Source organism: Prinia subflava, chromosome 25, assembly GCF_021018805.1.
Source record: "Prinia subflava isolate CZ2003 ecotype Zambia chromosome 25, Cam_Psub_1.2, whole genome shotgun sequence".
NCBI lineage: Eukaryota > Metazoa > Chordata > Aves > Passeriformes > Cisticolidae > Prinia > Prinia subflava.
Genome location: NC_086271.1, coordinates 4,201,975 through 4,330,907, shown reverse-complemented (window position 1 = coordinate 4,330,907; position 128,933 = coordinate 4,201,975). Strand labels below are relative to the sequence as shown.

Genomic DNA, 128,933 nt, shown 5'->3' with positions numbered 1-128,933 from the left:
ACCCCACCCCTCCGCATCCTTTTTTTGTACACGTTTCGGGAGGGCAGGCGGGTTTGGCTCATTTTTGACGCTTTATTGCGAATTTAAAGCAGAAATGAGGGCCCGGGCGGGGCTGGTGCTGCCCCCTGGCGGCCGCGGGCCGCACCCGCGCCCTCCGCACCGGCACCCCTCGGCTAATCAAAACGTAAATAAAACTTAATGAAGCACTGGCTAATTAAAACATGTAATTGAAATGTAAGGAAGCACTGGCTGTAGGAAAGAAGCGTGTGGTGACCGACGACCCCCGAGCAGCCACCCTGAACTTTGTCCTGCAGTGCTGCTGTATGTGTCAAAACCCCGCCGGGTTCTTAAACTAATTCAGATTTAGGCTTGGCTTAAACGTGTCTTCTGTTAATGGCGTTGTTATTGACGACAGTTTATTTATTTCGCCGTGCCCAGGGCTGGGCTCCTGAGGACAGAGGGGCAGCGCGGAGCGGAGCCAGCAGAGGGACGCGGAGGCGCCGAAGGGACCCGAGCGAGCGTCCCCTGCCCAGGGCGGGCTGGGGGAGCCGGGGCTGCCCCTGCTGGGGCGGCCGGCCCCGCTCACACCGCGAGTGTCAATGCCCGGGAACCGCCTGCTCCTTTATGGCCTCACAGGTCATGCAGGAGCTCTTCTTTTGGATAAACACCGGACGCTGATGCTTACCAAATATCCTGTATGCGATTGTCCTGCTAAAAACAGCTCCAGAGAACGCAGCTCCGGCACTGGTAGGGATTATTCTGACAAACCCCTGGCCTGGCTACAGCAGAGGATCCCTTCTGAACCTGCAGCCTTTTCCCAGCACTCTGTTACCATTAGCTGCACCCACAGGTGCTGCACATTCATGGTTAACTTGTCCTTTCCCCACCTTTCTATCTCAAAAAAAAAAAAAAAAAAAAAAAAAAAAAAAAAAAAAAAAAAAATCACAAACACCAAAACCCAGACTCAATTTGGTTTTCTTTGATGTATAAGTATCTATAGCTACAAAATTAAAAACCCAGAGCATCTGCTCCAATGCTTTTTTATATCTTCCCATTAAAAAAAACCCCACAAAAAACCCCAAACAAAACAAACAAAAAAACCCAACACCAACCCAAACCATAAAAAAAAAAAAAACAAACCACCAAACACAAAACCAACAAAAAAACCCCCCACCCAAACCCAAACAAGTAAAACCCCACAAAACTTTCAGTGCTGTCCTAATGTCCTGTTCTGTCTCTCGATACTCACATCCAAAACATTGCACATGTTGTTACACATGCAGGTAAATAGCTGTAATAAAGAGTAATAAATGGAAATAAAGTAATACATAATATGACTTATATGTAGGTGGAGAAGCACAATGATCTGTAATGGCAGAAAGGTTTATTGAGAGAGATCTGGGGAAAAAAAAAACCCAACCCACAAGGGCTTTTCTTCAGGTTTGAAATGTGTAAAAACCTCTGCAGTCCAGACGAATGTTGGCAAATTTTACCTGCAAATGTTGAGAAGTGCAGTTTCAGGGCAGACAGAACCCTTTGCCAAATCTGATTTATTCACCATCAGTTAGAGCCAAGGAGAGAAAGAGCTGGAATGTCAAAAGGATTTATCTTGTTTCTTCTGCAATGGAAACAGTGACCCAAGCCATAAACAGAAGGCCTGACACAGACCCTGCAAAGAGCCCTGGTTCCATTCACAAGCAGCAGGCACCACTCCAGGAGCCAAGGCAGGGCAGCTGCGGGCTCAGGGTCCTCCTCACTCGGGGACAGCTGATTTTTCCATGGACAGCACCCTGAGTGTCTCTGGACAGCCCTGAGGAGCAGCCTGTCTGCTTGCACTGTTCAGTTGTGGTACACTTCAACCTCACTAGCGAAGGGGCCGAGTCAAACTCAGAATTTGTGTGACAGATCCAAGAGAGGGGAGTGGTTAGGAATGAGGCAAAACACCCAAACTGATTGCATTTCCATGCCCCAGCTTTTACAAAGATCTTGTGGCTTTAAAAAAAATATTAATAAAAAGTGAAATACTTTAAAAACTTCAACTCTTAACTCCCTTGTGTTCAAAATACCTGTTTCAACATGATGTTCTAATATACTTGCAAGCAAACACCCACAGGCAGCAGCATTTCTTGTAGAACCTTGCAGAATTAAATAGAGATTTTTGAAAATTGTCCATGAGTTTTGAGCATTTTCATATGATTGGAACCATCAAGAGAGCCGAGGTGGAGCAAGAAAAAGCATAAGCAAAATAGATGTTCAGATGACATAATACATTAAATGAGACTGACTTACTGTTTGCAATTCATAAAAAGGAAACAATCCCAACAACAACATTGTAAATCTTGGTTCCTGGTGCCTTTCTAACCTCAGGAGGGAAATGCTGTCCAAAATGAACTCTTGAGCTCCTAACTCCTCTTCATCACTGAGGAGGCTGAGGAGGGTTAAATGCTCAGGGACACAGATGCAAAGCTGCCTCCTGGTTTTTCCTGGGAGAACAGCAGGAGAAGGTGCCAGGGATTTTCTCCACAGCTCAGAGGTGAAAGTGGGAGCCTCTTGCTTGCCGAGGCTGGTGCCAGACCCCCTCAGGACAGGGCTGAGGGCTGGCAGGTGTTTCTAAGGCACACATGGGCTAAAGCTGAGCCCTCCCCACCACCCCCATTCCAGCTAGGCCTATTTAACACGGCACTTTTGGGGATTTGTAGGGGTCAGCTCGAATCCATCTGTTCAAGAATTAGTATTTTATCTGAGTCTGTGGGGCTCGTTCTTTTCCTTCAGGTTAAACCCTCGAGTGGCAACAGGAGCACAGGATGGCATCAATTAACAGAGGGGGTGTTTTGTCCCAGAGTTTTCTTGCTGGACTCCTCATTTTCAGAAGGGAGAGCAGCCACACAGCAGTGATGTCTTGTTCTCAACACCTCCAGCACACACCAGACAGGGAAATCAGCTTGCAGCAAGCAGAAATATTTCCTGACCCAGATTCAGGCGTTTTCTGAACTCTGAGCCTCTTGCTGGCTGCAGAGATCAAACGCTGTGCTGAAAGTGAGGAACACTGACAGCTGTCACAAGCAAAGCTCTCTGCCCTCCCTCACTGTGTGTGCTTAAGGAAATTTATACGGGATTTCACAACAAAAATGAGGGCATTTTGGGGTCCTGAGAGCCTCTCCATTGTTTGTGCTGGGCAGTGCAGCCCTGGCTGCAAGATGTCACACAACAAGTGCTTGCTGAGGGCTCCAACAAAGAGACACCTGACAGAGGAGTGGCATCCTGCCAAGTGACACGTCCTCCTGACCAAGGAGTGTTTGAACCGTGCCTGTGAGGGGTTAGCTAAAATAAAATGAATCAGTGTTAAACAATCCCCATTTAAACCCAGATAACAGCACTCTGCGGGTGGCAAACACAGAAATCACCCAGGACTGCTGTACTTTATTTTGAAGCTAAGGAATACATTTAATTGTGCTGCATGTCAAAGTATCCTCATGTTTTCTAAGAACAGATGTCCAGATTTTTGAAGAGGGCAACGTGGCCCCACTCACTACCCATAACAAGAGGGTCTCTGTACATGGCTCCAACATGAACACTGTTTGACACTTGAGGGGGAAATTGTATGGAATGGCTTCAGAGATTGTTTGTTTGCTAGCAAAGTGTATTTATTATTTATATAAATACACTGTATTTATTCCTTCCAAACTAAAATGATTCGCTCCAGAATTCTGATGGCAGCTCTGGTGGTACTTGTAAGTTTGCAGTCAGTGTTCCAAGGCCATCCAAGTTTTTCCTGCCACTGCTAAAATAAAATGCACCCCGTTATCTCAGCCAACACAAAGGGTGAAGTTTGGTTTCCCACTTCCACATCCTGAATCCTTTTCCTTTCTCCTCCACCCATCTCTGGGTGGCCCAAGCTCCCTCCTGTCCTGCGTGGGATGAGCCCCACGCTCCCTGTCTGGCCAGGAGCAGCTGCCTCTGTCTGCCCTGGTTTCCAAAGGAGAAAAAAACCCCACCTGAGCCAGGAGGGGCTCTGGAGCAGAGCTGGGAGCCAGCAGGGTGAAAATTCCCCTTGCCTTCCCCGTGGCAGGGTCGTGTTTTTTAATAAATTCAGTAAAAAAACAAAAAAACCAAAAAAAACCCCCAAAGAACCAGAAATGCGGCAGGGGCTGAAAATGACCCAGCTGAAAGAGTATAATTGGATTTGGAGAGGGGAAGCCTGTTTCAAAAGCAAATTCCTGGGATGCTTGTTTTTAAAGGGGTAGCAGCAAATTGAAGGAAACAACGAAGCAGCTGCTAAGAAATGAAGGGTAAAGCGAGGTCTGACCCCAGGACTTGCCCTGGTTCTGCAAATCTCTCACATCCTTGGGAGCAAAATAACCCTGAGCTCAACAGAACCCAGGTGGATCCCTCCAGACACTGCTGAGAGCACGAGATCCCCACCGAGGTAAAAAGGGCAAGGGCAGAGCAGGACAGGGAGGGAGCTTCCAGCAACCTGGGGCAGGGAACCTTTCTGGGACAAGATTTTAATACGATTTTTTTAGGTGCTTGTGACTTACCCAAGTTCCAGAGCTGCTGGAAGGAGGTTGCTCGCAGATGCAATGCACAGCAGAAGAGCACGGCTCTGTTTATGCAACAATTCTGGGGAACCACCACTCTGAACACACTAAATCCTAGGAAAAATGACAAATCTGAATGAACAAGACAGGCAAAAAAGAGCATTACCATTAAAGCTTCATCCTCAGAGCAAGAGGTGTGACAGAGCCTGCCTTGAACCTAAATTAAAAAGCTTCCAGGAGGCTGCATGGTTTTGCTCAGGGAGAAACAGGGTGAGCCAAACTTGGAGGCAAATTAAGAGATGGCAAAGTGCTGGATGTCTGTATCACCCAAGTGATTTCTTCAGAGGGTCAAGTTAATTCTCACCCCTGGGGGACTCTGGTCTGCTCTCCAGTATCCATATTTTGTACAGGAAAGCCACAGGTAAAATCTGCCTCACCAAGGGGTTCAAAATGCTTCTGCAGAGCAGCGAGCTTTTTTTGAATTTGGGTTTTTTTTTTTTGAATCAGTTGATTTGCTTTCAGATCACACATGGCAACTGCAGAAGGTTTCTTACTGTAAGAACATACGTGAAAAACACACAGGGGAAAAATTTCATTGCTCTTTGGCTGGATAAATGTGGGGGAAAACTGGATTCTCTCCATGATATTTGTTCTCATAGGCCAGCACTTTCAACTCTGCTGTATCTGCCACAAACTGTGCTAATTAATAAAGGAATTCATAAATTCCTAATGCAAATTAAAGAATTTCTGCACAGCAGTTTTCAGCCTGGGCACAAAGATACCCTGTGTTATACATGATTTCCTGGTGCCGGGGGACAGCAACGACAGAGAAAACAATAGATGGATACATTGCAATGTACAGACATAATAAAAAAGAAAAGGCTGATGAAATCTTTCGATTCCAGCAGCTCCAGGTTTATGTTCATTTTTTACTACACCCTCTTCCTGTTTGCTTGAGAGCTTATCTTTGAAAAACATCATTGTTTAAGGTCTGACTAATATCCACAAAAGCAAGGACAGGCTGAGAAGGACACGAGAACTTCAATTTCTGCACAGCAATTGCATAAGTTAGACTTTTTTTTCCTAGAATAGGACCACTTTCTACATATATTGGTAAAATTTGTCACCAATTATACAAAAGCAAACAGTTCCTACTGGGTTACTTGCAAGGACTAGTGATGAGTGTATCCCTAACTCTTTGGTATGGATTTAGGCTCATGTATAAAACAGGCTTTTCCTTTTCTTTAAGACCTGAGGGACATTTAAAATCAGGTATCTCGGCAAGCTTTTGTACTGGGATTTCAATATTTACCTTCCCTAAATAACCTCTTTAAAATTTTCTGCTTCTCTGCACTTCTCCGCAGCAAAAACAATTTGCTAATATCAGGCATTAAGGGAAATTTGCACAGGAAAAGGCAAATCAAATCTCTGATTTGTTCAAACAAGACACTCCCTTCCTCCATGTCCTACCTCCTTTCATTGAAGACTATTAAACTCTAATTACATCCTACAAACTGAATGAAATAGAATTCCTCTCTTAGCAGCTCCAGCTTCATGAGTAACCCCATGGAGACACACACCAAATCATCTCAAAATTTATACAAAGGCTTAGCTTCAGTTGTATCTGTCTTCAGTGTATTTACTTGTGTCTAAATGTGAATGGAACCCAAAGCACTTAAATAATCAGAGGTCTGAGTAGCCACGAGCGCTTTTTTTCCTTTTCTTTCTTTTGGAATTCCTCCCTGGTACTCTGGATGTGCCTGAGCACGTTCTGCAGGGTCAAACGCTGCCCTGCAAAATCACACCGAGATGTGACCTCTCTCTCTGCAGCCCCCCTGACACCTTGGGAAAGCACCCAGGCACTGCACCAGCAGTGAAAAAGGGGGTTTAAAAGAGTCTGATTAACTGGATCCTTCATCACCAAAATCTGTCTCGAGAGCACAGCTAGCACTCGCCTCACAGCTGAACATTGGTTATTTTACGTGAATAATTTTACTCAAAATAAATTTACCCAAAAGTACTATCGCTCTGTAATTTTACAGTTTAGCCTCTGCACTCTAACATCTCTATTATTGTTGTTGCTGTTTTTTTTTTAATTACTCTGCATTTCCCCAACCTCTGCCTTTGAACAGGGTGGTGGGAGCAGGACTCTGGTCCCTCTAACTCATTTGCCAAGCAGTGCCAGCTAATCCCTTTAAAGAATAACCTGGCTGGCCAAGGCTCTTCTGCAGCAAAGCAGAGGCTGGGTGCTGCCATGCCCCTCGTGGAGCATCCATCCATCCATCCATCCATCCATCCATCCATCCATCCATCCATCCATCCATCCATCCATCCATCCATCCATCCATCCCTCCATCCATCCCCTCGAGTTCAAGGGGCCAGGGGTCACTGCTGAGCCCTCACCTCTCTGACAGCGGCACGCAGAACCAATTTCCTCCGGGCTTTATTTAGCAGGCATGTGGCCAGCAGGGGAAGCAGCCCTTCCCCCAGATGTGCGGCATGAAAGGACATTTGTCAGCGAGCTGCAAGGCAGTGCTCGGCACAGGGCAGGGCTCCGGGGGACACAGCAGCTCTCCTGTTCCTGCCACAATGGCCTGCAGCAGCTGCACTGAGGCTGAGCCGTGCCTGGAGCCTGTTTTCTGGCCTTCCTGTCTTTCAGAGGACGCTGAGCTGCACCCATTTCTCGCCAGGATCCCTGGAGGAACGGGAGGACTCGCAGGGAAGGCGGTGGCACTGTCCAAGTGAGAAGCTGAGGGACCCTGGGCAGACACCAGGGGATTCTGACAGCCTGAGCCCCATCCCTGCTGGCCATTCCAGCAGACCCTTTAAGACAAGGATTTTTCTCCCCCAAAAACCTCCTAGAACGGTGATCTTCTTGCTCTCATTGTTAAAAGCTCTCAACAAAACATATATTAAATAATTCAAAGTTCCTTCCCCAAAACAATTGCCTTTCTTCTCTCCCACAACAATTGCCTTTCTTCTCTCCCACTCTGCCCTTGTTCTGCACGGAAAAAAACCACCTCAGATATAAACCATGAGATTCTTCTGGGACTACAAGGACCACAGGTATTAATCCATGGAAAATTGTGGGATTGGGCAAATTCTCTCCATCAGGCCTGTTTCAGTGTTCTTAATTCTGTCCTTCACTCTTAAAGCCCCCTGTGTCCTCTACAGCCTCAAAGAGCAAGAAAGTTTCTCCTCTAAAGCCTTGCAGCTGGGACAAATATAACCAAACTTACTGATTTAGTGAACTGGTAGACTGAAAAGAGTGTAAAATCGTCCTTCCAGCACTTGCAGTTAGAAGAATAATTCTGGAGCGGGCAGGGAGGACTGACATGAGTTGAAGCAGAACATTTCACGTCTGGGCCTGTAACAGCCATCCTAAATCCGGGCACTTTCAGAGCCCAGGTTCTAAAACAAATCCTTGCAGTTGGCTTTGAGAAATTGATGTCTTTTATCCTCATTTTACTAAATTCTAGAGATTTTTTAAAAATTGTAGCACTTCTCAAAGCATCCAGGCTTTGGTCTGGGTCAGGAAATTGGAGCTACAAAACCTCAGTCCCACCAGCTCCATCCTTTTTCTGGGACATCATGACACAATTATCTCGAGAATAGATGACTTCTTTCTTTTTTCTTTTCTTTTTTTTTTTTCCAGAAATGTTAAAAAACCACACCAAAAACTGTAAAATGAAACTGCAAGTATTCACTGACTGAGACAGAGGCCTGGCACAAGAAATTTCAGAGCACTGAAAAATAATTTACCCCAGCAGGAGCAGGATTTTACAAGGGGAATTGCTGGCCAGCTGTAACTCTTGGCAGCACTGCCAGCTCCACTCACACAAAGCTATGTGCCTATGCAAATCAGCCAGCTCCTGAAAATTCACAGCCCCCAAACTCTGCACCCCAGCCGTGCAGCCAAAAGGAAAGCTCACTCCTTCAATGCCAGCCACATTCTGAGGGATTTCCAAAAAGATCCTTTTTGCCAGCCTTTTACTTCTTTGAATGAACTAGAACGAGGGAAGGGGGATCTTCACACCCTAATTCTGCTCTCAGGCTTTCTGCAGTGTCACATTTCTCTCTGCCTTGCTTCTGAGGCCACACCTTTAATGTCACCCAGGTGAGGCCATGGGGTCCAGGGACATGAGGAAGGGGAGCTCTGGCACTTTGAGGGCAGGGATTTGATGGTCTGAATTTCTACACCTCCCCCTCCTTCCAGCGTGCCCATCTCTCTCCCCTGAGGAAACTGGGAAGTGCAGTTTAGGAAGGGAATCATGAAATACCTGCCGTGCAGCTTTCCTCCCTTCCTGAAGTGCAGTGCTTGCCCTCCTCTCCATGCAGGAACAGCTGAAGGATGCTTGATTCAGCTTTTCCTCTGTCCCAAGGCCTTAATCCCTAAAGTCTAGATTTGGATGCTGCTCCATGTGGAGCCTCTGCAGCAGAGAAGCACAGAACAATCCCTGCTTCCCTTCCAACCCCAGCCAGTCTGCGAGGAGAAGTCATATCAAGATACAAACTAAGAAATGAGAGCTTAATTCTTCTTCTGCAGGGACAACATCACCTCGGTGTTTTTAAAATTAAACTCACCATTAATCTCACCAGGGAGTTTGAATTTTTGCTTCAAAACAGTTGTCACATTATCTCACCTTATAAATTAGATTTCTTCCCTTTTATTTAGCACTCTTTGATCAAGAAAAGTGCAAATTTCACAATGGGAGGGGAAAAAAAAGATAAAGCAAGCAGAAAGAGAATGGAGGAGAAAGAGAAGATAATGAGGCTCAGATACCAAAGCAGACCAATGCTCTGCTCTTGTGCTTGAATAACACGTGGACATTTTGCTAATGTAGAGCCCATCGTACCTGAAAGGCCTACTCAGCCATGGAGAAATTTTTAAAAAAATCATCTTCACCAATTTTAAACTAAAAGCCACAATAAAAACGAAATGCTATCTTATTTGTGCCACTACCGAGATGAATCATATGTTAATATAAACCACGAGAGGTAAATTATCTTTACCAGTCCTTACAACACCCAAAGTCTCTTTCAGCACCTGCTAACAGCTTTTAAGAGCACCTAATGCTTGCAGCATTGCACAATGTTTACATCTCAAACAAAACAGGAAAGCTCCCTGCTCTCGAAACAGCTTCTGATATAGTTCAAATAATGATGTCCCTCCTCATCTCAAACTCGACAGCATAATTTTGTAAAGGAACAACAGAGGCCGTAAGGGTAAGGACCCAAAAGGCAGGAAATTCGATCAAAGGGTGCATCACACAAACATCCTCACCCCGTAATTACAGCACACATGGCTCTGGAACGGGCTCCACTGTCGCGGTGCTGCGGCACAAAGAACTTTGCAGGAGAGGGAGAAATTCCCCGAGCAGCTGCTCCCCACCAGGAAGGCTGCAGGCAGCCAGGCTCTCCCTGCAAGGGGCAGCTCTTGCATCTCCACCTGGGCCACGTTACACTGATAGCAGGGACAGGGCAGGGCAGGGGCTGCAGCCTCCTGCCTGGCATGCTCTGTGTCTGCCCTGCTTCCTCCTGCTGCTGTGCCATCCTCGTCCTGCTTTCCCCTGTTTTTTCCTGCTGCTGTGCCATCCTCGCCTTGCTTTTTCTCCCTGCTGTTATGCCATCCTTGCTCTCCACGCACCTGCAGCAGACTGGGTGTTATAAATGCCAGGACAATTTATTTCCAAATTCAATAATTTGGTTTATTAAAAATTCAAATCACAAAATTTGGAATCAAGTCACAGAATTTTAAGCAATAAAAAAAACCCCCACACAAACAGCGATACCTACTTGACAGAGTTTCTCCCGAGAAAAAGAGCCAAGGGTGACCCATAGACATAGACCCTGGCCGTCTGTGTCTCTAGCTGGGTTCACGAATTTGCCATGTTCGAGGCTTGGTTTTTATACTCTTTATTCTGCCTCTGCCAATATTTCCCCATATTTCCCTTTGTTTCTTGGTTAGCTATTCAAACCCAAATTCGTCTCCGGTCGGATTGAAAAGAGCTCCCCTTCCAAGTCCATGTGTTAATGTTCAGTTTCTATGGATCCTTATAGTTGATGAATGTTGGAGATATGGGTGATATTGTTTGATGGTCTGTGAAGGTGGCTCCCGAGGTGTGAGTTGCTGATACCGCTCATCTCAACAGGTCCCCTCCCAATACTTGAGAAAGCTGCAAAGTCTTTTGTTCCCTTCTGAATGGAGAAACCTCCTGAAACATAGACTTTTACCTGATATAAATTTATACAGCTTTATAATTTTCCAATTTACCATAAGAACATGAATTAATCATCTCACGTTTTTCACACTGGGGAATGTGGAATATTTCAAACCCTCCTCGATAAGTCATGTTCAAGTTCGAGTCATCATTTCGGTTTCTGGGCTGGAACCTCCTTGCTGTGACTTGGCAAAGGGGAACGGGCTGATTTTATTGCACTTACGCAGTGAATCTCGCTGCCCCCAGGAAGATTTGCTGTTATCATTGTGTCCACAGGACTGCACTCCTTAATCAAAATACTGATAACTGCATTTATTGTCACCCTGTAACACTGCCACACGCATTTCACACCCCGGTCTCTCCTCATCTGCCAGTGAGCAAAGTGGTGTGGAAAATCGCTCCACCAGGAAGGAATCAAAGGCCATTGCCAAATTTTCCTTGGAGTAACCCGGCAATCTGGCAGTTTTCTGAAGAGCTCTGTGATGTGCCGACATCTCAGTGCTAGGGAGCAACGCTGGCCTGTAGTTACTGCTTGTTGTTAAAATTAGCTCAAACAACCCCGCTGTAATTGCTGCTCCTGCATGACACGTTTGTTTGGCATTAAATTGTTCAAACCCAGCACTGATTGTTTCCTCAAACAATGCTGCCATTCTCGGATTGTAAAGTGTTGCTAACTGTGCCTTTTCTTCTTATACTTCCTCAGTTTTTCCATCCCAGACCCTGCTGAGGCGCATGAGGGATGGGTTTTATCATCTCCACAAGCTCCAGTGGCAAGTGAGGTGAAATTTTGACTCTCCAGGGTGTTGGATGCTTATTTGTGAGACTGTGTCCATTAAGGCAGAGGCATCAGCAAACCACATATTCTACTCGGTTTCTGAAATATCTTGAAATTTCTGACAGCCCAAATATTTAAAGACAGTGGACATGTTAGAGAAGGTAACGTGCATCCTCCTTTGCAGCCAGAGCACTCTGTAGGCTGACACGAGTGGCAAAAGTAGGATTTTTCCTGCCCAAAAGGATTTCTGATTTCTTGAGGCACACGAGAATGAAGGCTATTTCGTTTTCTGTGTGCAAATGCATTTGCCAACGCGGCTTTAACCAGCGAGGCTATTTCTGCCCATGCAAAAATGCAAATCTAATTCAGTTCAGCAAATTAAAGCGCCCTGCAGGTACAGCTCAGAAAGGTCTCAGAACAGAATAAAGGATTTGGGCCAGTGCAAATGCACCTTCAGGAGGGGTTTTTGCTGTTAGAGCTATGACAGATCGAGTTGTTCTTTGCCTGTGACACGACTATGCCAGCAATGCTTTTAAGAGCAAGCCTGACTCAGGCAGGTCTTGTGTGAGTCTGTCAAACAGCCCCCAGCAAAAACAAAACAAAAAAAAAGGAAACAAGCTCTCATTAGTGAATGAAAGAAGGAGATTTTGGCCACTGCATATTCAGGATACTCAAGCAAACCCATGCTCATGTGAACTGTGTCAAAAAGCAGCTAAGCACCTCGCCCCAAAGCTAAAAGGTTCTCCTCTGGAGTCCCAAAAACATGTGTGCCCAACACTTTATCTTTTGTAGCTCAGGTCTTGGGTAACCAATCATTTCCATCCTTTGAAGCACCTCCCTGGCATTCAGCTAGAATTGAATGCAAATTGCAGGATCCATTTTTCCTGGCGCCGAAAAAAATCCACCATAGTTTTGTTTTCCACCACACAGCCCCACAACAGGCCAGGTGTTTGGGGGAGCAGTGCTGGGACTGTCTGTGTAACACCAGCTCAAACCTCACTCCTCAGCTTGGTTCTCCTAAAGGACCCTCTTTCATCACTGCTATTAAAAAAAAAAAAAAGTGATTTTCCCTCAGGACAGACAGGTGAAAACACCTGGACAAAATGGACGGTTACTTTGTGAAGTTGCATTTTCTGCTCTCTGACAGTGTTCCTTTAAGTCAGGCCAATAAAACAATTCTCTGCTAAGTCTAAACTAAATTGTGTGCCCTCCTGATTTAGCAAGGTCCTTTACAAAGCTGTTTGAGCTGCATGACCGTGAGCAGCTTACTGTTCTTGGAAATTGTGCCCTAATCACCCCTAAAAGCAGCTTTTCTGCTCCACAAACAGACATCAGAACAACCCTTTCCAGTGGGAAGCTCCTTCCTAGATTCTCCAGGGAATGCAGTGTGCGAATCTTGGCTTCGTGTTTTGTTTTCTGAACAAATAATCAGTGATGCCATGCAGTTCTTGCAGTAGCTCTGAGCTCAGGTTCACTGCAGGCCCTGGGCTGGAGTGGGTTCTGTGGCTCAGGGACAGTCCTGCATCCCCAGGGAAATCCCTGGAGCTGGGAAGGGAACCTGGCTGGAGAGTCTCCTTTGCTAAGCCCCAAATGGTGTCACGAGTTTGCTTTAAACCCCCTAGTCTTGCCCATATCTCCATCTCCTCCTCCAAGTCTTGCCACATCCCTCCCAACACTGCAAAGTGAAATTGCCAAACTGCCCCCAGCACCCCAGAGCCTTTCACAGACCTGTCCAACCTCCTGTTCCTCCAGAGGCTCTGCAGAGCCCTTCTCCCAGCAGCAGAGCCCAGCTGCAAACCCTCCTGCTGTCCTCCCAGCTCTGGGGTGTCTCCAGCAGGACCCTCCCACTCCTTACCTGCAGTCCTGCAAGGGATGAGCACCCCTGTGGCACAGCTTCAGTCACAGCAACCTGCTGATTTTACAACTCACACCAACAGCAACCCGATTTAAACCCTGGAATAAACTTGCAAGAAACTGGCTTAGCCTGCCTAAAGCCAGTGAGTAACATCCATCACTTCAGTCCGAGCTTTGGGAATGGGCTTCTACAAACTTTTGTCCCTATGCAAATGGCAGAATTAGCTCTGAATTGCCTGGCTTTTGCTAGCTTAGATCAGATTCAAAATGATTTTATGCAGGATTTTTGACATTTATAGTTTTTAATGCCTCTGACCCTGCCAGCTCTTGCTCTGGGGGCTCTCCTTTCTAACATCAGCTACTATGCCTTTAAAAGCGCAAATAAATAAAATCATAAATTAAAAGAGTAAAGAGGAAACATGAGCAGAGGACTTTTTTCTTTTTTTTAATTCATCAAAGGCAGCTGAGCCCCTCTGTGCTTCCTTGTTGTGCTTTGCATTTGTTCCAGCAGGAGGATAATGAGAAATGGAAAACACCAGTGTTCATTATTTCAGCATATCCCCTAATGTGTGTGCTGGTTCACTGGGAGAGAAAAAGGAGATGGACTTTACACTGCATTTAATTCGCTTCTAAACCTGCCCAGGCCTGAGTCTGAAATCTAATCTCCAACATCTGTTTCAAAAGTTTCCACAGTTAAAAATCCCACAAAAGTCCTCTCCCTCTTCCTCTCTCTTCCCTTTTCCTCACACAGTTTCATCTGTCTGAAAATATTCTCACCAACGCTTGACCTCTGGGGTTAATTCAACATGTAATTAAGACTCGGATTAAACACAAGAAGGCAAAATTTCCTATTGTCTCAGATTTAACCAGGCCTGTCCTGAGCCAGGATGGGATAGGTATTCAATTAGAAAAACAAATTAGAAAAGATTCTCCATTAAATTACGCTGCTTGACAGAGAAATTTTTAATCAAAATGTTTGAATTTCAGGAGTTTTCTCACCCCTAATTTCACCTTCAGTTTTGTGCATGAGAAATGATGCAAAAGTGGCACCAGACATTTGAATTGTTTGGGGCAGGCATATTATCTTAATTACACTGAAAAAAGGATATTTGGTGCACAATTACAATGGCCACTGCTCTTAGCTTGCCCGATTGTGATCTCTGCCATATGACTTCCCTCGTGGAACAGGCAGCTCCTGTTTGTGTGTCTGTAGGAAAATATCTTACAGCTGAGTGCAGCCAATACTGGAGAAAACACTGATTTCCCACTGGAATATCTGGGAAGGATCATAAGACAGGAGACACTGAGATTTGCAGCACAAAAGCACAGCATATTAAAGATGATAGATTTAGCAACTTAGTTTCTGGATATTTAAATTCAGATGTTCTCCGGGGGTCTGGCATCTCATAAGCTGCTGGTGCTGGGCTGCAACAAGACCAGGGATGATCCTTTACCCCACTGATGCTGTCAAGCACAGCTTGCAGGCAGAGGGGCTGTAGGAACCTGCACTCCTCTTGCCCAACATTAACTCCCTTTCTCACAAGCCCCTCTTGCACTGTAAAACCCATCTGCGAGTCTGAACAACGCTGCTCTCATCTCCACGACAATCCCTCTGCCCCAGGCTGCGGGAGCACGGATGTTTGTCCAAACACCCTGCTCAAAGCACCACTTGTGACCCTGACAGCTGTGTCCTGACTGCCCTCCTGTCCACGTTTGGTGTTCTGAGGGGGAATGTCGGGCATGAGGGGAGGTTTGGAGCTGTTCTGTTGGGAAAGCACGGGATAGATCACCACGAAGGGACACCCAGCGGGGCTGCTCTCCTCCTGCCTCCACGTGTTGTAACACAGAGCTCTGCTTGTACAAATACTGGAGCTGAGTGCTCTCTTACACTGCTGCTGGAGCCCGGACACGTCCGTGGGATTGCCTGCCAGGAGATCCCTTTGCTGTATTTGGGTGACCTTTGCTAGGGATAAAACTTCACCTGATTGCACCTCCTCTGCCCCTTTGCTAGGGATAAAACTTCACCTAATTACACCTCCTTTCCCCCTTTGCTAGGGATAAAACTTCACCTGATTGCACCTCCTCTGCCCCTTTGCTAGGGATAAAACTTCACCTAATTGCAACTCCTCTGCCCCTTTGCTAGGGATAAAACTTCACCTAATTTCACCTCCTTTGCCTGGAGCGCTCAGCAGGCAGTGCCACATCCCACAGGGCTGATCCCTGCCCCGAATGGGGCTTGGCAGGGGATGAGGAGCATTCCCAGCTGGAGGAGCCAGGATAACGCCGGGCTATGGAGCGATTTCTCAGGGAGCTGGTGAGCACAGCCCAGCCAGAGCTCTGGAACTGCCTGCTGAGCAGCCCGGGTTATCCCTCTGAAGATGCCTTTCTGAATTTCTCTAGGAATGTTTTCTTCTCCATTCTGTAATTTGGGTTAAGATATTTTGTCTAAAATATGTCTATTCGTCCTACAAAATTCAACAAATCACTTTGCTGACACACTGGTGATGTGAAAATGATAAAAGCTCAAGTCTCACTTTTTACTGACACATCTCCACTGTTTGGAGATGTTGATTTGAATGAGTTCTGAGGTGTTTTCCCATTTACTGTTAGGACAATTTCAAGCAGTAACTCACATTATTATTATTTTTAACAGCACCAGAGGAAAAGAGCTACTCCACATTTTCCAGTTTCACCATTTACAGTGATCACCCATCACAGATACCACAATTTCACATCTCAGTCTGGCAGGCTCCAGGGCAATTCTTCTCCTCTTCAAACTCCCAGTTATTTTGTAACCTAGATGGTGAATAAAACATATATGCACATATATATCTATACAAATAAATTGTTATTTCTTGTGTTTATAAATTCTCTTAGCTGTTTATAAAAGCAGAAAGGGACAGGCTACCTCCTGAATAATGTTAGGAACAAAATATTCCCCAGCATTTCTGCACATCAGAGCAATGCCCAATGAAGTGTGACGTGATGAGAATTCTGAGATTCAGAGGGGCCAGGACTTCATCCATGGAATAAAACGAGAACTATTTCTGCAGAGACAGAGCCCAAACTTTGGCAAGGGAAGTTTTAATAGATTTTTACATGACACAAAGCCAAAAGTATCCAGAAATTACTGATGCCTCAAATTCCATGGCAAAAATCCGACGGAGCCCAACAGAAATTTTTCTCGAGTGCAGTGGTGATGAGAGCAGGTATGAGGGAGCAGAAATCAAGCTTTGGATGTTTAGTATCCATTTTAACATCCTAAAACGTGTTACCAACAGCGTTGGAACAGCTCCTTCACACAGTGCTTCTTGGAAAAGCAGCACGTGGAGAAAATTAGAGAGGGGAATCCTCCAGGGGCTGGTGAGGGAAACCTCTGACTGCTCATGAATGGTTCTGGATTTTGACTGCTCCTTTCCCACCAGAGCGAGGCTGAAACTGCTGCTTTTGTACATAATTTGTTGGTTCTAAACACGACTGACAACTTGTGCTGCTCCCCCTGCAAGCTGTTATTACAGACAGTGACAGCAGTGCAGTGTCACTCCACTTTGAGAAATAGATGAGTTAGTGGTTAAGTAACAAAACACAAAATGACCTCTTTTAAGGTGGTGTGTGACATTATGGGGAGTTTTCCAAACCTCTTTGCTAACACAGGTAATCAGTTGCCTTTTGCTTAACATCTTCCTCAGATTCCAAGCTCCTCCTGCTCCATGGACTGGTTTTAGTCCAGCGAAATAAAGACACTCCATTTCCAAAATTTATAGGGTTCATTTATTACCTCTAGTAACATATTATACTGTATAAATACTCTATCCTTGTTATATGTCCTTTTAAAAAAGTGATAACTTAGAAGATCACATTAGACAAGAAGTATAAAAATAAATACGCTCATTATATGCATTTATTACAAATTATAACCCTTCCCAGAAGGGAGAGAAATATAAAATACTTATGAAGTATATAAAATCTATAGTAATATATTTTACTATATACATATGGAAAGCCATATTCTCTCATGGTCTATGGACTGGCACAATCTTCAATGATGTGAATGCTGGCGTTTTGCTGTGGATGGACCTGCTATCCCTCAGCTTTGCCTTCCCACCTGATCAGTGACTGAGCTCTACAAACCCAGCAGAGGCCACAGAGGACATTCCCATTCATAATGGGATTTTTTTTCCTTTTTAACTCAAATTTGGCTGGGGTAAGGCCAAAGGTTTGAGTGTGAAAGCACGACTGGAATGCTCACACACTCCATGAATCTGTTTGGCAGGAAGGTGGGACCAACCTGGAATCAGAAAAGCCAGTGGAAGGTATGCAGAAGGCACAAAGAGCAGCTACTTAGACTCAGATTTCCACTTTTCCAGGCCTCTGGATCACACATGTCACCACAATGGCACTGGAGTGGCTGAGAGAAATGGACAGGCACATTGGGATGACATAAAGGTAACTTTAAAAAAAAGTTCTAGTGATTTGTGGAGTTGGTATTTGTTCTTGATATTTCTTACTCTTGACAGGTAGAGAATATGGCTTTATTTTTATATAAAACTATTCTCTGAAACAATAGCAGCCATGAATGACATAGTTAAAGCTCCTTTTCCAATCTTGTTTTTTGCCCTTTGTGAGGTAGGTAAGCCCTGACCAATTATTTTAAGCTTTTTCCCTCCCCTTCCTACACATGGGGATTTGATCAGTACCACAAGATAAATCCAAAAGAAGGGAGAGAAATAACCACACCCCAAAATGTTTGCTGAAATTTCTCACTGCTCACGCTTGGCTTAATTTAGAACAGACTTTTAAAAAGGCAATTCTGATGCCTTTGGGCCTTATCTGCTAAAGAGAAATGAATGGCATGGGTCTGCTGTCCCATCCAATTTTCACTTGGCAGGGGATTTTGGGGATGCAAAGCCAACTCAAGCCGTTTGCACTGTCCCACCTCCACGGATCTTTTTTACGCAAAAACACAGGCGCTGGCTCTAGCCCTCCTTTGTGTTTTTCAGTGCACTGGTCTGAAGGAAAAAATAAAATATTAATATAAAAAAGTTTTAGCTTTCCCAAGCTGTCCTATCTAGCTGCAGTCCGCGGCGTTGCAGAAGTCTATCAGGTGCTTGGGTTTCTTGGAGGGCTCACAGCTTTCTTGGGGCAGCACGCTGCCGTCGGAAGAGACGCACCTCAGCAGCCTCTTCTTGAAGCCCTTCCCACACGTCTTGGAGCAGGGGGACCAGTCCCCGAGCTGCCACTGCGGGCAGGGCACGTCGGCGCAGGGCCGCAGGTTGCTGGGCTTCAGCTCGCGGGCGCAGTCGGCGGCCGGCCGGCCCCGCGGGTCCCGGCACTCCACGGCGCGCCGCTGCCAGCCCGAGCCGCACGACTTGGAGCACTCGCCCCACTCCTCGATCACCCACTCCGAGGAGATGATCTCCCTGATGGCGTTGAAGGACTCCTTCCTCCTGCCCGCCGCCTTGTCCGCGCCGGGCTGCGCCGGCTTCTGCACGAAGTAGGTGAACTTGATCTTGGGCTGCGGCAGGTCGCCCACGGTCAGCACCTGGATGGTGAGGGGCTCCTTCAGCGGGCTGAAGCTGCGGATGCGCTCCAGGGCGGCCGAGGAGCCGCTGTAGCGCAGCACGCTGCCCTTGTAGGTGATGTCCTGCTCCAGCGTGGACAGCGTGTAGTCGCCGTTGAGCACGTAGGAGCCGTCGGCGGCTTTGATGGCCAGGAAGCTGCCGTCGTGCCGAGCGCCCCGGTGGTTCCGCTGCTTCACCTCGATGTTGGTGGCCCCTGCCGGGATGGTGACCACGTCGTGGTAGCCAGGCCTGCCCGGGAGAAAAGAGACATGCTGAGTCCTCTGTGCCTCCCTGGGAAGGGGAAGGAGCCTCCCAGCACAGGGCTAAACCTGGTCTGAAGTCAAGGCTGATTTTAGCTCGTTAACGGATGGATCCCAGGCACAAGGACAAGGGGAGCTCCCAGCCACAAGGACAAGGGGAGCTCTCAGCCACAAGGACAAGGGGAGCTCCCAGCCACAAGGACAAGGGGAGCTCTCAGCCACAAGGACAAGGGGAGGCAGCAGCCCTGCACTCACTTGGCTCTGACGAGGGTGCCGGACACCTTCTTGCAGGTGGAGCCGTTGCCCCCGCAGATGCCGCATTTGTCGAACTTCTTGCTGGAGCCGATGGTGCGGTCGCAGCCGGCCTTGACGCACTGGCCCTGCACGCACACGGACGTGGAGTCGGGGCTGCACGGGGTGCCGTCCACCACCTTGGGGACACAGGGAGCCTCGTTACGGTGTGCACACAGAACACACAGAGCACCTGCAGCACCTGTCCTCTCCAGTTTGCAAACTAAAAGCCAGAGCAGCCCACAGGTAGTTGTGGGTATGTGGTGCTGCTGCTTCACCTCATTTGCAGAAATGATGCCATGGTGAGAGGAGAAAACAATCTCAGTTTTCTTTAATACCTCCCCCCAAATCACCTGCTGTTTTACTGATTTTGTATTTTAAAAAAGCCCCATTGCTTTCTAGTGTCACTAGAAGGCAGCTGTGTCCTCAAAGCACACTGCCAGCGTTGCTTTTAATGCTGTTCAGCACATCCTTTTAGCTGTTCCACAAAAACCCTCTGTGTCATCGCCCTGGTAGCTCCTGGCTCTCACCATCTGATGACAGCGAATTCAAGTAGCTATGCAAGATGAACATTTTCCCTCGTGTTTATTTTAAGCTGTCAGCGTACTAGTAACCAGTATGAGAAAGCACCAATGTTCTGGCAAAGGTCCCTCAGAGTTTTCCAAAGCTATCTCAATGCAACCAGATTGGGAAGGAAACCAGGGTGTGGGTAGAGGAGGTGGAAGGATTGTGCCAAAATGCTTAAAAGCACGCTTGCAATGATCCAGCTGTATGTGGAGGAATAATTCAGCTCAAATATGAGAAAGACCATTTCAGATTTCTACACTGCTTGACTCTTCACATGAAGAGAGAAAACAAAAATCCTCCTTATGATGAGCTGGAAGAGGTGTACATTTGAAATACCTTTGGCTGGAGAACAAAGAAGTATCCTGTCCCTTTGGCTCTGCAAACCAGCTTGCATCTGTCCTTTGGAGACACACCAGCAAACTTGGGTGTCCACTCCACGGCAGGTCCACTTCCAAAGGCAGACTTGGAAAACTCGTTGTGCTTTTCACACTGCTCCTCCCTGAACGTTTTGCCTGCAGGCACAGAAAAGACAGATGTGCATGAGATCACCTCTGTCCACGCTCTTCCTCCACAACACACCAGTCCTGGGGGTCAAAAATGGGGGAAACTCACCGTTGTTGTCGGGGCAGTCCTCGATGTTGCAGGACCTGTACTGCACCCGCTTCCCCTCGCAGTACTTGCCCCCGTTCCTCGGGATGGGGTTGTCACATTCCCTGAAGGAATACTGCACTCCCCCGCCGCAGCTCCGGGAGCACTCGCCCCACGCCCCCCAGGACCCCCAGCTCCCATGCACCGGCGTCTGCAACAAAAACAAAAACAGGATGCAAGTTACTACAGGAAAATCCACACCATAAAAGCCATCATCACGCTCATTTTAACCCAAACTCGTTACAAAACCTGCCCTGAGTTTGTTCATTAGCACTGAATCAACCCCTGGTAACAGACCCCTCCCACCGCAGCGCTCTCCGCACCCCGAGCTGCACCCATTTCTTCTTCACTACTTACATCATAATGCTTCTTCTCGGTCTTATTCACGCACTTGCCGTTCATGCACCACCTGCCCTCCCCGCAGCTGGTGCCGTCCGCCCAGGGGAAGTGCTTGGTCTGGCACACCAGGAGCCCTCCCGAGGTGCCCGTGCACCACAGCGTCGTGCAGGTACTGGCTGCGTCAGGGCAGTGCCTGGACTCGTCCCCAAACGTGAACTGGCACTGCCTGTTGGCGTCGTACAGCGTGCCAGGCAGGTCCGACGGCAGCTGGATGGGCCTGTGGGGCTTGTCCAGCAAACACTCCCCTGAAAAAGTTGGAAAAAAAAAGGAAAAAAGAAGTCAGAAGATGCCGTGGGTTCAGTTTTAAAAGGGAACAGCGTTTGCTTTGTAACAGAGAAAGCCCATCTGTGCCACCGTTTTTGTAAAAAATAAGGCTCTTCTAAACTCCCTGACAGCATGCAAAAGGTTAAGCCTGTGCTGAAGCAGAAAGCACTCTTAAAGAAAAAAAAAAGCAGAGCAGGAAAGCACAGGAGCTGAAACGCCACATGAATGGAAAGCTTAATAACCTTACCGTGACCGTTATCCAAAAATGTTGTAATCATGTAGGCGCTGCATGGAGACCAGGGCTGGCTGCGGTCCAGGTTGGAGAGCATGGATGCCATCATGTGGAAATCCCGGCTCATTCCATTGATGCCAGCACACTGCTTTGCATCGTCGTGAGGCATGTTAAACACGTGGCCTTCGAGAAAAGGAGAAAAGCAAGGTCTGTGACTTTAGGGAGTCTGTCCCACGCGTTACCAACAGCATTTTAAACAGTGCTCTAGAGCTGCTCATGGCCTGGGCTGTAATTAATAACCCGAATCTGAACGCTCCCAGATTTCAAGCAGATGGTACTGGATCTTCTGTCCCTTTTTTTTTTTTTTTTTTTTTTTTTTTTTTTCCTGCAGGCACACACACACACAGCTCCTGCAGACAATGCCGTGCAGGCCGGATTTGCTTTCCCGAGTCCAAGCCTGCTCCAAGACAGGGCTTTGCCTCCTCCCGACAGCTCCGGGGAGGTGCAGGCTGGGCTTTACGGCATCAAGCTGGCTTCAATTAATCCCAGGGAATGCCTTTGCAAACTTTCAAGTACCTAATTCGTGGGCTGTTGTGAAGGCAGCCTGCAAACCATCGTCTTCTATGATAGAGCAACTGCGGTTTAGATCACAAACTGTTCCCACATCAGCCATCCCAAGAGTATCACATGTCTTGGCACCGCACAGGTCCTGTAAAAAAAAGGCAGTTTCATTATTAATCAGATCAGAGACTTAACCTTGGCAAGAGCCATCCAGCCCTGGCAGTGTGCCTTTACTTATGGAAAGAGCATAAATATTCAGCACTTCAATGGGTATGATGGCAAAAATCTGTCTCTGGAACACAGGCGAGGGTTACACGTAGAAAAGAAATGCATAATTTCCATCTGAAATCTGCTAAAAATATATGGGGCAGGAACAGAGTGCACGATCTGTGAGTTTAGAAGGACAGCCCACAAGCTGTGAGCTTCACCAGACACGGTGCAACCAGCAGGAGAAACGAACAGAACAAAAAGCAGCTCATCTAATTTTTAGCCTGCTTCTCTGCAGCTGTGGTGACACACGGCTGTCCCCGGACACTTTGTCGGGGCTGTCCTGGCAGCGGGGGTCTCCAAGGCGGGGAGCAGCGGGCGTGGGGCTGGATGCGACCTCGGTGTCCCTCACCTGCCTGGTGAAGAGGATGGCCGTGTCGTAGTGCTCGGCGTGCCGGTCGCTGGGCGGGTTGTGCTGCTTCTGCCAGCTGCAGAAGTTCCTCAGGGTCAGGGCGGCGTTGGAGGAGATATCGGGGCCCTTGCGCTCCTCGTAAATGACCATGATCTTCACCACCACGAGGCTGATGGAGTTGCGGATGCTGGGGTGCTTGTACAGCTTGGCGGCCACGGAGAGCAGGGTCAGCAGGTAGTGCTTCAGCCCGCTGCCGTGGAACTCAGCCATCGACTGGTCGGCCACCAGCATGGTCTCCACGTAGCGGGGGCTGGACACGAACCTCTTCTTCCTCCTGCTTCCCGTTTCTGCGTTAAAAAAACCAAAAAAAACCAAGAAAGAGGGAAAGCGCAGGTGAGCACAGCAAACGCACGGACACTCACGATGCGCACCCCAGGTTTGCGCGGCCCGGGCACCTCCGCACGGGATGCGGGGCCGGGCACGATCCCCTCCCGTTGCCCTCCCGCCCCCGCGGAGGCCGGCGCGGCGTCCCCTCGGTACCTGCGGGCTGGGCGGGCTGCGGCCCCTCCGGCCCGGCGCCCGCCTCGGCCACGGCGCAGCGGGCGGCGGGGGCGGCCCGCGGGGCGCCGCGGAGGCGCAGGAGGTGCGGGCCGTGGCGGTGCGCGGTGCCGGGCGCCGGCTGGATCAGGAACTGGCGGCCCCGCAGCGAGAAGGCGCCGCGCAGCCCCGCGCACAGGCTGAGCGCGGCCGCCGAGCCGGGGTCCCGGTTCACGGTGCCGGAGTAGAAGCAGCGGGAGAGGTCGTCCTCGGGCGGCGGCGGCGGCCCGCCCAGGTACTGCAGGGTGAAGTCCGGGGCCAGGAAGCTGCTGTCGGGCTCCAGCTCCAGCGTCAGGCGCTCCCCGAAGGCCTCCAGGCGGAAGCGCTCTCGGGCGCCGGGCGCGCCCAGGCGCCGCGGCAGCACCAGCGCCCTGCGCTCGGCGCTGCACAGCCCCAGCAGCGCCGCCAGCACCGGCGCCAGCGCCGGCAGCCGCCCCCCGCTCCTCATGGCTCGGCGCAGCCCTTCTCCTCTCTTTATTGCACTTTACACGGGAATGGATGTGGAGGATGGGGGGGGTTTGCTTTCAAGGTTTTGGGGGGGTGTCTGAGTCTTTCCGCCGGCGGAGCCCCGCGCGGTCACTGCAGAGGCGGCGTCGGCTTCCCCATGGCCGGGGCGCGGCGGCGATGCCGGGGAGCGCGGCCGTGCGAGGGCAGCGCTGCCCCTCGCTCCGTGTCTCTTGTCTTCTCTCCTGCTCCGGCCGCCGCTTCTCCTGTCCGCCTCCTCTCCTCAGCCTTCCCCGGCTGCAGCAGCGGCGGGCGGGGAGGACGCTCCGGCGAGTCTCCAGCGGCCCCGGGACGGTCCCGCCTGCACTTCCAGGGCTCCGAGGAGCCTCCCGTCCTTCGCGGAGCAGAGCGCTGCGGACCCGTCCGCCTCCGCCGTGCGGGTGAGTGCGGGAGCGGGGCTCGCCGCCGCCCTTTATGGCCCCGGCCGTGCCGCCCCCCGCCGCCGCCGCTGAGATCACTGCGTGCGTAACGCGCCCGCGGGCGGCCCCCGCCGCGCCGCCCTCCCGCCGCCCCCGACGGGGCGGGACGGCACCGGCGCGGCCCGGGGTCGGCCCCCGGCTGCCGCTGCGCCCCTGCCCTGCCCTGCCCGGGGGTGCCTTGAGCCCGGCTCGGGGGGCTCTGGTGGGAACACCTGGACGCGCCGCGGGTCCGGTCCCCGCCCCGCGGGTCCGGGGAGCGGCAGGTGGACGGTGCGGACGGGGGAGGGAGGGGACACAGCCCTGCTCGCCTTCGTGGTTTTGCCTTCTATTTTTCATCCTTTTAATTTTTTTTTTTAAATTTTTTTTTCATTTTTGATTTTCCCCTTTCCCAAGCGGTTCCTGCCCTTTCTCGGCCCTGATAGCCGCAGTCTGTCATGCACCTGTACTTCTGAGAAATGCTTCCTTCCCAATCGCCTAAACAGAGGCATTTGTGTAGCTGCAGCCAATATTTTGCTTTGAAGCCATAACCCAAGCATGGTGGTGCTGCTAATCCCCTTAATTCTTTATGTGCACAGCCCCAGCTTTCTGCTCCTGGAGGCCTTTTTGGAGGAGGAGGGCAAAGAAGTGGTGAGGAAATGTGTGAATAAAACCAAAATGTGCGTACCTGTTGGTGACAACTCCTGGGCTTCCCAATTAAACAAAGATGCTTGTGTCTGTCAACACATCATTTCATACAAGTTTGAAACTCGGGGGCTGAAAACAGAAGGAGCAAAATCTCAGGATAGGGCAAATATTTCTAGAATTTTATGTAGCCACTGTTTTCTCGAGATGGAGCGTCCCATTTATGCCACTAAATCTAATAACCCTGAGGCTTTTCTTCCTAATTTAAACCATGTCAGACAAACTTGGAACCACATGTGTGTGTCAATAGCACAGTCTGACTGCCTGCTAAGTTCTGACAATACATCCATTTCCCGTGGCGTTCTGTAAATCTTGCAAGTTTAGAATTGCGCATTGTTTGAAGTGGTAAAAAAAAAAAAAAAAAAAAAAAAAAAAAAAAAAAAAAAAAAAAAAAAAAGAATAGGAAAAGATGAACCCAGTTTCCCAGCTACTTGCTCAACAAAAGTGCTCTTGTCCCACAGGGTGATGAGCAAAATCAGAAGTAGGCCCCAAATGGGGAATTTTCTTAGGGACACAGCAGGAAATGCTGGATTGACTTCCAGAGGCTGCAACTGCTGCCCATTAATACATCAGCAGCAAAAAAAATCCATTCAGTTATGATTAATTTTTCACTTGAGTTGGAAACATGTGTCAGTCTCTACCCTTACTTTTGAGATCTGTGTGTGCCCAGCTCTGCTGTGTTTTATCTGGGACAGAACACAGCAAAGGTACCATTCATTCATGGTTTAATGAATGAACACCAATTAATTTGGTGTTGCATGTGACACCTAATTAAGGGAATTGTCTAAAAGCCTGGCAATAAGAAACGTGGAATTGAAAGGATCCGCATAATTTACTTTTGAACTTGCATTGGTTCAAGATAGAGATAGCACAAATATATGAACTAAAAACATGAAAATCTCCTTATCTATCACCGTAATCAGTGTCACTCACAGATCAGCAGGGACCACGCCAAAGATGTGTCCACCTGGCTGCCAGATGCACCTTTGGTTCTGCTGCTGTTTTTTGATGTTAATTCTCTGATTTGAAAAGATCCTGACCACCTTAAAACAGCTTCTTCAGGCTGAAAACTCTTTCCTGTATCCCACCAGGTGGCACTCGCCTATAAAAAATGGTTATGGGAGAGTTTCGTGGTTCCTCTCCCAGCTTTCCTGGTGGAAAGGCTTACATTTTAGCAGGGAGCTTTACAGTTCCCTGCTTAGGACAAGTTTTCCTGGCCTTCATGTAATATCCAGGGAAGCGTTTCAGCAAAGAACTCAACTGTTCTGTTGCACTACCTGAACACAAATCATGTTGGGAAGGAATTTTTACAACAGGCTTGCTGCCTGCCACACCTGGATCAGCACCTGGATCCTCCTGCAAGGGCTTGAATTGTTTCCTCTGAACAACCCTCGTGAGTTTAGCTGGATTGTTCAGGGCACTGAAACCTCTGTATATGCATTTTTCAGCTGTATTGTACCAAATCTGTGCCAGCTCCAATCACAGTTTGTGTGAATCAAGACTTAAAAAGAAACACACTGACCTTTCTCAGGGTTTCACCTGGATAAAGACCCAGAAAAGGCATAAAGTTGGTCTTTTTAAAGAAATCCTGTTGCTTGGAGGAAGAAACCAAATCAGGAGCACAAGAAGTGTAATGCCAAGTAAGCCACCAGATAGCGCCACCACATCATCGTTTTGGGGTCAGATCATCGCATTTTGCTCTGCAAGAACAGTTTTTATGGCTCAGACCCAAGCGCTGTCGGTCTCTGAGCGGGATTAACAATGCTGAAGCTTTAATTTCTTCACCACTGTTTGCAATAATGGCTGCTTCCCAAATTAAAAAAAAAAAAAGGCAACACAAACAACCACCCCAACCTTATTTGTTTCAATGCTGCAGAATGATTGTTTCTTTCAAAAACTGTTATAATTAAAATTAAATTAGAATTAAAACAGCAGATGGCACATTAGGCCCATTGAATGGGGGATAGAAGACCTGATGCTGTTGAAAAAGTCCTCTGAAAAACACTTCCAAGATTATTTCTGGAGAGTGTTTCTCTATGATGTCTTTGTGTTATGCGTGATTAATTTATATATTTTGTTATGCGTGTATAATTTTTATATATTGTTCATTTTGAGCTCATTAGCCTTTTTTTTTTTTTTTAGTAGGATAAGAGAGTTAAGAGAGAAAACCTCTAATTTTGCCTGTTTTGATAATCAGCAGAAATGGGGAAAAGCAAAACAATGTCCATGATCACCTTAATGAGAAGTACACATTTTAATTTTGGAGGAGAATCACGGGATTTAACGTGGTAATGCGTTTCTCTGTAATTTCTGCTTTTACATTGCTGATTATTAAAGTTGCTTAAAAAAAATAGATGCAGAAATCTGGGCAGCCCCCAAATTCTATTGCCAAATAGCCAATGTAGGCCTGTGTGCACTCAAAGTGGGCTGCTCCCAATTCTTTCTACTTTCCTTTATAAACTTCTCTCAAAATGGGATTCAGCAGGAACTTGGACTGACACTTTTATCTGTGTGAATCAAATACTTTGCTATTTAAAAAGAGGGAGGTTTGCATGAGAATGGGAATTCAGACCTGTCCATATCCCACATAAATCCACAATAATTGGTTTAAAAGGCTGTTGAGGTCTGACTTTGTGTCTCTTTCTGGTAGTAGATGTATTCCCACTGAAGAATTAGTGCCACCATCTAAATTTTTTGTGAACAGCTGACCTAAATCTGAATTTTCATGGTTAAAACAACTGCCAGGGATCAAATAAAAGCATTGAGGCAAAACAAAATGCTGCATTATGGCATGTCTGCTTTAAAAGAAAGTTAAAAGAAAGTTTCTGTTTCAGAAATTCAGCATAGCTTTAACAATGTCTCCGAAGTGCCCTGGCAAATGGCAAGGCGCACATTCATACTGCCCTGAGCTCCACTGACATTTTGGTATTTTTATCACACTGGGATTTCAACAGATCCCTCACTTTCTCCTGTGGACAGAGGATTTCACAAGCACTGCAAGACATGATACAGCTTCCATGGAATTCCTCCTGATGAAAACTCATCCCTGCACCAATTAATATTTTTTTACCTTTGAGATTCCTGTGGGTGATGCCACACTCATTCCAAAGGCACTGTCCAGTAAGGTTTCCGTGCTGTCCTGGATGTGCTGGTCGTTCTTTCTCACCAGAGCCCATATAATGCTGATACACCTTAGAAAAAGTTACAAAAATTTGAACAATAGCAGCCCCCTCTGCAGCAACGGGACACAGAGCTGGGGCACAGAATGGGAACAAAGGGGACTCAGCAGACACGTAGGCCCCAGTCCTGGGAATATTTATAGTCAGGCTTAACTCCCAGCATCATGCTAACCCCTCACAGGATCGAAAGCTCCATAAAAACTTGGCTGAAACACTCTGTTTACAAATGCTATCAAGGGGAAGCATGTGCAGTGTCTTCTACAAGGAATGAAGTTTTTCAAACAAAACACCCATCCATCCCCCGTGTCAGTTTGTCCCACAGACACAGCAGGAAATAAACAGTCAGTAGTAAACCCAGGCAAACCAGATTTGCATTTTCACTCTTGTTGCTCCTAGGTCTCCTGAAAGAAACATTTTTGCTGCCTAAGACCAACCATCAAAAAGTGGGTTGACAAAACATGTAACTTCCAGTCAGCCTCACTCAGTTTCTGCTCCTGCTTTGATATGCAAACCCTTATGCAAAGCCCTTGCTGCCATGGACTTAAGAAGAGAGGGAAGGGGTAAAACAGGCACAGGGAAAGCTTTTCCCAGTATTATTCCATGTAACAGTTAATCTCAGTATTTTGACTCATTCTCTCAAAGTTGTTTTCCACCTTTGGTTTATAAATTCTAATTCCAAATGTATTTAGATATGCTGTTAAAATATTGCAGGCAGAAAGATGCATCATTGTTTCACAGGGGATATTTTTTTCTCTGAATAATTAATTTAATTGCCTGCACAAGCTCAGCCATCCCTAATAACCATAAGATGGACACAACTGGAAGGTGGACATCACATCCCCTTCCCTGCTGGCATTGCCCTCTCCTGCTGGGAAAGAGGCCTGGCTCTTGTGCCCCGTTTGGGTCCATGGGGAACATGGCTGAGGCAACCCCAAATTCTGGGCTGAGGGACAGCTGGATGTCCCTTGGGAAATGCAAGTGGGGGAAGAGGACACAGAGTGCTCTTGGTGGCTGGTCCGGGCTGCTCTGGGCTCAGGGGAGGTGCTGGTTGAGCTCGTGTGGCTGCTGGTGGGCAGATCCCCAGGGGTGCACTGGCAGGAGCAGGGCTGGCCCCCATGAAGTGGAGGATTTAACGAGGGATATGGACTGGAGGAGGCTTCTGAGGCCAACATTCCAGTTATTCCAACAACCATTCTGCTTGTATGTTATGTGCCATCAAAGCCATCTGGGGAAGCCCCTTCCCTGACACCTCCAAGGTCCCAGAGTAGATCAGCACAACTTCCAAGCTTCCCTCACCCACTTTTCCTTTCTTGATTATTTAAAAATCTCAGAAGCTGTTGGTCAACCCCATTTATGAACTGAGTGTGGTATAAAAATCCCAGCTCCAGTGCAAATACGCACAGCTGTCACATAGAGCACACTTTTAAAAACCAAAGCATCATCAGGTATTTTAGCAAACAGGTAAAAAATTTCCACTTTATAAAAGCATACATTTATATAATTCTAGTGATGCCAGCTGAGCTGGCTGTGCTTTATATGGTAAATACACCAGCTAAAATAGGTTGTGCAAAGAAATTGCTAATAAGGCAGAAAAGTGAACCCAAATTTAACTGAGAGAGCCCTGCCAGCTTTGCAATTTGGATTTCAAAGCTCTCCAAGAAAAATATTCTCTTTTTACCTCCTCAAAAGGATCCAAACTCAAACATGGTGTCGGAAACAAATTGAAAAGCTATAAACACTCCAGCTATGACATCAGGCGCTCAGAAACTGCAAGAAGTGACAACACTAACTCGTGATTTTTGCTTCAGGGAGGGCACGTGTAGATGTGTTTTCCAGCAGGAGGGATGGAGACAGAGAGCTGTAAAACCGAATTTGATGAATTTCAGGACCGAATTACGTGTACCCATCTCCTACCCCAGCAGAGGAAAGGATGCACCAGTGAAGGAAGCAGCTCCCAGACCCATGTCCCTAAAATGCTGCAAACCATCCATGCACAAACTCCCTGCCTGGGCTTGTTTCAACATCCAAATGAATTTGCCAGCAGTTTTGATTATCCAAGAGCAGGGGAATGCAAACCTTCTGACACTTCCAGAAAGCCTCCAACAAGCGCTTGGAGCAGGAAGCAGTGCCTGGGGAACATTACCACACAGAGATAAGTTTAATTACAGACATCAGCATTTTGCTGGAGAGGCTGCCTTGTCCAAAATTTTGCTCTGTACGTCTCAACCCTCACAGACAGCACAAAAAGGATCAGCTGGTGTTCTAGGCTCCAGGGCCAAGTGCTGTAAATAAATGCTGCTCCGCACATGAGTAATTCCTTTGGCTCTGCTTGTGCTGCCTCTGGGTCAGGGAACACGGGACAAACCCTGGCCTGCTCTTTGTGCTCCTGAGGGCCACCAAAGCCCAGCTCCCTCCAAGCCCTGGGCTCTCCCTACAGGTGAAATTAGGCTTTGCTGGGGGAAGTGTCTCATTTGCCCAGGAGTTGGGGTAGAAAGCCCTCTCATCCCACTAGGGCAAAAAGAAAGCATTACCTGCTTCAGTGCACTCGATTTCTTCTTGCCTAAAGTGTATTAGTTGACCACCGACCTTCTCAAAGGGACACAGTAATCTAATCCTATTTAAAAGCCTGTTAAAGCCATTAGTTTGTGACTAGATTTTGTAATTATCATGTACCAGGTACCCTGAGAGCAATATTTTATATGCAGTTTTAATTCTGCATTGTCAGAGCTGGTGTTAAGTTGGAGTTTTGAATGCTTGGGTTTTGTCTGGTTTTGACACAGATGCACTTTTAGATCTACTTTACTTCCTAGCCCTTGCTAGGGCTAGCAAGGAATATTGAATGAAAACAGAAGATAAAAAATGAAATTAGTTAGCTTATTGTTGATCTTACATTGAGAGGCAGGAGAAGGAAATTTGGTTCTATAGGGTGTGACTGGATATATAGATAATCATCTTATAAAACAGCATGAACATCAGCCAAAGCTGGAAAAAACCCACTGTTTCCAAACAGGAAAATATTTTGCTGCTGGGGATTTGGGGATTTGTGTGCTAAGAAAGGGCAGGAGGGGGTGGTTCTTTATGCAGCATGGAAAGACTCCCAGCAATTCCTGCTCCCACTGAGTTTTTGTCATCCCCAAACTCTCTGGAAACAAGTAACACGTGGCTTCCTGGGCACAGAAAGGGTGGCAAATCTGTAATTGCTTCGATTAAGCTGTTCTGTAGTATTAGGACCACCCAAAAGATGGCACTAAACAACCTTTGGTCCTGCTCACAGGCACCCACACACACCAAATTTGCTAAGAATACTCAGAAATAGCTCACTAGCTTAATTCTGTAATTTTGTGTGCAAAAGCAGGAATCATTTTAGATAATTCTATGTTAGACCAACAGGAAAACTGGGGAGACTTTTATATTAGCAGGTAAACTTTGCACTGCAAACATGACTTTCCTAGACCCACATGAAAGCATTCATGTTTTTGTAAACATGACAATGTGACACTTGGTGAGCTGTGAAAATGGGTTAAAATTACCCAGGAGCTAGGCACTGCACTTAAAATATTTGTTTCTTTAGAAGCTGTACATCGACCTTTATAAATCTGTGGTTATTGGGCCCAAGGTATTTTTTATTTATGTGGCTGCAATGTGGAGCCATCCCACCAAAGCCTGTGGAGCTATATGGAGTGACAAATGTTAGCAAGGGGCTGATTGTCTCTACCTTTCTAAATTATTTTGATTTTTAAATTAGCTTATTTTCTGCAACAGGAAGAACAAGACATGTTTTTGCTAGTCGCTTTTGATTTTATGATGTAATAGTTGAAGGAGGAAAAATACCCAACCCTTTCATATTTATAACCTCTAAAAACTCAGAAGTGGCCTCTAATTTACACAAAACCTGAAAGATGAGAGTCTTCACAGAAAGTGCTAGAGGAGGAATCCTCACTTCCTGTGGGAGTAATTGTCTACAATTACTTCAGTTCCATTTTTTAAAATCAAATACATGTTAATAATAAACGATACAAATGAAAGAACACTGAGCACCACCTTTGCTTGGAGCAGAAGTCATTTGGGTAGCAAAAGAACTTGAGAGATCCAACACCTTCCACAAATATTTGACTCCCCTTTTTATGAGGCTCCTCTTTTGAATGTGGTTGCCTGTAAAACGACAGCTAAAGTAGGAGGATAAAAAGAAGCTTCCCAGGAACCAGACACAAAAATTTGCACCAGTTTCTCCAAAGCTTGTCCTCTCCGTGAGTTCAGTAATTCACTCACTTCTGCCTTTCTTACTGCCTAACTATTTGGTTATAATCAAAATAAGAAGCTTGGATGCTGGGGTTTTCTTTAGGGAATGAGCTGGAGCACATTCAAGAGAACTGAGTGCCACCTGCAGAAAAACTGCACAGACATGAAAGCAGCAGCTGGCTCGATTAAATTTATTCACCATGGAGTAAAGAAGGCAAAAGGGGAGAGGTAGTGGAAGTACACACATGGCAAATGGGTGAGGAGCTGGGTTCCCTTTGTGCTGGCAGCACAGCAAAGGGTTCCTCACAGAGGGATTCTGCACAGTGCAGAGCAGTCAAGGCCTCTGTTATTCCATGGTCACATCTTGGATCTCACAGTTCCAGCTCCTCGAAGCTGAAGGCTTGCCAATATTGGATGTGCAATAGGGGTACTGAGTTCTGATAACCACTGCAAATATAGAATTCAATAACTGACTCTGAAAGCTCTGTAGCTACAATTTTGAAGTTGTGTATCAAGGCCAAGTGAAGCAAATACCTGTACAGCTCTCCAAGGCCTTCCTAATTTTATTTTAAACCATTTCATATTTTAATGAAAAAGAATCTGAAAATAAGTCACAGCATAAAAATGAGGTCACACTGTAGGAGTATATTTTGGGCAGGGGTAGGAGAGCAAAGCATCTGACAATCATTGCAACTTTCACATTCTCAGGGGATTCAAATGCACTGCAGATATTTTCTACAGCAGAGAGGAGGTACAGTTTCCTGCTTTGGCCTCAAAGATAACTTTACAGTGAAGTAAGAGCTGGAGGACGTCAAGAGGAGGGATGATAGGGAGGGAGAGAGGCTGAATTGGAACATTCCTAATTCTCACAATGGTAGCTCAGTGAAAAAAAATGCTGCAGAACAAACCTGCCTTCATCCAGTCAATTTTTGGAAAGAATTATGGCCATTTGGAACTGGGCTCTTGCTTGAAAACTCTTTGGAAACAGGATACTGCTCCCAAGCACTGTGAGCCCTTTGAGATCTGGAATGAGATTCATCTCACTCAGCCTCACACATCTGCATTGTGGCTGGACCCCTGTCCCTCTGTCACTGGGCAGGAACACGCGTTTGGAATGTGCAGTCCAGCCAACCACCACGGACATCCACTGCCAGCACGAGCAAAGTGCCCGTCCCCTCCCTGCTGAATCCAAAAGGCACCTATAAACACTGTTCAGAGGCACATCCAAAACTCCTGGGAGGAATCCCTTCCCCAGAGTCAAAATATTTTTTTGTTACATTCTTGAAAGTCCATTAAACAGTTGCAACAATTTCTTATATTGAGGCTTTAAGAAAATAAATAAGAGGAGCAGTGTAGTGCAGCCTTGGCAGACAGCGTGCCACTGGAATAAATTATGACAGCAGTATTTGTCTTCATAGATCTACTCCCAGAAAAGCAAGCCATTGTTCCATAATGCAGCCTGTGGAGCAGTCTGAGCCCAGGGGTGCATTTGTCTGCTTAAAGGGAGATGCATTTTCCATCTATAAGGACCTAGACCATGGGGAGCAGCAAGAGCTGGGGGGCTCATCTGATACAAAGGGCATGGGGTGTGCTGGTTTGAAAGCAAAACCAGTGAGACACTCCAAGCCTGAATACAATTTAATAGGAGGAGGAAAAAAGTAAGATAAAATAAAAGCAATAGCACAAAAGAGCACTGGCAGAGTCAGAATACAACCTGTTAGTTAGGGTGGTGATAGCAGTCCAGATGAAGCAGTCTTGTTGAAGCAGTGATCCTGAGGAAAGGTCTGGAAGCTCTTGTCCTCTGGGAATCCAGTGGGCCCTGTGCTGTCCCAAATCCCAGGTTATATCCAGGTGGGAATGCTTGGCTCCTCCCCTGGGCGGAGCAGCTCACCGTGGAATGATACCATTCCATGAGTCCTGCAGTGGGGCCTTGGTTGCCCATCAAACAGAGAGAGCTCCCAGAGGGAGTTACCCGTGAGCCACGGGCAAGGCACAGTCCAGAGATAGTCCAGAGGCAGGGGCAAGGGAAACTCTGCCCCACCTGGAGTCAGCAGCTCGTGAAGATGGGGATAGAGTACACACTTTGGGCACATCTTACATTGTAAGCTAGGACAAGGGGCAAAGCCACAAGCATTGTACCTCGTAGGTGCCTGCTCTTCAGTCCTGTTTCACATCTGCAGTCCTGCTTGACATCTTCAGATGATCTGGACGAGGGGATCGAGTGCAGCCTCAGTCAGTTGCAAAAGAAACCAAGTTGGGCAGTTCTGGGCCCCCACACTGCAAAATAGACACGGAGGGGCTGGAGCATCTCCAGGGAAGGTTCTGGAGCCCCAGGAGAGGCTGAGGGAGCTGGAAAGGGGCTCAGCCTGGAGAAAAGGAGGCTCAGGGGAGACCTTGAGGCTCTACACAACTCCTGACAGGAGGGGACAGCCAGGGGGCTCTGGGAACAGGGACAGGACAAGGGAAATGGCCTCAAGTGGTGCAAGGTTGGACAGCAGCAGGAATTTCTCCATGGAGAGGGTGCTCAGGCCTTGGCAGGGGCTGCTTAGGGAGGTTTGGACTTCCCATCCCTGGAGGTGTCCAAGCAAGGCCTGGACATGGCACTCAGTGCTCTGGGCTGGGGACAAGGTGGGGATCAGGTACAGCTAGGACTCCATGGGCTACAACGTCTTTTCCAACCTCAGTGGGATTCTAGGATTCTCTGCCAATTAGCAGAGGTACCTGGCTTGACTAATTAAAGGTGCTGTAGGCAGGGCCAGTGCTCCTGTCTGCAGTGTGGAGCTGCTTCTGTGGATGCAGCTGCAAGAGGTGGCTGGGATGAAAAAATAACTGCGAATGTAAACCTGATGCTGAAAGCAGCTGTAAAACATCCTGGTAACAGAGGAACAGTTGTTTTATATCACTATTTTGGAACCTAGAAGCCCACAGTACATTCCTGGCTGTGGTTCTGCTCACTGTGTGACTTAAAGCAGGATAATTATGACTTTTATGTCTTCCAGTTGCTTCAGCAGGGAAACAGGGGGAAGGAGATCTTCTGGTGCCTATTTGTCACCACTTCATTTGACCTGTGCAAGCCTAGACAAATTCTGAAATCTTGCAGCTCTCCACGGTGATACCCCTTAACTGTGAAGCTGAGGGATATCCCCTGCTGGGGATATTTGATTAGGCGTAGGCTTTGAATGGCAGCACAGCCTTTTAGCTAGGCTAGCCTGGATCAAGCCAGCAGAACTTACTTGGGAGAAAATCCAAGCAATGAATTAATCAGTCAATCCTTGGAAAGGCAAGCATCAATTTGTTTCATGGCATCCTATGTATGAGCTTTGCCTTCTCATTTCTTTAGGTTCTCCTGTTGCTGCAATGTGTTGCTGAACCTGGAAGTAAAGCTGATAATACTGACCTCGAATTTTGGAGTGGATCTGTGTCTCTGCTGATACCTTCCCTTCTATTTCCCATGATTTCAAGCCTGTGTACTGCATGAGTGTTTGGGTGCCCACACTGTGCTGCTGCCATTTGTTTGCAAAATATCTCATCAGCTGAAGCTACTGTGGTGGAAATCATTAATGACTCCAATACATGCAATGCCTAATTAGGCCTGGAACTCATGCCTTAACTTCTCACAGGCAGCCAAAAAGCTCCAAGGGACTTGAATCGTGATGGTTCTGGTTCATTCTGAGAAAACTTCCAAATTCAGTCCATATTGGAGTGTTCCTGCTTTATAAGCAGCTGCTCATTCTTGATTCCCTCGATTTTTGACATTCTTGTAAATTTAAATTCATTTACTGCACCGGGGCTTGAAAGAGCAGCACATCGAGCTGTTTGCTCCAGTGCTCTGTTACAATGTTTTACCATAATAAGAGAGCATGAAAACATCCAGCTATCTGCTGGAAAATGTACTAATTATTTTCTGAGTGGGGAAAGGTCACAGCTGACAAAGCAAAGGAAAGACAAGCAAAATCCACAAAGCTCTGCATTGGAATTACACCTAGGGAGGGAAAATAATAGTTATTAATATAGTCTATGAAAGAAATTGTAAAGCTTTTCTAGAAGCATGTTGTCAAATAAGAAATTTAAGACATATTTTGTGTGAAGACCAGGAAGAACTGCCCACAGAAAGAGAGTTATGGGACCAGCAAAGAATAGGAACATTTTATTTTCAAATTCATACAGCAGACTTTGATCGTCGTGCAGGAAATACCCCAGACTTGAGAAATCCTGCCACTGACCTCTAAGGTAGAATAAAACTAAGGGAAAACGGGAAATAACTCACCAATTTTTAAATTAGTATTATGCCAAGACTTTTAAGAGTTTGAATTCCAAACGTGTTCTAAGAAAGGAAAACATTTTCTTTCATTGAACAGCCCTGGGGGTTCACTACCCTTTTCTCCCCCTCAGCCTTCCCTGAGAGGTGTTCTTATTTCTTGTCTCTCGCATGTATGTGTAAAAATACAAAGTCATTTGTAAGGAGTTCACTTAATTCCTCACTCTTAGCTCACATTCGTTACACATTTTGTTTGGCAGAAGGGAAGGGAAGAGTGTGCTCCAGCCAGGGAATGCTGCTGTCCACTGAAAAATGTGTTTGGATGGAGGAGCTCTTTTTCATGGATGGATTGTGGCTTTTGGCAGCAGAGGTGGCAGGAAGCAGTTGCCATAACTACTATACCATTAAAACAACAACAAAAAAAGGCTTTAAGTGAAGAGGCACTTTTGAAAGCATGGTTTTACTACCAGTCCTGGTAGAATCCATCAGCTCACTATGATGGGTGGCAGAATCCTGACTGTGGTCTCCTGAGTGTATGCTCAGGATATGCTTTTAGGGCTAAATTCAGGCTTTGGCTTGTAAGGCATACAGAAGAGGAAAATACACAGACAGCCAGAGAGCTGAACATAATCTGCCTTGCGTGGGATTTCAGGTTTTGGCTGGAGCCACACTCTAGTGTTAAATAGCAGAGCAAAAAAAGAGTATGTTTTTCAAAAGCTTTAGGGATGGGATTTACAAATTCACTGGAATGATTTAGAAATAAAAGTTACATTTTAAGCGTAAATCTAATTGTAGACATAATTTCATACTTATCTCTATTCAAGTGATGGATACTACCCAGACAAAAAGCCCAGACAGTGTTGATAAACACTGCAAACAACTGGAGTAGAACCCAGGGATGGTTTATACTGGGTCAAACCCAGCTGAGGGCTTTTCATCCTCAGCATTACACCACACATTATTGTCACTGGCAAATTACTCTGGCACTACTTGCATGCTGCTGGAATCCCAAAACATTTCACACTGCTAAAATAACCTCTGTCTGTTGCCATACAGACACCGATGCAGGTTTTGTGGTCCCCCAGCTACTTCCCTGCAGTGCTTAGAGCCATGTCCCAAATGATTTACTCACAGGACCAGGTCAGGTGGATTGGCCTCACACCCCTGCTGAGGGACGGGCTCCCAGGCAGGATTCATCCCTTCATCCTCACAAATTTCTGAGGTCAGCACCTACACGGTCCCTCAAGGAGCCTTTGCGATCCATGGTCATGGTAAACCCTCACCCTGGTCCCAGGCTTTTTCTTTTAACCAAGAGCCCTTGGGGTTAATCTTGTTGATCAAGCTAATGCCTAAATCCTGAGGTGCATCCTCCTGGCCTGAGCAGGTGTACAAAGAAATTCTATTTTCCCTGCTGACCCTTTGCACTGAAAGCCAGTGTTCCATTCAGAGGCACATCAGCAGTGACTGACTCACTGCACCCCTTCATGAGAGGTAATGCATGGAGCAGCTGCCATCGCTTCCATGCAGGAGTAGAGCCTCCTGGAGTATCTAATTAAATAAATCAACTAGGCTTTAAAATGACTCCTCTGGGTTGCAGCCTTCAGGTTTTTTTAGTAACAATATCCCACGTTCTTATAAAAAATGGGCTGTGAATTCTTCAGCTACTGCTTCTAATGGAAATCCATATTTATCCTTTTGGAATCAAAAATTTCTTTCCTCATATTTATCTGTTAAGTGTAACCTTGTGTGAAATTATTCTAAACCGTCTGGTCTCCCTTCCTAGTTAATTCTCCCTCCTTGCTGTATCTAATTGAAAATTAAAGTATTTTTCCTCTATTGCTGCTCTATTCTCTTATTTTAGCTGTTCTGCTTTATATTTTAAAGCTTAGGCCACGATATTGAGTTCTGTCAGATCTAAATGAATCCCTGAGTTTTCCAAAGTTTTTGGATGCTGTCTGTTTATGGCTTACATCCAGATTCAAGAGAGAAGAGATAAAGTTCGTAGATACTCTTCCTTCTTGGAGCTTTCCCTTCTTTTTCTCTTTTGTAGTTGTAAATGAGAAGTAACTACACCTCCTAATTTCTTTTTTTTTTCTTCTGATGTGGTTCTTTTTCCTAATCTACTTAGTATTAGACATCCTCCTTTCCATATTTCTAGAAACCTGACCAGCTCTGAAAGCAAACCAGGTGATGATTTAAATGTGCGTTATATGAATGCTGCCAAAGGAAATGGCTCCGGGGGCAGGAGATGTGGGCTCTGGGGAAGAGACTGGAGCCATACTGGGAAAGCCTTGAGCAGGCTGAGGCAGGCAGAGACCTCCTGGAGGCAAAGCTGTTCCACAGCAACATCACAGCTTGCCTTAGGTTCTGGCTTCATCTCTACCTGGCCTATTTTGGGGGGAAGAATAGCCAAAAATGCACAACAAACTCATCCCAAAATACTAAATGTTCTGAGGGAGAGGAAAGCAAAGCATCCTTTGTAACAGAACCATTCTTCTGTTCTCTGAAGGAAAGGTTCTTCATATAGAACTCTTCAGAGTTTGATTTGATCCTGACAAAGGGGTGGTGTTGTGATTGAGATGTTTTATTCCCTGTGTGCATGGAGAGGTTTCCACAGCCAGGTCCGGCCACTTCCCTTCTCCCTTTGAATCCAAGCTGAGGAGCATTACAGCGTGCCTGTGCAGCCAAGTCTGCCTGTGTGTTTTGGCATCTGAATGCCAGACTGGTTGGTAATTTCCCATTAAATCCTTTCATAGCTCGAATTCCTGCTGAAACACCCTCTATCTCTGGTGTGCCAGAGACAGAGGAGCCTGTCTTTGCTGGTCATCCCTCACAAGCAATGCCACTGCACGCTGCTTTCCTCCCTCCGTGTGCAGCGTGTATTTAAAGTGAAATATTGGCCCCAAACCCCCCTCTGGATGGCTGTCAGATCTTTGCATGCCACATAAATATCAGTGAGAAAACATTCCTCCCAGCCCACACAGAATGCTCCCAGCGCTGTTTGTTCTGGACAGACCCCGGCGTGGCGCAGCGACGCCTTCGGCACCGGCCCGCTTCCAGTGGGCAGGGCCCGGCCTCAACTCCACCACTTGAAAGTGCCCTCGGAAAGTTTCCAGCGTAATTTTTGCTCCCCTTTAGTTACAGACCACCTTCGCTAGGTAACCCGGCCTTGTTTGTTGGGCAGCTGCCATCCCAGCCCTTGCACGGTGGCCCGCTGCCAGCTCTCAACCATTTCAAGATGTGAGCTCCCCGAGGCGCCCCGGGCTCACCGTGCTGTTCCTCCCTGGTACCTCCATGGCTCTGCAGGGTTGTTTCCAACAGGTCTCTCTGCTGCAGCACCAGGCAGGTGCAAGCTGCACGTTTCACTTCCCCCCAAATGCAGTTTGCGTGCAGTAACGCGTCTGTACGGCCCGTGTGTGGTTACCAGGGCTGAACTCACATCTGCAAACCTCACCAGGGCATTTGGCCTTTGGTCACACCCAAAATGTTCCGTGGGCATGGGATGCATCCCTTCAGGAGAGGGCACGGCACCTGCTACCCGGCAGCTTAAAGCTCCAAAGCAGCAGGGGCACTTCACCCTTCTTTCTCCCACACCTACATGTTCCACAATTTCATCCAACTTCCTTGTCTCACCGTGTTTCTTTAGCAACGCTTGGAGCAGTCACTGTGGTGGCAATGGCCAACACGGCTGTTTTAACAAGCTCAGCCTGAGATTGCTACAACAAAGCCTTCTTGAGCAGCTGCGAAAGAAAATGTCTGTGAGTTTGCACTTAGATGTGGTTTTTTTTCCCCAGAAAAATCAAGAGAAAGCAAAGAGATTGCCGCCCTGGCCCTCCAAGCGTGGAAAATAATATTTTTTCCTTGGCTTTTGTTAAATTATTTTTCCCATGCACTTACTCTTCAAGCCTGTCCTTGGGTCAGCTTAGAACAGCACGTGGTCTAAGTATGATGGATTTATTGCTTTAAACTTCACAGAGTACTGGAGAATGAGGTAACAGCATAAGCAATGTGGAAAGACTTGTACAGTTTTTAGTTTGATTACCGGATATATCCAGAGTTCTGGGGTTTTTTTCCCCCTTTTTCTTTCTTTTTTTTTTTCCTTTAAAAAAAGAAAATATTGGTTTGGCTAGAATACTGTAATTGGATCAAATCCATCTTGCATCCCCACCTAAAAATGAGATTTGGGTCTACAAGTTGAGAGCCTTGGGAATAAAGATCTCCCTCCTCACTGTAATTATAGATAGTTTCTGAAGAGGTGAAATGTCACAATATGATGAGGTGGGAAATGCATTAAGAGAGAATGAGTTCATCTTCCTGATACAGAACAGTCCCTGCACAGTAATGGGATTATGGCAGCGCTGGACATTTGGGAAGGTCTGCAATGCTCTGTCTGCTCCATTTGATTTGTGCACCAATGGATTTCCCTTGCCAGTAATGGCTTTCTCTGAGCTACTGCAAACTCTAAAGCGGGAAATGAAAATGGAATTTTGGGAAGACATGCCATGATCACAGTGACGTTGCAGCTTGTTATGCAAAGCTGTCTTTACTTTCTTGTAAAGAGCTTGGGCCCCTCTGTAGGTACTGACAGCTCTGTAAAGCTGCACTGCCATTGTTTCACAGCCCAGGAAGAAAAGCCGTTCCTAGGCACATATAAACTGTTTCTGTAAACAAAAGCCAATTTCATTCACAATTTGGAAAACACAAGAAAGCAAAACTTCCAAGTTAATAAAAGGCAAAATCACAAATTCATAAAGATGCCAGCAATCAATAGATTAGACACACATATGGGGTAAGATTTAGACAGGATGAGATTGTTTTTACTTTTGGGAAGAGTATTTTTTGGAATACACCATTTTTGGGAACAAGAAAAACTCCCAATGTAGCGTTGTGGAATGCAAAAGGATAAGCGAAAAATCAGCATGAAAAATGAATTATAAGGCTCTATTAGAAAAGTAAATCTTTGTAAAAGTGCCTCTGAAGAGCCACACTTCAACTGGAGTATCTGCAGCTCTGTCTCCCCAAAAATCCTCTCACCTTTCTGTGCCACCACCTCAGCACACAGAGTGCACCAACACCACCCCTCCTGCAGGTCTTTATTGCTCTGAGATTGCTTTAGATGGATAATTATGCATCTCATAACAAACACCGCCCTCTGCACCTTCCTGCTGTTTCACAACTCCCCAGAACACTTTAGACCTCCACCTCACCACAACTAAAACACAGTGTTCACATATAGAAAGAATATTTATATCTTAAATTTATGCTCAAGACCTTTATGCTCATCTGCCTGCAGTGGGGCACAAAGAGCAAACAGAGGCCCCCACATATACCATATAAACAAATATTTTGGACCTATGATACAGCTTGTATTTATTACTTTTACTGAAATCACAGAGTCAAGTGTTTTAATATTACAACTGGTAAATTATACATATGTAATAGTTTACAAAACAAAGTATTTGCCTTCTGTGTGTCATTGTACAGTGTAGACCTTGCACAGTTCGGTTCAAATGGATTTATATTTTGCATGATGTAAACTGGCTGACACAGTGGTGCTCTAAAATATGAACTCCCTCTGATTAGACACAGACTAGGATGAAAAATAAGTTTTGTGACACGTCTTAGTTTCTGGAAGGGTACTGGTGTTTCAGCCAGGTGACAAAGCAACTTCCCACAACACGCTGACTCCACCAGTGCACAGAGGCACATGAAGTAAACTAAGCAAACCCAAACTTTGTGCTTTCCCCTTAGCCTTGCCTTTGTTCATTCTCTCTGATCTGATGCTAAGCAGATGACCTGGCAATATAAGTTAAATTTCTTGCTCTACAGAATTATACCCTCTCCCCAACTTACTTAACTGAGCACATTATTTCCTGTATCTGATGGGATTTTAACAATGCCTGTATGCCTGTCACTATGTTTCATAAGATAATTTGCAGATTTCACAGTTCACATGACAACTTGTGTAAACCAGTTGCTATAAATAAGAGAAAACTATGCTGTCACAGTGGTGTAAGTCTGAAGCACCTCCAGCAAAGCCAAATGATGCCATGAAGTAACTCCAAATTTATGTAGCTATTACTAAACCCCGTGTAATTTTTTTTTTCCCCTGTGAGTGGGAGCTATGGAGACCCAAGTACTCACATACACAAGCACACACACAAAATATGCACCTGCACTTAGCCACGGGTGTCTGAACACGGTCTCCGCCAGGCTGATGCGTGTGGAGAGGATTTTGCTGTCCTCACACTGACTCTGAGCCTCCAGAGACAACTTCCAGGGCAAAAGATGCTGTGAGCTTTGTGCTGTGACTCTCAGAGTGCAGTGGGATGGTGTTGGGATGTTTGGTGTGGTGTGGGGAGAAGCTCTTACACACGTTCAGGGCTTTTCAAACTTTATCACTGAAAACTTGTGCTAAACGTTCTAAGCCCCAAAGCACCTTTTGGGGCGTCAGCTGAGGGCCCAACAATCTCTCCTACATTAAGAGACATTGCTGGTGCGTGTAATAAACCAGAAATATCTACATTTGCAATGTTATTTGAAACCAGACTTGAACCAGTTTTCCTACACAAGTTAGCGTAAGGGCATCCACAGGAAAAAACCCTTGAAAATGTTGCACATGGCAAGTGTGAATGCACTGAGGCACTCTGGCAGCTCTATAAAAATCGAATCACTTCATGAAAACCAGGAAAAAATCCTGCAAACCATGTAACTATTTTTTTCCTTTTAAACTCCAGCCTATGCCCAGAGAATCTAATTTTGCCTCTTGCTACAGGTCCTACTTCCTCAGTGACAACAGCATGGCATGAGGAGAAGCACTCACCTGCACACGCTGCTGAAAGCCCACAATTAATGATGAAACCTGTTCAAAGCCTGCCCTTAAGATCATCAAAGCCCAGGCTTGCTCCTGGCGTTTTGGATTGGGCCTGGAGAGGGGAAGCATCAGGCAGTGGCCATCCCTAATTCCTCCAAAGCCTGGTGGCTGACTCTGGCCTTGGGCAGCGCCTGGGTGGCACAAGAGAGGAATTTAACTGGAATTGAACTCAGCTGAACGTGGGCACTGGGGAGCAAGGTGACTTCCAGCAGCTTGAACTGTTTATGTGCAGTGTGTGGCACTGCCCTCACAGAGCCATTCGTATTTCTGAATGAACAGAGTGCAGAAAAGCTCGAGGTTTGTCCGCATCACATTCTTCCCCTCACGCTGCACCCAGTTCTAGCTCCCTTCAGGTCTGCACTAGTTGAACTAGAAGACAAGTGGAAACAAACAGGTATTACTCTCAATGCTTTGCTGTTTGTTTTTTTTTTCCATCTAACTTTGCCTTATGTGATGCAAAGAGCTGAAATACAGTGCAGTAAAACATTGCAAAGCCTTCGAAAGTTGGGCTTTTGACTTTTTATAGCCATATATACATATCTATGTATGTATATAAACAGTGATAACATGGAAAAACCATGGTTCAGTTCTCCTAAAGCAAATCATATGTTTATCAAGCTCTTTTATAAAGAGTTTTCTCTTTAGTGTTGTCACTTGGACATAAGAAGCTGCATGACAGAAGAGTGCTGGCAACTCAGAGGAGCTTCACTCCCATGGAGAGGGCTCCCTGTTACTGGAATTCTGCAGCAGTTTAAGCAAGGGGTAGGATCAGCTTTGGGGGTCACTCAGAGGCCTCCAGCATGAACTGCACTTTGAGACACCAATCTGCTCTCTGCCTTCTTCAGCAGCTATTCCAGGGCTTTTTTTGGTCCGCAGACCTTTGGGACTTACTTGTTGAGAGCTTTTTGGAGTGTAACATAGAGCCTGGAGCACGAGGTGTCATCAAATTAAAAAGCTACAACTTCTCTAAGGAAAAGGTGGCAGCAGAAAAAGAATATACATCTATACATGTGTATCTACATATCCTCCTGTTCCATGCAGAAAGTCTTCTAAATAAAATCATACAAAAATGACCAGTGCCATATATTATGTAAACTCACAAGGTGTACTTTCAACACAAATCCAAAGCATAAATTAAAGGAGCCAGAAAAAGAGACAGAGACGACAGCAAAACATTTTAAATATAGAATTTGCACAATTGGTATTTTGTTAAATAAGAATAAATAAATTCATTACATCCGTTCACAAACCAGTTGTAAAAACAATAAATTATTTTATTTTTTTTCAGTGCTGTGTTGCTTTTTTTTTTAAACAGTTGTTATTAATCCACAAGATATTCCCTCTTCCCCTTGTGATAAAACTGTTTCCACAGGAGGGCAGCTAAACTTAATTTCCTGTACACAGCCAAACCAGAGATTAGGGAAAACCAGGCTTTTCCCTAATGAGAATGTCCTACTTGAAAAGCAGATGCTTTAAACCCCACTGCTGCTCAGGGATCCAAATTCACCTGGGGGCACTGGAAGCGTGTCCCAAAGTCAGAGTGAGTTTAACACTGGGATTGTTCCTGGCTGTGCCAAGAGCAGAATTCCAGTTTTCCATCCCCTTGGCGCATTTCATGAATCCAGCTGTGCAACGCTGGGCAGAAATGTAAACAATGATGTCACAGTGTGAGAGAGACAGAATTCAGTGAGAACAGACCCTGCACCAATCCCTCATTCATCAGGTACATGGCACTGCCACGACTGCCACAGGCAAGGTTTGGAACTGGATCTGACTTAGGAACACCTGAAAAACGAGTGTTGACTTGGCCTTTATCTTACACGTTTAGGGTCCTGCCTTGCTCTGTCCCCTTTGCCCCCTCACATCTTTGCTTGTGTTAATTCACTTCATTGTTACGCTGGTGAAAATCACTGCAGTGCTTTCTTCTCGTGTTTATTTCTAAGTAAACTCTTTCATTTTAAAAGATACTCCTTATCTATGGAAGCTCTGAATTCATACCCGCACATGGCATGCCTAGATAGCATCCAAAAGCTTTCCTCAGCCTGCTGAATATACAATAAATTATTACCAAGATGCAAACACAAATACTTGCACATTCTGTCTCCATTATGACAGAACACAAACACCACTTAATGCAGCAGCTGTATGCTGAGACAAATGTTGTCTATGCTGAGACACATTCAGTCTCCTGAATTTTCCTCTCATGATGGTTTCTGTTTGTTATGGACTTTTTGGAGAGGTCCTAGGACATGTATAATACATATATAAGCATCAAAAATAGATTACTTGGAAGGAAAAGTAAGGCATTTCAAAGAGATCTTATTTTAACACACAGAGGAGGAATAAATGTTTACTTTCCAGCACTCTGCAAATTTTCTGAGCCTTGGTCTCAATTCTTAGATTGGGATCAAGAATAAATGGGGAGTATTCCTCAAGATCCATACTTTTGCACAGGGTCCACTCTGGAGCAGGCGGCCACACCATTTTTGAAAGCTGATTAATACCATTTGTTGGCAATCCATTTAACAGAGGAGGAGGCCCTGCCCTTGGTACTGTTTATTTAAAACAGGGTAAAAAACCAGATCCTTCTCCAGATTTCACAGTTGTAGATGTAGCAACTCTATGCTGTTTTGAAATCATCACATGATTTTTTAGAGTTCACACAAACATGCCTCAGTTGCAAAAACATGTTTGTGTCAGCCCTGGAGTCAGACCTGCCCTTCTTGCTCCACACTCCAGCAAGTTTTCCTGCTGATTTCATGGCTGGGATTTTCAGAAGAGCCCGAGGTGTTTCAGTGCTCAAGTACCACCTACTGACAGTGAGGTTTGTCTGAAAATCCTCCTGGAGTCTCCTGCTCTCCTGTACAGATGAACAAAGGAGTAAAAGATGGGGTTCTACTTTCATCAGTGTTTTTTACCATTGCTTTTGGTACCTCTTATCTTAGGCTCTAATTCAAAGCCTGCTGATACTAAAGAGAGCGATTTTACCAGGGCTGCTCTCAGGCCTCCACCTGTACAAGGTGAAATGCCCAGCCTCAGTCACAGGACTTCCACAAGACAATACCAGGATTCAGGAATTGCTGCCAAGGAAAACTGTCACCAGCTACTGCCTGTGCTGTGGAAACAGTCTTATTGATATTGGACAAGTCCTCCACATCCTGATGTGGTTTGACTTCCTAGTGACCCCTCTTCCTCCCAAATGTGGTAGATATACAGAACATGAATGCCTTCTAGAGCTTTAAAAAAAACCCAAAACACACACAAAACAATAATAAAAAAAAGACAAATAGTTACAAAATTTTGCTGGTAAGATGAATACCAGAGTTAGACATGATGGACAAAACAGTGATAAAATATTAACTGCTTGCTGTGTTTTTTTGACCTTGACAGCCTCCTGAAAAGATGTAGGTACATTACACATTGTTAAATTCAAGGTGGAAGCCACAGAGAAAATACCAGAGAAAGCAGTTGAACACAGCCTCAGAACATCTGAGCTAGAAGACACTTGATCACCTCACGTGTAATTTTTGGTTCTCTAACTAGTTTTCTACAAAGTACAGTGTGCCTTTGTTTCAAGGGAGGAGCAGCTCTTGTTCAGTGACAAGAAGCAGCCCAGGCTGTGGCCCAGCTGGAAGCAGGGAGGTTTACAGGCACAGTGCACAGACTCTGCTGGCACAGCCAGCTCCTCCCGGGGTGCATGCCTGACACACACACCGGGAGGAGCTGCTGCTGCTCCTGCTCTTGCAGCACTGTGGGGCTCCCTGCTCTGCAAGTGCTGCAAGGCTCCTCCTGAGAATTTCGGGGTGCAAACACAGGATTTGTCAGACACTGATGATATACTGTCAGGAAAGTCCTACCACGAAAACGTATTTCCTTTTGTCAAAAACAAAAGGTATCACTTATTAAAACCAGCAGCAAGCTCTTCATTTTCCAGTAAAACATCTGTGGCCCTTTCTGAAGGATGGACCGAGTCCACAAGGGCTGCAGATATACTTTGGTCAATTGTTTCGCTTACGTAGTTTGTCTTTTGATTTCTTTAATAGAAGGAAGTGATATAAAGTGATATACCAACTGAAAGATATTTACAAAACAGTATAAAATAAGCTACTGTGGGATCATGGGGACACGTGACGGTTCCTAAGGACATACCGTAGTAGAGGTAGGTGAAAAAGGGGAGATGATTCTGTAACCTTCAAATATCCCAGGATCCTCCATTCACTAGTTTTTCTTCTTTTGCATTACTTTATTTTACGTTTTTGCAGACACAGAGGGCTTATAACAACTTCAACGCTTACTTTCTTTGACATATCAAGACCACCCTACTATTACTTAAAGCAGTGCACATCTTCATTTGGTCCAAACGGGCAGATTCTGCCCATAATTAGAGACTGAACGCAAGTACGTGGAAGCCTTTGCTTCCCTCTGCCCGGGCAGACCCGACACCAGCGCGCCAACCGCGGCTCACTCAAACCTCTTCGCAGCAAGGTCCCCACCACAGGTTAGCACTTCTTCAGCAAGCACTGTTTGAAGGCTGAGGGTCTCTGGGAGAGCAGGCATCCCTTGGCCAGCTTCCCGTGCCCGTCCTTGCACTGGACGGTCCTGGTGTGCCAGCCCGTGTCGCACGTTCGAGAGCAGGAGAGCCAGGGCCCCGTCACCCAGCGGGGCTGCGCGGCCGGCGCGGCGCCCCTGCCGCCGGGGACGGCGTTGGGCAGCTGCCCCGGCCTCTTGGGCACGAAGAAGCTGTAGCGCACGTCCACGGGCTGCGTGGGGTCGGTGGCCAGGATCTGCACGATGAGGGGCTCCTTGGTGGCCGCGTGGCCCATGGCGTGCAGGAAGTCGTCCCTGTGGCTCCAGCCGCTGTAGTTCATGACGGTGCCGTTGATGTCGATGATGGTCTCCGAGGTGGAGATCATGTACTTCCCGTTGACCAGGTACTCGCCGCTCTTCTTCTTCAGGGCCAGGTACGCCGTGAACCTGCTCTGGTCCTTGCCCTTGAACTGCCGCACCTTGATGTGGGTCGCCCCTTCCGGGATCTTCACCACGTCCGTGTAGCCCTTGCTGAGGGAAGGGAAAGAAGGAAGAGTCTCACTGCAACGCCTCACAAGGTCACTGGCACGACACAGAACCACAGAATCAACCGGGGTGGGACAGATCTTTGAGTCCGACCTACGGACAACAACATCTTGCTTCATTTCAGTGCAGGCCACCTGGGTTTTCCCTGAGATTAATTTGACCAGGTTCCACTCTTGGCCTACTGTGTTGCTCTCCATGTTCTCCAGGAAGTTTCTACTACACTTCTTGTAGATTGCTTAATCTTTACCTTTAGGGACAGTTTGACGTGGGTCAGATACCAGAGGAATGAAAAATGACAGATAGCTTATAGATTTCAGCAAAGGGTGGGAGATGTGAAATACGATGCACGCGCTGCCTGCCAAGGAAAAGAGAATGAGCTCTGCATTGGTTACAGCTGTTTCTTGCTGTCTTTGCTATAATGATGATTAAGGGAAGCACGAGCAGAGGAACAGCTGGGTAGAGGTACCTTGGGAACATTTAAAAATAATCTTGATCACTGAGAAAAAATTTGTTTACTTTGAAACTTAAAAAGCCAACGATTAATTGTCAAGTGTCTAATAGGAGGGGCACCCAAAGGCTTCATTTGTACCATCATGGAGTTCTCTACTACTTATCAACTATCTTAACTGGGGTTTAGAAACAGATTTACCAAAAGTGACAAGCATTCAAAACCTGCAAGCGTGCTGGAATTTATCACTATCTCAAGTATGTTATTTTAACTTTACTGATATATAGAGAGAATTTAAAGGCTTCACATAGCTGTAAGCTACCAGCTGGACTTTGGAAATGTGTTTTCATTCCTAAACCCGTGACAAAGCCACCCTGAAAGTACATCATATCTGAAAGGTTTAATGAGAAAATAAATTAAAAATACATAAAAGTGATGGCATCTCCTTTGGGATTGTTTAAAGAACAGACTGCTAATTTTGAGAATTTTGGCTGCACAAGCACAGACTGCACATAGTGCAGATGAAACATTTGTGCTGATCCCCTGCTATTTCCAGCAGTTATGGGACAGTGACTTAAGACTCCACTGATTTAGCACCTCCATAAAGCTGGAGGAATACGGTGCGAATCCCAGGCTGGGGACTCTGCTCTACAGCACAGCACAAATATTTTTACACCAGAGTTGCCAGAATAACTAAGTTCAAACATGTCATTAAAGTTACAAAATCATTTGTTCAAAACCTACAAGCAGTCCTGGAGAATTCAAGCTGTCTGCACAAAGAGCTGTAATGCTCCATGTGCACAGAGAAGCATGTGCAGATTAATTCCCCTCTTGCCCAACTTCTGATAATTTGGCTTTACAGCTTTTTAAACAAAAATCTCAGGAAGCAGATTTCCCAGAAGATTCTGTCTTGCCTGCTTTAAAAGAAAAAAAAAAAAGCACAAACAATAGTTGTTATGGCAATTGTCTCCAACGGGAATATTAGTTTTGCCATGTACATTTAAATTTCCCTGTACATTTGATGTACAGATTGTTAAAGTTTATAGTGGACAGCAACAAGGGAGCTGCCATTTTTCAGTAGAGGAAAGACAATTTTCCTACCAGCACTGCCCTTTCAAACAATACTGTAAAAACAGTTTACAGACAATTAAGACTTCACTATTTTAATTGGGGGACTCGCAGAGAAGAATTGCCTCAAACAACTTTTCCAGTAAGTCAGCAGTCCCAAATCAAATCAAAATCATATTAGAATTTAACTTCACCCTCTGGCCACTCTCATGACACTTAAAGGCATGATTTGAGGAGTAAGATGGTAACTTTACAGGGATAATTAGAATAAGTCTGGCCATTTCCAAGTGTACCTATGAAACAAATCTGGCCTCCCTGAAATTCATAGAGCCCCTCTAGCACTTTTACTGGAGCCTGATTATTACCAAATCACATGAAATACATCTCCCACTGTCATCTTCGCTTAGACATTCCCAGACATGCCAATATTTACAAATTGGAAAAGATTTGGTTTATATAATTACTAATTTGGTTGGAAAGCCATTCTTTTTGGCAGAGGTGTTTTGGCATCGTTAGGTGAGCAATCATCGGTTTACCAGGAAGAAGATTAGTTATGTTTATTTTTAGAATAAATTCACTCTCCAAGTCATTTTTGACTGCTATTAATCTGTCTGTTGAAATTTACAGAAATAAAAGATCATTTCAGGAGTCAGATTTCAACTTCTGGTAACTTTCAACATGCTACGTGAGAATTTGGAAGATATAAAATCAAGTTCATATATAAAAGCTGCTTAATGCAGTCACTGATTCTGAATAGAAACAGTCAACTAAAAGTTTCTATGTGTAGATCAGTCCTCTGAGATCTTGGAATCAGTAAAAATGATGATTAAAAATCCTAATTTTTCTACAAATCTTAAGAACTGAAGAGGGAAAAAATTAGTTGACAGAAAGGACTGATTTGAGATTGGTTTATCAGTACTGCCCTCAGTGTGGTGAGGGAAAACCATGGCAGGAGTTCCTTTTATTTTACTAGTATTATTGCAGTTAAAAGGTGAACTCTGACAGAAAAATGGCTCGTGGATAACTGCTGTAAATATTTTGACTTTAAAAAATCCATCTGGAGATTGATACTATGCCAGTGGACACGAAGGGATATGAAGGGATATAGTCATGAATAAGCCTGTGATACTTCTGATATCTCATCTGTTTACCTGAACTCCACACATACTCAGCAGTGGGAGAAGGGAATTTTTGGGTATAATCTCTCTCAGCTATCAAGGAAGGTGTTTACAGCTGCCTGCTTCTCTGCACTTCTAATACAAGGAATGTGTGTCACAAAATCAGGTGGGATGTCCTCAAAATAGATGAGATGAAAAAGCATCCTCAGGGTGTCACCTGCTAATGCAGCAACAAGTGGGAAATGCAAACTCTCAGAGAGATGTAGGTAATTCTGATGCCAACAACTTTCTGATTCACTTCTCTCTTCCTTTCCCTGGGTCCTCTAGGAACCACAATCCATCAGACACAGCAAGATTCGCAAATGGCATGAGTTGCTATGCCTTATTCCTGTTGACGCTCATCTGCCTCACTGGCACTTTCAGCTTTAGAAATGAGCTAGGTGCAGTGTTTTGCCAGCTGATGCTTTGCCAACTTCAGGGTAATGCTAGGAGCCAGCTGTGCACATCTGGAAAGTGCAATAAGCTACAAGCAGCGCATTTTTTTTCCCCCAGGTGAAAGCAAATTGCACGTAGAGGCAGAAAGCAAGCAGCACAGGGCAGAGTAACTATTTGCACAACAAGCTGCATTTGCTGTTGAGATCAGTACCTCTTTTTGGTGAAGGTGCCCATGACTTTGGTGCAGCTGGAGTTGTCCCCTCCACACACCCCACACTTGTCATACTGGAGCTTGGAGCCGATGATGCCGTCGCAGCCCGTTCGGATGCACTTCCCTCGCACACACACTGAGTTGCTGTAGGGTCGACACTCGGTGCCATCGGTGACCTAGGCAAGCAAATAAAACTTGGTTCAAACCGCCACAGAAAGCTGCAGGTTTGGATCCACTTGGCAACACCCAGTTCCTTATTTAAGTCACCAACTCAGAGCAGGTCGCCTCCCGTGACAGACCAGACTGAGCCTCTCTAATATTGATGGTAAAAAAGCAGATGAAATTCAGCAGAAGGACAAAAGCAAGGACAGGTGACTCTCAGTGCGGATTGCATCTGACAGAACAAACTGACCACTAATTATCCTATGCTAACTGGTTCATAAGGAGTTACTCTGGACTCTTAAACACAGTTCAGGGTTAGACTTACTTTTTTCTCCAAATACTCTTTCTCTTCCAGAAAACCCCATAATGACAGAAAACTCCAGGCAGAAAGCCCTTTATCCACTACTGAAAACAAACTAGTGCAGAGAGGCCCATATTTTTCATGCCTTCACATACTGAGATGTGGAAAAACTTATCTCATTTTAGAGGCCAGTTCTGGCCCTAAGGTACAACCACTGGATTGAACCATTAAATCTGATCACACAGTTAAATATTTGAATCATATGATTAACTTCTTTTCCCTGGTTGTAGGGAAAGATTTCTAAAATGCTGCATGCTTCTAAACTGGAGCATGAAACCCTGGCTGGAGCTGCCATTACCTTCTGAGAAAACACCACATAATAACCGGTTCCTTTGGCTCGGCAGGTCAGCTTGCAGACGTCTCCAGGCAGCACTCCAGCATACTTGGGGACCCATTCCACAAAAGTCTTGACCCCCTTTGCATCAGACTGATAGCCATTCCTTGCTTCACACTGCTCTTGGCGAAAGGATTTAGCTGTGGAATTATTCACATCGTTAGTGGCTATTTCAGACCACGCTGCAAATATCATCATGCCCATTCGTTATTCCCATTTCTTTCCTACATCATTTTTAAGTTATGTCACACCACTTCCTTACTTAGAACTGGCCTTCCAATCCCTCTGCTGCTTTAGCCTGGAAACCTCCCCGTGGCACAACAAACACTAAAGGCCTGAAGTTTGCACGATGTTTCATTTTAGAGGACTGACTTTTTTTCACTGAGGTGTCTTTTCTCCGCGACATCCAGGGCGAGGATTTCATCCTAGTGCCCATCTCTACGGCACGTGGGTGAAGAATCAGGATACTGTACTAGTGATGAGCACACTCTGGGGAGGCTGCAGCGAGCCCCTGCCCGTGGTTTCGGGGCAGACAATCAGACAATCCGTGCTTGGTGTGTGTGCAGGGAGGGCTGGAGCAGCAGCAGGGCACTCACCGTTGGCGGGGCAGGGAGCCACGTTGCAGGAGCGGTAGATGGCCCGCTTGCCCGTGCAGTACCTGCCGTTGTTCCTGGGGGCTGGGTTGTTGCAGTGGCGGTAGGCAAACTGCACTCCCCCGCCACAGGTACGGGAGCACTGACCCCAGGGGCCCCACGACCCCCAGTTGCCGTGGCTTGAAGCCTGAAAAACACACGGAACAGCAGGAGGTGAGTGCAGCATCCAACCGTGAATGGAGATGTTACCTCAAAGTCACTGCTAATGCTTCTCCTCAGCTGAAGGCAATTCCTTCAGCTGGCCATTCAGGGACAACAGGTCTTAGGAACCTTCTTTCTCCCAGCAAAGTTAATTTCCATCTTTTATTTGCACACTGATGACATCTCATTTTCATTGTGGGTGCAAAGCCAATGCTGGGCCTTGCTCCACACAGCCGCCTTCAGCCTCTTCATCAAACACACCCACACTTTCATGGGCTGCTCTCTTATTTTCTGCTATTCCTACCAAAAAGGCCCCTTAAACTGGCTCCAAGGGGTTCAACTCCCACAATATATCCATACTGCTAATCTGAAATTAAATAAATCCAGCTATTGTGATGCGTAGGTATTGCCTGGAATTACTGGCAAGAGATGGAGTTGTCAACTCTGCTACATTGGCTATAGTATTGCAATATCAAGTGGAAGTATAGAAATCCATAAAAAAGGGTATAGAAATCCATTAAAAAAAGTTTTACAAAGGCCGTATCTTGATTTGAACAGCTCCCATAATTTGCAAATATTTTCACAGAGCTCCCCAAGTCCACATCTCTTCTGTGGGTGTAACAGAAGGGGCTCCTGTCCATACCCAGAGAATTTAGGAGTATCTGAACTGTGCAGCTGACAGCTCTCATGAGCCTGAGGATTCTCGGTCACTGGAAGCACAAACTTTTCTGATCCACAAGTTATATTCTGGATTGATTTCACCTGTATTTTTCTTCATTAGAATTAGGGCCCTGGGGCCTCTCAGTTGAGGGGTGTGAAGTTAAATGTGGAGATGTGATTTATCTTGCTTTCTGTGCCGAGTAAGAAAGCTGTGCCCTGATAACTGTTATTTACTGAATGGGCAAATCACCTCCTCTGAAAGGATGTTCCCAGTTTTCCAGGAAGGAAGGCTTTCCTTAAAGAAGAAAACACACTTCCTCAGCAGCATTTTTCCTATGTCCCTCACCAACAACACCCCAATTACGTGCTAAACAGCCACTGCAGCTTTCACTCTCACTTCCACACAGCCCTTGTCACTCCCACAAAAATCAGCGCCTCCCAGGGATCGCCTTTCCGAAGGGCGAGTTTCCGAGGAGAGTAACTCACCGAGTAGTATTTCTTCTTGGTTTTGTCCACGCACTTCCCCTGCAGGCAGATCCTGCCCTTGCCGCAGGGGGTGCCCTCGACGGCGGGCAGCTTCTTGGTGAGGCACACCATCTGTCCCTGGCGCACCACGGCGCACCAGAGGCGCGAGCACACGTCCATGCCGGGGCACACCGTGTACTCGGCGCCGAACGCCAGCTTGCACTGCCGGATGGCGTCGTACGTCTGCCCCGGCAGCTCCTCGGGGCCCGCGATGGCCTTCCTGGGCTGGTCCAGCAGGCAGTTCCCTGCAAGAGCAAGACAAGCTGCTGGTTACTCCCCTGTTTGCTGCTGCTTCCCCCTCTTCCCTGCAGTGCTGCATCGGGTACAGCGAACCTCCTTCAAAGGAGGGTGATGTGAAGACTCTGAGGTTTCCTCGAGGTCAAATTGGTGCCGCTGTGTTCTGACCCCGCTGCTGAGCTGCCTGTTCCCAGCCTGAGGTGTAAATGAGTTTTACCCAGGTCCTTTTGGCCTCTCAATCCTTTAGGCAGGACTCGGAACACATTCCGTGCTGTTTATCCGTTTGTGATTTAAGGAGCGAGCAAGACTCATGTAAGCAAGACTCTAAGCAAGCACAGTTGTCATTTGAGTTTTAAACAGTAAAGCTTCTAAAGGGATGCCAGGAAAATCAAAAAGCACAGACTTGTAGCCAATGAGGCCAAAAAACCCAAACAAAACAGATCGAAAAATAAAAATTTCTACCAGGCCAATGGAAAAATATAAGCTGTGTATCAAAACTGATGTTGGCACTAAAGCTGGATTGCACTTTTCTTCTAAAGAGTGATGCTTGGCTGCTTATGGAACTAGTTTGAAAAGGGTTATCCATTTTATGCAAAATCCCATAAATAACAGGAAGAAAAAACTGCATGAATGTAAAGATTTGCATATGTGTTTTAAGGTCTGCAATGGTCAAGATTTGTCTGGCACACTCTAAAAATCAGAATTCACATTTTTGTTCTAGGTATCTTCTGATAGCTGGTGTTTTTTACTATTGAAAACCTCACTTGTTGACATGCAGAACTATTTATTCAGTGTAACCTCTTTTACACTTCATGAAAGGGATATGTGGTCTGGGCAAGCTTCACTCATCCTCGGCCAAAATAACTCACCACAATTTACCTCACTTTGGAATCCACACCAGTGTTCTTCCCTTGCACCATGGCTGAAAAAAGCCTATCTATAAAACCCTCACTATTTACACAAAATGGAACAGAATCTTAAGCCATGCCAGGGAGTTTAAGCAAACCAAATACCCCATTTCTCAACAGCTTGAATTTTCCTTCCAAAACACACACTTACTGCAACTGTTCTGCTCTTCTAAAGACTAATGCCAATTAGCCAAATTAGCCAAAAATTCTTTCTGCATGATGACTTGTGACCAAAAACTCGGTCTTGTTAAACCTGTTCCATTTGCTGACCCTGATTTACCCTAGCCTTGTATTTCACCTGGATTACGCCAAATTTTTAATGCAGAGAAGGTGTGCCAATGCTGTCATGAGATAATTAAAAATACCCTGGGTTGTTGCAGTGTGAAATATTAGAGATGTATGAGGAGTGAGGAAGCACCTATCTCTTTTTCCTGGAGTTTCTGGACATGATTTGCAGAAGTTCTGGCAAAAATACACTTTGTACAAGTAAATAACAGTGGAAATCCTCCTTCATATACCTTGTGAGGAGGGAGGAGGCCACTGCAATGTGAGGGCAGTGATGGGAAGGCTGTAGTATGTCAATATTCAGTATAACACCCTGTTTAAGTACCTATGCTGAAGTTTATCAAACTCCCAAGTAGAGCTGTTTTTCAGTATTTTACAACACCATAATAACACTCCATTTTGACTGGAAATACAAATTTAGAGACAAGGGAAAGAAAAGTCTCATCATTGGATATACTCATCCGTCAATCATTTCAGTTAAAACCCACTGCATGTAAGTAACAAACAGGTTCACAAGCTAGCACAGCAAATAGAGCATTTTTCCTCTCCAGAACACAAGGGAATGATCCAAACTTCTCCCTAACTGAGGAAAGTAGTGTAATTTCTACAAAGCCAGGTGCTCCAGCTGACCTCACACGATAAAGTCAGAACTGAAGACAGGGAAGGCCCCTAAGGATTTCCCACAGGAAAAACCCCATTTTGATTTGGGCAGACTGCAGCAGTGTCTGTGTTTGGAGGGGTTGCAGTGAATTGCAGGTGTCTTTACCACCAGCTGGTCCAAACTCCTGCGTGTCACGGACAGAAAGGACAGAGTGGGCCCCTGGTGGAGGGCAGAGAGGGCTTCAATTCTGCATTACATTTCAGCATCCAGAGCATATACACACTGCTGTTCCCAGGTTTTTTGTCCTGGGCACCAAAGAACATCTTTGTGCCCTGGAATAGAGCAACATTGTTGGCTGATGACAGTGCTAATTAAGCCATCTCATTATCTCTCTCAATGCTGTGTGTAATATATCTTGGGGGATAATAAAGGCAGAACAAGATCTGTGCAGGAAGCAGATAAGCAGGATATAAATTAATTACAATACAAACAGTCCTTGTTCCAGGTTGCACAGAGCACTGGGACTGAACACAGTAAGGCCCAAGCAACCACCCTTCGGCCTGGTGGTTGGCATGACAATAAAGGCAATTAGTACCTTTAGAAAGGCTTTACTAAAAGCAGATGGATGTAAATGTCACTCTCCTCTGGACACAAACCCAGCCTTTTCTTCCTAAACGTCAGCCTGTTGTCCGGGGTGAGTGTAAAACAAATGGTGATGCCATGACAGAGCTGTTTATTGTTCTCAGAGCAGGCCCCAGGAGACAGGGAATCAGCACCTTGATCCTCCCCAGCCCCTGGCTGACCTTGGAGCAGACATTTCTGCTGGGATTTGCTCAGCTGACTTCATGGACTGCTGGTGCCTGCAGGGGACTCAGCTGTCAGGTGTTCCACTGCTGAGGAAAATGAGCTCATTCAGCACCACTCATGCACCCACTGCTGCTGAGGCCACTGACTGTCAGATCAAGCTTTCAAAACACCTCAAGTCAAATCACTGACTTCCATTTTGACTTCATGGATGGCATTTGAATTCTGTCAGGACATATCTGTCATTTAGAATAAATAACTGGGAAATTATAGATTTCTACAGAAAAGAAGACTATTACTTAGAAAAGGTCTCTGACGGGCTGATCCATCAAGAAAAAGGATTCCTTAAATATTATGTATTTGAAATTACACCAGTAGCATCAGTATTAATAATTCCCAGAGGACTATGGACCTACTTGATGAGAGATTCAAATGTTCCATGAATAATTTAATCATCAATAACTCTCGAAGAGCACACACCTAAATGATAGCTACTCATGAACTGAGGAGAGAACAGTTCCTTACACTCCCTGAGAGGTCATTCACAGATGGTGGGACAGTTACCTCAGTAACTCTAAAGGGAAAGTTCATTTGTGGAAACTAATTGGTAATATTAAATCAATGCCAGAGCAATATAGACCATAAAACGGGATAGTACAGATTAATGAATCTAATAAAACTGAGAGAAAAACTTAAGTCATTCAGAGAAAAATATTTCAGAGAGCACTGAAATAAGCCAACAAAATACTTAAAAGCAAAGCTTTACATTCAGCAGACACACCATACTTTTTAGCCATAAGCATTATGGTTACCATAACAACTTGATACATTCACTCAATTATGTCATTTTTATCTCAGCATTTTGGAATTTGAGTGGTTTGTTTAATAACTGCAGTTGCTTTGGGATCACAGTGAAGACTTTAAAATTCATTAAAGAGTGAGGACTATGCAAGCTTATGTCTACTTTTGGAAAACGAAGTATTTGCCCTTATCCCCCAATGGGTAAATGTCATATTTAGCAGATAAGCTGCCATAAAATGTTGTTATTAAGAAATACAGAGTCACAGTTACAGGTATCCTGCAGCTGGCACAGGGAGTGCTAGCACATACCGTGGCCATCATCAAAGAACTCTGTGATGGTGGCTGAGGTGCACTTGGACCAGGGCTTCGAAGCATCAATGCTGGTCAGGATGGAGGACATCAGGCGCTTGTCTTCCATGGAGCCAAAGTTCTCCTCACAGAACTTTGAATCATCGTGGGAAAGCCCAAGCAAGTGCCCTGTGGAAATGAAACAAAGAAATTAAATTATATGACTGTCCAGAGTTTACCAGCTGGAGCTCACAGTCACGTGAGAGACAGGAGCTGTACTCATTTATATTTATCAACAATTGACTTCTTACTGTTTTTCCAAATCATCTTCAGCAAGGAGAACTTTGTGAAAATATTCTGCAACTTCTAGAAAGGTGCTACATCTTTTTAAACAGCTAAAAATAAAAGTATTGATGATGCAACTAAACAAAGGGTAGAAGAATGAATGGGAATAAAGCTGCAGAGAGTTGAAGCCTGAACTTAATGCTCAGAATGTTCAACCTAAGCCAGAAGTTGATTAATAAGACATGCAGGGCTAAACCAAGAGTGCTTTAACAATAGGGACAAGACCACCCATCAAAGCCACTGCAGACAAAAAAGCCTGATGCCCTGAAAGGGACACATTCTGCAAGATTTGGCCTTTTCTTTTTTCAGGTAAGTAAAACCATTTTTGTTTGGCAATAGCTCCCATATAAGGCCAGATAATGCTGGTTTTGTGCTGCCCTGAGACACTGAACATCGAGGCACACGTCAAGTTTCAATCTGTTACAGCTCTACACACAAAGACTTGCTCTGAAGAGCTGACAACTGCTTTGTTTCACTTCAGACAAATGCTGGTGTTGAGCAAAACAATTCACTGCTAAAATTATTATTTCAAACTGAGGGATTCCTCTGACAGAGTAACCAAAAAATCAGTGCACCTCTTCTAACCTACAGAGCAAACTCTCTGGAAGAGGGCTGGGCATTTAATACATTGTATTTACATTGTATTTACTGATGCAAGACTGCTCACAGCTGTAGAAATTACCGCACTGCAGAACGTTTGTGAAATTAGGCAATGTGGGTCTCTCAGTGGAAGAGGAGTTTCACTTCTAAGACTTTGCCTTGGTACTGGACAGCCCTGGGTGAATAAAAACCAGCTGCAGTGCTGGCCCAAAGAGCTTGGCTGAGCAGCATCCCGTGGCACTCAGCACTGGTTCAGTGTGGGGTGTGAATGAGAGCTGTGTGCACACCAGCAACTCGAGGATGTAATTCTTCAGAGTGCTCAGGATTTTACAGCACCATGCAGAACTACCCAGAACTCCGTGACATGAAGCTTTCAGTCTGGTAGAGCAGAATCCCAGTTTGTCACAGCCTCTGGCACCACTCTGCAGCACTTCACCACGTAAGATGCAGTTTTGTTCTCCAGACAAACCCCTTATTGCATAACTGTACTTGACTCTCAGAACTGTTCATTTTCTGCTAAGGACATCCCATGTAAGCACATAATTAAGCAATACAGTGCACATATTCACAGGCCTGTTAATGCTGCAGCTTGGGCTGCTCTTGAGTGTCTCTGCTACCTATGACATCTTTATTTTTTCTCCTTCAGAGAGGCAATGAAATATCCTTTGGAAATGAGGAAGCTTGCAGGTAAATTTCAAGCTCTTCACTTTGAGCAGAGAGACTGAGGATTTCTTCACAACACTGTTGCAATTTAGCCTCCCTCCTCAGAAAAAGGCTGGACAGCCTCTGTGGAGAAGTTCAGAGTAAATAAATAAATAAAATGAAATGCTTCTCGGGCCACTGTTCAGCACAGAACATTTCATCCCAAACAGTTTGCCAAAAGCAGAGGAATCTGAAACAGGGTCATCTCCTGGAAAGTGTCAGGCTACTGAATTCACCTTTAATTAGAGAGCAGCGTAACTTCTCTGCTTTGCAGTGATAAATGGGGTGAGCTGAGGACACACCTCATTACCAGCGTCTACTCTGTCATATTAAATCAGGCCATTGTTCCGGTGCATGACAAGAACTAAGTCACTCACTTGGCAGGCTTCAGCCTTTTGGAGGAGAAGCTTCCCCAAGTATTTGTGCATCTCCCTTGTTAGGTTTAAAATTTTCAAAAATAATTTTAAAACCCATCATGACAAGAAAAAAAGCAGTAAGTAGTGAATAATCTCCAAAATACATAATTCTGATTGTCAGTGTTTGGGCTTCTAAATTAGCCACCAGTGATGTTAGTGAGGGTAATAGCATTAAATATATGGATTTTAGCTCTCCATCCTGATTTGCTCTGTATGCACATGTCCCGGGGTGACAAACACATTCACTTACAAACACTGTGAATGCAACTCTCAAAGGATTTTATGGAGCTAAATTCCTAATTCTTACCACAACCTAAATTTCTTCCTGTCCTAACTTTGCCTTTTAAGGCACTGTGACCAGACCTAGAAGTGATTAAAGCATATGACAAACTCCCAATGATGCTGAAATCTGGTTTTGCATTTCATTTAAAAAAAAACATAATTCAAAATACCACAGGGCTGTGTAATCTCTAAATACTGCCTGGCTAAGATTTGCTCTTTTTAGCACAGAAGCGAGAACAGCCAAATCCTTTAACACCTGTACCCTTCATCCTTTTGTATCCAAAAATTAAGGAAGAGACACTTCCTACTTCAAGAAGTCTCTCCCCACCACCCCTCACATGCATAACCTTGCTGATGTTATTCCATGACATTAGGGTGGTTTCTGGCATTTTCTGGTGGGAAGCAGAGCTCTGGAGAAAGCCCTGGACAGAGGCAAAGACTCGAGTAATACAAATCTTACACAGAAGGCTTTTAAAAAGAATGCCCATTTTAGCCCCACCCCATTTTGTAGGAGTATGAACGTCAAACGAGGCTATTGAAGAAAAAGGAGAGGCCCCAGCAGCTGTGTGAAGTGGTGGCTGATTGAGAATGGGCTCGTAGATCATTTGCTGTTTTCTACTTAATGGACCATCTTACTGGTGCTGACAGTTCCCACCGAGTGAACATGACACAGTCTCACCAGCAGGATGGTGTTTGGTTAAGTTGTGCTGTAGGAATGCACAAAATGGTGAAGGAAACACATGGAGGGGAGGCAGTGGCCTGCTTGTAAACTTACCTCAACCCCCAAAAGGACCAACAACCCAAATGGAGTGACATCCTCCCCTCACAGCTTTCCCTGCTGAACACCAACACCTGCTACAGCCCAACAGGAAAGAACACCTGCAGTGGGTTCAGAAATGATCCCTACACCCTGCAGGAACAGGGGTCATACCCCTACTACAAGGTGGGAATACTTCAGAGAAATGATGACAAGGCAGCTAAAACTTCCATCCCCTCTGAGGATCAGGACACAAGGGCCCAGCAGGGAAAGCAGGAGTGCACCAGAGCTGTGCTGGATGTCAAGCAGCTCTCTCATTCCAGGAACACTGGGAAGCAAACCAGAATCACTGAGTATCCTGAGCTGCAAGGAACCCAGGAATGCACCAGGACCGTCCAGGTCCAGCTCCTGGCCCTCCCCAGGACAGCCCCAGGAATCCCACCCTGTGCCTGAGTACACTGTCCAAACACTTACTGAGGCCTGGATATTTCTGTTTTTTTCTGAATATACAGTTCTAGACTATCTGCAGAGGTTCTCTGAGTGAACAACATGCAAACTTTCTCTACTCATACATTTTTCACTGGTATTTCAAGCATTAGAAACAAGAAAACAGAAAATATCCACAACGTACGGCAAGCCAACCCCAGGTTTTGCTAAAGCACAGACCAAGGTGGGAATCCTGGAAAAAAGCCACCAATCCCTGCTTATGGACAAGAGCTTGGACAGCTTGTCAAAGAGCAGCTCGTGCACTCCATCTGACCACAGGACACGTGCAAGGTGACACAGCAGGCTCAGAAATGCTGCAGGCATTGTAATTTGTTTTCTCGGAGAAGCTGGGCTGGATGAAGCACATGCTTGCCAGTGAGATCATGCCTTTCACCTCATTTCCAGCTGGGACAACTGGGGAGCAAAAGGAGGTCAGGAGATGAGCCCCAGGTTACCCCGTGAGTCAGTGGCTCCCACGGGTTCAAGGAGCTCCTGGCTCAGCATTCCTCGGGCTAATCACCAGCCCAGACCTTCTGCATCAGCCTCCTGCTCTCCCCTCGGCTAAACAAAGATTGCAGGTGGGAACTCTGTCAAAATAAAACCATTTCTTCTGGCATGGGCTGTTTTTCTAACTCCTGTGAGTATCTGACTCCTTCTTAAGAACTTCATGCTGGTATCACTCAGGAATCCTCTTGAAGTCATGTTAAGCAATACCAATTAATAAAGCTGGTGTTTTTTTTAATAAACAGAAGTGATTTGAATTACACAAGCTTACAAAAAAAGGGGTAGAATATAAAACCAGCTATTGCTCTTCTTTTTATTCTTGACCTTTACTTCCTTTTCTTTGACTGCTATCAGTCACTTACGAAAGAAAATGGATTAAAAAAATCACTCTCTTTTAAATCTCCAGCCCAGAGGCAATTTTTAATATTTCTGGCTTAAAAGAGTACTTCAGACTCAAGGAAACAACAGTCTGGAGTGCAGCTTCTTCTCAGGAGCAGACATTAAACAAAAAAAAGCCCCAATCAGACATTCAGCCACCAGTGCTGCAGACTTTACACAAAACAAACCTGTGCTGAGCTGGCTTGTTGTAAGAGCCTTGTGGGAGATGACAGACACGTCCCCCCTGTCAGACAGGCAATTCCCAGGCAAGACTGTGCCCAGGCAACGTGGGCCAGGCAAGCACAGACCACTGTGTCCACACTGACTTTATAAATAATCATTAGAAAGGTCCACACTGCACTAATTAATGGGGCATTGTAGAAGAGAAAAATATTCATTCTAATGAAGAGACAGGAGATGGTGACACCTATGTCACACCTGTTCAACTCCGAGGAACGTGGAAAGAACGTAATTCACAGCAGCTCAAGGCAAATGAATGAGCTCTGTGGGAGAGCAAGAACATAAAAAAATGGCATTGTCTGCTGCACCAGGAGTCTCCCCCCACAAAAAGTACATTATTGTATTTGTATTATCTGCCTGCCAAGGAGGAAAGCAATCTCTGCTTTACCCTGCAGTCTGGAAGGCTGCGGGCCCAGGCTGAACACTGAACTTCTTTTAGGATCATAAAGTCAGGGATCACTTAGGTTGATGGAAAAGATGGAAAAGACCATCGAGCACAACCATCAATCTAACACTGCCAAATCCACCACCAAACCATGTCTGTAGCGTATTTTTTGATAATGACTGCTGTGAAATATTAGGCAAAACACAGAATTTTACAGTTTGCTTTAAGCACCATGCCTGCTGCAGGTGGAATGATGATATGTTTTATATAATGTTCCAAGTTAATAAAAATGTTGCTGGGCAAGCCAAGAATTTTTATTCAAAATTTTAACCAGCAACCTTTTAGACAACTGATGTTTGCTTTTTGAGGCATCAGCTTAATTTTCTGCCCCACCTTCAGCTCTTGTGAAGGCTTAGCTTTGTCTGCCCAGCTTTTCTCTTAATCAAAAGGGTTATGTTCATGAGGGCTTAATTTGAGAGCTTTTGCAAGCAGAAGTTAAGACAGAACTTTGAAAAAAGGTTCAAAGAGGAGGAATCAAGCAATTTTCCTGATGTATGTCAGAAGAGAAGACTTGGATGAGTGTAGTCTCTGTTTTTTTTTTGTTGTTTTAAGAAAGCAAATCTGCCTAATTGTGATTACCTGGATATTTGCCTAAACTTCATCTGTCATGAAGGAAACATAATATGAGACTCCCAACCTCCACTGTTTTTCTCATGTGGCTGTGAGACTCTGTGCCCCTGGCAATGTATCCCCCTTGAAATGAAAGGCTGCAGCAGATTTGTAGCTGTCAGGTCTGAAACTTGTCTTTATCTGCTTTATCTCGACAGCCTTGAAATCAAAGGGCTGCATGTTCAGCAGAACATGGCAAAGAGAAGATTGCTGTATTTAGTTACTTCTGAGTCTACACAAAATGAGCACATGTGGTAAAACAAGGAGTGGGAGTATTTTCTGACTCTTCCACGGACATCAAAAGACTCCTTCAAGTATCACACACGTTGTTCTCAGTTTCATTTGTTACTGAAGAAGTCAGAATCAGAGTTTGCTCTAAGTTAGACATGCTATTCCTTCCTCAGTGACCTGCACCTCACACACAGCTCAGGCTCTGAACAAACAGCTCCAATCCACTCAGATTTGTGGTATTCTGATGCATTTCAGTGAGCCACGTGAGAAGAGATGCCAGGAGCAATACCTCACTTCTAAAATGGCTTTTTGACAGAAAGTCATGCTCTCTAATACATTTTGCTGATGGTGCTGGTGACACTTTTGTCCTCAGTGGTGACAGAGGCCACAGAATGATGCCATGATGGAAAAGATTTAGTATCAAAGTTATTACTTAATACACAAAGAGTATTCTTGGCTGTGAGGGCAGTGAGGCCCTGGCACAGAAGAGCTGTGGCTGCCCTGTCCCTGAAGTGTCCAAGGCCAGCTTGAAGCAACCTGGCATAGAGGAAGGTGTCCCTACTCCTGGCAGGGGGTAGAACAGGATCATTTTCAGGCCCCTTCCAACCCAAACCATGCCACAATTTTCTAGTTCTAGTTTGTGTGCAGTCCCTTGGTTTCAGGCATTACCCAGCCCAGCTGTGGAGGATGCTGTGCTAACTCCTCACAGCCACAGAAAATGCAGCTGAGCAGAGACCTTGACGACGCATCCTGTGCATTCCTCTGCCCTGGGCTAGGATCAGCATCCCCTGAGCTGCTTTAGCCAGCTGGCTCCTGTGGACCTCCAGAATCGCAGCCTCCACAAGCACTTCAGTCCTGCCCTCCACTGTCCTGCTTAGATGATTTTGGCTAATGCATAAAGCAAATCTCCCCTGCTGCAATTTCAGGCCATTACCCCTTGTGCTGCCCCACGTGGACATGGGGAATGATTTATTATGCAAATTTTTGTAGCAATTTTCTAAACATATTTGAAGGCTGCTTTTATCCCACCCTTTGGCCTTCCCTCCCCAAAAGTCACATGTGAAAGATAAAAGGAAACTAATGAACAAAGGTTTAATTAGTTCCACGTAGCAATGCTAAAGCTACAGCCTAAAAATAAACTATTTGGAAACAACATCAGTAAACCATATTACTCAGGAGGACAGAAGGAGTAACTGCATGCCAGAAGGTTTGTGTAACAGAGGAGTAGGAACATTGCAAAAGGTCAAATGAACATTATCACTGAGAGAAAAGGCTGTATTCCCTCTTTTCGAAAAAGTAAGTTTCTCAAGACTGATGGAAAGAACAAAGATAGATATAATTTATGCTGTCAGACCCATGTAACTCCCACTGAGCTGAACTGGAGCTTTGCCTGCTTGAAGGATGCTTTTGTATTTAAGGACCAGATCAAAACTCAGGAGGCTCTAGATCAAAACTCAAGTTTAATTCTTGGCCTTCCCTAGGATTCCCTTTGCGATTTGGGGAAATTTCCTATTGATAAAAAAAGCAGTAGCTCCACTTAGATCCCCTTGAACTCTTCACGTTTTGCTCTTGTAGATGCAAACTGTTTAGGGTGGTGGTACGGCTGTGCCAAAGCACACTGGGAGTCTAGCACCAACTCCTGACCATGACTGTACCTCAAAACACAGCACCAGGCTGCAAAACATGGATATATCCCATCACAAAAGATGTCAAATGGAATTTCAAATGATTTGACTGTGCCTGTTGCTGATGCTGGATCATGCTGACCTTCACTTGTTTATAACTCAGCACTGTCCAAGTAACAAATCTCTGATCCAAAAGTCCACAGTGTTAGAGTGCAAATCTCACTGGTTTTGCTTCCTGATAGTTATTTTAATAAGGGATATGTGGAGAAGCAATGTAGTGCTGCCCTATGAAAAAGATAAAATAACTGTTGAGATTATGAGCAATCTCAGGTTCTTCAGTGCTCTACTCCACATGTCCCAGCGCATGAAGCAAGGAAACATCATTTTTTGCAGACAATAGGCTGCTGATAGCTAAGGCTTGGAGAATGCCTACATTCTGTGCCTAAGCTCAGACAACTCTGCAGAGCTGTGGAGGTGTAGCTGAAGCAGCTGCTAGAAGTAAAAAAAGGCATCCATATGCCACAACATGGTGAGGAACTGATGATTTCAGGCAAGAATCCTGGAGGTTATTTTTGTGAAAATGAACCTACTGCTGTCCCAACTGACAGCAGCATGTCCCCTGCTAGAAAATAACCAGATGTGAATTTACCTTGGTGGCTGGATGTCTTCGTGGGCTGTGATTTCAAAATAACATTTACGGTATTAGCACCACTCCCCTGTAGTCTGAGGAGAAACTGGATTATCACATTCAAAGTTACAAGGTTTCTTTCAGGTTTTTTTTATATTATCCTCTTTTTTTTTTCATTTGACATTGGAGACAAGCTATTACTGATTTTCCTACATACAAGTAGGACAAGATTCAGGTCCTACCTTATCAAACTTTATATAAAGATCTCCACCTCTTATTGCCAGCTAATCAGTTGTACCAAGAATTTGGTTGCATCTATTCCTTCCTGTGCTCTCCTTTACAGGCCTGTGGAGGTTTTGCCTGTTGCTGCTCATTCATCCTCTCCCCCTCAAAAACCACTGGTCAAAATCCATCTATTTTATCTGAAAGAAACAAAACAAACATCTCACACGTGATGTGGCAGAAACCCTGGCAGGAGAAGCAGCAGGTTTGCTCTGCAGCAAAGCTGCTTTTTGGTGCCCCAACCCAACCTGAGCCCCCGAGCTGTGCACCCTCCTGTCGGGTTGAGCTGCAGCTCAGTTGACTTTGGTTGCCTTCCAGAGAAAGAATCTGAGCCTGGAAAACGCTCTTGGATCCTTCAGGGGGGAAGCAAGAGCGTCCAGATCCCCTGGAAGTCACAGTGAGCACACTCTGAAGATCAAGTCTGTGTAGAAGATGCTGCATTTGCTCCCTGTGCACAAAACCCACTGAGAGTGACTCTGCTTCACTCAGTGGCTCACCTTGACCTTCCAACTGACAGAAAATAACATCTTGGGCTCAGAGCATCCCCTCTGACTGAGAAACTGAGCCACCATAAAATTAAAGCTACACCCTGCCCACACTACAGGGGGAACTTGGAGATTTCTGGATTGTAGGAAGAAATCTGGTCTCCAAATAAAATAAAGCAAGTCCCCAAAGTGCTTAACTAAAGGGTATCCATGCCACACTTTTATTTTTCATCCTTTTTTGACCTTTGATTTAATTTAAGTACTCAAGCAATTTTAGCTGTGTTTTCTTCTCAGCTTCTCCCACTTCAGGCCACACACACAAAGATTATTCTGTGACTTGACATCCCTCCTTTCTTAAAAACTTCTGGTGAGGAGGAAAAAAAGAGGATGTTATTTTAAACAGCCTCAAACTAGAGGTTTTATGTCCATTAGGGTTCTTATTTATTCGTTTCAATTCATGCCTTTTTTACATTGAAAATTACAGTTTTTAGAGATTCCTGTAAATGCCTAGGTATGAAAATGGCTTTTCTCCAAAACGTGCTTCTCAATCACTAAAAATAATTCACTTTTGCTTATATTTTCGCTGTGTGGAATTCAAGGTAACAATGTGAACGTTTGCTGCTCATCCCTATCTTTACTGATCTGTGTTCTTTGATTTTTTATCTACCTAAAAATGTATTTATTGCTGATCAAATGGCAGGAAAGACACTGCTCTCCTCTTCACGCACGAGATCCATCACGAGGGCTCCTCAGCCAACCCTACCCACTGACCCTGAGCAGAGACATCACCTCTGGGTGCACGGGACACAAGCAGTGTCCCCAACACTCTGGCTTTGAGTGAGAGGCTAAGGTTGCCACTTAACACATCCCAGGTTTGTGATGGCTCATTCACTGCACCGACAGCCACGTCCCATGTGAATCTGTCTATTACAGCTGTAGCTCTCCCTAAATGCACTGAATTAGTGATTCCAGAGGACTTCCTCTTTTGTTGTGACCTTGTTGCTTACTAAAATAGAATTCCTGCTTTGGGGACTCATCCTGCCACAGCATTTCATGTTTTCATGCAACACCCGATTCCTTCTCCAGCCACTGCTGATCTAATTCCTTTGCAGGGCTGTAGGAGGAGCAGGGTTAGGGTCACTTGTCACTGAAGAATCAGGTCATTTTCCATTCCTGGTGACCTCTGCTTCCTCAGCCACATGTATAAGGCACTCAGATCTCACGCCCTACCTGCAAGCTCCTTGAAAATGGAACCACTGCAATGATACTCCCAAAGCAAACTTTGCTTTGGTTTGGCACGAGGTACAAGGCAATTCAGCAGCTGGCTCTCTGTGAAAGTTCCCCTTTCCTTGTTATTTTCTTCCAAGAATATTTTTTTAAAAAAGAAAATAAAAGAACATTCTCCACTTTCAGATTGCTGTTCACTCCCCAAAGCGAACAGCCCTTATAACAGATGTATTTCCAGTGAACACAGTCCACAAAACATCAGTAAATTAAACATGATCAAGATGGCAGCAGTCTCTCTGAAGAGATACATCATGACAGAAGTAATATCCCAGAACACAAACTTTCTTCTGTCACTAATCCTGTCTTAAACCCTTCTGAAGGATACATGCAAGGCTCGTAATTCAATTGCTGTCCACTGAGGTGGAAACTGAAACAAAGCTAAACGGGTTTGGTGACCAAACCTTTATCACCTCAATACCATTTCACTTATTGCAGGACTCATAAAAGTGGAGTTTCCATACACTTACAAAGATACTAGAATTATGTTGGGTTTTTACCACAAAAGCTTTTCTCTGCAGGTAATGCAAGGAAAAAAAGCTTCCTAACAGTAGCGCATGCAACAAGTTGAAAAATGCGAGTTATTTTCCAATAAATAAGTGCATGCAAATGACAACAGATGGGCCAAAAGCTTTCTCGGGGAGGCCAAGCATTGACATCTCAGGGCAGTAGCAGCAGCCTTTGAATTTTCACTCCAACTGCTGCTCAGAAAGGCCACTGTCAGGGAGGAAACACCTACTGTGCGCCTTCCCCTGCCTTCTGATCCCTTATTAGTTAACCCTGAAGTGCATGTGTACACAGCCCTAATCCCCAGGCGGGGCTCCGGGCCGGGGGAAATCTGGAATTAATTGCGGGGTATTTTGGTTCCCGATGCAGCTGCTGCGAGTGTTTGGCTTGGCAGGGGAACAGAAAAGGCGCCGCATACCGATTTCGTGAGCCACCGTAAAGGCCGCGTGCAGGCCGTCGTCCTCGATCACCGCGCAGCTGCGCTCGGGGGAGCAGATGGTCCCGACGTCTGCCATGCCCAGGGTGTCGCAGGAATGGTGCCCACATAAATCCTGCCCGGCGAGGGGGAAAGAAAAAAGAAAATTTTAAAAAAAAAAATCATTAAAATGAAGTTTTACACCCAGCGGTAACAACCGGTTAAAGTCGCCTTTGCCAATGGCAGGACCTGGATGGAAATATCAGTGTAAAGTTCCAGCTGAAGATGTTAGAAGCACTGCAAGCCAGTCCCTGGTAAGGTCAGTGGGAGTATTTTCATGGACTTTAACGGGTTTTGGATACGTTCTGCAGCTCATTGTTGTTAGTTAAATTTGTATTTCTACGATGCTCACACCTGCATTGAGGTAGGTACTGAAAATATACCATGGAACCATTGCCTCATTGACAATAAAACCTGAAAATTCTCTTTATTCACAGAAGGTAAACCAAGGCACAGAGAAAGCTTCAGCTTACTGATCAGTCCTTGAAGCAGAGATCACCTCTTTTTTCTGAAGCCAATCCTATACTCTCTCTTAACAGAATTGAAATTGTTACATGTGAAACCTCATTACACATCCGTCAAGCAGTACAATTAAGAGTGTGTTACCCAATGATATACCAAGTATTTAGCAATTCCCACAGATTGCTGAGAGTCAGTGACAGCAGGAGTGCAAAACTCCAACAACTTAGCCACTTCTCCCACATGTAGAAATGGGGTCTCTCCAAAAACCATGCAGGTAGCATCAGGTTTTGTCTTTAAACTTTGGTCAGACACTGTTTTTATCACCAGCAGTAATTTTTCCATTCTTTTGTTGAAGCAGAGGGAAGAATATTAGTGTGAATGTGCATATATACACATCTTTTGGATGAGAAGGAAAAGTAGGGGCCATGCTATTTGGAACACTCCAACATTTCATTGTGGTTGAATGAAACTGTCATTTTCAAGGCATGACAAATGTTATTATGAAAATGATCAAAGAGCACTTTTTCTCCTTCAATTTCAGGACTCTCCTCTTCCCTTCAGATCTCTTTCTACAAGGACTGTTTTTATGAAGCCTTTCATAATTAATCCATCTGAATAAGAGACACCTTGTAGGAGGCTTCAGAGCAGCAGTGTTCACTGATTATGACAGGTTAGGCAAACTTGAAATGCACAGGATCCAAACCCCACTGAAGTTAAAGAAAACCACACAAAGTGCACAGATACTGTAACAGAGCATCTCTCTACAAACAAAAAAAAATTAAAAAAAGAAAAAAGTATGTGTTTTTTTCCCAATAAAGAATTTTCCAAGTTAAAAATACATAGTGTTACATAAATGGAGGAAGAATTTCAGGCTCAGTTCTGGCTTCCAGGAAACTATCAATGGGACAAGAAGACAGAGTCTTAAGCTTGATGTCTAGGTTGGACATTAGGAAGAGTTTCTTCACAGAGGGGGTGATTAGATATTGGAAGGGGCTGCCCAGTGTCCCTGGAGGTGTTTAAGGAAAGACTGGATGTGGAGCCATGGCCTAGCACAAGGTGGTGGTCACTCATAGGTGGGACTCAACAACCTCAGAGGTCATTTCCAACACGACTGATCCTGTGATTCTGTGCCAGAGCAATGTGACCTGAATCCACACAAGCAGCTGAACTGAAATTCTTACACCAGTACCCAAAAGCACATGAATCAGACAGAAAGCAGCTTGCTGGAGGAGGGCTAGACAGGTTGACAGTGCCAAGATGGCATAAACTGCATTAATTCAGGCTCTGTCTCTGCACGCAGAGTCTGTGTCACTCAGTCTTTTCTTGTATTTGGGTGTCATTATTACATAGGTACTGACATCAGCACTGCTCCCAGCGTGGGCACAATGGCAGCAGCACCCAGAAGCCTCATGCCAGTCAGGATTTACTCCCATCTGCACACAAGAAGCAGCTACGCTGGGAATTTACAGCAGCAGGCACAGCCGGACTTCTCAATGATTCACCAGGCTTGATGACACAAATGTAACTAAAAAATGCAATTCTTCTAAGCTGGCAATCTTGTTTTAGTATAGACACTTGCACAGAGCTAATTCTGATGGGATGTGTGGAGCATGGAACATTGGGGCAGAGATGTTACCATAATCTCACCTCAGCAGTTCAAAGACTGTGCACAGGATTGCATTACAATGTCTTCCCTAGCTATCAGGGCTGTACCAGAGGCTGGTGCTAGGAAATCCCACAGCAGGAAAGACACGATTCTGCAAACTGCTTATATCTAACATCACCTAGCTCCTCCAGTTCCCCACAGACAGCTGGCACACAGGTGTCCTCAGATGCTGTGGGACCAGCCATCCCCAGAGAGGAGAGGAGTGCCCACCACGGGGTCAGGAATTGGTGGGCAGTGCTACAGCAGAGCCCTGGTCCCTCAGTAGCCCCGTGGCCACCTCCCTGGTGGCCAATGGCCAATCCCACCTGGGAAGCAGCAGAGGGCCTTGTAAAGGATTCTGGAAACAAGGACAGGAAATATTATCTGGCATCAGCTCCCTTGTAAGAAGCTGCTATGGGGATGTCTGTGGGTTGCCCATCTGCTGCTAGAGCAGGGCATGCCATGGCTGTGAGAATCCTGGTTTTCCCTGCCAGTTCCAGCCCTTGGTGACTGCCTGAGGATGCTCATATGCAGCTAAGGCTGCCATTATCAATAATCATTTAGGCAGATTACTGAGGGCTCCTCTATGTTGTCATTGTCTCACTGACTTCTTTACTTCTCCTGCCTCTGCAGCATTTGAACTGGAATACACCTCTTTTCACAGTATATACTAAAAACAGAACTGCAGCCTATCAAGTGGCATCTCTGAGACAAATATTCTGAACAGTTTGCTTTTGGGTCAATTCACTAACACCAGCTTCCAAACAGCTTGACTGCAAGTGATGTTACTGAAAATCATGCCTCCTTACCCATCAAACACTGGCTATGGATTATTCATCACCAGAATCAATAGCTATGTTTGTTTTTTGCTTTCCTGGGCAGTCCTAGAAAGCAGTCTACTAGTTTCATGAAGTAAACTTTCTGGGAGTACAGTAGAGGGTTTTATTTCCCTGGAAAATACTTCAAATTTTTGTTAAGAACAGGCTTCAATGTAATGATGCAATCTTAAAAAATCTGTGCGGGTAGCCTCAACTTTTCATACTCCAGCTAAAACACAAGGAAAGAGGGGACCCGTGATACATAAAATCAGTTTCCAATGATTATTTCCCTTTTTTTTTTTTTTTGCTCCTATTAGAAAGTTCTTCAGCTACTCAGATCTGGATGCTCAATTGCCTTGAAACAGCAGCAGAAGCTTTAAAGAGTGCGTTTTGATTATTTCTAAGGAAGGAAAGCAGCCTGGCCCTTGAGCTGCTTCACGGTAGTTTCAAAACAGAATAGTGACAAGGAAATGCATTTGCTATGCAGGAGGCAAGAGATGTTCAGACTTAAGCTTTGGCAAAGGAATGGCTTAGTCAAACTAAGCTGTACATCACAAGTCTAGTAGTTAATTAGACAGCTCATTAGAGGCCAAGTTTTCTTGGCATTCTAAATGCATCAGGAGCAGCTGGCTGGCTGCCATGTGTACATGGCCTTGTTGTGAAGGGAGACAACTGCCACCATGTCCCGGCTGGAGCAGGGACTTTACTTCACCTGAAACGCGTTCCACAGAAGGTTTCAAAATAGGAATAAACTGTTCAGTGAAACCTGGTATTAGCTCAGACCCCGCTGGCCAGATCCAAAACATGATATGAGCACCAGTGTGGACAGTTTAGTGGGATTTAAGGCAGAAGAACATGTTGTCAGGTCTTCTGAGTTATCTACCCCTCACAGGGCTTGCAGTTTGGGATCCTGTGGGCCCCAAAGTGCCACAGCTCCACAGTCTGAAGCAGCTGGGCACTTTGCTTATTGGGGTTCAGATGTTTCATGTTTCTCCACCTTTGCCCCTGAGGGAAGCTGAGCCCACAGAGCTTCTCAGACCAGAATGAGAGGAACCCCCAGGATGAGGCTTTGTAGCAGCCAAGCTGCACATCACCTTCTCGTAAAGCACAGCTAAAACCTTCACAGCTCTGTCCACTTGCTCTTCTGGCCCCTTCGAAACAGCTCACCAGCTAAAGCCTTTTCCCAGTAACAACATGATCCAGCTACCAATTCCTTCCAGGGACAAGGCCAACAAGAAGCACATTTTTCAGGAGAGCGCTGTATGGACTACACCCGGCTCTGCCACGCACACAGGGAGCTGTGGCTCCTCCTGAGCCCAAGCTTTCTCTAGCCCAGGCTGCAGCTGAAGTGCAGTCAGTGAAGGGACTCAATTTTTGGTCCCTATTGCTCATCCTTCTTCTTTCCCACTGACCAGCCTGTGGTAAATCCCAGAAACAGGCTCCTCTCCATGCCTGAGGAACCCAGACCACCTCGCTCCAAGCCCTGCGCTCCGCTCAGCGGCTTCAGGTCAGATTCCTGTCGTTCTCACCATATGAATGACTCACTTAACAGTGACAGACCTTGGGTCAGAGGGGCGGAAAGTTTCCTTAACACCTGGAACAGCTTACAGCCTCCTGGTTAAGGCCCTCTCCTGGGAGGTGGGCGATGCAGACCGACAATCCCTCAAGCGGAGGAAGGCATTAAGCACGACTTTCCCACTTCCCGCAGCAGCGTTCCCACCGCAGGCCGGGCAGGGAGGGAGGGAGGGAGGGTGGGGTTAGGAACACACACATCCACCCTCCCAGGAGCTCCTCTGCACAGTGGGTGAGCTCTCACTGATGTCACAGCAATGTGGAGTGGCACACGTGGCTTGAAAAAGGGCTGTTCACACGAGCAGAAAGGATTCCAGGTGAGGAAAGACCCACTGGGTTACTGCTCTGTCCTCTCCCAGCCACATTTTGAGAGGGTGGTTACCTTCTGAGGAAAATCACAATGGTGATACCTGCCACAGCCACCAAAACGAAACCTAAATCTATTTCCCCAGTAGTTTAACTTAAAAATTAAGGTCATTTGCTTTTGGGGTTCAAATGATAAATATGAGCCTGAGGCTTGAGCATTTGAAAAAAACAAAAAAAAACCCCACTGCAGAGTTATAAAAACTACAGGTTAATTTAAAATATTGACAAAAATGCACACAAGGCATTTGGAATCTGCATGAGGAGAAGTTTCAGTTACGACAAGTAAAAATGTGTCATTTAACCCGCCTAAGCCACAGTTCCTTTGTAGGGAAACTCCACACCAACTCTCCAGATCAGGGTCAATCAAACTTCTCTGTCAGTTCTGCCCCACTTTGTTTTCCCCAGGGACATTATTTAAATGTATTAGATGTGCATCAAAGTTGGTGAAAACACTATGAAGCTATTATACACATCACACTACAATTTCTTCAGAGTAACAATAATTAACAGTGAAATCTAGTCTACTGACCATTGTACAGTGACTTGTTTTACTACTAGGGGATAATAATTGTTGGAAGATGATAACACAGAAAATAAAGAAGAAAGAAGTAGAGCCAAAGCAAGCATGTGCTCCATGCAATGATATTATCATCTACAGAGCTGAGATAATACAAAGCTTGCTGCTAAATTTCAACAGCACTGCCAGATGGACAGTTAAACTAAATCAAACACACCAGCCTCATATAATTACTGTGTAGAAAAAGGCAGGACAGTGGCCTTTGGCTCTAGCATGAACCCTCTGCTCAAGCCAGGCATGATGGTACTATCACAGATGATGCTAACAAGCACTTAGGAAAGGATTTTTTTCTTGTTCCTAATGTCTGTATCTACTGTGAGAAACATCTATTTTAATCTTCAGATGATTCAGAACTGGGGGGGGAAAGGAAAAGAGCTGGATTTTGTCCAAATGCATTCAATAGTTCACTTGAAATTTAACTAAGGGCCACTAATGAAATAGACTGGATGAATTCTGGAGGATAATTGCAGAGCAGGCTGGACATCAGAAAAAGAACTGTGAGTTCAACTGCAGTTTGCAAGTCCCATCTAACCTGTTTTGCTACTGTGACAAGTAATCTGGCAAGTGTTTTGTGGCACCCATAAAAATCTGAAGATAATCTGCTTCCAGCTTCTGCAAACCGTTCACTACAAAAAAGGCTGAAACAGAATAAACTCTAAATTTGCTGTTGACTTCACTGCCACTGAGAGAACAAGCGATGAAACACTACATTCTAAATTTGCTGTTGACTTCACTGCCATGGACAACAAGTGATCTAATCTCCAGGGAAGGAGGGCTTTGCAAGCTTTTCCTCCTCCCAACCACACAGCCACTGCTCTGTGGGGTGGAGGACTCACCTGGCCACCAGAATTGCATCCTTGCACCACTCTATTCCATGGAGGATGCTCTGGGATTCATGTGGCCTGAAGATTTACAGCTGCTGCCAAGGACTCAACCACAAAGTAGTCCAACAGCAGGGGACCCGTGCACTCTCTAAGGCTGTTATGGTCAAGCTACCTTGAGGAAATTTAGAAATATCAAAAATTATCATATTTTCTTACTGTCAAGTCAGACCTCTGTCATCCTTCATCCTGCCCCTCCCTCATGGGTCAAAATGAGAGATTGGGACCACTGGGAAAATACACTTCTCATTATCAGATTTAAATAATCACTGTGGAACCGAAATAGATTTCTGCAGTATTTAGTGACAGATAATTCTGTGTCCACTGAAGGTTTTCACAATGGCCAGACATGTTACTCTAGTGCTCCCTGCATTTACAGAGTAAACACAGGACCCGCTGCAGCTAATGGACCCTTGCCATCTCTGATAAGCAACACAAAGCCTAAAACCAGCTTTAAGATGTTGCCTGTATCAGCCCAAACTGAAATCATGTTCATACTGATTTCCTGTGATCTGCAGGATAACTGCTTTAAAGCCCTGATCCAATTAAATAAAGATTATGACCAGAAGTAAGTGGCTGCTTTAACTCAGAATGAATAAATTTCCTTCTATTTTTTTTTTTACATGGGAAGTACTTCCTAGTATGAATGATGATGATGATGACAACCATAATTTGAATTTATATAATATAATGAACCACTACTAATTTAATAATAAAGGAGATCTGCCAATGCACTCTCCATCTATCAGTGGTTACTAATTCATCTTTAAAAAAGTAAAGACAGACAAAGAGGATGAAGTGAACACTGCTGAATTCTGTCAGGATTCTGCCTTTATAAGGAACTCAAATAAAGCCCTCTTTTGGTGTAAAAAAATAACATCCGATCCAATGTCACTCTGGAACAAAGATAATAATTATATTAGGGATTTGTATGGCACCAGCCACGCACAAGGCAGATTCTATCTCCACAAAACCAATTCCATACAGCTGAGGCCATGCATTCAGCTGACAAACGATCTGCAAATATTACCCTGTTCACCAAGCTCAAGGTGGCCTCAGTTAGTAAACAACCATGGAAAATGCACCTCACACGTTTACCCAATGCCCGAAACCCACGGCACTTAGAAAGAGACATCTGGATGTTCAACAATCAGCATGACGATATTCAGAGCCCATCAAAACACGCAGCCACGGCTCGGCGTCTTGCAGCCTAGCAACCAACTTCATCCATCCAAAACAGAGTTGTAAAAGTGGTGTTCTCCTGCCAACTGCTGCCACTCTCATTGAAAAGCTAAACTGGAAAAAATCTCTCCTTCAGTTCAAAGCGGGGCTGTTTTCTCCAGGAAACATCTCCACCGCTTTTTCGTCCTTTAACCCTTTTTGTGTTTACATTCCACAAGGAGCAAACAGATTCATGTTGACATTTCAAGGGTAAGCATATAAAAATCGTGTGGGCTCACACACGCTCTCTGCAAAGAACATCATGAACACATGTAGCAAGAAACTCCAGTCTGGTTCTTAATTCAGTCAAACCCTGCCAAACAATGACCGTGTGCACACAGCAAAGCATTAAAGGAGATTAAGTTGTCCCAAACTGCATCGAGCAGCTAATCCCAGAGTTAGAGCTGTTAAAATGTAAACCAAGAAAACACAAGCCTATGCCTTTTCTTCTCAAGAAGCAGCCCTGAGTAGCAGTGCAAGCAACATTTGCATCTAAAGAGTGGAAGGAGAGCACAGGAACTGTGGTGTTTATTCCATGCACTACTTACGTCCCGGAGAGGTAATGCTATGCATTGCTCACGAGTCTTTGAAAGTGGATTACTGATTAGCAGCACCCTCTCATTCTGGCGGGAGGGTGTCCGTGCAAAGAATTACAGCTAAGCATCTGTAAAGCAACGGCACTTTAAAGTCACATCCTACCTCAATCCAAATTAACTTTTAATAATTGATGTTAAGGTTCACAGCCGCCACCCTAAGCGCTTCTGAATTATCATATAACCCAGGGAAATAAGTGGGAGTACTGGCAGCGAGAAACACTCCTCAGAGAGTGGGGATGGATTCTGGCCCAGGCTTAGTAAACCGTTAGAAAAGATGTTTATAACAAACCCAAAAACATTCTGACCCAGTCTAGGAAGCCTGCCTTCATTCAGGTTATACTGATAAAAAAATGAAAGCCTGCAAATTGCAGTGATGGGTTTTAAACTGCAAGAAAGGGCTCCTGCTGTACAAGAGATGCCTGACACAGAACCTAATGTTTCAACTATTTACAGCTATAAAAGCAAGCCAGGCGCTTTTTTTCCCCCTTCTGGAGCAACTCCTTCCACAAACCATCCAAAGCATCCTTTTTGGCAGGCTCCTACAACGTAGCAAAGCCGGAGAACTCAAATGAACGGAAAGTCATGCAGTTATTTTTTTTCGTACTTGGGGAAAGGGAAAAAAAGAAAACACCAACCCCAAACCGCTGAAGGGATATTCTTACAGAACTTCATTGCATAAACTCGGCCACATGTCTACCAGAGCAATGTCCCTTAACGACCTCTGGCAATGTCATTCATCAACAACCCAGCGTGGAGCAACGAGGCACGGCTCTGCACGGGCAACACAAGCAGCTCCAACCCACGGCTGATCAGGGCACCCACCTGGGGGACAAGCCAGGGGCTGCAGCCCCTTGCCACCAGCCCAGCTCGCTCAGCTTGTGCAGCTCTGTTTACCTGCGGTCTGCATTTACATCCTACACTGGAGCCATAAGCGCTGCTGGCTTCCAGGGCGGTGGAGCCATTCCTGCTGGAAATAGCGTCCCAAGGCGCTCCACAAGCCCTTGCTTGTGTCTGTACTCCTACGGTGCTCTCCACCACTTCCACTAGCAGGTTTGGCTGGGAACTAATTTAGGCTAGGAAGTGCTATCAGCCCTGGCCACCTGGACCAGGCAGGTGTTAAACACCCCACAGGGACAGACAGGACAAAGTCATGTCTCAAACAGAGGGACGACAGGCTGAGTCCTACCTCCTCACCGGGCTGGGGTCCCAACACTGCACTCGGGCACCCACAGCGGGGTGACAGCCAGGGGACACGCACAGGGGACACATCTCAATCCCTCTGCCAGCCCCGGCAGCTGGGCGTGGGTGCCGGTCCCTGAGGTACCGCACTGCCCGACGGACCAGCCGGATCCACGAGCGGGGAGGCAACCACTGGGCGAAGGCGAGCCGGGTGGCCGGGCAGCCTGGCCACCCCGCGCTGCAGGGACACCTCGTGGCCGTGCCCACGGCCAGGGCCGTGCCTACCTCGCGGGTGAAGAGGATGGCGGCATCGTAGTGCTCCTCGTGGTCATCGTCGAGGCGGTTGTGCTGGTGCTGCCACTTGCAGAAGTTCTTGAGCGTGGTGGCGGCGTTCCTGTTGATCTCCAGCCCCTTCTCCTTGTCGCCCAGCGCCACCACCTTCACCACGGCCAGCCGCACGTGGTTCTCCAGGCTGGCGTGCGCGTAGAGCCGGGAGGCGATGGAGGCCAGCGTGAGCAGGTAGTGCTGCAGCCCCTTGCCGTACTTGCGCACCATGGAGGCGTCGGCCACCAGCAGCAGCTCCACCTGCCGGGCCCGGGACACGGAGCGCCGCCGGCGCCGCCGCCGCTCGTCCCCGCCCGCCGGCGCGGCGGCGTCGCGGGTCTCGCAGCTGGTGCGGGCCGGCACCGTCTCGAAGCTGAAGCGCTCCCTGCGGAAGACGTGAGGGGCGCGGGCCGGGCCCTCGCCGTAGATCCGCGCCGCGGCCTCTCCGCGCGGGGCGCGGCGCGCCGGGCGCACGGTGTAGCGGGAGCGGCCCACGGCGAAGAAGCCGTCGAGGCCGCCGCAGAGGTTGAAGACGGCGAGCGAGCGCGGGCTGCCGTCCACCGTGCCGCGGTAGCGGCAGCGCGGCCCGTCGCGCTCCAGGTCGAGCAGGAAGCGCTGTCCCCCGGCGTAGAGCACGTAGCCCGCCCTGCCGCCCCCCGCGTAGGTCGGGTCGAGGCGCCGCACGGCCCCGCGGGGCGGCCCGGGGGCGGGGGGCCGGGCGGGCGGCGCGCCGGGCTCGGCAGGTGCGGGCGGCGGCGGCGCGGCGCGGACGGCCAGCAGCAGCCACAGCAGCGCCGGCAGCATCCTCGGCCCGGCGCGGGGCAGCGGGGCGGCCGGCGCGGGAATGGTGGTGGTGACAGGGACGGTGACAACGGGAGACGGCGGGGGAAGGAGCCGGCCGGCGGAGCGCGGCAGCGTAGTTAAGGGATGGGGAGGAAAGGAGAGATGCGGGGGAAAGAAAAAAAAAAAAAAAAGAAAAAAAAAGAAAAAAGAACACCAGCAACAACAAAAATAAAAATAATAACAAAAAGTTCTCGCTCCCGAAGTCAAGTGTGAGTGGGAGAGAAAAAAATGTCAACAAATGCCGCTCACGCTCGCGTGTGAACTTTGTGTTTCTCTGCAGGGAAGAGCCGGGAGCACATGGAAGGACAGAGGGAGGGAGGGAGAGAGCGAGCGAGAGAGAGAGAGAGGAAAAAAAAATCCCAAATTGCTGCTGCCCGGGAGGCAAAGTGAGGAGAGAGGAAAAGGAGGAGAGACGGCTCGGAGCCGGCAAGTAGAGAAGTTTGAGCACGTCCCACTCCTCTTCCACTTCTCTGCTGTAGTCACCGGATCATCACCAGCAGCAGCAGCAGCAGCAGGGGCAGGTCTGCTGCGACTCGGCACTTTCTCGGGCTCCGGTGGGCTGCTTTCCTTCTTTTGCCCTCTTTTGTTTTGAAGAGAAGGAGGAGAAGGGGAGAGAAGAAATTCAGGCACCCAAAACCGCCTCGATCGTCTCCGGTGAGATGGTTAAAAAGGAGGAAAAAAAAAAAAAAAGGTAAAAAAGCCCAAGAAGGGAAAATGTCCTGGATTTCTGTAAAAGCCCCCTCCCTGTATCTTTCCTGTTGTTGTTGTTGTTATCCCCAGTCTGTCGATGTGAACAAGAGGAGAAGGGAGAGAAATGTGAAGATGAGAGGAGGTGGAACAATGAATTTATAGCGGAATGCCATCCTGCAATGGCAATTTCAACAATTCGTCACTGCAGGCTGCCTCTTAAAGGGAGAGCTTCAAAACCACCACTCCCACACTTCCTTCTCATTTAATCAGACAGAAGGAGAAACTTGAGGGGAGGCGGAAAGGGGGAGGGGGGGCGGCTTCGGGGGGAGGAGAAAACCAGCCAGAGTGAGCGGGAGAGAGGGAAGCAGGAGAGGAGGAGAGCCGGAGGAAGCCGGGGGCACGGCACGGCAGGAGAGAGATGTTTGTGCTGTGTGTGTGAGTGTGAAGAAGGCGAGGTCTCCCCGAATCGCTGCGAGCCGCAGAGCGCGCAGGGCTCGGGGTGTCCCCGCGGCCGGAGCCGCGCTTACCTCGCGTCCTGCCCGGGGGCTGCGGCTCGCAGAGCTCGGGGAGGAGGAGGAAGAGGGGGAGAGCTCTGTGCCTGGCTCCGGAGCCAGCGAGGGAGCGGCCGCGGCTCTGGCGGGCTGATGGAGCCCGCGGGTCCCGCTCGGTGCCGGCCCCTGCCCCGGGCAGCGCCGAGCTTCCCGTCTTTGTGCGGGCAGCGCTGTGCGCCCAGCCTGTCATTAAGGGCCGGCGGGCTGTCATCCACTCGGGCGGGCTGTGGCTCCCCGAGCCCCGGCCGCAGAGTGGGCGGGCAGGAGGCAAAGCTTGCTCTGACCTTCGGCACGGCTTCGGACCCTTGGATCAGCCCCCCGCCGTCACACACACCCGCTGACCCCGTGCCCTCGTCTGCCGGCCCCTGCCTGGGGCTGCAGCAGGATCACCGGCAAGGGCAGGTGGCTGCAGTCACCTCTGCACCTCGGCATTGCCGGTGGACCGAGGAGCTCGCTCCCTGCCGAGGTCACGGGCTGGAAGGGCTCTGGGAAGGCCAGAGCAAGGGGACCCTGAGGATTGCCACTGATTTCCCCCTGCTGAGGTCCAGACCCCACACCAACAAACAAATGTGCTTATTTATCCCACGTTTCCTCTCCACGTCCCAGGACAGAGCCAGGAACAGGTGCTCTCTGGCTGCAGGACTCTGCAGGGATGCAGGTCTCCAGCCTCATCCTCACCGGCCAGCAGCATCTCACCCTGACCACTGTGCCTGGCAGAAAAGGATGTGCACACCTGTAATGCCTGGCAGGGTCAGGACGGGTGGTGGGATGCACAGACCTGCTCCTGGAGCTTCCAGGGGCTGCTTTGCAAGTCCACCATTTCTCTAAGGAACAGCTCAACCAAAGCCACAAAAGCTTCCAAAATTAATATTCCCATGTAAATGATTGTTTTAACATAATCCTGAGGCTGTGCTTATGAAATGTTTAACTCACCAAAGTTTTGCCAGTATTCATTCTTATTTTTCCTTTTTTTCTGGAAATGGAGATGCCTGCAAATTAAAGATCACTTTTTCAGCCTCCTGGTATTTCTTTTTCTACATTTCAGTGTTTTATCATCCCCAAAAATTCTGTACCGGAGTCAGTAAGTTTCAGAATTAATAAGAGTTATGTCTTAGGGAGGTCACATGAACTTCTTTGGGCATTGGGCCACGACTATTCAACATTTAAAAATTTAAACATTTTCTCAGTTACTTAGATGCATTATAAAGTTAAAACAGCAGAAAAAGAATTAAAGAGAGAGAGAGAGAGAGAAGACATATTTTAATTGAAAAAAGAACCTGTAATTTTCTTGGATGGGTTTTACTTTTCCTTTGAGCCTCATGCATGTCTGCTCAGCACCAACAATATGTTTATTGACTTCACTGGGACCTGACTGAGCCCTGGATTTGCAAATATGTCTGGGTCCAAACTCCCTGATGCCCCTGGGAGAGGTGCTAGAGATGAGATCTGGGATAAGGAATATATTTTGGATAACAACCTCGGCACATCTCATTAAAGAAGTGTTAGTTTGTCAATGAAAAGGCATATGGTGCACAAGAGGCCAGTGTAATGTTCTCCCAGGCTGCAGCCTAATTCCAAATGTTCGGCCATATAACCTTGGAAAAACAGGAATGCTTAGAAAGGCTGCTGATAATTAAATGGTGCGTCCCACTGCTCATCTCTGGAGTTGTCTTTGATTTCCCAAATGACAGAAGAAGTTGGCTGGGCTGCCCTGTTACACCAAGCAAGGATCCAGGCTTTCCAGGAAGGTACAAATGATTTTGTGGAAATTACAAATGATTTTGTGCAGATTTCCTAATCCCACAGATTAGGAAATCTGTCCTGTTTGCCTTTCAAAACTGCAACAACTCAGCACAGCAGTGCAATAATGGAAAGATGGGTCAGTCATGCCTCATGCCAATGAGAGGGAACATCCTTTAGTCTGAGAGCCTGGAAGTGTAAGGATAAATCACCGGAATGAATCATCTCCTTTCTCACAGTTCTGCCCTCTTAGCCTCTTTTACTGTTACAGCACTGCCTTTAAACAAGAAATCCTGTTAGCATGTCCCAAGTTGTGGATGACACTAAATCCTTGTCAAACAGTTCTGACCTGGAAATTTCAAGGCTGACCTTTCCCAGCTGAGAGATAGAGAGCCACAAATCCTCAATTAGCTTGAGGCACAACACAGGTATTGTACTCTTTGGGTGGAATTCAATCCTGATGAAAGAAGACACAATCCTCTGGAGTCTCTGCGAGCTACAAGCTGCTGTCATTGAAGTTGTGTTTCACCCCCTGGGTTTGACTGTGAAACCCTTTAGGATCCTGCAAATAAGAGCCTGGGTAGCAGGGGATTCCTGATCCTATAGTGCTTTAGTCACATAAGAAACTTTGCTGTAAGCATTATAAATACTCACATGGAGGAGTAGCTTGAGAGATGTGGAGATACTGAGAAAGTTGTTAATGATTTATCCAGTTTTTATACTAAGGTCCTGTTTTACATCACCTCTTTTTGAATGCTCAGGAACATTAGAAGGGGTTAGAAAACCACGAATCCAAGGTCCTGTGCCTGCCTACAGCCCCCTGAGAAGTAGTCAAGGCCTGGCAGGGATGTCCTACCCAGCAGCACCTGTTTTTCACCATTAACTGAACTCTTTCTTCTTGGAAATGAAAATAGTTCTGTTTGGTTTTCATTGTTCTGGTGTTAGGACAGTCTGGCATTTCTGTCATTGCACAGGGAAGATGGCAATTACTGTGGGAAGTAACATTTGTTCTCTAAAATTATAAGAGGGCAGAATCAAACCCAGGAAATTTGCCTGCCCAACATGTTCTAAATACCAAAAAATCAGTATTTGATAGACTTGTGATCAACATAGGGCTATATCTGTGAATGGACCCAAGTTTGGGTAAGATCCTATTCAAAAATCTGCCTGTAGGAACACAATTCTTAACAAGGGGCAACTTTGTCCCTCCTGAGGGCCAAAAGCCTCTCTTCTGTTAACTTTATAGCAAATTTTAATATGGTGATGATCAGAGGGATGGAGCAGCTTTGCTAATAAGGAAAGGCTGAGAAGACTGGAATTGTTCAGCCTGGAGAGAAAATACTTTGGGGTGACCTAATGCAGCCTTCTAGTCCCTGAAGGGAACTTAGAGGAAAGATGGAGCAAGATTACTTTTAAGAGATTTGTTCTCCTGTAATGACAGGACAAGGGGGGACTGCAGGATGTTTAGATTAGATATTAGGGAAAAATTTATATTCTGAGGGTGGCAGGGCACTTGAGCAGGTTGCCCAGAGAAACTGTGGGTGCCTCATGCCTGAAAGTGTCCAGGGCTATGGTTTGTTGGTCTTGTCAGAAGTTTTAACAATCCAAACTTTATGATTATAATGCTCAAATCTGCTCACCTTAAAGCTTCCCTTCAGTGATGCATTAAAACCACTGAAGAAATTTATTTCTAAAGGGCTCATTAGTAAATAAAATACTCATTATAAGTAATTTCGCAAAGAATTCTTAAAGATTAATATTTTAGGCTAGTCTTCAGGAAAGGACTAGCTATTCCAGCACCTGGAATAAGTAATACAGCCTTAAACCCCCAGCCTAGGATAGCAACATATGCAACACTGTCCCTTTTTTGGGCCATGTGTCCTTCTGTGGCTTGCATGCTGTGAAAACCCACTCAGATGGAGACCTCCTGGCAGCTGTTTTGAGGGACTTTAGCTTGCTTGTTGATATTGAAATGGACACAGGCTATTCCTCATTTTTTTATGGCATTAGCCAGGTTGTACCTCTGTGCCCCTCACAAGCCACCCCTGCATCTGTCCACTATCCATGACAATGGTAACTGGCCAGGCTCTTCAGTTTAAACAAAATGATGAGCCTACAGCATATTTGGTGAGGAATGCAAGTGTTTCTGGTGTGAACAGCTGTGGCTTCAAGGCAAAATGCTTCCCTTGCTTTTTTATGGTCAATGACATCTTCAAGGGAGCTAAGGAGACGCCTTTGCTCGGGGTTGTGTTTTAATTAGTGGCATGTGCAAGCAGTGGATCAAGGGCATAACAGTTCCAGTAGGCTGAAAATTTTACATTTAACATCTGCTTCATTTTTCTGTCAGGGCTGAGGAGGCAGCAACGAGGGGTGTGGAGTTAAAGTGGGTTGGGCACTTTTAAAATACTGTATTGTTTTACTGTAACAACACAAGAATGTTGTGAATTTGTGGGTACCGGATCAAATTAAAATAGGAAACTGCCCGAGGCCTGGCTAGAAATCAAATTGTCGAGGTATCATGGAGGAGGAAAGGCGATTTCTGCAAGATTAAACCTAAATAAAAACGTATCATGTAATAAAAGTACATGTCTTACAGGTATCCAGGGGAGGGGTGGGCCGATGGATCACAAGAAGCGGCGGGGTTGTCCAGTCAGGAGGAGGAGAAGGAGGTGCAAATGACAAACTGCATTTCTTCCATCTTCAGGCATTAACCCGGAGAACAGACTGGAGTGGGGTCCTCGCCTTCCAGCAGCTGCTGCAAGAAAAGGACACTCACATAAGCCATAACACCAGTGAATTACTGTGACCATTGAACCTACCATGAATTTTATTTAAAAACACATGTTGGGTGGAGGCAGTGCTCTGCAGGAAGTATCACATGTTAGCAGAGTAAGCATCAGACCCTTCTCCAGTTTTATTTTCTGCACAGCAGCGAGATAACCAGAGGAAGGGTAAAATGTTAAACTTTCCTTGTAAAAAAAAATGACACTTGGTATAAAAATACATTTTAAGGGTGCAAGATATGCATGTGATGTATTCTACAGCTGTTCCTTCAGTGCAGTAGAAGGCCTGAAAAACTCTCGAGTGTAGTTTATATGAGGAGCAGCAGACATTTAATTAATTGCAGTCCTAGAATTTTACAGCCAATATGTGGTCTCTGAACATCTCTGCTCTAGTTAGCAGAACATCTGTAGTAGAAAAACAGAGCTCAAATAAATCTTCATTCTCTTGTACCCCTCCAAACCTTACCACTTTTTGTCATTATTTCTTTAAATATTTTTCCAAAGATGTGTATGTTCAGCTTCTCCCTGTCCTCCCAGCTCTTGTCTTGCACATTGCCTGGATACAGATCCTATAGCCTGAAATAGCTAGATCTAAAATAATGGGGCAATTATAATCAAAGAAATGCCTCAAATATTATTTTTTAAAAATTATTTTCTTTTTCAGTCAAGTTCTCAGTTGCTGCAAATTGGGATGGTTCCACGTGGGCAAATTGTTAGAGGCACAGCTCTATGAATTTACACATCTATAAATGATATTCCAGTACTGGAGGTGGAATATCTTTTTCCATGTCATCTGAGGCATAAACCAGAAAATGTACTTCTCTAGACTTCAAAGTCAAAACTGTAAGAGTGATTAAAGAGAAATTTAAAACAAACTTTGGCTTGCCAGATCTCACCTGGCATCAATACACACGCTCCACCACTTCAGAGATCGAGTTCTGGTTGCCTTGTGCACGGATTTTTCCATCTCAGCCCTGGTTGCCCTGAAGCTGGGGGAGGAAGGGCTTTGCAGGTCCTGTGAGGAACGAGGGAATGCTCTCAGGTGGCACTGCTGCCTGCCCAGAGCTTCGGCTGCCTTATCCTCGCTCCAAAGAGAAATCTTTGCCATGAAAGGGAAAGCTGGAGAAGCCAGAGCTTGCTCTCCCAGCATTAATCCCCAAGGAGGACCATTTTGAGAGCTCCTGCTGTCCAAGAGGGCTTGTAGGTGCTCCCAGGGTGCTTCTGGGGCAGGATTGTGATCCAGCTTTTGCAGGGATTCTCCTGTTACCTCCACTGGCTGTGCTTTGGTTTGCACCAGAGAGGGGGATGGAGGATTCCTTTGGGATGAAACTCACCCAGAATACGTTCCCATGGGCACAGAGAGAGGCACACCAGATAAATCCTCCTGAAGGGGCACTGAGTGGGTGCCACGTCCTGAGCACACCGTTCCATGTCCAGATCTCCCACCCAGCTGCGCTCCTTCCTAGAGCAGCCACTCCTGCTGCTTCAGAGGAACATCAGGCTGCAGTGTCAGCTGAGCCCTGCACAACGTTCCTTTCCAAAGGTTTTAGACACTGTGCAGGCTATGCTCCGTCTGTAAGACAGGGATGCAGCTTTTGGGATATATTTTCCTGTCTCTAGCAGTGGAAAGCATCCATGCAATGATTAGCACAGACATGTTAATGATCAGCTCATACATTTTCATGTGCAGCACACATCTCGCAGCGCACTCACTTCCCTCAGAAGGGCTGGGAGGTCTGTGTGACATTCAAATGCTATTTTAGTCTTTATTTTAAGGGCTCAAGTGGGTCTCAAATGATGTATTAGGCTCAGGCTGGCCTTGGGTGTAAGGGCGCGATTCACCCCGAAAGAAAAGCCCAAACACGAGTCTCATCACAGCTGCAATATTCATTTCTGGAAGGCACCCAGCAGGTCTTATCCAAGCCACTACAGACAGGCAGTTTGAGTTTTTCCAGTTCCTAATGATTACACAGTATCCTGGAGTCAGTTGGACAACTTCCACCAAGAGTGAAACTCTTTGTATTTAATATCCCCCAAAAATAAAAGTGGTATAAGAGAAGGGCCTCAGTCTTTTTCTTCTTTTATTGCTGCTGTTGAAAAGGTTTAGCCCACAGGGATTGGAGCACTGGGCAAAAATACAAAATATGCAGTACATCCTGTTACACCAAAGCAGGCAGATCCTCTCCCGTAACAACCAGGCCGGTACAATGGGAGACTTTGTCTGGTTTCCCTGACCATACAGCCTGCACGGGCTGTCATTAGGGTTTCCATTTCAGGAAGTGAAATGGTGGAAATTGATAAATATCACGACTCCTTTTTCACCATTGTTCCGGGAGGGTGTGTGTTTGAAAGGGATGGGGGAGCTCTATTACCTGATACTGCTGTGGAAGTATTCCTGCACCAGGAAATGATTTCCCTCCTCACTGGACACCCAGAATATCATCAATTATGAGTCCTGGAAATCTTCAGCAGCCATGATGCAAAGAAATTTGTAAAGAAATAAATAAATGCAGTATTTAATGGATATAATACGTGGGCAGAGCACAGAACAGTTTGATGTCGAGTTGATGTGAAGAACTGGTCCTTTCAAAATCCATCTATCCTGACCTTCAGCAGGAGAAAAAACTGAGGTCCACCAGACACAAACACTCTTCCACTCCACATCACGCAACAAAATCTCTTGTGGCCTGAAATGGATTTACAAAGGAGTATAAAAACACCCAGCCCACCTTTCAGGGCGTTCAAACAGGGCAAGAAACTTCCCAACCAAACCAAACTTTTGCTCTCCTACTTAGTCTGAGTTGCAGGGATTTTGTCATAGCCTCAAGGCTGTTTCCCAAATCACCTATTCTCTCTCAGAACCCTTCTGCCTCTCTGCTCTCTTGCCTGCAATATTTTCAGATTTTTTTTCTCCCAGGGGAACATTTTGCAATGTTCATGTCATGGTCTAGATCATAACCACACCAGGCAACCTTATTTCCTTCCTGGTGTTTACTGGGGTTTATGTGCTCCAGTATGAACTGACAAATGTGTGTACTCAAGCCCTTGCCAGTGAACAGCACGACTTTCCACGGTTCATAAAAACTCACCCATCCCCAGTGCAGCAGAACCATTCTCCTCTGCTCAGAGCAGGAGTTCACCACTTCCAAACATGGAAACCATATGGTGACGTGTTTTAAGAGAAAACATAGCCAAGCAATGTCCCACCCATGACCTTTCCCAGCAGAAACCTCCCCTTTCCATGCTGGAACTCCATCCAGGACAGGCACCTGGTGTCCCACAAGGTGCCAGCTGCTGTTGTGTGAGGAAGAGGAGTGTTACCACGATGTTTATGCCACGTGTTCACACCCAAAACACTCAGTGACCCACCTGACTCATTAAAACTTGGTATTTTCAGGGAAGAAATGAGAGCTTTTGGAAAGGTGTTCCAATGCTTATTAACCTTAGCTGGTAAAAAATGGCATCCAGCTCCTAATCTGAAATCCTTTCAGGCTGCAGTGCCCAGACATCACACCTTAATAAACATTTTCCTGCCAGTCTGAAGAGTTTGCTACTTCTTTTTCCTAGTAAGTCAAATTATAGATAATAGCTCATCACTCTGACGCTCTCCTTGAGAGCCTTAAGCACAGTAAAGACCTTGTGCTTATGCAAAGAACAATTTTTCAATATTTCAGTCCATGTTTAGCCTCCTTCAGCTCATCAAAAATATTTCTAAGCTGTGGATATTGCTGCTGGACAAAGCTATCCTGCAATTTGGCTTCCACAGCTCTGTTGGGCAGAGACCACACCAGGAACTCATAGCAGCAGCTCCTCCCTTTGCTTTTGCACAGCCCCTGCTTCTCTGGAGAGAATGCTCCTCCTCTCAGGTCATGGTTTACAGCCCTTGTTTCCAGAGGCACTGCTCTGCTCCATGCTCCATCCTCAGGATCCTAAACTCTTCATGCCAGTGTCCAGCCTGTTTTAAAGCTTAGACTGCCTTCAAGGCTGATTTTGTGATTTATGTGACTCCGATTTTCTACTTCAGTGACCAGTGGTGTCCTTCAGGAGTCTGTATTGGGATAGATTAGACTAAAGGAAGGAATTCTTCCCTGTGAGGCTGGCCAGGCCCTGGCACAGGTTGCCCAGAGGAGCTGTGGCTGCCCCTGCAAGTGTCCAAAGCTTGGATGAAACTCTGAGAAACCTGGGACAGTGAAAGATGTCCCAGTCCACAACAGTGGGGTTAGAACTAGATGATCCTTAAGGTCCCTTCCAACCAAGGTCATTTTATGACTCCATGATTCTCTGTCTATTTGCAGGCCATGGATACAATTATTAATCTGTGTTGTGCTAAGAGTTGTGTATTTTGCTACAGAGAAGGAAAGCCTTGCTTGTCTCTTTACAATCACACGTTGAGGCCTCTCAGTTTCCAATCCAGTCAACATGTGTTGTGTATTTTCTATGTCTCAGCAAATCCACACGAACAACACTGAGCAATCACAGCGTAATGAGGGTGAATAACAGCTCTTGGTTGTACAGTCACTTCCTCCTCATGCCCTGTGAGCTGCAGCCTTTGCCTTCCAGGCCCAGGATGTGGCTGTAGGGGTCCCTCAGAGTGAAGTCAGGCTTCCTGAGTGTCCCTGACAAAGACATGACCTCACTCCAGCCCTGTTTTGGCTGCTTGGACATGTTTCTACTTATAGGGCTTAGGTAGCACCTCTCTCCTGCACTTCACAGAGACATAAAAACCCCCTATCCTTTCCTGTTTGCATCTTCTGAGGAGCTCATTTTGGTAAATTCTAATTGCAGGGGTTCACTGGTCTTAGAACAGTCTGTCTGCAGTTTTGTGTAGATGAGGTCAGAGCAATTTTGTAGTGAAGAGCATTGTAGCAGTCTCACATTCTCACTCCCCCATCAGTGGGATCAGGGGGAGAACTGGAAGGGTAAATGCTGGAAAACTCGTGGGTGGAGATAAAGACAGTTCAATGGGGAAAGCAAAAGCTGCACACAAGCAGAGCAAAACAAGGAATTCATTCACTTTCTGCCATGGGCAGGTGCTCAGCATCCCCAGGAGAGCAGGGATGCTCTCACCTAACAGAGATTTGAGAACACAAACCCCATCACTCCAAATGTCCCCTCTCCCTCTTTCTTCTCCACACTCTGTATCCTGAGCAGGATGTCACTGGGATGTCCCTTTGGTCACTTGGGGTCACCTGTCCTGGCTGTGTCCCCCTGCACCCCCATCCTCCTCCCCAGGAGCACGAAGAGCAGGAAAGGCCTTGGCTCTGTGTGAGCCCTGCTCAGCAACAACAAAACCATCTCTGCATTATCAGACCCAAAACACAGCCCCACACCAGCCACTGGGGAAAAAATTACCTCTGCCCTAGCTGAAACCAGCACAAGGAGAAAACATTTAGTGGGTGAGGAAAATCTGCAAGTCCTTGACAAAAAGCCTCACTGCACATCACTGTGCACAAGCTGTACTTGTCCTTGGCAGCAAAGGCTGAGTGAGGCGCAGTATTTTACTGGTTTTGTTTCGGGTTTGGTGTGGTTTTGATCTGTGTGCTCATTTAGAGAGATACAGAGTAGTCCCAATTCTAAGTAGTCAAGGAATGTGCTAGAATGCAGCATTCATACACGTATGGGAATGAATGAATGCATTAAATGCAAGGCCCATCAGGCTGTCTGCAGTGTCAGCCCTGTGGCCCTCTCCTCCCTCATTTGCCTAACCCTGCTTTAACAAGCCCCTGGAATGGTTCAGCTACGATTTTCCTGCTGTTCCTGACTCCCTCACATGCTACTCTTGACACAGTGACTCGCATGGGGCAGAGGCAGAATTCCAAAACAAAGCCAGCAGATGCTGTGGGTCCATGAAAGCCACATGAAGTTGGAGCTCTGATGGTTTTCATTATGTTGTGGTGCGAGTGCCCTGCATTGGCCTGATGGATTTTAGCAAGCTCTGCCCTTAGTTTGAGTTTCTGGCTCTTTCTGCAGATTTGAGGGCACTCTGTGTGCATGTAAGGGGAGGATTTTATTTTATTTTTTAATGTTGGAAAGCAAAACACTCTCTTTCTCCAGCCTGTTTACTTGATGTGCTACCAGGAAAACACTGGGAGAGTTATTGGTCAATACCCCTTAGAGTAAAAGTTAGTAATGTTTCCCAGTAGTAAATGTAGTGGCAAAGACATGAATTCCTTTCAAGTTCTGAATCAGATTCCATTTTTTTCCCCTCAAACCATCCCTCAGATCTGAGGAACTCTGAAAAGAAGGGTTTTCATACTGAACCCAGAACTCTCTGTATTGTTAATGCGACTGTCAAGGTGCTGTTTTTACAAGATGTGATTCAGAGAGCTCAGCCACCCACACGGCAACTGCAACCGCAAGAGGCAACACTTCAGAGCATCCTATCTGAGCATCCATCTAGAGGACATTTCAGACAGACCTGAGGCTCCTCTGCTCGTGCTTGGAACTGCCTGGACACCAGCCAGCTCCAATTTAGAAGTCCTGCGGGCATGTTAGCTCAGTTCTGTGTTTGAGCTAATATCAAAGCCCTTGCAATCATCTGCCTGGAGATGATGCCTGGTAGGTAAAGCTCAGTCCTCGGGTGATCCGGGGTTTTGTTGCCTTCGTGGATGTCAGAGGAATTTCTCCTCAGAATAAAAGCATTCAGGGGAGGAGGTGTTTTTCTGCTTTCTGCTGTGCCATAATCATTGCTCTGGCCCAGGAGATTTTTCTACAGAGGCTACAGCTGGTTTCAGGGAACCTCTTTGGACTTTGTTGAACATGAAGCAGGTTTGTAACAACCTCCACCAGCTTTCCCTGCCTTGCTTTGCACCCTCTCAGGCCTGGCCAAAATCCAGCCCTCAGCCACAGCCCATAGGACTCCTTTCCTGGTGCACATACTTTGCAGATAAAAAAGAGAAATAACTCGAATCAGAAGAAAACCGGGCAGAAACCCCCTGCCTGCAGTCACGTGGCGCACTCAAAGCAAAACCAAGGGTTCTTGGCTCTGGGTCCCAGCAGACAACAAGTTTGCACCTGAATCATTTGAAAGCAAAATCTTTTCAGGAAAAAGGCATCTGGCCCAAAACGTAGCATGGACTCCTTTGTTTAGTTTAGCCGAATCCCCTGGTTTTGCATTTTCATCCCTCAATCCTCCCTCGCAGAGAAACAAATCTCCGGTAATTTGAACACGTGTCTGCTCTGCACTGGCTCCCGGCTCGGGTAACTGGTTCCATATTCCCATTAAACAGTCCTGCCACGATTCCCTGTGCTCCCAGTGCACAGAAACAGATGGGCAAACAAAGAGAGAGCGCCCCTGCCTGCTGCACCTGAGTTTGGGGTTGAAATCTATGCAAACCTGGGGACTAATCGGGTCGTTTTCAAATAAGGGAAATTCCTGCAAAACGTTGGGCTTTTTTCCCCCCTACTTCTTCAAACAAAACGCAACGTGAAACCACTCCAGAGTACAGCATGTAAATTGATGTGGAGATAAGATAGGCTTTGTTTTGTTTGAGGCTCAGAAAGATAACTTTATGTAAAACTTCTAGTTGTCGGCAGCCTACTTTCTTTGCTGAAATATGATTTCAAGTCATCATTTACCAGCTTTTTTCACAACACTTTGATGGGAGTAGGAGGAAGATGGTAGTGGGAAGCCTTTGCTTGAGAGGTTTGCTGATTAGTTATGAAAATGTTGGATTTAAAGCCCTGTGCAGGAGAACCTCTCTGCTTGTTTGGGTTTGTTTTTTTGGTCTGAAAAATCAGATCCACGGTTGACCGTGTCATGTCATTTCTCATCATGTTGATAGTGCCTGTACCTTTGAAAAAAAAATTTAGAAATGAAATCAGAAATAGCAAAACCTCCATTCTGCTAAAGAATGTTCTCCAAAAGGCTGTTAGGCAGAGTTTGAATCTGAGACAATGGATATTTTACTGACTCGGGCAGCAATGCTTAATGCTTGTTAACACTACTTAGTGACTGTGAATGTTCAACCTGTATTTGCTTTGCTTTCTGTTTTGATCTGACTCCCTTCACTAAAGGCTGGAAAGCTCCTGAAAAGCTGGGAAATAGTTTTGCAAAATTTTTGCTAAAAAACAGGGAGATGTTTGTGATGTTGAGTGAGTTTTTTATGCTCTGGCCTTTCCAGCTTTTCTTCCTCCAGGAGCAAGAATGAGATGGAACCTGCTGATTGTTGGAAAGCAGGAGACCAATTGCTGAACAACAACCTCACAAAATAAAAAAAGTTGCCTTCACCTTAATGTCTACCATCGTGATTTCTGTTTGGTTTTTTGTTAGTTTGGTCTTTTTTTTTTTTTTTTTTTTTTTTTTTTTTTTTTTTTTAATTTTTAAGGTTTTTTGTTTGTTGGTTTTGTTTTGTTTGTTTTTTTAAGGGCGGGAATTTTTTCTTGCTTTTTAGCATGACAACAATAAAAGTCAGTCAGTTAAAAATAAATACGGATTTGGTACCTGAAAAGGTTCACTGCTGCTTAGATAAATTTAAAACAGCGAAACTCTTGATGAGAGATTTTCAGGAAACCAGACAAGCCTCCAAGCTGAACTCACACAGCAAGGCAGTCTTGAAATGTCCAGTGCCTATTGTATGTACAGAAAAATTTGGTTTGGGGGCTTATTGGGGATGAGTTGGATATGGCAGGTCCTTATCCAAATGCCATAAGCACCCAAACTGGCAGGGAGCTGGAGCACCTATAAATGACAGGAAAACCATCCCCACAGGTTCCCACACTCGCATTCCAGAGAAGGGCCTGAGGCCATCCTGGAAATGCTGAATGCCATTCAAAGTCACTGACAAAAGGCTATGGAGTTTTGTAAAACCCCTCAATAATTTAAGAACAGGTTTAGTAATCCCTTGAAACGGCGTGCTTTGGGAAATCCCAGCAATGTGGATTTATCATTACAAATGAGAGACAACTGTGAAAAACCAGTGAAAAGGAGAGTCTTTTCTGTTGTCCTGGAAGATCTCAGCTATCACATTTTATCTTTTCCTGCATCTCTGCCTCAATTTGTTCTGAAATCTTGGAACAAAAGAACACTTTGGTGCCCAAGCCAGTCAAGAACAGTTTTCTTACAGGTTAAATGACATGTCTGAAAGCATCTTGAGCCTATTAATATTATTGCTCTGACACTGAAAAGGTTCTCTTTCATGCATTTGATATTGGGACAGTGCTGACAGATCTGCAGGCTCACCTAATAACAGTGCTCGAAGAAGTAAGATTTCACTAACCATTAATCCTACATGACACAATTTTATTTTTATCATTCTGTTTGCCTAAACAAAAGCAAACTTGCCTCATTTTTCCTTTACTGCTGTTAGCCGTACAAATATTTACTGACTCACCTAAGCTGAGGTTTCCACTCCAACAGTTTTTACCCAGCTGAATGAGGTAATCTAAATGGCCATTTACGATTAAAAAGAATTCTCACATACATCAAAACCTAAGTTTTACTTTTGGTAGAAGGGAGGGTAATTTGCTACAATCAGTCAAAGTTCTAGCTTCATTAGAAGGAAGCCAGCACTAAATCTTGCTTCCTTCTAGGCTCTGCTTTATATTTTGGTGATGTGAAGAATGGGATCTGAATGCACATGGACCCATTATTTATCCTCATCTTCTTTCCTATTTTTCCTCTACATTTTTAGTTTAAATGCAGCCCTGACTGTCTGTTTCTAAGGCCTTGATTAAAGGGAGCAGCCCACATCCTCAGCAAAGCCAGGGATTTTGCTGTGACATTTCCCAAGCCTACCCCAGGTCGGATATTCCCTGAACTGCAGTGGAGTCGTCCAGCTGCCCTCAGTGGTTGGGAGCTCAGACCCAAGGTGTGATCTGGATCAAATTCCTCTCAGTATCTGTTTCAGAGGAAGGAACTGGTTAGTGGGGCTTCCCAGTCCGGGTCTCAGTGCTCAACCATATCATCAGCCAAAAAGGGGAGAGTTATGAAAAGCCTCTGACTGCTGTTGTCAAAAGAAATGCCTTTCTCAGGCCTCTGCCCTGGAAGCATCTGTTCTTATTTATGCAGTTTTGCATATACAAGAGGATATCATACATCTTCATTCTGGAAAGATTAATCCTGATTGAAAAAAAAACCAAACCAAAAACCAGCAAAAACCAACCAAACCTCAAATAAACCCAACACCTGAAAGGAAAATAAAAACCTCATACCTTGAAAATATCTCCGAAGAAGGTGAGACTGGCTCCTGGTGGAGATGTTTTCACCCAGGCTGGCCCTGCTTCAGCACAGCACTCAAGTGCCTCCATCAGCTCTGTTCATGCAGTGGGGAGCCTGGATTTTGACTGGATATTGTGGAACAGCTGCCAAACACACTCGGAGTTCATCCTGGTGCAGGGAGGAACCTGGTTAAAGCTGCTGTAAGAGACCACTGGAGAAAGCCAAGTGCTCTGTACAACAACAACTTTTATTGATCCCATAAAACTCAGGAACACTCCTCTTAGCCAGCCACCTACTTTTGCCTGCTATTTACAAAAAAGGAACCCTGCTATTCACCTATCTAAAGCCAAAGAACACTCTTGCAGTAAGGCCCAGCGTTTAGAGTGCTCCATAAAGAAACATCAGTGCTCTCCCCATTTGTGCAGATACAGAAAACTCCCCTCTCCTTTGGAGCTAGATAAGAGTGATCCATGGTGATGGAGAGAGGAGAATTTATCCTGATGGTCCAGGGAGCTCTGTGACCAATATTAGCTCCCTAATATCTGAGTGGGAAATGAGCAATTGAACCACGTGCCAGTGAGATCCTGGGCTGCAGGAGGAAGAGTGTGGCCAGCAGGCTGAGGGAGATGATCCTCCCCTCCTCTCTGGGCAATCTGTTTCCAGTTCTGGCTCGCCAGTTCATGAGAGAGAAGGAATCACTGGAGCAGGTCCAGCTGAGGCCTGTGGAGATGCTGAAGGGCCTGGAGCATCTCCCTCCCTTACGAGGAAAGGCTGAGGGAGCTGGGGCTGTTCAGCCTCCAGAGGAGACAGCCGAGAGATCAGACCCTTTCCAGTGGTGCCCTGAGACAGGACAAGGGGCAGGAGGGGCAGTTTGTTTTCACAGCCTGAAACACAGAAAGTTTCATCTGAATATGAGGAAAATCTTCTTTTCTGTGAGGGGGACAGAGCACTTGGAACAGGCTGCCCAGAGGGATTGGAGTCTGCTCCTCTGGAGATATTCCAAAGCTGCCTGGATCCTGTGTAACCTGCTCTGGGTGAACCTGCTCGAGCAGGAGAGTTGGGCTGGATGACCTCCAGCCTTCTGTGAGTCTGTGAATCACTGCAAGGTTTAAAGCTGTGCTGCTCCTTGGCAGTATTCAGACACGTTGATTTTCAAACTGGCACCATGGAGACAAACATGGCTTTAGGAGGGAGTGACACAGGGTGGGGGAGAGAAAAAGGAGGAAGTAGGGAAGCCCCATTCTGGAATGCCACACTTGTAATCCATTATATTTGCCTGTATACTTCTATTTATTCATGAGTGGCTCAGCTCTGTTTCATTCTCCTGTCCTGGTTGCCTTGATCCTTGTCCTGACACATTGCGACTTCAGCTGAAATCAGACCCCAGAGGAAATGAGTTTGGTTTATGCCTGTGTAGAAGGGTTACTCAAGCAGGATATGTGTTTATTAAAGCACTGTCTGGCTATTCTCATAGGGTGACCATAACCTGTAAACCTTTAATACAAAAGGAGATTCAAAATGCAATCAAGAGTACAATGGGGTTTGCAAGTTCATGCAGTCACCCCTCTCCAATCCTATAATCCATCCTTCCGGGTGACTTGCATGGTTCTGGCCTGATCCTACAACCCTATTCACGTGGAAATACAGATATTCACATTCATAACTGCTTCAAATCAATGTATCTCATTACATGGCATACACATTTCAGAATCAGACCTTCTGGGGAAAAGACGGCATTGTTTGCAGACAAAAGAGCAAAGTGTTCCTTATGCTCAGATCACCTAATGGGAGATTCAATATTAATTTCTCTCATGTGGGGAAAGCCTATTTTATGTACTTTTTCTAAACTGAGAGGAGAAACCTCAAAAAAATGTTCACTTTAATTTAGAGGCATAAAACAGAGCCTTGGAGAGGTGTGAAGTCATCATCTGGTCCATGTCTCTGTTGAGGACTGGCTTGTAAGGAGAAACAATAAGGGAAAAACTTTGTCTGGTGTTAATGAATTACATTAACATAAAATACACTTTGACTTGTTGGTGATTAGATCTCATATTTTTAGGAGAAAAAGACAGCTCTGTCACTAGATGTTTGATAAAGGATGTCATCAGCAACTGATTTCTTTAAGTATCTTCTCAAAAAATATTTTCCCATTTCTGAACCAGGGATAGTTCCTGTTGACTGGTTATCCCAGTACAGAAAACTTAGAGTGGGTGGGCAATTGTATTTTCCTTTATGCTTGATTGCTTCTCCTTATTTCATTAGAACAGTTAGACTCCCTCACAAAGCAATGTTATCAGCTCTTCTAAGCAGATAATTTATGAGCCAGCACAGATTACATTTGGGATGAAATAACCATAAATCTGTAGTATCCAATAACATGGCTTTGTTGAAGAAAAAGTAATTTGGAATAAGTAACCTCAAGCACAAATTTGTCTCTGATACCAATAAAACCCTTTTCCCCAGGAAGAGCTAATTCTGTGGCAATCAGCTTCTCTTCTGAGCCTGGAAAGAAAAACAGAGCCTCACTTCCACTAAAGTGAATACTGAAACACAGGATTTTCACCTTCCCACCAGTGCTGATCCAGACTCTGGAATAAATTAAACCCTCAAAATTTGAAGTGGGGAGGGCTCACAGAGTCTGAGGCTGCTTGAAACAACAGACTCTTGGCACCAGGCGTTCCTTGAGATGCTCTTTCCATTGTAAAAAGGATTAATAATAACCAAACATTGCTAGTTAATTTCTCCAGAGTCCTTCAAGGGTGGAAACAGTGGGTAGATGAGGTAGAACCCCTCACTACTCCCAGCATTCAAAACCCTGCTGGGTATTCATAGCCTTTGAAATGTCTGCTTTTAATTATGCACATTGCCTTTCTGCCAGGGAGCAGGTGGAACAGCTTTCAGCTCCACTGGGAGCTCGCATAAACTCCTCTCAGCAAAGCCTCCTCAAGAGCATTCTCTTTGGGGGCTGCCTGTGTCAAGCTGGGATTTTAGGTATGCACAGGAGAATTTTCTCCTTCCAATTAACTGTGCAAGAAGTAATTGGGAAGTCAGTGGAACCTGCACCTCCCCTCCTGCTCTGTTATCTGCCCACCAGCCACCTCTGAGGCTGTGCTGTGCTTTGGTGAAAAAACAAAACCCTCTCTCTTTGTATCCAGCCTGGCATGGAACCATAAATTCATAGAATATCTCAAGTTGGAAGGGACCCATCACAGAGTCCAACCCCCTGCTCCTCACAGGACAGCCTAAAACTAAACCATATGACTAAAAAAAAAAAAAAAAAAAAAAAAGGAATGTTAACTGGGAATGTCCTTCAGAAAAAGTCATGCTGGTTTTCTTTTTATAGCCACATCTCACAAGGTATTATATATCCAAGGTATACACACCTGTGTGCTTCACTTTGGGACTGTTCAGCCTGGGGAAGAGAAGCTTTGCAGGGACTTGGTTGTGACCTTCCAGCGCCTGAAGGACCTGCAAGAAGGATGGAGAGAGACAATTTACAAGGAAAGGAGTGACAGGGTGAGGGGGAACAGCTTCACACTGAGAGAGAGTGGGGTTAGATGGGTTGTTGGGAAGAAATTCCTCCCTGTGAGGGTGGGGAGGCCCTGGCACAGGGTGCCCAGAGTTCTTGGAATTGTTCAAAGGCAGCTTGGACAGAGTTCTGAGCAACCTGGGATAGTGGAAGTTGTCCCTGCCCATGGCACAGGGTTGCAGCTGGAGGATCTTCAAGGTCTCTTCCAACCCAAACCATTCTTGGATTCCATGACAGAAATTCAAACAGTGAGTTAATGAGAAATATCAATATTAAGCACTCAACTCTTATCTCTCCCCTATCTTTTTGTCACTCCTTATTCCAATGGCAAGAATAACTCCTGGACAACTCATTGTTTGTTCTTATTCCTTCTCAACTTCAACTGAATCTGTCAGGGAAACTTCTTCCCCTTTTATGGCAGTTTTTTCCCAGGTTTTCCCTGCGTTGTTCATGGACAGAATGAACACAGCTGCATCTGCAGGCATGACTGAAAGTCAGGCATCCGAGCTCCCTGCCTCGTTTCGAGTCTGCATGTGCCAGAGGGCTTTGGTGCACAAGCTGTTTGCTGACAGACGTAAGGAGGTGGAGGGTTGAAAATTCTTGCAGATATTGTTACACTGTACCAGGAATATCTGTCAACAATCAGGAAAAATCCTACAGACCCAAGGTCTGCTCCTCGAAAATGATTCACAGGAACTTCACAGAAACTTGGGTACAGTTTGGTTAAAGAAGACACAGATATTTACGGGCTGAAAGGATATTACATATTTTTAAGTTCTGATTTGAGAAACAGCCCTAAATGTAATTGCTTTTCTGAGTAAGTGTCAATGTAGATAAAACTCCAATCTGCTAAAATGAAAACAATCCAACAGCCCCAACCTGGCCTAAGCCTCTCATCCCCTTTGGTTTCCTCTACAGCTCTTGGGGATGAGAGAGGAGAGACTGTAAAAAGGCAGCATGGGCTTGGCACAGCCACAACTTTAAAAACTCTCGGTATTTGTCTTGAAAACGAAAAGTATAGGCTGCTGCCCCTCAGAAGCTGGATTTTGCTAGGAAAACTACAATCACCCATCCTACTTTTCTACTGTTGGCTTCATTGTCAGGAGGTTCTCCAGCTCCAGGCTTTGGTTTTGCAAGCAATGCAGGGACAACTCTCAAGGGCAGGGCTATAAAAGCAGCAGATATTCCATGCCACAGACTCGTTTTCCATCTGAGAAGAAACTTTCCCCACAAGAGACAAGACTTGTGGAGCTGTGAGGTGGTAATTAAGAAGAATGCAGACAGGAACTTATTATCCATGTAACATAAGCAGGAGAACAGCAAAATTAAGTGGAGGGAGGACTAGTAAGAGTGAGGGAGAGCATTTTCAGTGTCCTGAGGTTATTACATTTTTACCACAAGCCTTTTAAAAAAGCAGTTCCCTACACAGATATTAGCATTTCTCAGCTCAAGTGATCAGCTCCTCACAGCTATTGCACAGAGATGTCCCTGTCAGTTTTCATTACCTGGAGATGCAGGAAAAAAAAGAAAAAAAAAAAAAATCAAAGTAGGGCTTAAGTGGGGGTTTAAGATGGGTCTAAGCTCCTTGCAAAGCCTGAGGAACAGCTGGCATGCAATGTTAGCATTGTTCATCCAGCATGGAACTGTCCTAAGTCTTCTCCCCTTACAGGAACTCCCTCCCGAAGTGCCTGCTAATCCCTGCTGGGGCACTGAGCACCAGGAACAGCACGAGAACCATAAAAAACATCACTGAAACAGGCACTGGGCTGTGAAAATACCCGTGTGGGACAGTGAAACCCTGCTTGTGGTAAAACAAAACACTCAAAAATGTGGATTAGAATAGTAGGAGTGATCCTAATGCTCTTAAAGGTTCCCTCTGTCTTCAGCATTGTAATGGAATTTCGTGTCCCTGAGACTCCTCCCAAAGCAGGTTCCAATGCCATGTTTTTTTCACATGTACTCATCTCGTGCTTTTAATAATTAGAGGAAATAATTGCACATCTTTGATGTGCAAAACCCAGTTGAAAGTAACTATTTACACTTGAAACAGACCCCAGGAATTCCTCCCCTCTCTCACCCTCTTGTACTGAAATTGTGGCGTGTTAAGAATCGTCTAAGAAAAACTCAGGCCACAAATAATGATAAAATATCTGCTGCTTTCCTTTAATACTATTCTGGTCTTACCAAAGTGCAGCTTAAAATACCTTTTTTTTTTTTTTTTTTTTCCCCTCTCTTGGTTGAAGTCAGAAGTGTAATGGCATTTGAGCTCTCTTTTCAAAGACTTGTAATTGCCCAGATGATAAAGCTGGACGCTGTGGCAAAAGGCATAATGGAAGGAATGTGTTTCACTTCTCACCTGTCTTTCCCAAAATGTGCTGGCAGCCAAGGATGATATTTGAGACCCTTTCAAAAGAATGCTTCTCTTCTCTAATAAAAGGAAGCTTTATTCGGATACCCTTTTTAATTCCAAGGTCCAAAACAGGCCATGCTCTCAACATCCTCAGAAGCTGAGCTGGATGGAAATGGAAATGTTGGAGCCAGCACATGTGTTGCTACTTCTTTAGACTCAACTATTTAAAAAGAAAAAAAAATCATTATTAAATCTGCTAAAGGGTTCAGTTTTGCCTGGTCCTCAGTGACCCGAAACTCCCGGAAGGCAATAAAGGAGAGTGCTCAGCCCCTTTTGGGATTCTCCAAATGGTCCCTGCCAAGCACACGGCTCCCTGACTCTGCTGAAGCAGCAGGACCTGCACAGCCACGGCACTGCTGGAGGCACTGGGAGAGTGCTGCAATCCAGCCCTCTGCACACGAACACCACAAATATCCCAATATTTTAAATAACTCCTGACATCCGCAGACAGCAGAACCTCTCAGCGTTGCAGCACTGGGCAGGAACAAGCACAGAAATGCTAAATAGGGGTAAATGCAAGCACAAAAGTAATAAATCCGTACATTTAAATGGAAGCAGACATGGTGTTTTTCTCGCTCAGGTTTGCTCTCCAAATTTCCAGTCACTGCAGTGTCTTGCAAACAAATCTGTTGCCCTTGCAAGAGATTGTTCGAGACCAAAGAATAAGTCCTGGTACTTAATCTGACTTGGAAATTACCTCCCTAAGCTTTTTTTGGGGAGAAAAAATGTCACAAAATCATCTAATGTCGACACCACGCTGTATAAGATAAAATTTACATAGGTCACTGAGAAATGTCTCAAGATTTAGCAGTGCATCTCTTTGTTTTTGGTTTCCCACACCTCCATCCCTTCAGAAAGTTGTGAGTTTTCACAGAAAACACCCAAACCCTGTGAATATGCGTTTGCCTTCTAAAAAAAAAAAAAAAACAACAAAAAAGTTCTTGAAACCCCAAACGCTTTCAGCTGAGAACTTATTTTTGCATGGTTTCCACAGATCTAAACTGTCTGTGTTTTCCTTGTGGCTGCCAGCATCTCTCTTTTATTTCTTTTTTTTTCTGGCCCAGAAACCCAGCCTAGTTTTAGTTCAGATAAAACCCCTCTATCACCCACAATGTACATGTAGGGACTGAGAAACCCTTCCCTTACAGAGCCAAACTAATGCAAAGTAGCCAGAAAGCATTAAAAATGTCTTTTAAAAACCATTAAAACATATTAGCAGACTTGGCCAAAGAGTTTCTTCTCTGCTGGGGAGCTTAAGCTTTCAGCTTAAACCTCTTAATAACGATGTCATGATCACTGTTGTTTTTATTTTAACCTTGCTACTGAGCACTTATTACCCTGTAAAGCACTTTCATAACTAAAATCCTTGTCAAGGGGTACATTTCCCTGTGTGTTACCTGTTTCCTTCCCCTGCCTTCCTTTCACCTCCACATTTTCTCGAGGCAGTTGTGTTGCACCAGGACTGAGAGGGAGCCTCTGCTGTGCTGTGTGTCCTCCAGAGGAGCCTCAGCTTTGAATAATTTCTCTTCCTTTACCTCTCTATTTTTGGAAGTCTTTCTTCTCACCATCCCTTCCAGCTCCAAACGTTCTTGTCTGGTTATTCCTGCTTTTTCTCCTCTGGATTTCTTTGCAGTTACCAGTGAATTAAAGATACAATGTCACTGCAGACTTTCCTGTGCTAGAGAGTGGCCAACATCAACCACTGTCCCAGGGAAACAGGGTCACTCTCCTTCTTCCAGAGTAGTGGATCTCCAAAAAACCACATAAACCTGGGGTATAAAACACCTGGAGCTACATGCACATCACTGGTTTAATTCAAACACCAATTAATGACATTCAAAATGAAAAAAAGCCACAAACCTTTAGGAGCAACTGCACTTCTGTGCCACTGGAAATGCTTTGGGGTAGCTGGGATCCCTCTGCAGGGTTGGCAGCACCAGCAAAGGTCCTTTGGGAAATTTGTGTCCTTTTGGATCAGCAGGGAGAGGCCAGGTGGGATCCCCAGGGCATCTCAGATGTCCCCAAACTCCTGTGTTTTGGCACCTGAAGGGCAGCACTCCCATGCCAGAAGGCTGCTCCTGATTAAACTGATGCTGATGCCACTCCTGATAGACCTCAGGAGATAAGGACCGGTTTTTCAACTTCAGGCTGTGAAGAACTCCTCTGAAAAGTGAAAAAAGAAATCTCATCAGATTTCTAAACATATAAAGCAACCTCACTTCTTCTTTGAAATCATTATACTTTATAAAAGTCGACTCACAATCTTGTTCTAATTTCTTGGGTTTGTTTCTAATGTGTTAAGGCATTTTTGCTGGGTTTTCCAGCTTCTCTACAATTCTAAATGCTTGGAAACTCTTCTTTGCTTACTGTTGGTGTTCCAAGACATGTATAGTTTTAGGAGATATAAGTTTAAAAAACAAAAATTGCAAAACTTCAAACATGAAACATTCAAAAAGCCCCACAAATCTTTGCAACCCTGGAGCTGTCCTGATTAAACCTGACTTTGTACAGCTCAAGACTTAGAAGAACTGGATGTGTTAGAACATGATTTTCAGGAAGGTTTGCATTTGGAGGTTTTGTTAAAACTTTATTCCAGGTTTTCTTACCTGTAAGTCAAATGCAAGTAAATAACTGTTGGAGTGAAAGTGGGTCTAGTAAATAATCACTTCTAATTCTGATTATTTAAGAGGGAGCAGAACAATTTCCATCACACTTTCCATCACTCCTTCAAGAGGGAGCAGAACAATTTCCATCACTCTTGGGTTGGTAGCATCCTCTTTTGATTTGTACTTGCTACCTCTGTAGCAGAAGCATGGAGGATACTTACGAAACTGGAAAGTCAGAACAACACAAACTTTTAAAAGCATTTGAAAAAGCTGAAAGATTTTTTTTCAGTCTGTTTGGAAACTGCCAAGGAGGCCCAGATAACCCCCTCACTTTATAACTCCTGCCTTACTGCCAGGGCTTGTATCAAGAAATCTTTTTGTCAGACAGGTGGCCCTGACAAAGAAGGGGCATTTGATGGTAATCTAATCTCTGAGAGTGTTTTCAGTTGCAGAGAAGATGAGAATTATTTAAAAAAACCACCAAACCCTTTCAGTAAGAAAATTAAGTAGGGACCAAAAAAAATCTATTTAAAACCAATCATAAACCAAACTAAATAATGAGCATAAAATGCTTTGTGAAGCTGCACTGGAAACAATGCTTGCTATTTAAAAAATAACGTCCATTAAAAGGAATTTCTTAAATTGCCAGCCTGCCTAACTCCAAGAATAAATAAAGTTATCAAGACTGCCTTGCTTTTGAGCGAAGAATTGTCAGCTTTTCTATTACAAAAATTACTTGAAATTTGGACTGTGCTGCTTTCTATGAATTGCTGGGGAACATGGTGGGCTGGGAAAGGAGTAGCTCTTGCAAGCACTGAATCACGTTTCTGACCAAAATAGTTAAATCATATCTGCATGGTCTTATTCTTTATGTATTTTTTCTTCAGCACAGACAGAGCCTTAGGAGCATGGCTCCAACATCTAAAAAAGATTATTAAAGCAAGTTATTTTAAAGCTCTCTTACTCACACTTTTGCCACCTTGCTACTGCCTCCTGCAGTTATTTGACACACACTTGATGTAAAATATTTATAAAGAGAAGAAAAATATTACACAAATTGGCTTGAGCAGACAAGCTCAACTCTGTTCCCACATAATGGTGAAAACAGGGATTTTCTGTTGGCTGGGAGCAGCCTCAGCACTGATGTGTGGCTTTTCCCTGATTTTCCTTGAGCTATGCTCAGCAGAGATATTTCGTTTCAGTCAGGTACCAGATTCATCTGTTTCTCAAAAAGTTTTAGGCTTTGCACATGTAACCAAACCTGTCTCTAGCTCCGACTCAGGCACGTGTTCCAAGCAGGAATCTGGGACGATCAGCTCGGTTCCAGTGGAAAACCTGGAAAAGCCTGGAAGCATGATTTAGCTGTCTCAATTTCTATCTTTCCCCTGCAAGTATCATTTTTTTTACAGCTGCTTTCATCCCAAATTCAGGCTCAGGTGCCCAGCAGAGCCCACGGTGAGCAGTGAGGCAGCTCTGGCCTCCCATCCCAGCTCCCTCCCGTGCAGGAGAACCTCTGGCTCACATCTCCAGGGGGACTGCATCACTTTTCCTGGGAAAGGCCCTGCTTCCTGCCCAGCTTTCCATGGCACAATACCCTGTGGTATTGTGCTGGGCCAGGAACAGCGCTGGCATCTTCTGAGGAAGCAAACCCCTGTGGGACTGTGCAATTCATCCCCAAGCACCTGCAAGTTATTATTGTTCTTGATGAGAATGTACGGTTTGGGTGTTTGCCCTTTTTTTAGTGTTTGGTGCCTTTCTGGTAGGTGCATTTGAGGGAAACACATTTTCTTAGCCACTAAAGGCCATGACCTTAGTGGTGGAGCTGGCAGTGTGACATTTTTGATTGAACTTGATGTTAAGGGCCTGACTCTTTGTGACTCTTTATCCTCTTGCCTCTGGAGGTGTGTGGGGTTTGATTTGGGTGGGAATCCTGACCTGCTCTGGCAATGACAAAGGTGACCACGTCCCCTCACAGAGCCCCTGGAACACTCTGCTCCTGCCCTGCTGGAAATTGCCAGGGGGCTGGAAATGAGGCAAGAGGATTTAGTGTGTTTATTTAGATTCAAATGTATCTTACAGTTGAAAAAATAAATTAAATCCTCAAAAGTTAAATTAATCCATAGCAAATGGGAACATAATATTGCAGCAGCAGTGTCTCAGATGAGTTCATTTGACTTAGAATCGAAACCCATCTGCCCTGAGCCCTTTTTGCTATTTTTTAGACTATTTTCCTTTTTCATGACCGTCTCATGGAAACAAAAATGGGGAAAAATTGCCATTTTTGATTTTTCTTACAAGGTCTCTCATTTATAATTCTGTTCTTGCTCCAGAACCTACAAACTCTTTTCTATTCTATTTTACTCTTAGAAGAAATTATTGCAGACCCTTCTCCAGATGCTGAAGGAGCAACAGAAGAAACAGATGTTTTATAAAGAAAGAGGAAAACAAAGGATCAAACTAGACATAACCTAAAAATGTTTTCCCTCTCTTTTAGCTAGAGCAAACTTGCACATATCTCTTAATAATATATCCTTTGTTTTTAAAGCAATGCTTTCTCTTTAATGAAAATTACCTTCTGGCATGCTCAGAAAATTCAAGATCATTTACATCTTTTTTTACATCATCTTTTAATGCTGTAAGATGAGAAGAAAATAGTGTCTGCTGCACAGAGCTCTGTGTGAGAGCCTCTGCATTTGTTCTCCTGCAGCAGTCACTGTAAGATGATCTCTCTGCTCATGGCTGGGAAGTTCTGAAAGCCCCATTTTCCTCCTCCTCAAGGCCTCCTGCACTGCACATTTACTAGAAAACCCAACTTGCAGTGGTGTTGCGTTGCAAAAGCCAAGGAAAAGATTTGGAGTAGGTTTGAGGTGAATGGCTTTGCATGCCTTGCTGTAGTTTGCTGGAAGACTCTTCTCATTACCCTGAGTTTTATCGCAGCTATTCACATTTATCAGTGGGTACTTGATATACAGACTGCTCCTGTATAATGAGGAGGATGAAAGGCCCGTTTGTGCCTCTCATATCAAGCACTCTGGAGATCTCTTGCAAATTAATTACCTTGATGAGAGCAGCTTGCAAACACAAAGCACTCAAAAAACCCGGGCTCCTATTTCTCAATTTGTATGAAAATGCACTCAATCCTTAGCCTTAAACGAACTCTGCTTTAGTTTACACCTAAATATACACCAAGAATAACTTCTCCAGCTCCAGTGCTGCTTTGTTCAATCCTAGGGATCTTCCCAAACAGATATAATTTGGGAGGTTCAGGGCTTTATTTATCAACACGCTGGTGAATCACCACTGTTAGAGCCCTAAAATTACCCACAGCTAAGGCTCCTTTTCCTTCTCCTCCTGATCCCATGCTGCTGTGATCTGATGGATTGTGATCTAAAGGAGGAGCACTGCTGGACCACAAGAGTCGTGGTGGCACCGAGCCAAGGCCCTCCTGATGCAAGGCAAAATGCACAATGAGCAGCTGACATTCGTTGCTCCTTGAAGCAAGTCCAAAGCAGTTTAACACAAGGCTGGGAGCATAAATTGTGATAAAGTAACACTGCTGATTTAAAAATCCTTGTATCAAATCAAAGCTTGCAGTCTTTCAGGAATTTTGTATTTACCAAATAAACCGGGAAGGAAATAATGCCTCAAGTGTTCCAGGGCAGGTTGAATGAGGCTCTGAGCATCCTGCCCTAGTGAAAGCTGTCCCGTGGCAGGGGGGGTTGCAAAAAGGATCTTTAAGGGCCCTTCCAACCCCAATCTTTCTGTGATTCTGTGGAAAATGTCCTTTCTGAGTGATTTTCCCTCCAGTGACAGGGTTTTCTCCCTCAGGTGTTGTATCTCTTTTGTATCTTGAACTCTCTGTAGCAGAAACAGCACAACAATACCTCAGCAGAGTAAAAGGAAAACATTTTGAAGCTCGAGATGTCAATTGTCCTGTGCAGCAACAGCAGAAAGGAGGACAGGACAAGGTCCATGAGCAGAGGAGTGATGCTGATGTGAGTTAGCAGGGCCATTGTCTGAACTGTGTGATGAGCTGGCCATGACTTTAACAAACTGGTGTGTTCTTCAAGCAGTACCACGCTGTTTGATTAGAAGTTCAGATACTGGCAGTGCCATCAGGCGGCTGTTTAGTCTCTTTAGAGTAGGACAAGAACTGGCTTTTGTACAGCAGTGCAAACCCATCATTCCTTATGTAGGGGCACAGGAATTTGATGGCAGCAGGAGAGCCAGGGCAGGAGGCAGCTGGAAGGGTCATTCCATGGCTGGCAAGGGGAGAATCCGTGGGAGCAGGACTGGGAGGAAGAGCTGAGAGAGCTTCCTGGCATTGAGGGAGAGCTTACAGAGATCAGGGAGGGAAGGGGAAGGCAGAGCAGGGCTGAGCAGCCAGGTCTGCCAGGCAAAGCAGGCAGCTCCAGAGATGATTTTGGCAGAGTGCTTGCGCACTCATGCATTCAGGAGGAGGGAGAGCTGCGATGGGGAGAGATGAGGGAAGAGAGAGAAAAGCTGTTTAGCCAGTGGAACAAGGGCTTGGAAATAGTTTGAAAGCAGAGTTGGATGTATGGGGTGATGGAGAAAGCAGTTAGATTTTTTCTAATTCACTAGGATGGAAGGGCAGTAATATTTCTAACAGTGATAACAGTAGGAACACAAAGTGGGACAGAACCTTGTCCACGACATACCCAGGATAAACTCTTCAGGAGTAACTGTCAGGAACACAATGATAGGAAACAAAGAAGGGAGGCAGTTAAAAAAAATTATTTCAGGGTTTGTCTCTTCTACTGTCCATGTTTGCTTCAATTCCAAGAGAATAAGCAAGGCATCTGTTTGTCCATATTAGATCACAAAACCACAATGTTCTCCCTCATTAACCTCAGAAAGGGGGAGAAAGGGAGAATGAGCAGCTTTGTGACAAAGGTACTTTCGCTGTTGCCCTTGAATCAATAGGATTATTGTACTTGTCCACTGTATCCTGCACTGCACATTTCCACTTTTCTTTTTTGTTCAGCTAGGCAGGATTTTATTAATTTTCACATTTCCATGCTTCAGGTCTGCAAGATACACACCATGCTCCAGCGTAAGAATTTCCTCCTAACCCTCAAGCAAGAGCACACATGGCACTTCCCACAGCGTGTGTCAAAGCGAGTCAGAGCTCCTTACACATTAAAGGGTGGCCAGAGACTGTTTTCTTTAGGCACTCAATTAAAGGCAGGTGTCTGGCCCCTCATCAGTTCTAGGTGGTCTTTTCCTCTTGGGTTGTTTTCCTTTTCTTGGTGGTGACTCAAGTGCTTTCTTCACTTTTGAAATCTGTAAAACTCCCCACGATCATTTCGTATTCTCTCTGGTTACATGTGCAAAAGTTTCCAAGGAACAGTCAGGACTTGGTGGGTAATTTTTCTTTCTTCTTCTGCTAGGTAGAGTTTTATTCCAAATACCTAGTGGTGGTTAGTGATCTCAAAAGAAATGGAATTACAGAAGCAGGAGTGTGGATGGCAGGACAGGCCATTTTCCACTGATGAGATCAGAGGACACTGAATTCTGTCCGCTGCTGAAAGACCCCAGAAATGGAACAGTGCTGAGGACTCCTGCTTTGTTCATCCTTTGATTTTGGGACTTGAAATTTAACTCCTCTCGCTGTCTCTTCCTGTCCACAGAAAAGCTGAGAAGGCACCGTATGTTTGGATTTAGCCTCTTTTGGATGTAATTGCACAGAATTCACATTGACTCTGGGACCTCTGCCAGTGTACATGCTGACAGAAGACAGCACAGACCTTGGGTTGATAATGAACCTCTCTCCAGTCATCAATATTTCACATTAAATAACCATAGAGTGAGGTCGAGAACTGGTAAAGGGACGTAGAGGGAAAAGATCAAAAGACGCTCATGAGACTGCATGAGAAGGCTCATTTGGTGTGAGGAAAAATGAATTTAAAATGGATTTTTCACCTGTACCAGTCTGTTGGAGATAAGCTGCCATACTTGGGCAAACACAGCTCTTCAGGAAACAGCCACCTGCTTGTGGGGGAGCCACATCACCCTTGACTAAATAGCACAAAGTGTTTTTAGCAGTGGTGCAGCAGGGAGCTCTGCCCTGTCTTTGTGCAGCTGTGCCTTGCAGCAGGAGGCCGCTGCAGCGTGGGTGTGCCAAGATCAGGGCTCTCCATGCCCTGGAATTGCAGGGCTCACCCCAAGCTTCCTTGGAGCACAGAGGGAGCGAGCAGAGGGTGGGCAGCAGAGGGAGAAGGCTCTGGGGCAGCACAGACCGGGCTGCATGTGTGCCTCGAGCCCCTCGGGTCTGCCGTGCATGTGCAGCCCATCTGTGAGGCCAATGCTGCATGGAGACAGGAGGGCCCCTGCAGAGCACAGCTGTCACAGGGACAGCTCCCTCTGAGCTGTCCAGGAAGGGCTCTGCCCCTCTCCATCCCAGGCTGACACCATTTCAGGGGGTTTTTCCAGGGACAGCAAGGCAACAGAACACATCTGTTCTGAAAATTGCACATGCAGGAGCTCATTTAGGGAAACTAAAGTAGCTGCTCCCTTTCACTTTTTGTATACAATGCCAGCTGCTGGCAAGGAAACATTCACATTTTTTTTGCTCTCCCACCATTCCAGGGCACGGTTGGAGTGTAAGGAAAGCACAGCCAGTGGTCTAGTTGGGATTTAACCTGTATCTACTTTGGATGCTCCAGAGCTGAGTTTAGTGACACATTCCAGAATTTAAAAAAAATGGGCTGGAAGTGGCTTCTGCAGGCTCTGTATTCCCAACTCCAGGCTAATCACAGACCTAACAGGATCTTGCCCAGCTGAATTTTAAAAATTTCTGGAGATGGAGAGACTTCACATCCTCCCTGGGCCCCTGTGCCACTGCTTGGCCACTCTCAGAATGAAGAAGTCTAATGCCCCTTTAAACAGGAAGGGAAGAACTTTAAATCCCATTTGTACCCTGCTAGTTCTTCTCCAGTTAAAACCTTGTACTCTATTTGTTCATTCTTTCACCATCAGGGAATGCAGGTTGCATTTAGCACTTCATATATAGGCCCATTTCTTCACCATATCAGTCATATTATCAGGAAATATGAGATGAGAACTGTGCCTAAATATTACAACAAAAGACAGGGTTTGGACTTCTAAGCAATTTTTCTTTTGAAGGGGGAATAATATCTACATCATCTGAGCAAAACACTGCACTACCTTCTCCTTTTTTCTTTTTTTTTAATGTAATTTCACAGATGTATCCTTACTCTCACTTTTTAGCTTGGATCTACAGACAGAAAATAGGCATTCCTTTACGCGGGATTTTTTCCTACTTCACAAGGACTTCGTGAGGGTAAATGTAAGAATTTTTCTGTCCATAGCTCATAGAAAAATGTGCCTAAAAAAAGAATGTGTGCATTTTTTTTTCACTAGCATTCTACCTTTCCAGAATCCAGTTAGGAAGATTTTGGAAGCAACAAAACCACCACTGAAATACACTGGAATTTATACCACTAATGAGCTCTTTGAAAATCTTTTTTCCCTTTTCTCACAATTCTTTGCTAGCTCTAATCCAAATCAGCCCCCTCAGCTGTGTTTCAGGTTTCCTGAGATGGCAATGCTGCATCATGAGTCAAAGAGCCACGACACAAAGGTCTTGTCCTCTTGTTCCATCTATTCAACGTGATCTTAACCTGACATCAGAAAAGATGGAAATGATGCCACGTTAAACAACGTTTTATCCTTTTAAACTACTGCAAAAAAGGCCTCGCAGCTTGAATGAAAGCTTGTTTTTCATCCCAAAAGTGGCTTTTTTCAAGTGGCCTTTCATTATTAATCTTTGCAACACAGGTGTGATGCCCACAGTGAAAGGGGATATCCCTCAGGATATTGGGAATGTTTGAATTAGGAGCAGAAGCAGGACCCAGGTAAACAGAGACTATTTATACCCCGCTGGAGACAAGTCTTAAGGCTGCAATGGACAGCTATAGACAGGCAATGACAGAGTGACTAATGAAAAGAAATAGGAAAAAGCAATTGGAAAATTTTCTTACTTATTCCTTCTATGAAAAATAAGTAGGAAAAACACCCTGCTAACTGGGAAAAAATCTGAGAGGTGTCTGATAGCCTTCCTGTTATGTTGAAAGAAACGGGGAACTGGAAGCAAGTGAGAGGGGAAGAAAAAAACCCAAAGCAAATAATCAGCTTGTTTATGAGGGAAGATCCCAGCTGGATGAGCTGCAGGAATGGGACGGGACGGGATGGTCTGGCCCGAGGCCACCCTCCCCACAGGCACAGCCTCCTCGAAGGAGTGACAGCATCCCCGGCCAGTGACCTCTTAGGCAAAAACACAGTTTCACTCCTTCCCGGGGCTGGGCAGCTCCCGAGGCTCAATTAACTCTGCTGGGGCTTTCCCCCTCTGCTTTCCCTATCTGCTTTCCCTTCTGTTCCCAGGTTTCCTACTGCTGCTCATGCAGTTGGGTTCTTCCCATCCCATCCTGAGCTTGCTGGTTCCTAAATCAGCTGTGATGGATCCCAATGTCCCAGGGATGCCTTGGGAAGGCTGGCCTGGATCAGAGACTGGACACAGCTGGAGAATAAAGCAGGGATTTACTGAAAGGCCTCCAGGATCCACCTTGGGCAGGACAGGGCCTGACCAGGGCCACATCCAAGGTGGGCTGAGAATGGTCACAAAGAAATGGCTCACCGGCCATGAGGACTTACATTTTTGTATCAGGAAAAGGATTTGTTTTTTCTCCCTGCTCTGTGAAGAGAACAGACTGACACTGAATGTGAGCTCAGAACTGCACCCCTAGGCAGCACAGAATCTGAAAACTAAAACTGAAGTCATCGCCAGCAGAGTGAGGCGTTTTGCCATGACCCTGGCTGGGACCACACCTGCTGGAGGTGCTGTTGGAGCAGCTTGGAAATCTCTCAGGTACTTTATGTACTCCAAAGAAATGTTCTGGGGTGATTTCCTTTGCTCCCTCTGAATCCATTTCCCCTTGATTTTTCCTCTCTGTGTCTCTTTTTTCCTTTTCCCTTCCCAATATCCCCTTGCTTGAGCCATGCCCACTACACTACAGTGCTGCTGCCATGTATTTTCCTCTCTTCCCTTGTTCTACTCCTTTTAGGTCTCCTCTGCCTTATTCATTCACTTTTCCTGTTACCTCTCCTCAGTTATCCTCACCTCATTCCTGACAGGTGAGGCTTCTTTTTTTGCTAAGTTTTTTGCTAAGTTGCTCCATTTATTTTCAAAATCACTTTTCATGGCTACACACACACCCAGAGCAAACCCCTTACATACTGCACAAAGAGCCAGAGGACACAAACCAGCTGATTTTGCTTTTCTTGAGAAGACTCCGTGTCACATCAGCCCCTGGATATCACAATGACAGGGAAATGAAGGACATTTGGGCACTGGGACCTCCATCACTGCACTCCACTGTCCTCCTGTGCTGGCTGTGGTGGGGTGAGGTGGTTACAGCACAAAAACTCTGATTTTGGCTCACAGAACGAGGTGGCACCAGGGCAGTTCAGTGCTCAGATACTCAGCAGCTGAGTCAGGGAGGCAAAAGTTCAAAGAAGGGCAGCATCTACAATCAGAAACATGTTTTGGGCCTGAGGACTAGAGGAGTTAAAAATAGAGACATGTGGGCTCAATCACAGAACAAAGGGAAAAGAGGCTAGAAAAAGGAACAATTTTGGGAAATTAGGAACAGTTGATCAACCAGAGTATTGCAAACAACCTCAGACACTGCTCCTGCCTCCCCTACCAAAGAGATCCAAAGCATCTCACAGAGGAGGCCTGCTCTGCATGGGCATAAAATGCACGGGGGGCTAAAAACTCCAATGTGCAGCTGACAAGATAATTCTTGCATGGTAAAAACAGGGGTTAGCTCTGTCCCTGTAGAAACGGCACAGGCACAAAAGCTGTAGCAAAGTTCACAAAATACAAAACCTACAAACCTACAAAATACATGACCAAGCTGACTCATGCCCTCTTCCTCAGACCCTCAAACCTTGCTCCCCTGTACACTGAGTGGATTCTCCTCCTCAATTTATTCTCTTTTATTATCTCTCTCAAATATTCAGCTTTAATTTTTTAATGAAATATATATTTGAGCAATACTAAGACCCTGAAGACACTCAATTTCAACTGTATTGGCTCTTTTTGAATGTTATATTTCATTGAGTATATATACAACAGTTTTTAGACATTAAAACTGCAATCAGGGCAATAATGAGTTGGTGGCAGTTGTGCTACAATTTGCAAATGGCCTAATGGGGTAACACTGCAGCCAGTGTTCATTTTGACTTGGTCCTAAACCCTGCATTAGCCCCGGGGTTTCTTGACCCAGTTCTGTTTGCCTGTTTTGAAGTGGCTCTGTGCTTGTACAGATGGTAGGAGATTGTCTCAGCTCTGAAACCTACCACAGCAGAGCAGTGGCCAAAGCAAGCATGGAAATTACTGGATCAGTGTATTTGACTGCTGCTTTTCTTTCTTCTTGCTCCGATTCCAGCAGGGATGTTTAAACATGCCTGGCTCTGTGCACTGTCCAGTGTGAAATCCAGCTGGACTTGGATCTCACATTTGCCAGCAGCACTTGGGAGTAAGTGCAGTGGCTTCCTGGCTGTGTCTTGTTTTGCAGTGGTGAAACACCATCTTCAAATATTATCTTTTTGTTCCAGCATTTATAGTTCGAGCTTCTGTAATACCGGACATAGATTGAGATGAGGATCTTATGCAGAATTGTTTCTTTCCATTACAACCTGCCCAACACAAGACAGAGAAATGCCATGGTAGATTCAGAGGCCTCATACAGCACAGGGAGCCTTTATGGCAGAGATCTCACTGGGTCATCAAACCGAGAAAGAAGCCATGAAAAATGTGGGTGGACCTTTCTGGTGACTGATTGTGGTGATTACACAGAAAAAGGAACTGATTTTCCCTCCCAGCCCATTGGATTAACGTAAGAACTTTCCCCTCAGAATACAGAGAAATATCAGCCAGCCTTGAGGACTTGCAGTCTTGGACAAACCCTGTCTCATACAGAATAAGAACCTACACTTATTACACAACCATGCATCAGCTTGTTGTGGGTTTTGTCAGAATTGTTCTTGGACACAGAGATATCTCATCCAGTACTGATAATTTACAGTCCTTTTATCACTGAAACCTGTTTGCTTTTCTGCTTTCAGCTGCCCAGATATGGCAGAGATCAGTACTTGGAAGGAATCTGGGGGTATTGGGTTTGGATCATGTTTTCTTGGAAGACAGCAAAGAAAAAAACACTTCTTTTTTAAAGGAAAGAAAGCTCTCTGACTCAGCAATCACAGAAATTATAAGAGCCACTGACACCTATTGCAGAAACCTTCAACAGTGATTTTTTAAAATTGGCCTGAATTTTATATGATCATTGTCATCTGTACAGTGTTATTCCTTACATCTGGAATGGGTGGAAGATAAAGAGAAAAAAATCTGTATTTGAACTAATGAAATAATGATCACCTTTCCTGTAAATAAATAAATAAGCCTTACTTACAGACATGAGAAAACATTCTTTTGGGTCCAAAGGGTGTCCATGGGCAATCTGACTTCGTTTTACATCCATCTGTACCTTGGATGCCACCAAGGGCTGTGAGAAAATGACCCTTTCTTCCAAGATGCATCCATGGAGAACTCTAGGATCTCTATGCTGCAGGAATTATTTCTGGTCACCAAAAAAAGGGAGAACAATTTTAGAGTGCAGCATATAAATCATCTCCTGTGGACTTTAGAGAATGGTAGGGAACACCTTGAAAACAGCCTTCTCTAATTTCCAAAGGAATATCTGAAATAAACTTTCCTCTTTCTCCCCTGAGGTATTACTGAAATGACAATTTCTTTCCGTTTCCAAGCAAAGAATGTTTCCAAAAATATTTTCTTGCTTAACCCCAACATGCTGCTAAGACATAAAATTATAAATGTTTATTTTCTGCAACTCCCAGAGTTTTATTTCTCCTTCTTTTATGCAGGCCTGCTTTGCAAAGCTTGATCTCCAGTGCCTAAATGTGGAAAGGCTGATAATTTACACTGGAACCAGCATTTGGGGAACTTGTATATCTGGAGAGCTGGTTTGAATAGAAATGGTAAAAATGCACTAAAGAGGAAAATTGAGTGCCAAAATTAGACTGGCACACTTAGGGATTTTAAAGGCCAAGCTTACTGCAGAGTGCCCTGATTAGCTCTGTCTAAATTCACTACTGAAGTGCAGTTAATGCTGGTGATCTTCAAAACTGTGGAAGATGAAACGTGCAGCAAACATTTGAATGCACAGTGCAGCTTTAGGGTATTCTTTTGGAATACAGAGTATGGGAAGGGTTGTAAAGCACTGGACATGTTCAGACAATGCTCTGCCAGGAGGGTGGCTGAACATTCTCTGCAGTTTGACCTCAGGGCTCTGTTCTTGGTTGAAGTTTTCTCTTCCCCCAGCAGTTGTGGTGCTCAACTTTGCTTCAGTGGGAAGGTATTTAGGAGCAAGCTGGGAGTTTTCCTTCCTTGTTCCTCCAGGAGATTTTGGAATTTCAGTTCAGTCCTTCATAATGAGGTTTCCAAGCACCACAAGAAAATTTAATGTCCAGGCACTTCAACCAAAATGCTGTTTCTGTTACTGTCTTGGAGGGCTGGATGGGAACTGATGGTGAAGGAAGGCAAAGCTCAAGATCCCAGCCTGAACCCAGCAATCCACAGAGCTGTAGGAGGCTGAGGCCTTTTGCTTCCTCAGATATTATTTACAGGAGCAGGGAGTGACAGGATGGGGTGGGGGGATGGCTTCAAACTGGCAGAAGACAAGTCTAAATGAGATGTTGGGAAAGAATTCCTGCCTGTGAGGGTGGGCAGGCCCTGGCACAGGGTGCCCAGAGCAGCTGTGGCTGCCCCTGGATCCCTGGCAGTGCCCAAGGCCAGGCTGGACAGGGCTTGGAGCAGCCTGGGACAGTGGAAGGTGTCCCTGCCCATGGCAGGGGTGGAACTGGATCATCCTGAAGGTCCCTTCCAACCCAAACCATTCTGGGATTCTGGGATTCTCCATCTGCCCCTCACCTCCACCTGAAAACCCCTGCCAACAATGGCTATCTGACTGTGCCCTTCAGGTGCACGGCTTCAAGCAAGGAGGGATTTGCATTTGGTGAAAGCCAGCTTATCCAGTTTTTACCCAAATTCTCCATTTGGCCCTTTAATGACAAGATTTCATGCACAAATCTACCACAGGAGAAAATCCAGACCGTACAGTTTCATCTTCCCCTCGTACAGCGCGTGGCTCCATCCCTGGCTCTGCTGGAAAAACAAACCCCTTTAAGCTAAAGAGGGCAGTAAGAGACATTCCACGCTCACACGTGCTAGAGTTTCATTTCAGTGACATCATTTATCAGCTGGACTTGGCCAAAGGGAAGGAGTTCACATCGTAGGATTCAAAAGCAGCATCCAGGATGAAACGGGTTAGAAGGGCCTCAGGTTTCAAAATGACAGCCAGACGTGGGCCTTCAGTCTGCTCACTCCAGCTCATTCCTGGAGATTTGCATTTGTAACCAAAACTTTCTTCGTTTCAACCTTGAAAAGCACTTAGAAAATGAAAACACATTCCAGACAGTAAAAAAAGGCTGCGTTAAAAAAGCTCATATTATTTTTTGGAAAGACATGAAGAGAATTTAGGGGGATTTCATGCGGATTCTCGAGTGAAAAGGCATGCCAGATAAAAAGCTTAATCACGTTAACTGTCTGGAAGACAAAAGGACTGGCACACTTTGTGTATGTCAACTTGGAGAAATCCCGAAACTCCTCAGAAGGCTTCTTGTAACTTGATACACTCCACGGCCTCTTTTCAGTTCCTGGGAGACACTTTCTAATACCAATTTTCTTTTTTCACCTTGCTATGTATAACAAAAGCTGGACAAATGTCAGTGACTCAAACACACAAACACAGGTGACTAATCTAGCTAAGCCCTGGAAATAACTGTGTGAATAAAATATAAACCAGTTGAGCTAATCTAGGAATGAAGAGATCTCCAACCAGCAGAGATGAATTCTATTCCTGCTCCAAGCACTGAATGAACGAAAGCCTGAAAAGAAAATTGGCATGTGAGGATCTCCTTTTCCCTGCTGCTCCGGGCTGGTGTTACATTTCCCTCTGATTGTGTCCCTTATGGTTTTGTGCCCTTTTGTGCACCCCTGCACCCTCTCAGACAGCTTGTTCAAGCACATGTGACAGCAGGAAGAGCAGAGCAGAGGGTGAAAAGGAAAGCTGCTCAGAGGGTAGCAGATGGCACACTTCTGCTCGGGGCTGGTGTCCCTAAAAGGCTCATTCAGACACCAGCCCAGAGACAAGGAATCCCACGGGATTCTCTACTGATTGTCTCTAGAAATGGTCAAAAACTTTGTTTTCTACTTTAAAGGCACTGTGTTAGAAAATTGAACATTGTGAAACCAGCCAGCTCTAAAATTCAGGAGAGATGGGAAAGGGTCAGATTACTCCAGAGATTTTCCTCTCGTGCAAATTGTCACCATTTGGTGAAATTCTCTTACAAAACAATTGTTTGCCTAGATCACAGCAAATCTTCCTGCAAAACTCTTTCTTTTATTCTGACTAATGCAGGAAGGACCATGATAATGGGTGTGCAGGGTTCCTTCCCCACCAGGACTCACTTTCAGCCTCTGGCAATTTGTAGCAGACAAATATTCTAACACTCCATGAATGTTCTTGTGCTTAAGGACCTTCAGTGAGCTCTTTGTTCCAGCATTGTACCCAGCTGCTTTCTGAATCCATATAAACTCTCAGGATCCACAAGGAATTCTCCAGGTAAACCAGGAAATATATGAAGAAATGCAATATTTTTGTTTTCTTTTGCTGTTTTTATTTTCCTCCACCAGTTGGTTTGGGTGAATTCTGCTACAACAGGTGCCTAAAGCTGAGCAAGTAGAATTTCCCACAGGAGGCCCTCAAAAGGCAGCTGTGGGTCTTTCCAAAAGCAAGGTCCTCTTTGCACTAAATGCAGTGGGGAATTTCAGTGCACTGGGGCTTGCGGGATGATGCTTTAATAGGACTGGGGAGCAGTAACAGAACCCATGGGGATCCCAGATGGAGACATTTGGGGCAAGACTGCAGAAAGGTGCACATTTCTATTGGCACTTTGATTTGAGGAGGGAGATGAGCACAGAGCAGATTGTTTACCTCTCCTTTTTGTACTTCTGTGAGATTTTGGCAACTCCTCTGGGTTTGGGCTCCTCACAGACAAAAGGAGCCTTTTCCATACTGATGGAAACATAGAAGGGAAAATTGGTATAGTCCTTCTGATGGGAAAATGAAGATCAAGAGTGCTGTTAAATTATAATATAGGCCTAGGAGAAAATAGAGGATGATGGAAAATACTGACAGTCTAGCTGGCTTTTAATGAAGGATAACATTTTCCATTACAGGAAACATAAAGCACTGGAAAACATTTTGAAGAGCTATCATTTAAAGTTTGGGGTTTTAGTGGGAAATATCCCTGCTCAAATTGTATTCATGATACAGTCTCATAAATATGGGAACATAAGTTGCCTTTAAAGTTTTGGCCTTTCTTCAGCATATACTTTTTTACATCATTTCATATTGTATTAACTTTTTGTTTTCTTTGAAGAGAAAAACATGCTCCTCTCTGTGTTTCCATTCCCCTCCCAGTTTTCTTCTTCTAATGAGATGTTTGGCTCAAATATCATCCTTCATGTTACCCTCCTCAAGTTTATGTTCTCTCTGTTCTTGTTCCTGGCAACATCAGAGTCTGCCTTCTCCCTTTGTAGAGCTAAATGGCTTTCTGAAACCTCAAAATTCTCCAACCAACACCTAAACTGCTGCTTCTGTCACCTCTTGAGCATAAATTATTTTTCATTGGTATCACCTTCGTTTTAATCAACTTTTTTCTGATTGCCCAATTTAATTTAGGCTGTCCTCCTGCTGTGTCACTGCATAGATGAAAGTACTAAAGTAACAAAATCCCATTGAGCAACTTATCAATGAATCTGCTCGACAAAGAAAATGAAAATGGTTTGCATTTGTCCAAAGTGGATAAAGACGGTTCAGATGCTCTGACCTAATACCAATTCAGCTGCCAAAGGTAGGTGTCTTCTGTGAGTATACACTTTGCTAAATAAGTTTCCTTGTGATGAAATTAAGCTCTTCTGATTAAAGAGATAATTTGTGTGCCACTGAAGATGCATTTTGAGCTATGTATCAGCAGCTTACAACACTGAAAAATTCAGATTCCTTAATTTACTATCAAAGTTGGGGTAAGAGGAAGATAAGCTAAAGATGACTAAAACAGATCAACAAAACAACCTAGTTTTCTGTGATTGCTGACATTAAATTTACCAACCTTTTGCAAAAGCTGATCTTTAATTCCTCTTGAGGTGTGATTTACGACTATGTTATTTAAATCAAATTATTACCACCAAAACAGATGAAGGTTCATTGAATGTGGATATAAAGTTCAAAAAACACACTGTGTATTTTAGTCATGAAAAATGAGATGTTTTGGGGGAGTTTTGGTCTACCTGAAAGCTCTGTGGCTCTACCAGCAAACTGCTTTTCCCAGCTTTGTCCAGTGCTATCTGAGATCCTGGATGACTTCTTCGTTCTGTTTTTCTACAATTTCATTACTTGGGGAACATTTACTGTCTTACTGCAACATTTAGAGTTATTTACACAGCCCAGCAGACAAGTGTGCAAAGATCCTGGAGCTGGTGGGAGCCAGAAATGCCATGTGATCAGTGAATGGTCCAGCCCAGTGTGACTGCGAGCAGCCTGACCATTATTTTGTGGCCATTTGCCAGGGGCTGGCTCTGGAGCCCTCACAAGAGCAATAATTATGTTTGATGAGGCCTTTTGATCATGGAGAAGTTGCATTGTCCCAGCACAGCAGGGCTGGACAGGCCCCTCCTCAGAAGCTGTGCTGGAAATTTGATTCATTACAGGCAAACTCCAAAGCTTCCTCACAAAATCCATGGATGTGGCCTCTCCATCTGGCTCTCCTCTGCCATCCACCTCAGCTCAAACATGACAAGCACATGTCCCTGTTACCCCTAATCTCATCATTATTATTATGTCTTTTAAAAGATAAAACTTACATAACCTGCACAGGCTCAGTAGGACCAGAAGTTCATTCTTGGCAGAGCAGAATTACCTGTAGGTGTTTCACAAGATGAAAAACTTTCAATTGCCTGTCAGATTCAAAGGTATTTCAGATAAGACTCCAATTTGCCTGAAATTTGCTCAGTAAAAATTGAGGAATGCTGTCACCCCACTTTGAAAACAGTTAATTCCTGATAAAAAGCCGTTGCTGAAAACTGAGCCAGTACTGTATTTTGTTTGTAAGGTGGGAAGAATTTCCATGAACATGAGATGTAAAAATCCATTTAAAATGAGAAATGGATTTTCAAATTGACAAAATAAAGTACTTAGAAAGTTTTTGCTCCTTTTTCTTACAAGTCACCCAAGTGCTCAAGTATTTCAAACAGCTTGACATGTGTATTACATAAGCAGAAAGCAATTCAGCTGCTTGGAGAATATAAAAAACAACTTTGACCTTACACTGGAGTCATGCTTCAAAAGACTGATTATTCATATGAGGAAAATTGCTCAAAAACAACTGCTTGGAAATATTCTCAGAAAGAAAATAGATTGATTGTTCTGAGGCAATAATATAATTACGGTATAACAAACTGCATTTTTAAAATTTTACTCCTAAGACTTTTTCTTTTCTCACAATAACTGCTTCATCTGCTAGTATTTGAAATATTCTATCTTTCAAAATGTTTCCCTTGTTTGCTTACTGTATTTTTTAGCTTGCTTGAATCTAACTCTTCAAGAAGTTTGAAGAGTTAGATTCTCTTGCTGCTAATGGGAGAATTTCATGCCATGTTGCCCCTCATTAATTCTGACTCCCATTATGGCCACAAACCATATTGTAGGGTTAAAGATGTGCTGTGTTGGTAGAAAACACTGCAAAAGTGTCCATTACGATAGAAGTCAATCGTGATTCAATAAATGTTCAATGTCTTCTTGATATAATACTAAATTACCTGAATTCTGGATTTATTTCAGGGTAGAATTTCTATTCAGGGAATATTTTCTCTCTGGAGGAGGAGGTACAGTCTGGCTGAGGGGCAGTTCAGGGAATCTGGGTTCAATTCCCAGTGCTGCTCCCAGCTCCCCTCACTGTGCTGGGTGGAGAACTCAGACCCCATTCCTGAATTCTGTTATGCAGATCCCCAACTCCACTGCTGTGCACAGCCGAGGATTTCACCAGCTCAGATCATAACCTGGCTAAATGGTAAAGACTGAGGCCATTTCTCCTCAGCTTTCCTCTGAAACCTGTGGATTTCAGTTCTTTCCATCCATTCCCCTCCTGCCCCCGGAGTTTGTTAAATCCTTGGATCCAGGACTGGGTTCTCCGTCCAAGCAAACTCAAGTGTCTGAGCCTTGCCAGCACCCTCAGAGCAGCACATCTCCCACAGTGTGCTTGGTTCTTACAGCCCATAAAAATAAACTGGGCTCCAGAACCTCCAGAAGAGTGATAAAGTTTGGAAACACCCCTAAGGTCATCGAGTCCAACCATTAACCCAACACTGCCAAGTCCACCACTGAGCCACGTCCCTCAGCACCACAGCTACAAGCTTTTAGAACACTTCCAGGGATGGTGATTCCAGAACTCCCTGGACAGCTCCTTCCAGTGTTGACAACCCTTTCTGTGCGGAATTTTGTCCTGATCTCCTCTCTAAACCTCCCCTGGCTCAGCCTGAGGCCGTTCCCTCTCCTCCTGTCCCTGGGAGCAGAGCCCGATCCCCCCGGCTGTCCCCTCCTGTCAGGAGCTGTGCAGAGCCACAAGGTCCCCCTGAGCCTCCTTTTCTCCAGGCTGAGCCCCTTTCCCAGCTCCCTCAGCCCCTCCTGGGGCTCCAGACCCTTCCCAGCTCCGTTCCTGCCCTGGACACCCCCAGCCCCTCCAGGTTTCTCCTGGAGTGAGGGCTCAGAGCTGGACACAGGATCTGTGCCCAGCACAGGGGACAATCAGTGCCCTGCTCCTGCTGCCACACCATTCCTGATCCCAGCCCGCATTCCACTGGCCTTCCTGGCCACCTGGTCCACTGAAGACTCACAGCAATTCATTCAATCCATAAGCAAATCTTGTCACTTGGGTTACAGGATCTGGTTCCTACCCAAGTACTAGAGCTAAATATTTCTTCAAATCCCCCTTTACAGTACTCCAATTTCTCTCCCAGTAGTATGATTTTTACACAGTTTGTTAAAGAAGTCGAACTAACAAGTTGCTGCATTTTCCACGAGAGTTTTCTCCAAGTGATCTGTAATTCACCTCAGTGAAACCATTTTAAACGAGGGTTTCCCCTCAATGATCTGGTCACAGAGCTCTAGACAGTAACATGACATGACATTAAACCAATTTTAAAAGGTAATTCATTTAGTGCTTCTGATGTGTATCCTAATTCTGTCACTACAGAATCACAGTTCAATGGGCTGCTTCTTGGCAAGCTCAGGCTATTCTTTTTCTACCTTACATTTTTCAAATAGTTTCTAAACCAAGGGAAGGAATTTCACACCACCAATCAAAATAAGCCACTCAGCAGAAAAGTTTCAATTTCCAGCTCTTAATAAATCACACAGATTTAAATCAGATTCACAAATTCCACAGAAGTTATGCATTTATGTTCTCAATTTCCACGACAGAAGTTGCAGCTCTATAGGAAAATCTGAACTCTCTAATAAGTTACCTGTTGAACTTAATTTTGGGCAGAGCTCATTTGTTTATGTCTCCTGGCCCCTCACTGGAGAAATGTTAACCATGTACAATATTAACATAAACTTCAGCCCATTCACTTTTGAGCTAGATAGGCAAAACAAACACCTTCCTTCCTTAAATTCGACGTTAATTTCTATGCATTACACAGCATATCTTGGTACTAACAGAGGCCAAGCAAGGAGAATAAAACATATCAGATGTATTAATTTCCAGCAGAACTGTGGGACTGTGAATCTCCTTGAAAACTCCCCTCCACAAGACACTGCCGTGTCTGTAAGGTGTGTGGGATGACCCCTCCCTGTGCCAGCCATCACCAACCCATTTTCCACCTTGATTTCTGCACATCTGCATTTTGGTGAGCACTGCTGCTCCTCTCTGCAGGCTCACACTGCTGGGGCTTCTCCCCAGAGCCAAAGGAAGCTGCTCCAAGGGGTTTTGTTTGCCAGGGATGCTGCAAGCAAAGCCCCACCCGTCCCCTGTGCTGAGGAGGGGGCTGAGGAATGCGATGGATTCGTTCCACAGCTGAGGTCTCTGAGTTCACAACGTGCTGCAGTCATGTCCCCAGACTGGCCTCGTACCAGAATAAAGCACTGCACCTTTTCTCCTCAATGCTAACTTGGCCAGAAGGGACTTTATCATTTAAAAACATATAGAAAATAAAAGTGGGTTTATCTGTGCATAGAAATACTGGGAAAAAATAACATCTCTGGCCTGATACCTGAGTGTCAGGAGTGGTTGGTGACACTGAGGCTGCAGAAACACATGAAGCAACAAATTCAGCTCCCCCCTGATCACGAGCATCACATTTGATTTTTCTTCTGTTGATTACAAATGCTGCGTGATTGCTTTTCATCCAAAAGTAATAAATTTGTCCTGACTGCTTAATCTCATCTGTAAACGGAGCTCTTTGGTTTCATCAGCCCCCAATTTATTGCATTTTTGAGATAAAACAGGCAATGTTTGATACTGTTTTATTTTAGTGTGCTGCATCTTTTTCAATTTCCACTTTTCCTATGTTTCTGTTTACTTAAACTCCTTCTGCAGATAAATTAAAACCAGCAAAATCTTTAGAGTTCCAAATCTATTTTTGATTTTAATTTTTTTCTTCCCCCCTCCCCCCTCAGATTTTCCACTTGAGGTGCATACACCTCAAGTATCAAAGACATTTCAGGTGGTGCAGCATTAGCTGAACCTCAAGATGTGTTTAAACTCTCACTTTGCAGTTCTATTGGCCAAACCCAACATTTTGTTCTGCCAGAAAATGCCAGGTGGTAACAGAATAATTTTAGGTACTTTTTTAGCTGTGCACCAGATGGTGATAACACAAGTAATAATATCAAACAAGTATTAGCTTGTTTCTAACCCCTGCCTCCACATGCTACAGATGCCAAAGGTCATTTATATGAAGCACTCACCATGTGCTGAGCAAAATACAACAGCCAAAATTCCAGCCAAACTGGTCCCTGGAGTGTCCAGGAAGCATCCTGGTGGAAATTCCCCAATGACTATGGAAAATGTAAGAGAAAAAAAAAAGTATTATCAATCTTTTGTGTTTACGATTTGGAATGAGCCATGTCAATTAAGTACTCCATAGTGTTATGTCAGTGCATCACTCTTTCAAACAAATGGGACATGATTAAAGCAATTAAAGGCTGCGTTTTTATTTAGGGCTTGCCTGGCTAGAGGGATATTTGGTGGAACAAAGACCCCAAGACTATGTAAGCAGTGGCCTAAAATTAAACCCAAATTATTTCTCCCTTTACCTTCCATTAAAAGGAGTGGTTAGAGCTTTCCACTTCCCATGGAAATAGACAAAACAGAGGTGCTGCCTCTGTCCTAATTTCCCCATGCACATTTCCAGATCCTGACATTTTCTTTTCCTCAGCAAAATCAGACCTGAAATGATGGCATCTCCATGCTGTATTGCAAGTCTTAAGAAAGAATTCTGGATTTCCTCAGAAACTGTATTGGAATAAAGTCACCCAAATTGCAATGTCAGATTGCTTTGCTTTTAATTTGAATACAAGAGTGATCCATTCCAAATGCTCCAGAGAAATATTTCCTTGTTCAGCCCCCTCTTGCTTCCCCCTCAGCTCCTCCTCCAGGCTTCCTCAGATCACTTCCAGTTTGCTTTTAATGGAAATTCCTTCTGACCCCAATCTTCTGCCTGATGAATTCAACCTACTGCATGTATCAATCACACAAGCCTTTAATCCAATTCATGGGGGGCTGGGGAGAACAGGAAGAAGCAAATGTATGGAGATCAGTGGAATCAGAGCAGTGTGCTCAAAACACACCCAAATGTGTGAAATTAAGCAGTCCTCTGACTCTGGGAGCTGAGAGGCTTTTTAATATCTTGCTGCTTCTTCCTTGAGTTGGAGCAAATACTCAGGACCTTTTAGACACATTAAGTTATGGGTTATTGTTCTGCTTCCAAGGTGTGCCTGGCAATTTCTCCTCAGTGCTGGTACAGTCAAGGTGTCAGAAGCATTAAAGGCCTCTGACTGATCTCCCTTGTGTGTGCATAGTTTGCATGCCTGCCTGCAGAGAAGGGCTCCTGCCTGACCTCTGTTCCAGCCACGAAGGTGGCCAGCCAGCCCTCAGCACCATCCTGGGGTGCTGGCATCTCCAAACCTCCCACTGCTGTCATGGCACACAAATAGGAAAAGCAATCCTTGAATACTGAAAGTGACTTTGACTTACAGAGCCGCTCATGCCCTGTCCCATGGCTTCTGTATGAAAAACCTCACAGATTTCAAAATTATCAGAAACTAATTATACCCATAACTGGCATTTTCCACTCATAGTCATCTAAGCCCATTTATTTCTGCTGTCGCACCTTTCATGGGTTGAGTAAGAATTTCTTACTGATAAAATCCCAGGCTGGCTCAGGCTGGGAGGGACCACAGTGGGTCACTGGTGCCACCTCCCTCTCAGGCAGGGCCATCCCAGGGCACAGCAGTGTGTCCAGATGTTCTGGAATATCCCCAGGGAGGAGATCCACAGCCTCTCTGGGCTCTGCCCAGGGCAGGAGCTCTGCCTCCTGTGAGGGGGAATTGCTGGGATCAGCCCCTGCCTGTTCCTCTGGGGCCTGGAACAGAGCCTGGCCCTGCTCTGCCCCTCCCTTCAAAATCTTCCCCAACAGTTCCACTAATTTCCTCACTCCTGATTTATTCTATCAAAAGGAGCTGATACTTCTTGAGAAAAGAGAAATACCTTTCAAGCTGATGACTGAGGCAAACACCTAACTCCCACTTTTATGAGATGTAACTCAAAAAACTGCCAGGCTTCTTGTTAAAATGAAGTATCTCCATTTTCCATCTCTTCACCTGTGAATAATCATTTGATTCTTCAAGACTCAAGTGGAAAGGATTTGTTTTCAAAGCTGTAGCAGTAACTGTAGCAGTATCCTTCAGCAGTAGCTTCAGCACACCCCCATTCCTCTTGGGAACGTTATATCTGGAATATTACTTTATTCCAGAATAATCAGTGTGTTTTCAAAGCAAAGTAATTCTTCTTGGGAGGAATAGAGAGGGGGGGGAGGGAGTCCAAGCCACTTTCGCTCTGGGTTAGAACTCCCTACCAGCTGTTCCTTGCTGCTCAACAGAGAAAAGAAGCCTGGACAAAAATGCGCTTTACTGGACAAGGCCTTACCATTAAAGAAGCCGGATAAGAAGTTAAAATTGAAAAGATAGAAAACACCCAACCTCAACATACACTGCCCTCGTACAAAGACTTCTTATCAACAGCAGCAGCTGTTGCCCAAAATAACTACTGTTGCTTTAGCAATAGTCCTGAACCATAAGACCAACTCAAAACATCTTTGGAAAAGAAACACATGTATTATTTACGACTTAGATAACACACCAGGGCTTAATTTGAGCCAATGTGAGTTGCTAAAGAGTGTGCAAAGCTGGAGGTGCTCACAAAATGTGTTAAAACACTTTCCTTTCTGTTAGTTTGGAACCGAATCCATGACCAAAGCTGTTTCAGAAAAATACTGCTTGACTTTGGTTAAAATTTTACACCAAAATTTTAATACATCCAGTGGCGTGGAAAGTTTTCAGGAAAATTTATCCTCCCTGTTCTTACCTCACACTAAAAGTTGCAGTGGAAAGAATTCCAAAAACTCCAAACCTTTAAATGCATAACAAATGCTTCTGTGAAAATCCTTGATTAATTTCATGAAGGAAGTAAAATTCACAGAAACCCTGCAAGAAACCTCGTTGCTGTGCAAGAGCAAGGCTCG

The 128,933-nt window shown here is 45.3% G+C and overlaps 2 protein-coding genes across 2 annotated transcripts; both read right to left on the bottom strand.

The window, feature by feature from the left end:
• Positions 1 to 17,136: 17,136 nt before the first annotated feature.
• Positions 17,137 to 23,841, bottom strand: ADAMTS1 (ADAM metallopeptidase with thrombospondin type 1 motif 1). Its single transcript, XM_063419332.1, has 9 exons — positions 23,331 to 23,841; positions 22,791 to 23,137; positions 22,187 to 22,319; positions 21,626 to 21,793; positions 21,073 to 21,359; positions 20,680 to 20,866; positions 20,404 to 20,579; positions 19,465 to 19,640; positions 17,137 to 19,198 (listed from the first exon to the last, which is right to left on the bottom strand). Exons 1-9 carry the CDS (start codon positions 23,833 to 23,835, stop codon positions 18,457 to 18,459), a joined length of 2,721 nt encoding a protein of 906 aa, XP_063275402.1. The 5' UTR covers positions 23,836 to 23,841; the 3' UTR covers positions 17,137 to 18,456.
• Positions 23,842 to 25,349: 1,508 nt separating this feature from the next.
• ADAMTS5 (ADAM metallopeptidase with thrombospondin type 1 motif 5) lies at positions 25,350 to 81,286 on the bottom strand. The gene is made up of 10 exons (XM_063419333.1): positions 79,538 to 81,286; positions 69,879 to 70,011; positions 58,676 to 58,843; positions 54,692 to 54,975; positions 53,348 to 53,531; positions 52,716 to 52,891; positions 51,895 to 52,070; positions 39,937 to 48,599; positions 28,062 to 34,686; positions 25,350 to 26,691 (listed from the first exon to the last, which is right to left on the bottom strand). Exons 1-8 carry the CDS (start codon positions 80,378 to 80,380, stop codon positions 48,041 to 48,043), a joined length of 2,523 nt encoding a protein of 840 aa, XP_063275403.1. The 5' UTR covers positions 80,381 to 81,286; the 3' UTR covers positions 25,350 to 26,691; positions 28,062 to 34,686; positions 39,937 to 48,040.
• Positions 81,287 to 128,933: the final 47,647 nt, after the last annotated feature.

What these genes read in the sequence shown, in the direction of transcription:
- ADAMTS5 (XM_063419333.1), bottom strand. Translation starts at nt 80,380, where the DNA reads ATGCTGCCGGCGCTGCTGTGGCTGCTGCTGGCCGTCCGCGCCGCGCCG. An exon ending in TACGGTGGCTCACGAAATCG is followed by an intron (nt 58,844 to 69,878) that starts GTATGCGGCGCC and finishes TCATTTCCACAG; the next exon opens with GGCACTTGCTTGGGCTTTCC. An exon ending in ATGTGGTGTTTTCTCAGAAG is followed by an intron (nt 52,071 to 52,715) that starts GTAATGGCAGCT and finishes TTGCTTGCCTAG; the next exon opens with GTCACCGATGGCACCGAGTG.
- ADAMTS1 (XM_063419332.1), bottom strand. Translation starts at nt 23,835, where the DNA reads ATGAGGAGCGGGGGGCGGCTGCCGGCGCTGGCGCCGGTGCTGGCGGCG. An exon ending in GCAGCCCGCCCAGCCCGCAG is followed by an intron (nt 23,138 to 23,330) that starts GTACCGAGGGGA and finishes TTTTTAACGCAG; the next exon opens with AAACGGGAAGCAGGAGGAAG. An exon ending in GGACTGCCCCGACAACAACG is followed by an intron (nt 20,580 to 20,679) that starts GTGAGTTTCCCC and finishes CTGTGCCTGCAG; the next exon opens with GCAAAACGTTCAGGGAGGAG.